The sequence below is a fragment of the Fundulus heteroclitus genome, chromosome 10 (genome assembly GCF_011125445.2).
Source record: "Fundulus heteroclitus isolate FHET01 chromosome 10, MU-UCD_Fhet_4.1, whole genome shotgun sequence".
Classification (NCBI taxonomy): Eukaryota; Metazoa; Chordata; class Actinopteri; order Cyprinodontiformes; family Fundulidae; genus Fundulus; species Fundulus heteroclitus.
The window spans coordinates 1,913,923-2,023,312 of NC_046370.1; the positions used below are offsets into that span (position 1 = coordinate 1,913,923).

Genomic DNA, 109,390 nt, shown 5'->3' on the forward strand with positions numbered 1-109,390 from the left:
TGCACCAGAGTAAAAGTCGTTGGATTTTATTTAATATGAAATTAAAGGGAATGTAACAAATATTTTGTGCTGTACTTAACATTTTTCAAATGTAAGACGATTTTAACTGCTGTTTTAATTAAGCGGACAATTTACTTCTAAGCAACAATAAGGACCTCTGATATTGTGATAAATAATTCATTTTATGCATACTCTTTTCCTTCTTCTCCTCTTCTGAGTGGGCAGAGTATGATTGTCGCCCTCTAGTGGCGGTCATGAAAACAAACTGGGTGGAACATGGTTGTTTAGCTGAGCTAAAAATATTCTGAACAGAGCGAGTGCTTTTCCACAAGGCACAAGCAGCTCCGGTTCACTGACAGGGAGTCTGTCCTCAAGTGAGAAAAATCACCGGAAAAACTGTTTAAACAAAAACATGAAAGCAACTGAAACTGAGTTTATCATAAATTGAGGAGGAAAGTAAAAAAACCATTAACAAAGTGTTCTCACTTTTAGACATTTGCAACCAAGAAGTCTCCCGTAACAACAATTAGATGTGATCTACATGGCAGGAGAGCCTAAACAAAAACCTAAACTTTCTCCAAATTTGCTAAATGCTAACTTAACCCATAGCCTTGGTCAGATAAGAGTTAAGAACCCTGGTAGGTGCGACATACAGAAAAAGCGTCCCGCCCGCTGGTGAGTACGGTGGAGGGTCTGTGATGCTGCGGGCTTGTTGCATCATGAACTGTTTGAAATACCAGAACATTTCCAGATGCACCAGGAGACTGAAATCGGCTCATCCCCGGATCTGTCAGCAGGAAACTGGTCTGAAACGAGAGGCCACATCAACATAGCAATGGTGCATCACATGATACTGTACTAGTCTTCAAAATCCCTAAATGATTAGCAAAGCTTAACAAAAAAAACAGCAGTTTTTCTTCTCAGATCAGATAATAAGGGGAATTCTGTTTTCTGCAAAATTAAATAACGATCCCGACGGGTTTTGCCCCAATAAACATGTTTGCTCAGCGTTAAATCACCTGCGTCTGCCTCACCATACCAACCGGCGCACACACCCGCGGGTCAGCAGGTTTATATTTCATAAATGCTATTCTGTTACCAAAGTGTCATAAACCAAATCCTTGTGCAGTTTTATAATAGCTGTCATAAATTACAAAGCGGCTCAGTGTGTCAGGCGGGCGAGGCGGTATGAATGGGTATGTACAGTATCTGGTATCGTCTGAAAGACGAACTGTGTAAAATAAACATATTTAATGTCTCGTCTATTTTGAGCGCACTGACCTTACCTAACCAGGGCTGCCGCTCCGGGAGGCACAGCTGTAACCCAAGGGAGCGGAGGAGCCACAAAAAAAACAGAATATCCTGTTTTGTTTTAGCTAATCTGAATCACGTTAAGGTCAAGGTTACAACTCAAAACTCACTGCGCAGCTAATGGTAGCGCCCCCAGCAGGGATGAACGCAGGGTGTCCCGCTACGAGGGTACACAGGACTGACTACATTGCAAAAAGGGAACTAAAAATAAGTAAAAATTTCTTGAAATAAGTGTATTTTACCTTGATTTGAGCAGGTAGATAAGACTATTTGCCAATAGAATGAGATTTTTGCACTTAAAACAGGAACAATTCATCTCTAAAATAACATAATTAGACATCCTGCACTTGAAATAAGACGATGGAGATGAATTGTTCCTATTTTAAGTGCAAAAATCTTATTCCATTGGCAAATACTCTTTTTTACCTGCTCTAATCAAGGAAAATTACAATGATTTCAAGAAAATTTCACTTACTTTTAGTTCTGTTTTTGCAGTGTAGAGAGTAAAAGCGGGGAAAAACTGGAGTATTTGTGATAAAACAAGTCGAGTTTTCTGCAAACAAAACCAACTTTTAGCTTCATATTTATACCACTGTTAAGTGTAGTGAAGCTAAAATGAGACCATGTGTAAACATGGTGGATATTTGATAGTTATCGACACCAAAAGAATATTTGGGTTAATAAAAGGTCAGGATTAATGTTAGTAGACTTGTAAAATACTCTTATGGCGGTCCTAGGAAAGATAAAGAGTTCATGGCCTTTTTTTTAAGCACCCTCCCTAGTCTACAGTGGTACACTTTGCCCCTCACCTCTCTGTTCCTGTATAAGGAAGGCAGAGTGATGGACAGGGCGTCTTGACCGGGGGCGTCGATGACAGGAAGACGAATGAACGCAAAAAGAGCCGGAGAAATGCCAAAGAAGGAAACAGCACCTTATTTAAATCCTATTAAATATAGAAAGGTTTTTCATAGAACTGCAGCACCAAACACAGAGTTTTGTCTTTAAAATAATAAAATAAATATAAGGCTTTGAGACTGTAGTTATTTTATAATAAATGCTGCTGCGTGCAAAGTAAATCTTTCCATTTTTGCAATGAATTAAAGTATGGAGGTCTTATTAATTTTTGACCTAGAGAGAAAAATTTTGTGTTTTTTTTTTTTTTTTTTAGCCACATGTGATAAACGTTTTAGTTTCTTAAAGAACTGGCTGGAGCAGAATAAAATTTATTCACAAACACTGCCACCTTGTGGACAAAAGCAAACCAACACACACTAAACACCTGATGGAGGGCTTTAAATACTTCACAGCATTTTCCAAAATATGCACAAAAGTTATATATATATATATATATATATATATATATATATATATATATATATATATATATATATATATATATATATATATATATATATATATACACACACAGACACACACACACAAAACGAGGATCCTGTTATGAATACATATCAAGAAACAAAACCATACCTTGAATTTGCTTGAAGTAAATAAAGAAGGTGGAGGAAAATAACAGATTTTCTTAATTTTTATCAATATTCACACCCAAACAATCTCTAATCCTGTAACGTTAAATTCTTGGCTTTGTGATGTAAAAAAAAAAAAAAAAAAGGGAAAAAAAAGAAATTAGATCATGATAAATTATGTTTGTTTAATGGAACATACTTGCAGAGGTGGTAGTCAGAAATTCACTACTTTAACATATTTTCAGTCAAGTCAAAGTAAAAAGTACCCAACCAATTAACCTCATACTTGAATTACTCAAGTATTAGTAAAAAAAAAGTACTGAGTAAATATTTATAACTGATTTAATATTTAAAAATGATGTAGACAGTCAGGGAAAAATATTAATTTATATACAAATGCTGGTATTTTAACTGTATTTTTTTTTTTAACAAATAATCACAAAGTAACAAATTCAGGCAGAAGAAACACTTTTCTAAATCATGTTTTTCAACATAAAACAAGCTGTTAATGTATATACAGTATGTTAGGACAGTGTAAAGTACTTCCAATGACAATATCTACGGTTTACTGTGGTTACCTGGCCTGTAAATGGCTCAATTAGCTCAGCAGGTAGAAAATACCATTAAAACAACTAAACTTGTCAACAAACAAGAAATCTCACCTTAATATAGACTGTAGATCTGTCTCTGGTGCATTTTAGGTTGATGAAAGTTTGTTCTTTATTCAGTAAAGTTACTCACAGTGGACACAGTAGCCAGACATTTGTAAGAGTACCAATACTTGTTCATAATATTTATTCAAGACGTACAATGCAGTAAAACTACTCCTAGAAGTACATTTTGTTCAAACAGTTGCTCAAGTAAATGGAACTGAGTAAATGTAACTAGTTACTACCACCTCTGGATACTTGTCTTGTACAGTTCAACCAAAAAATAGTTGAAATAAAATGTAAAATTTGGAAAAGGTGCAATAACCTGGCTGGAGTAATATAATACGTGTTTTAAAGATATATTTGTCAATATTAGCCCACTATGTCTTATACACTGCAAAAAGAGAACTAAAAACAAGTAAAATTTTCTTGAAATGAATGTATTTACCCTTGATTTGAGCAGGTAAATAAGATTATTTGCCAATGGAATAAGATTTTAGCACTTAAAATAGGAACAATTCATCTCCATCATCTTATTTCAAGTGCAGTTTATCTAATTATCTTGTTTTAGGGGTAGAAATACTCATTCCATTGGCAAATAATCTTATTTACCTGCTCGAATCAAGGGTAAATACATTCATTTCAAGAAAATTTTACTTATTTTTAGTTCTCTTTTTGCAGTGTAAAAGTTCTCAAAATCTATGAGGTCTTGACCTCTCTTGTCCACAGCGCTCTTGTGGGCGATCTCACATATTTATTTAAATTAAATTTAGTTCTGGACTCTGGTTTGGCTCATCCAGAACCCTGAAGTGACCATTTAGTTGATTTGGACGCATGCTTGAATAATTAAACCCTCTCTTTATCTCTTTGGATCAAACCTGATTAGTATTTAGAGAAAAGTAATCCCCTACCATGATTCTGTCACCGCCATGTTTCACTGTTTCACGCCAGTTTTAAAGGCGAGAATCCACATGTGCACACATGCTAACTCCACGCTGAAAGGCGGCAGGCCGGGACTCGAACCCTCAACCTTCTTGCTGCAAAGCAAAAGTCGAAATGCAGCAATTCTAACTTATTACATTAATTCCATCATTTCTGATTTTATCCTGACTGCTCCCACACCTCTCTGCAAAGTCGGGCTTTAGCTTAACGAAGCAAACGACAACAAACCCCAACAGCTGAGTTTTATTTTTAGATTAACCAGGCTGAACACGCTCAACAGCAGGTGTGAACTCATGAGTAAATGCTGAATTTAAAGTATTAGATTAAAGGCGTGCTCATTTAACGTGCCCATTCCGCCTGAATCACTCAGGACAAATTTCAACTTACAGGTTTTACATCGTAAAACCCGAGACTCTATCGTGGGTGTGTCCACTTGATGAAGTTGACTTATAAAGTGATTAACGAGTTTTGTGAATATTTTTCATACAGAATTCATTCATCCAAAAACGCTCAGCTTTTCAGTCATATTCTATTCATACCCTGCCTTGAACCGCATATGAACTTCAGTGACATCTCACCTTAATCCACAGCGTTCCACAAAGATTGGTCCGCCCTTTGCAGCCGTAACATCTTCAGCTCCTCTGTGAAGGAGGTCCACAAGGTTCTGGGGTGTTTATGGGACTTTTTTTAAATTTATTTATTGGTAGAACTGCATTAGTGAGGTCAGACACTGATGTGGGACAAGATGGCCGGGCTCTCAGCATCAGCGCTAATTCATCCACACCAAACTCTCTTTATGGACGTTGCTTTGTGCTCTGGAGTTCAGTCATGTTGGAATATGTTCAGAAATCCAAACTTTACCCAGACCTGTCCACAGTGGTGGTTCTAGACCAAATTTACCGGTGGAGTCAGTGTTTTTTCCCCCCATTAGCGCACAGAACAAAAGAATTAAGCCATAAAACTGGGCAATATTTAATTGTTTCATATATTAAAAGATGCCATTGCCACGTTATTTGACTTTTTAAGCTCACTCTGGTTGCATACAAACTTTTTATGAAAGATTATCATGTCCCGCTGGCATATTAGTTGTTATTTTGCTGTTTTATGATTTGTTTCTGCTCAGTTAGTAAATAAAGCCCTTCTTTTCCTGTTTTTAAATCTCTTTTAAAAAACGCACTTTTATTTCCTGGCTTTCAATTCACCATGATATTGTCGTGTATGACATTTTAAAATACTCTTGCTGTGACTTTTTTTTTTTTTTTTTTTTTTAACCTTTTCTTGTTTTAATGTACAGCACTTTGGTAACCCATGTGGTTTTTAAAATGTGCTTTAAAATAAAGCTGATTTATTTATTTTGTGTTTATTTACAATTTTAATGGAAGTACGTACTGCTCATGCGCAGCAGATGTTATAACAAGGAACCGGCTAACGGCTATTAGCATCTCAACTCAAAACAATGAAGAAAGGTACAAAATATAGAGAATTAAAGGGGGAAAAAAAGATTCCCAGAGACATTTAAGACTGGAATTTCTCTGGGAATCCAGTCTGAACGTTGGTGTTCACTGAAGCGGATGCTAAACCTGCCGAGGCTCAGATGTGATGCGGAGTTGACTGACGTGAGAAAATGTTCTGATATGAGGCTCTTAAAGTTGCTGTAGATCGGTTTATTTATTTAATAACGGCTGGTCTGCGATCACACCGAGCTGCATTCATACACCAACGCTGGAATTGAACCTACAACCTTCCAATCGGAAGACAAACACGCTACCCACTAAGTCAGAGTAACCCTCCCTCATCTGTATTCTAGTTTATTGAAGGCTGCTCGGTCAGCTGCTTATCAAGAGGCAGCAATGTAATCATTTAAAGTAATTAATTCAGGAGAAATTAGTTTTTATTTTGGATATTTTTAGTCTTTTTTTGTTTTGCCTCTCTCTTTACGTTGTTTGAACTCTGTTGCTTCTTTTAAAAAGCAACTTAAGACGCTGCTATTCAAGCAGGCTTTTGATTAGACATGTGGGTTTTATGGTTTCGTTTGTATGTTTTTCCATTTTGTTTTAAAATGCTGTTTAGTATTGCTGTATACTGTTTTTTGTATTTTTATTTTACTGTGAAGCACTTTGTGATTTTTATCTGAGAAAAGCGCTATATAAATAAATTTTACTTACTTTACTAAAACTTGGAGGCTGAGCTTTTTCTCTTTCAACACCGCTGACCCAGAGTGAGTTAACAGGATCTTTTTATCGTTTTTCTGAGTGTTTTATTATTATTTTACGTGTTGGTTTTACCCCATCGTTTATTTTTCTTATTTCTGTGCAGCACTTTGGCTCAACTTGCTGTTTTTTGTTTTTTTTTTAAATGCGCTTGACGTATAAATTGGATTTGAAGCACCTCGGCTCTCCCTGTGACTTGCAGATCTGCAGAATCTGGTTGGTCCTTTATGAAATGTGACAATGAGACATAATATATCAGATTATTACACAAATAATTAAAGAAGAAGAAGAAGAGGGACACATGGCAGCTCAGATTCTCGGTTTATTGGTCAACTTGATGAAAGACTACAAAACGAATTCACAAAAAATCTCTTTCAAGTAATCAAATCTGTACAAACCTAAACTGTATGGGGAGGGGGGGCGGGCGGGCGGGGGGGTTTACAGCTCTGGCTCATTCGAATCTGACGAGTCGCTTCGTGTTTGCGTGTGTAAGCGTGTGCTTGCTTTGGAAATGATGCAACTCCTCCTCGTTTCTCGAGATAATGAGACATTACAGCAAACTGGGCAAGACACGGCAGACCCACGCACACACCCGTGTTTTGAGATTTTTACAGTACAGAAACAGGGAAAACAAAAAAAAAAAAAAAAACACGCCTCCCCCCTCTTGCTCTCTACAAGTATGCGCAGCACCCGCAGGCAGAGTGTGGCTGCCAGAACCGCCCGTGACAGCAACCTGCCACCGTCTCCCGCAACCCTGCTGTTTCAGTCTGACTGCCGCAGAAACCGACCCTGTGGGCTCGCCGTGGTCAGAGCGAGGGGAAAAGTATAAACCTTTCAATAATTTCCGCAAAAATGTACATGCCACTTTAATGCTCACCTGCAGACGAGACAAGTTTATAGTCCGCGCACGCACGCACCCACTCAGACAATTCATTACATTAAATGTTTTTTAAGAAGTACAGATTAAAAAAGGAAGAAAGAAAGAAAAAAAAAAAAAAAAAGAAAAAGAAAGCCCTGGGTATAGGTTTGATTTCTGGCTGTTTGGTGAAAGAAAGGAGAAGAGAGGTAGAGAGGGCAGGAGGGATGGGCCGGAGGTTCGAAAAGCAAACTACTGCTGTCATTTCTTAGCTTTCCTGGGGGGAGTGACGGGGCGGCCGGAGCCCATGCCGCCTCCGCCGCCGTAGAACAGCTTCTTGTCTGCCGGTTTCAGGATCTGTTGCAGGAAAAACGAGAAAACATCAGCAAAAAAAAAAAAAAACAGAAAAACAAAAAAGGAGGTTTGGGTAAACCGCTCACCTGGAATGAACACATGAGGGTCTCGTCTACGCTCATCATGGCGCCTGCGTTGTCAAACTCGCCGCAGTAGTTTGGGGCAGAGAAGAGCGTCACCAGCTGCCTTTTAGCAAAGAACTCGTAGCCGTCCTCGACCACCTGGAAGCAGACGGGAGACGCGTCACAACCCTGTTTTCATTTTTCATGACCTGCAGAATCTGCCTTAAAAACATTAAACATCTCCAATCTATACGGCTTTAAGATTGATGATTTACAGAGAAATATATATATATTTTTGTGGCCTTTTGATATTAACATTTTGAAAATAAACCAGCGAGTGGTCATGATTTTACACGATATATATATATATATATATATATATATATATATATATATATATATATATATATATATATATATATATATATATATATATATATATATATATATATATATATATAGATAGATAGACAGACAGAGTAAATACATGCATAATATATCATATATGAACATATTTGCATCAAGTGCTAAAACCACATTATGTGTTGTGTGTTTTTAGCAGCAAATGTAGTTTACTCAACAAAAACACGACTGTTTGACTTTCTTTATCATACTTTTGTATGATAAAGAAAATATGGTTTTATGGATCATTTCAACAGGTGACTGAGCAATATTAGGAAAATGTCAGACACAATAAATTATATCTGCAATTTAAGCATTTTGTAACATTATCTACCTCCATAGTTCATAAAAAAATGGGCTTGAAGTGGAAGAATGATATATATATATACACAGAGAGAGAGAGAGAGAGAGAGAGAGAGAGAGAGAGAGAGAGAGAGAGAGAGAGAGAGAGAGAGAGAGAGAGAGAGAGAGAGAGAGAGAGAGAGAGAGAGAGATAAAAGTATGTATATATGTTTATATACATATAGATCACTATGTATGTAAATAACACATCATATATAAATAACATAATATGACCAATCCTTTTTGTATTTCTTTTTGATCCATTGTATATATGAAGATTCACTGTATATAACTGAATGCACCTTTCCTACTCTGCACCTTCTTGTATGAACCGATGTGGCATGTGAATTTCTCCATTGTGAGATCAATAACGCCTATCTTATCTTATCGTAACAATGATGGTACTGATAAAATACAGGATTGCTAAGGAGCATCGTTAAGACTAGTAATGGATAAGCGGAAGACGATGGATGGATGAATACAAATATTAGCGACATAACTTGTTCAAGGAGGACAGATTCATCATTTATACACAGTATAGTATGAAATCATACAATGCAATGGGGCTTAAAAATAAAATCTCCCATTTTATGATACCAAATCCGATTAATTTTATTTATTTATCTTTTCCTTTGTTTTGTTTCACAAAATGGAGATAGAAGTATTTTTTTTTTTTAAAAGCTGCTTTTATGTGAAGCATTGGGTCTGGGAGTTGACCTGAGTTCAACGTGCAGCTAAAATCCAAGCTGTGGAACATGCAGGTAAAACAAGATGGCCGCCCTGCCGTAGTAAACAATGAAAAGAACTAAATGTTGGCTGCTAGTGTTTTTTACACGAGCTGAGAACAGGCTAAACTTGTATAACTTGAAACAAACTGAAAATAAAATAAAGGGGTAAATGAGTAAGTTAAAGTGTCTCGTAGTTTGGTAATAAATAAAATAAAAGTTTCCTCAACATATATTCAGCATTGCTGCTGTTCTGTTTGTGAAAGCCCAATGAATGCATCGGTAAAAAAAAAAAAATCAAAAAAAAAATTTTCTTTAAAATTCGAATGAATCAATTACCGTATTTTCCGGACTATAAATCACATATAAGTCGCATCAGTCAAAAAATGCATCATAAAGAGGAAAAAAACATAAATCGCATCGGACTATAAGTCGCAGTTATTTAGAAATTTATTTCACACAATCCAAGACTAAAAACGGACATTTAATCTGGTAAAACAATCTAATTACTCTGAAATTAGATCTCGAGCATAGCGGTGCTACGTGCTAAGCTAACAGTATGGCACGGATGTTTCAGAGAAACATAAAGCTGACGTGCATCAGCGACGCTGTAAAACGCCCGGACCACAGAGCTGTAAGCTAGCGCTAGCTGTTATTAGCTTCACAGATGGCCCTATAACAGGGTTCTGTTGCAGTCTGGGTCCTTCGGGTTGCACCAATCATGCTGAAGGCAGACTGAAACAATGTTTCAATTAATTTTCAAGGGGTACAGGAGCAGCATAAAGTTTCCACTGGCCTAGACCACCTTCTTGCAGCCATAGACGGTAATGCTTACTACTTGGTTCATGTTGTTCGGTATGATTTAACTTTTAAATTTGATATACAAGTCGCAGGATCGGCCAAACTATGAAAAAAAAGTGACTTATAGTCCATAAAATACATTAAATCAATTTATTGCCCAGCCCTAATGTATAACGTTGAATAAATGAGAGAATGTAATATCTTAAGAGCTGCAATGGCTGCTAGTAAGCAATAGGCGAGAAAGTGGATTAATTTAACCACTAACCTTTCAATTTACAGATCATTCTAGACCTTGTTTGGGCGATAAACTGAAAATTACAACGATGACCGAAGTCATTTTGCCCATGTCGGTTTTATTTTGGTGTTAAAATAAATCGTTTTTGTCATTTTTTTTTTTTTCCTGGCTGCGTATAGGTGGGCTATGCTCCTGTCCCTTAAAGACGCTGCGCTACGTGCTGGAGGTTCTCCTCCCTGTTAAAGGGGAGTTTTCCTCTCCACTGTCGCTTTATGCATGCTCAGTATGAGGGATTGCTGCAAAGCCATCAACAATGCGTGAGGCTTTTTCTGCGTCCCACAATTAAACAAAGTTAAGCAAAGATTGTCCCATTGATGGATTTAAAAAGAACAAAGCGCCACATAAACTAAATCAGATTAAAGCCTTTATTATTAGTCTGAATAAGCAGACTGCTAAATACAATGAGAATGAACTGGAAATAAAATAAAAATAAGTCCCAGTTCAGCCTGTTTTTGCTACACCTTCCAGATCAAATGTAATAAGACTTTAATTTAAAATAACTACCATTTATTATTGGCACTTTGAGTCCCTTTCATTAAAATCAGGAAGGCAGCTCCACTCTAAAAACAACCAATATAAAAATGTATTCATCCTTCTGTCCATCAACATCATTAAGGATGAACTGGAGGACAGGCGGGGCCCCTGGGGCCCGTTTGCAGGGATGATCGTGAAGATTATTGGATGCCGATGTTGTGATCAGCGCTTTATGACTTTTTATGCGTCGACTTGTTTTTCTTCTACGCTATTTTATTGGTTTTCTTCTGTGGACCGTCTGTTGCGACAGCAGCTTTCCATCCTGTCTGGAAAAATCTCTCCCAAAAAGGAAACTAATTGAGAAATTGTGAATCTTGAATGTATTGATCAGGAATTTCTCTGGTTTTAATTTGAAACATTTATTTATTCACATCATCCATAGTTTGGCTAAAGAGCCAAACGTGTGGGAGAAATAAAAGGAAAACACAACAGAGACGACTCGTTAGGCAGCCCTTAGAAGCTTTAAAAGGAAAAACAAATTTATGGAGATGTTTTATTTTTTTCCCAGGCTCATCAGCAACCCCCCCCCCAGGGCGATCTCTCCAGCTTCTCACGCATCGGGCCGCCGAGGTTCATGAGGAAATCTACAACAACGGGTCGATCCGCATGAAAATGATGTCAAAACGTTTAATATAATAAAAGATGACATCCTAGGAATTATGTGCCGACTAAAAATATGGATGTGGATTATTACTGCCAAGTCACAACGTGGTTTTGTGCCACATCATTAGCAACCAGCAAGCTAATTGCTTTTAAAACTGAAACAAGTTTCAGATTTTTGCTGCTAATATAGTAACATTAAATTTTACACCAATGCTGATGATATCGTAACATTTAGTTATAGTTACTTTGACCGAAAAAGAGCACACACTGCAAAAACGGAACTTAAAATAAGTAAAATGTTCTTAAAATTACTGTATTTGTCCTTGATTAGAGCAGGTAAAAAAGACTATTTGCCAATGGAATAAGATTTTTGCACTTAAAATAGGAACAACTCATCTCCATCACCTTATTTCAAGCGCAGGATGTCTAATTATCTTATTTTAGGGGTAAAAATACTCATTCCATTGGCAAATCTTTTTTACCAGCTTAAATCAAGGACAAATACACTAACTTTAAGAACATTTTACTTATTTTTAGATCCATTTTTGCAGTGCAGGTGAGGGTGCTGGCAGCAACTCAGTTTTACATACTCATAAGTAAATGTTTAGCAAACAATATTCACACGAAAAAATTTATAAAGGATCAAAATCCACTTCAGATGCAAAAGGTGAGCTAAAATTAAAGTCTATTCCAGTTAAAAAAATATATTTAGCATTTATTTTTAAGTAAACCTGCTGACTGCACAGAATACTATTGCTCTTTACAGCAAAACAGAGTCTATAAAGCTGACATTAGCGGGCTAATTAGCCGTTAGCTTTGGTTAGCTGCTGCTTGAAAGGCTAATTTAAGTCCCAACTGTTCGTTTTTGAAAAAAAAAAAAAAAATGCATTACCTGATGGCCATTATTAATAACTTAAGGTGGTTCATTGGTTTCATGAGTTTCTGTCTGATAAACAATAAATAAATAATAAATTATCACATTTTGTAGAGCAGGTAAAAAAAAAAAAGTATAATTTTTGTTTTGGTTTGCGTTACTCAGACTAACGTGGCTGATGGCAGAGATTACAGACTGACGCTGACAATTAGAGCAGAAAAAGTCAGAACAAACGGCAACTTCCCTGCTGCTGCGGTTCATCGCTGAAGAAAATATTCAGCAGAATTAGCAGAGAGACAGAGATTATGCAGAGCTGCTGCTGCTGAAGGCATTTAGATGGACCAGATCCTTGTTTACGACTCAAAACGTGTTTTTTTTGTATTCGAGACAGAGCAGTTTGTTTTAAACAGGAAGAAATAAAGAATGATTTATTCGTAACATTTATTAACAGCAACAGGCAAATGGAAGCATTCAGAGGCACACTAAACCTAAGCAATTATAGTAGGATTAAATAATTACAGAACTGAAGCAACAACATTCCATAAAGGATATTAACACTTATTCATATTATATGGTCTACTGTTTTGCCAACAGTGACCCTTAAATAACGTATTTCTTTAATTCCACTGCAAAAATGGAACTATAAATAAGTAAAATGTTCTTAAAATGATTGTATTTGTCCTTGATTTGAGCAGGTAAATAAGACTATTTGCCAATGGAATAAGATTTTTGCACTTAAAATAGGAACAATTCATCTCCATCATCTTATTTTAAGTGCAGGATGTCTAATTATCTTATTTTAGGGGTCAAAATACTTATTCCATTGGCAGATAATCTTATTTACCTACTCAAATCAAGGATAAATACACTAACTTTAAGAATATTTTACTTATTTTTAGATCCGTTTTTGCAGTGTGAGGGCTGAATTGTCCTCTACTTGCTGGCTTTTGCCCCAATTAAGGAAGTTAAAGCAAGTTTCTCATCTTGCAAATGAATCACATTTTTCTCCTAACCAAAAATAACTCTGTCCTTAACAAAAATGTTCCAATGGTATTGAGTTTTTAGTCTAATTTTAGTATCATGTCAACTTATAACAAACATCGGTTCTGAATAATAACCTTTTTCTGGCCAACGTCTGCTGCTTTAGTTTTTTTTACTGATCTCTCCACCTTACCGCCTGTTTACCTTCTAAAAAACATTTTTATGCTGCATTAAATATAATCAGAAAACCCTTTCTGCAGTCCTGGCAGTTGTTTGCGACATGCATACTGCCTACACCGATATTAAATAATGACAAATCTGCGATCTGTGCATCCCTAGGCACCCGTGGACTGACACAGGTAAAGGAGCGGAGTCTCCGATTGACCACCACTATAATGTATTTAGGGCTAAATCCACTTGTTTCGCCCTAAATACATTTTGTTGGGTACCTGGCGTCCCTAGGAGAGCAGAAAAGTTGGAATAAGAGTTTTGCACTTAAAATAGGAACAATTCATCTCCATCGTCTTATTTCAAGTGCCGGATGTCTAATTATCTTATTTTAGGGGTAGAATTACTCATTCCATTGGCAATCAGTCTTATTTAGCTGCTCAAATCAAGGGAAAATACACTAATTTCAAGAAAATTTTCCCTTTTTGCAGTGCAGTTTTGCCTGTGGAGCTGCTAAACAAGGTCGTGGACTTCCAGCTTACCAGTCTTGCGAATCCGCCATTTTTAACCTCTCGGAGCGAATCTGCACTGCAAAAACAGACCTAAAAATAAGAATTTTTTTTCTTGAAATGAATGTATTTTTCCTTGATTTGAGCAGGTAAATATGACTATTTTCCAATGGAATAAGATTTTTGCACTTAAAATAGGAACAATTCATCTCCATCATCTTATTTCAAGTGCAATATATCTAATTATCTTATTTTAGGGGTAAAAATACTCATTCCATTGGCAAATAATCTTATTTGCCTGCTCAAATCAAGGGCAAATACATTCATTTCAAGAAAATTTTACTCATTTTTAGTTCTCTTTTTGCAGTGTGTAGTCCAAGCTGAAGGATGCTGAATATACCGTCCCCCAGCGTACTACAAAAATGGCCGACTGTAGTGGAGGGGAATGCTCTGCGATGCGCCTCCTTTAGATTTAAAGAGACGGCACCATAACGGGTCGCTCTTAGACGCGGCTCAGAACATGGGGTGAAAAAGGGGGAACGTGTGTAAATTAATGAGGAATTCACCCCAAAGCGTTGCAAACCTGTTCTGATGGATAAACTGAGGGGAAAAAGGGCCGTAAACCTGGAACCCACACTGCAAAAAGGGAACTAAATGCAAGTCAAATTTTCTTGAAATTAATGTATTTTTCCTTGATTTAAGCAGGTAAATAAAACAATCTGCCAATGGAATAAGATTTTTGCACTTAAAATAGGAGCATTTCCTCTCTATCATCTTATTTCAAGTGCAAGATATCTAATTATCTTATTTTAGGGGTAAAAATACTCACTCCATTGGCAAATAGTCTGATTTACCTGCTCAAATCAAGGAAAAATACATTAATTTCAAGAAAATTTTACTTGCATTTAGTTCCCTTTTTGCAGTGCAGGTGCATAAATGCCGCTGTGAGCCAACAGCAACAACTCGGAGAGGAGCAGGAACGAGCTGCAGCTTTCTGCCCTGCTGCTGTTATTGTTGAACGACTTCCACCTGCTGCACCGCCGGCAAACATTTTAAACTAAACAACGAGTCTGCAGCGAAGAGAAAGAGGAAGTTTCCTCATAAACCTTCCCAGCCGAAAGGAAAAAAAAAAAAAAAAAGCACACAACGATAACCAAACCTGTTAAGAAGACGTCACAGAAGTGCAGGCTTGAACAAGCAGGACACGCCTTAGAAGAAATACCTAAAATATGATTCTTTTTTTATTATTATCACCCTAAAACTACTCTTTTAAATAAAGCAATTATTCAGATTTCTGCAGAACAAACCGCCAATAGCGGCTCTGCTCAGCGGGCTTTAATGAAAGCATGCCACTGACCTGATGGGCTCGACAGATCAGGTCCATGTCGTGTCTGTGGAGGAACTTGGTGACCACGTCTGCGCCGAAGGTGAAGGAGACGCCGCGGTCGTTCTCGCCCCAGCCCAGCACGTCTTTGTCCGGGTCGGCCCACAGCAGGTCGCAGAGGAGGCCCTGGTCGGGCACGTCGGTGGGACGCATGACCCGTCTCACCTGCTCCATGGACTGGAGGTCCGGGGAAAGGCCTGGAGGAGACCCAACGCCCCACGGTTAAAAAAAAAGCAGCAGCCCAGTTTGACCATACACTGCAAAAACGGAACTAAAATTAAGTAAATTATTCTTGAAATTAGTGCATTTTTTCTTGATTTGAGCAGGTAAATAAGATTATTTGCCAATGGAATAAGATTTTTGCACTTAAAGTAGGAACAACTCATCTCCGTCATCTTATTTCAAGTGCAGAATATCTAAATATCTTATTTTAGGGGTAGAACTACTACCTGCTCAAATCAATGAAAAATAGTCTAATTTCTAGAAAATGTTACTTACTTTTAGTTCCCTTTTTGCAGTGTATGCTTTATTTTGATTTGTTTTCTTGCATAACAATTTCAGAAAATGTAAAAATAATTGTGATTTATAGCTTTTCAAATACATCAGTGCGGTTCTAAAGCCAAAAACAACGTTCTATCATAGGAGATCCGACACATTTAGGCATTTAGTCACAACACGCCTCAGAAGAAACGGCTTTTCTACAAAACAAATTATTTAATATGTGAATAAACTCTTGCAGGCGCCTGGGGCCAAACGGCCCTTTCAGGGCACACTACAAAAACAGAACTAAAAGTAAGTGAAATTTTCTTGAAATCATTGTAAATTTCCTTGATTTGAGCAGGTAAATAAGACTATTTGCCAATGGAATAAGATTTTTGCACTTAAAACAGGAAAAATTCATCTCCATCGTCTTATTTCAAGTGCAGGATGTCTAATTATGTTATTTTAGAGATGAATTGTTCCTGTTTTAAGTGCAACAATCTCATTCTATTGGCAAATAGTCTTATCTACCTGCTCAAATCAAGGAAAAATACACTAATTTCTGGGCCTTTTTACTTATTTTTAGTTCCCTTTTTGCAGTGTATTGCTTAAAACTCATTTTTCAAATTTCCTCTCAGAACTAAAAACGTGATCACTGCAAAAAGGGAACTAAAAGTTAAATTTTCTTAAATAAGCGTATTTTTCCTTGATCTGAGCAGGTAAATAAGATTATCTGCCAATGGAATACGATTTTTGCACTTAAAATAGGAACAATTCATCTCATCTTATTTCAAGTGCATTATATCTAATTATCTTATTTTAGGGGTAAAATTGCTCTTTCCATTGGCAAATAGTCTTATTTAGCTGCTCAAATCAAGGGCAAATACATGAATTTCAAGAAAATTTTACTTATTTTTAGTTCTCCTCTTTGCAGTGATTAAAAACAGACTTTTTGTTTAGTCTCCGCTGTGCGACCTCGGCAGGATAAAGCTCCTTCATGGGTTCCATCTTATGCAACGGCTCGCATGAAGCCGGAGGTAGAGCTGAGCCCGAGGATTAGCCGTCTGTGTTTACATATTTTGACTGGAGGTTATTCACCGCCGCTGCCGTTTTGTCTGGACCGTTTTCAGATCGCTGCTAATTTATCTAAAAAACGGCAAAATAAAGCCACTAATGCACGTAAATTCACTCAGAAATGCCGAGCGATCACAGACAACATTCTTGCACTGCAAAAACAGAACCAAAAATAAGTAAAAGTTTTTAGAAATTAGCGTATTTGTCCTTGATTTGAGCAGGTAAATAAGATTATCTGCAAATGGAAAGAGTAATTTTACCCCTATAATAAGATAATTAGATATAATGCACTTAAAATAATTTGATGGAGATGAGTTGTTCCTATTTTAAGTGCAAAAATCTTATTCCATTGGCAGATTATCTTATTTACATACTCAAATAAAGTACAAATACACTCATTTCACAAATACACAAGAAATTTTTAACTTATTTTTAGTTAAGTTTAGTCTGTTTTTGCAGTGTATTGTGGTGCAAAAAGGGAACTAAAAGTAAAATGTTCTTGAAATTAGTGCATTTGCCCTTGATTTGAGCAGATAAATAAGATTATCTGCAAATGGAAAGAGTAATTTTACCCCTAAAATAAGATAATTAGATATAATGCACTTGAAATAGGTTGAAGGAGATGAGTTATTCCTATTATAAGTGCAAAACTCTTATTCCATTGGCAGATTAAGAAAATTTTAACTTATTTTTAGTTAAGTTTAGTCTGTTTTTGCAGTGTATTGCGCTGCAAAAAGGGAACTAAAAGTAAAATGTTCTTGAAATTAGTGCATCTGTCCTTGATTTGAGCAGATAAATAAGATTATTTGCAAAATGAATAAGATTTTTGCACCTAAAATAGGAAAAACTCATCTCTAGTCTTCTTATTTCAAGTGCAATTTATCCAATTATCTTATTTTAGGGGTAAAAACACTCATTCCACTGGCAGATAATCTTATTTACCTCCTCAAATCAAGGACAAATACACTCATATCAAGAACATTTTGCTTATTTTCTGTTCCCTTTTTTGCAGCGCATCAACTGTTTCATGCGACACTTAAAAATCTAAGTTGTGTCTGTACGTCTGTCGGCTGGTACGGAGACAACGGCACATAAATAGAGTCGATTATGCGCTCCTGCCGCCGTGATGTTGACAGAAACAACAGAGCAGACATGGCTACCTCCATGGCAACAGAAGATCTTCTCGTCAACGATGGCCGCCACGGGCAAGCAGTTGAAGCAGTCGGTGAAGGTCTTCCACAGCTTTATGTTGTAGCGCCTTTTACCTGCAGGAAAAAAAAAAAAAAACACAGCGGGTCGGTCGTCTTGGGAGATTAGAGGTTTTCCCTTTTTGTCTTTCCACATAAACCTGAGAGCAGTCGTTAAACACAGCTTTTATTTAACTTTTATTTCTTTTTTCGCTGCTGGATTGGGATTCCATGCAGCAGCTTGACTGCATGGAATCTGAAAAGTGTGGCATGCATCTGTGCAGTTAACGCTGCAAAAGCCAAACTAAAAACAAGCAAGTTTTTCTTAAAATCAGTGAATTTGTCCTTGATTTGGGCTGGCAAATAAGATTATTTGCCAATGGAATAAGATTTTTGCACCTAAAATAGGAACAATTAATTTCCATCATCTTATTTCAAGTGCAGTGTATCTAATTATCTTATTTTAGGGGTCAAAATGCTTATTCCATTGGCAGATAATCTTATTTCCCTACTCAAGTCAAGGACAAATACACACATTTCAAGAAAATTACACATTTTTTTAGTTCCCCTTTTGCAGTGAATAGCGGCGCCACACTGCAAAAACAGATCTAAAAATAAGTAAAATGTTCTTAAAGTTAGTGTATTTATCCTGGATTTGAGCAGGTAAATAATATTATCTGCCAATGGAATGAGTATTTTGACCCCTAAAATAAGATAATTAGACATACTGCACTTGAAATAAGATGATGGAGATGAGTTGTTCCTATTTTAAGTGCAAAAATCTTATTCCATTGGCAAATCATCTTATTTACCTGCTCAAATCAAGGACAGATACACTCATTTAAAGAACATTTTACTTATTTTTAGTTCTGTTTTTGCAGTGCACAGATTCTCCATTGCCTTTATGTGCCTGGCCTTTGACTAGGCCGTCTCTACACGCTGAAGTCCTGCAGCTTCATATGGGTTTTCTTCCATTCCCACAGCATAATGCTGCCACCATCGTGTCCAAAAGCCGTTCTCCTGGTTCTGAACCGACCCAAATCTGCTTTAAACTCCCCCTGTGACCCGTCTAATGGCTCCCTCACGCTAATGTCTCAGATTTAGACTGAAATTAATTACAAACGCCGAGACAATTCACTAATCAGGACTAATCAGTGGATTTCAGACGACTTTGTGTTGGTCTCTCACACAGCAGGCGAATAAAATTGTGTGTTTTTTTGCCTTGTAAAGTGGTTTATGGGGCATGCACTGCTAAAATAGAACTAAAACAAGTTAAACTTTTCTTGAAATGAGTGTATTTTTACTTTATTTGAGCGGGTAAGAAAGATAATCTGCCCATGGGATAAGATTTTTGCACTTAAAATGGGAAGAACTCATCTCCATCAACTTATTTTAAGTGCATTATATCTAATTATCTTATTCTAGGGGTAAAATTACTCTATTGGCAGATAATCTTATTTACCTGCTCAAATCAAGGACAAATACAGTAATTTCAAGAAAAGTTTACTTATTTTTAGTTCTGTTTTTTGCAGTGTGAATAATAATGTTAAGAGCAAACGTCTTGTTATGGAAGGTTTAAGCGGTTTAACTTACACTCGTCATAGAAGCCATATATTCTGTTAATTGAGGCGCACTCGTGGTTTCCCCTCAGCAGAAAAAAGTTTTCTGGGTATTTGATCTTGTAGGCCAAGAGGAGGCAGATGGTCTCCAGCGACTGCTTGCCTCTGTCCACGTAGTCGCCCAGGAACAGGTAGTTGCTCTCTGGCGGGAAGCCGCCGTATTCAAACAGCCTCAGCAGATCGTAGTACTGACCGTGGACGTCGCCTGGAGGGAGGAGAAAGCAGCTCGACGTTAACTCGATTCAAACAGAGTCAACCCACAGCAGGATTAACAGAAACAGAGACGATTAATAAGAGCGACAGCCTAAAATTAAATTACACACACCGCTTATCAACCCTAGTTCTAACAGGAAGTCGGAGTTTTCTATTCGAGGAAGCCCAGACTTGGCAGTAGGGCTGAACAATTAATTGCATTTTCAATATAATCGTGATTTAAAAAAAGCAATTTCCAAATCGCAGAATTTTTAGCTATGTAGCAATTAGGGAATTAGACACGTCCATTAGGTGTTGGTAAAATGTTTAAAGTGGGTTTGCCTCCACATGGAAGGGAAGACAGTTGCAGCAGTGAGATAATCTAATTTTATTACTTGTTTTAGAGTTTATATAATCATACATAGCATTAAGTACAGGTGAATCAGTTTAATACATAGATTTGCTTGTTGGTTGCACTTTATGTTCAACAAGGATTGATGTCCAAATCAATTAAAAGCTGTTCTCTTGAACAATATTCTGATTAATAGAAACATTAAAAGTTCATATTTAAAATAGTTCTTGTTTACAAACATCTTTATTTAGACGCCATTTTTGTTGTTTGTGGTTAATGCAGAGAAAAGTCAAAATTGCAATTGCAGTGCAGTGGAAATATATTGTAGGCAGAACGCAATCATGTCTGCACTGAGTTTAGATGCTGTGGGTCTTTTAGCAACTAATCCACATGGCGAGGAAACAAATTTATTTGTTGTTTGTATATATTTTAAAACACGATAAATTAAACTAAAAAAAAAATAATAATAATAAAAAAATATTGCATTAAATCGCAATATTAAGAAAAAAAAAATCTCAATTAGATTATTTTCCATAATCGTTCAGCCCTACTTGGCAGCGATCCTCCAGGAGCAACTCGCTTTATGGTCGTAGCTTCCTCCACATGTTAGCTGCAACCTGCGGAGTTTACATGTAGGAACCGGGCCGCCACGCAGCTGCTTCCAACACAACAGACCGTTAGACTGTTCTATTTCATCCTCTTTAGTCGGGATTAACAACTTCCGGGTCGGAAAATTTAACTGGAACGACCCCTGAAGTCGGTGCAACAGGATGGACCCGACTTCAGCATTCATGATGGCGGCTGTTTGCAGCAACATTGACTAAAACGTCATACTTTGACGGTTTGCAGCAGCTTTCTACACTGCAAAAATTTAACTATAAATAAGATAAATGTTCTTAAAATCAGTGCATTTGTCCTTGATTTGAGCAGGTTAATAAGATGATTAGCCAATGGAATAAGATTTTTGCACTTAAAATAGGAACAATTCATCTCAATCATCTTATTTCAAGTGCAGGATGTCTAATTATCTTATTTTAGGGGTAAAAATACTCATTCCATTGGCAGATAATCTTATTTACCTGCTGAAATCAAGGACCAATAGACTAACTTTAAAAACATTTTACTTATTTTTAGATCTGTTTTTGCAGTGTATTATTTATTTAACATTTAGTCGGTCACACACTGCAATAAGGGAACTAAAAGTAAGTAAAACTTTCTTGAAATTAGTCTATTTTTCATTGATTTGAGCACGTAAATAAGACTATTTGCCAATGTGATTAGTAGTTAAGATAAGATAAGATAAGATAAGATAGTCTTTATTGATCTCACAATGGAGAAATTCACTCGTCACATCGGCTCATACAAGAAGGTGCAGAGTAGGGAAGGTGCATTCAATTATATACAGTGAATCTTCATATATACAATGGATCAGAAAGAATACCAAAAAAATACAAAAAAAAAGGAAATAGGAATGGGCATATAGTTCTAGCCCTAAAATAAGATAATTACATACTGTGCACTTGAAAAATGGTGATGGAGCTGAATTGTTCCTACTTTAAGTGCAAAAATCTTATTCCATTGGCAAATAATCTTATTTTCCTGCTCAAATCAAGAAAAGATGCACTTATTTCAAGAAAATTTTACTTACTTTCAGTTACCTTTTTGCAGTGCAGAGGTGCTGTCTTTCAGTGTTGATCTGTTTATTTGCACAAAATACAGCATAAAATGCTGTTATTGCCATTGTTATTGTTTTAACAACGTTTTTTTCCCTACTGGGAAGCTGGGACACAAAAAGGCGGAGACGACGTAATCTGCCGCCATGTTTTCAGTCCAACTTGGAGCTGCTGTAGAACTAAAAACGGCCCGCTGGTCCATGTTGGCCGTGAACACGTTAAGGATACCCAGAAACATTAAAACCCCACTTTTATCTATCATCTATTGGTCAATCAAGCTTTTAAAGCAAACTGTAGAACTTTAAAAAGGGCAGCAAACAGCAAAGGGGTGAAAGCAGGGTCCGAAATTAACACTGCGGGTAAATTTTCCGTTTGGCGAGTAAATCTCAGAGCGCTAGCTAGCCGCCACGTGGCGAGTGAATGTTTGCACCAAGTAAGTCGTGTTTTTTAGACATTTGGGCGGATCCTTCTTTACGTTATCTGCTTTCAGCTCGTACGACAACAAACGCTCACGTACACAAACACGAGAAGACAACTACGTCGTGTACGTTTGCTAACAGCTAGCGTTTAGCTCAGGCTAATTACGTAGCGGGATTATGTGGAGACGTTTAGCAGGAAAAAAGGGAACTGAAAGTAGGTAAAATCCTCTTTAAATTATATTTTTAAATTGTTTTTTTCATTGATTTAAGCAGGTAAATCAGACTATTTGGCAATTGAATAAGGTTTTTGAACTTTAAATAAGAACAATTCCTCTCCATCATCTTATTTCAAGTGCAGGATGTCTAATTATCTTATTTTAGGGGTAGAAATTCTCATTCCATTGGCAAATACTCTTATTTAGCTGCTCAAATTGAGTAAAGATATACAAATTTTAAAGGGAATTTTGCTTACTTTTAGTTCCCTATTTGCAGTACAGAATTAATATTTTGGCTGGTAAAAAAAATGCTTGCACTGCAAAAACGAAAGAAAAAAATAAGTAAAAATTTTCTTGAAATTAATGCATTTTTCCTTGATTTGAGTTGGTGAATAAGACGATTCGCCAATGGAATAAGATTTTTGCACTTAAAATAAGAACAACTCATCTCCATCGTATTTAGAGGGCAGAATATCTATTCATCTTATTTTAGGAGTCACAATACTCATTCCATTGGCAGATAATATTGCTTACCTGCTGAAATCATGGACAAACACACTCATTTCAAGAAAAATTTACTTATTTTAGTTCTGTTTTTGCAGTGTGGCCGTTCATTTCGGACACTGGGTGAAACAAAAGGCGAAGCACTCAGCTGGAGAGATATTTTGCACCAACGGTTATAAATTAAATCAACATCTGATCAGAGCTTTAACTGGGAAAACCATCTTGTGCTCTTATTTAGCACTGCACTGATTTTTCTCTGAGCTCGGTCACTTTCTGAACTCCGCGCCTTGGTTCCTATGAAGCACAAAGGCTCAGGAGAACAAGTCCAAGGAGAGCCTCGCTGCACAACAACACAGCGGCAGCGAGCCAGCAAAAAAAAAAAAAAAAAAAAAAAAACTCCCTGCATGCTTTTAATAAAGCAAGGTCAAAGCCATCGGCTTTATTACGCACTGCATCGGTTTTCCCTCTTTCCAGAGTTTCCCATACTGCTAAAATGAGATCAGAGTCCCTCCCTACGGTTCCAGGGAGCTGAAACAACCGTCGTCTGAAACATTTGTGTGACGATGACCTCCCCCCCCCCCCCCCCCCCTTCCCTCTGAAAACAACCGAGGCTCACCGCAGATCTTGAGGGGCGCCTCCAGCTCCAGCAGGATGGGCTGGCTGAGGAAGATCTCCCGGGACTTCAGGCAGAGGCCGCGGATCTCGTTCTCTGTCAGCTGGACGTTTTTACCGGGGCGAGATCCTTTCACTGTGGAGAACAGACAAAAACACGGTTCAGTCAGACAAGAGTGGACATAAAATACTTAACCAAGCTCTAACAGGGGGGTAAAGGATCTGAATAATTTGTATTTTATCAGCAATCAATCCACTGCCGGTTGGTCAAACACTGATAAAGCAGATCTGAGAACAGTTTCCTGGTCTGCAAACAGACCAATATTTTTTTTTTCAATGTTTAATAATAATAGGGCTGAACTATTTTGGAAAATAATCTAATTCCAATTTTTTTTTATCTTAATATTGCGATTTAATGTGATTTTTTTTTTCAGTTTAATTTATCATGTCTTTTAAAACATATACAAACAACAAGTCAATTGGTTTCATCGCTGTGCAGATCAGGTGCTAAAAGAGCCGCTTTGTCTCAACTCGGAGCAGAAATGATTGTGTTCCGCCTACAATATATTTAAACCTAAATTGCTATTTTGATTTTTACTTTTCTCTGCATTAACCACAAGCAACAAAAATGGCCTCTAGATAAAGATGTTTGTAAACAAGGACTATTTAAAACAACAACTTTTAATGTTTTTATTAATCAGAATATTATCATAGAGAGCAGCTTTTAATTGATTTGGACATCAATCCTTGTTGAACATAAAGTTCAACCAACAAGCAAGTCTATGTATTAAACTGATTGACCAGAACTTAATGCTATGGTAAGATTCCTGTAAGTTTCTGGTAAAACAGTTTGATTATATAAACTCTGAAACAAGTAATAAAATTAGTTTATCTCATTGCTGAAACTGTCTTTCTGGAGGCAAACCCACTTTAAACATTTTACCGACACCTAATGGACGCGTCTGATTCACTAATTGTTACACAGCCAAAAATTGCAGACCTCTGCGATTTGGAAACTGCATTTTTATTTAAAAATTGTGATTATATTGCAAATGCGATTAATTGTGCAGCCCTAATTAAAAACCAGACAGAGCTCAGGGCCGCGGCGTCCTGCAGGTCTTAGATGCGTCTTGGCTGCAGAACAGAACCTTACCGGGTCGCCCGGCTCTGCAGCGGCCCGGTATCGAACCGTTTGTGTGATCCAGGAGTGTTGAAGCGGGGCAACATATGAAAACATGCAGGACGTCGGCCCCTGAGAACCGACTTTGGACACCGCTGGCTTAGGGACACACGCTTTAGTGCATTTTGGATCCCAGAGACCAAAGTCAAAGAACCTGCAGAACATTTGCTCTTTTACGCACGCTGAAGAGTTTAGATTCAGAAATTCAGAGTTAAAGAAACCCGCACTGCAAAAAGGGAACTAAAAGTAAATAAAATGTTCTTGAAATTAGTGTATTTGTCCTTAATTTGAGCAGCTAAATAAGATTATTCACCAATGGAATAAGATTGCATTAGCAAATAGTCTTATTTACCTGCTCAAATTAAGGACAAATACACTGATTTCAAGAACATTTTACTTTTAGTTCCCTTTTTGCTGTGCAGAAATCTCTGAAAAAGTTTGATTGTTGCATCTTTAGTTTTTTTTTATGACGCTTATATAAATATCATTGTTACTGGACCTAAAGGTTTTTTTTTTATTATTTTTTTTACAACAATTTCTACACCATGGAGTTAAATGTCTCTCTCAGATTAAAATGTTCTGGTTTCTTGATGAATATTCATCATATTTTATATCCGCAAGTAGAAATGATCAGGAGCAAAATTGCTATAAATAGCAGAAAAAATAAAATTAGGTGTTGCTATGGTAAATAATCAAAATTAAAGTCCAACATCACCAAAACAAACTGCTTTATATTCCTAAAGATTATTTTAAAACAAAAACATTTTTCATCTGCAAAGATTATAACTTTTTAAAATGTCATGCAATCTCTCTGACTTCTTAACATGATTGTAAAGTTTAATTAATTTAGATCTTCTAAATTAGTTGGATTTGTTTAAACATAATCTTGCTAACATACCCAATGGCAGCGACAATGAAAAATTAGATTAAATAAAGAACAATAAACAATATTCTGCTGATCTAAATGTTAAACTCTGGGGCAGATCCATGCCCATATCTTAAAGTCTAATTGTATCTTTTACCATTTTAAAATACCGGACCAAACAGTTAATTTATATTTTCCAGGTACCTTTATACATATATTGTTTTTAAATCTGCACATTTGATTTATGAAATAAACTGCAGAAGACGCAGATCAATATCTCTGGATCCAATTATGATGGTGAATGTTTAACGGATAATTATGATGCTGAGGCTATAATTCCTAAAAAAAAACAAAACAACAATATGACAATTTAGTCCAACCACTGAAAAGTAAGGAACATTCATCATAACATTTGCAGAAAGATTCCTGCTGTTATATGACATTTGTTTCCAATGTGGAATTATTGGTGATTCTGTGATAAAAGGTTTTTATTTTTTAAAGTAGGGCTGAACAATTAATCCCATTTACAATATAGTCGCAATTTAAAAAACACAATGAGGTCAGCTATTTTTGTCTATGTCACAAATTAATCCATAAGACGAGTCCTTTAGGTGTCAGTAATTATGTTTAAAGTGAGTTTTCTCCACATGGAAGGGAAGAGAGCTGCAGCTGTGACATAATCTAATTTTATTAATTGTTTTAGAGTTTATATAATCAAACTTTTTACCAGAAACGTTCAGGAATCTCAGCATAGCAACTGTTTAATATATAGACTTGTTTGTTGGTTGCACTTTATGTTCAACAAAGATTGCTGTCTAACTCAATTAAAAGCTGTTCTCTTGAACAATAATATCTGATTAATAAAAACAGTTAAATTTTAAGATAAACATCTTTATCTACAGGCCATTTTCGTTGCTTCTGGGTTAAGTCAGAGAAAAGTCAAAAAATTAAATAGTAATATTGATTTTTGGTAAAGTTGTACAGCCCTACCTCAGAGTAAAGCGAGGGATAGAAATTATGACAGAATTTTATACTTTAAAGCGACATGGCTGTCTTGATTTGGGAAAAAAAAGAGTTGCAGCCATCGACTGGATGGAGATTTGATCTGCAATGATCTGCTGGTCAAAAACAAGATTTTATTTTATTTGTTCTTTTAAACAGATAAAAGTCTGCTTAAAATATAAAGATAATCTTCTAATTTCTTCATTTTCAGAGGGATTGCCCAGGAAACGTCTGCTCAGAATCCCTCTAAATAATTTTCTAACCTTACTAACAGCATCCTTTGCAAAGTCTTTTAATGGGATTCCAAGTGAAACACTTTGTTTTGACACACAATTCCTTTCAATGTTTTTGTTTAACACACACCTACATCTGTGCCCGCAGATTTTCATTTATTTTATGTATTTATTTATTTTAGGATTACTGTGAATGATCACTGCTGTTTTAACTAGTCACAATTCTCATATTTTATAAAATGGATTAATGCAGGTTCAGAAAGCAAATTTTCACATTGCAGTTCAGGGAATACATAAGTGGGAAACACTGGAGACATTTATAAAAAAACATAAATAAACTGTTAAAAGTGTATGTTTTGGTCAAATCTGAGACAATGCGTCCATTACTTCCTTAAACTGTCGATATAAGGTTAAGAAAATCCAACACCCGAGTATGTTTTGTCGATTATTTCATCGAAACTTTAAGCGATCATATGAAAAAGAAGGGGAAAAAACAGATTTTATATGCTGGATTTTCAGGCTCCTGCACAGTTTTGAGTCCTCAGCTTCGTTTGCGAGACGCCAAAGATGACTAACTTGCTAGCTTAGCTTAGCTTTGGCGGCTTCCCTGTTCGCTAAAATGGCACCTACGTCCGGATAAATGTATATTGTGGGTCTTACCTTCGAGCAGGCGCTGTATAATGGAGTCGATGTTCAACTTGTCGGCTTCCGCCATTTTATTCCCCTATTTTCTTGTGTGTGGCGGGTCTCCTTGGCGATCGAGAAAATAAAGACGCGGTGGCTTGAAGCGGCTGCCGAGTTGCGGTTAGCTTAACTACTTTAATCGGCTATCGTTAGCGCGCTAGCTCCCTAACCTTGGGGAATAATTGTCAACCTCAAAGTCTGAGGCCGGGAGTTGAATTATTGTGAATGTGGTGGCTGACATGTGCTGCTGAAAATATAAATCGTCAAGAATTTTTCAGCAAATGTCCTAATTAGCCTTGAAATGTTGCGATTTTTTCCGTAACAACCCCGTTCATACCGCGGCTACTAGCACCATGCCATCGACAAAAAAAGGGTAGAAGAGTGTTAGCTGAAAGCGACGGCGAACGGAAGTGGTAAGAATGTTTTTGCGCTGCGATTGGTTGGTTTTACCCGCGGAGGCGGGATCTAGCACGTCCGATCTTCTCTTTGATTGGCTGCATTTAAAGTATGTCAGCATTTCGTTATCTTAAACGTACGATTTAAAAAAAAAAGAGAAGCAGTTTTAGGTTAGTACGGCAGGCTATTGTATCACTTAATCATGACAGCGTTCACGACAAATTACTTTAAAAAGAAGTTTTAACAATAGGATTTATTCAAATCTAAAACGGGTATTTTAATAGTTGTGATTGAAATAAAACAGGCAAAACTATGATGATTTTCAAAACTAAAGTTACTTTATAGCCTGCAAAGTTACTTTATTTATCCTGCAAAGTTACTTCATGTATCCTGCAAAGTTACTTTATTATCTTGCAAAGTTACTTTATTTTCCTGCAAAGTTGCTTTATTATCATGCAAAGTTACTTATTCTGAAATCCACTGAAATTCACTGAAATTCTCAAGCTGTATGCAAACGAAATTTCGTTCTGTACGCACTCTGTGCATACAAAATGAAAATAAAGTTTGTCTAAGTCTAAGTTTAAGTCTGTCTTGTAACAATTTTTTATTTTTTTTAATCAAATCTTATGGTGGGTTCCCATTGTCCTCGATGGTCGGGAGTCTTGACCTCCGGGTTGGAAAATTTAACTGGAACGATCCAGAAATTCGGTGCAACAGGATGGTACTCGACATCGGCATCCATGATGGCTGCTACTCGCAGTAACATTGAGTAAAACCTCAAACTTTGACTGTTTGTAGCAATTCTCTATTATTTATGTGACATTGTACATCAGACGTGATGTTTCAGCTCTGTTTATTTGCACAAAATACTACCTAGAACAGCATCTTTGTCATTGTTATTGTCTTGATAACAGTGCAAGCATCCATGTTTTTCTATTCCTACTGTCCAACAAGGGAAACTGGAACGCAAAAAGGCAGAGATGACATAATTTGTGACTCGTGAGTTCCGACCTCTGGGACAAAAGGAAAGCACCATTACTGTTGTTGATGCGTGGAGCTGCCATTTTGGATCCGACAATCTACCTTAGAAATTTTCTCCGACTTTCCAAGGGGACAGTCCGACTATAGTGGCTGTTACAGTTGATTTTTCCAAGCGGAAGTTGGGATTTCCAAGTTCCGACTGCAATTGGAACCAGGGGTGGTTCTAGTTAGGGGTCAACAGGGGCCAGTGCCCCTGTAGAACAGGTCCTGGCCCCTGTACTAAAGACATGACATTAAATACACTTCTTTTGATAATATGCACTGTTGAAGAAACCATAACTGATTGGTCCCTTTGACCAATTTTATTTTTTACCTTTAAAGTTTCACTCTAACAAGGGTATAAAACTTAAGGAGTTTCATGTTTAGCTTCAGCTCAAGAGATTTGATCACAGTGTTTATCTGCTAGATCAGGGGCCTGTTTCAATAAGGAGGTTCAACCAACTCTGAGTTAAAACTTGAACACTGAGTTGACTTAGCCTGAGATGGGAAACTTTGAGTTTTGGGTTTCAGAACAGCTGAAATTAGTTAGTTCAATCAACTCTGAGTTGGCTGACTCTGAGTTAAGTGCATGCACCACAACTATAAAAAGCCATTATCAATGGAGCGCAGATATTACGAGTCACCATGGCAACAGCATGAGACAAAAAATAGTGTGCATATTTCTCACTAGCAGAACTGGATGTGCTTATGCAAGCATATGCAGAATTTGAACATGTATTTAAAAAAAAAGCAATACGGCTGCAGCGGCGAAGGAGAGAGAGTTAGCTTGGGTGAAAATAGCTGCTCGAGTCAGTGTGTAAGTTTACATTTTAATTACTTTTATACAGTGTTGGGTTTAATGAATTAAGTTACTAAGTCATCTAAATACTGTAATTAAATTAAAGACTATAAAACAATAGTGGATTTAATATCAAATTTTAAAAGGTATATTTTTAACTTAACTTTCTCCCTCTATAATACACTTTGGTCAATTTAAGATTAATTCATGCAATTGAATATTGTTTTAATTTGAAAGCATTAGAAGTGCAGTTTCTTGTCTCTCCTTGTATTGTTCAAGTGGTTGAGGTTGATTTGGGATTTAGAAAGTAATTAATAAGTAAATAAAACAAATTAGTAAGTAGACCGATACTTTCTCGAGACAGTAATTATTACATTAATCTAATTAGACTTGTTGAAGATAAAATTTGTAGTTAGTAATTAAGAACTATTTTAGAGTAACTTACCCAACTGTTATAATATCACAGGTGAAACTGGAAGAACAGTATTTTATTAAACCTAATTTAATTTTCATGGATAGGTGCAATCCTGCAGGCATCAAAAGAACATGGCAGCAGCTGAAAATGAAATATAAAAACATACTTCAAGCAGGTAAGCCTTGAGCACATCATAGGAGTAGCTACCTGGCTTTACAAACATTTGACATATTAAATGACTAAATGGCATTCAGTGTAGCATTTTTGACATATGTCTAAATGTTCATTCTCATTTGACTTCTACTCAGCCAACAGACAGAAGGCAGGGGCTCGTAAAACAGGGGGAGGACCTGCACCACCACCCCTGACAAATGCAGAAGAGATGGCCCTGAGCCTAAATGCTGGAAGGCCAATGGCTGAGGGAATTCCTGGAGGGACTTCATCAGAGCCAGTCACTCCAGAAGATTTAAGTGCCTTCATAAAATGTAAGAGGTCTACCTACAGTGTTGTTGTTTTTTATATAGACTAAATGTGATATTTCCATTTATATTACTTTGGGTTGGGTTTTTTGTTGGTCCCAACAGATTCGGATGGTAATATCTGCCTCTTGGAGCCTCCTGTCCCAACAGTACCCCATACAGTTGTCAGTAGCCTACTCCATACACCATCAATTATGACAAATAGTATTATACAGTGTACTCTATGAAATGCTCATCTTCACAGGATGATGGGGATGAAGAAACCGTTTCTGCTGCCACAGACAGGCCTACAGAGGTAATTTTAATATTATTTGTTTACACATCAAACAATCTACACATTCACATTTATATGTGGAGTAGCCTATAGAATCCAAGTTTATATCTATAAATGGTCATTCTTATCTCTACCCCCCAGAGTTATGGAAGAACGGCAGGAGGAAGGTCCATCAACTTCTGGTGCACAGATGGACACAGTTCAGTGATTTACAGTAAATGCCACAGTTTCATTCTGAATTTTAGACTACATTCATGATGTAACTCTAATCTAATGTATTTTCAGTTGCCAGTTAAGGAGTTATATAGACTTCTTCTTATTAAAAAGATAGAAAAAAACAGCAAAGAACTTGTATACTTGGACCGCCAGATCCAAAAGGCAGATCTGGAAATCGACATTCTCAAACTAAAGCTAGAGGTGAGTGTATGGTCACAGGTGAATTCTAGGAAGTATTGAAACTATTTTAAAATCTTTTTTTTTTGTTTTCTTTTTTTTTAGCAGATGAACAACTCCATATAAATTGCTGTGATAGGATAGGGATATGACAAAAAATCCACTCTGGGCCTCAAAATCCTTTCCCGACGTAAATGTAACTCCCTACGAAGTAATACAGCCTCTTCGTCAACAGGATCATCCATAAAAGGTCATGTCATTTCATTCCCTTTGATGCACTCTGCGTGACTGAAATGTGTGCAATTAATATGTCCCCAAAAAATCAATGAGGTGTTTAAACACCACTTCCTCTTTAAAAAAGGGGAGGAGACCAAAATAAACTCTGGGTTTTCTGAAGAAAATCTGCTCCCGACCAGGTTAGGTTCACAGAGTAAATTGCCATGGTAACTGACTCTGAGTATAAGTTACCTCTCTTTCAGAAACGGGCTTGACTTACTCTGCTTTCTCAGGTTTAACTTACCTCCCTTTCTGAAACACAAAACCCAGAGTTTTCCTCATTTCAGGGTTAACATACTCAGAGTTTTCACTTAACCTCCTTTCTGAAACAGGCCCCAGGTGTCTGAAGCCTGCAGTTCCGGAGGCACAAGTGGCTCACTTAATATTATTAAACCATTAAATATTGCCTTGTTTTATTGTTTCATTCTTTTGTTCTGTGCCCTTATGCAAAAAACACCGGCTCCATCTTGGCAACCCCTGGTAAATTTGGTGTAGAACTGCCGCTGATTGGAACACAACATAGGTCCCAACTCTGATAGATAAGCGTCCCAGACAAACCATGTTGCCAACAAGTAAAAAAACATAAAAACTTTATTTATACACAAAAATAAATAAATAATGATCTAATGAAAAATAAATAATAAAACAAACTCCAGGGAGCAATTTAGATCAGTTAATTGGCAGCAATTTTTTGGAATTTTAACCCCTTGTTTCGTTTCATGTAGAAAAGCGTGAAATTATTAATGCTTGAAAAAACAAAAACAAAAACAAAAAAACACAATAATTGTCATTATATACGCAAAATACTGGGGTCGGATTCCTGGTTACTGGCTGGAACGTAGTTGGTAATTAGTATATGATAACACGTCTTGCCATAGCCTACGCCCACGGAAGTGACCTAAATGGAACGACGTAGATTCTCGTGACGCAATGCCTCGGCGCCTGGCAACACGGTGAACTGAGTGATTCATTGTAAAGTTCAGACATGGCTTTCTCTTAGTTTGCGCTCCCGCTGGTGTAGAAAATGCCTCCAACTCGGTCAGACGCGAACCGCCGTAGTTCAGGCTGATACTCCCGCGTCTGTTTTACAACCTTCCAGCCATGAAGTTGCTCAACAAAGACATCGAGAAAGATAATGCCGGGTGAGTGCTAACGTTAGCTAGCTAACAAATTGTGTCACCTGCTGTAACAGCAGCATTAACAAGGCCAGGGCTTTGTAAAGTGTAAATGAAAACATTGCTAAGGTGTTTTAAGATTTCGCTGGTAGATTGAACTTTTTTTGTTTGTTTTAATGACTTAATCATAACAGCAACATTCGCGGTATTATTTATGGACGTTATTATTTTTGCATGAGCGCGATCTGCTCTCGTCTTGTAGGATTCTCATCCTGTCATAAGCATATTTTTAAATTTTATCACCTGTTAATAAAACTGTCTTACGCCCCGTGTGTCAGCCAGGTGACCCTGATGCCGGAGGAGGCGGAGGACATGTGGCACACCTATAACCTGCTCCAGGTGGGGGACAGCCTGAGGGCCTCAACCATCAGGTAACATCTGGATGAGAGGTCCAGCTTTGTGGCTTGTAGCGAGATTAAATATCCGATAAAAATCGGTGGGCTGGGATGTTTTAGTTTATTGTTTAGTTAGTGACCCCACCATCCCCTATAATGTGTTTTATCTTTTTTTTTTTGTTTGTTACATTGTAATGTTTCAGATAATCTAACATATTTTTATATAAGACAGATGTATCAAAGGAAAATGCAGGTTGCAAATAAACAATATAATTTCCTTTAGGGCTAGACCATGTAGGAAAAAAGGCATGTTGATAAAATAGAAATGATACTGATCGATATTGATAATTATCAACAAATTCAAAACATATATTTTTAAGTGCAGCCCTGGCCATTATATTGCTATTACTTAGCAACTTACTTTTAGATACAGACACAAACACTGAATTCAAACTCAACCAACTTTAACCCAAAACTGGAAGTATTTAAATGATTAAAAAGAATGAGTGCTCTTTGAAGTCTTTGAAGGGGCGGAGCTTGGTTACTGGGTCTGCGTTGTGATTGGTTGGATGTAATGACTGTGATATTAACCTACATGGTTAGAACACTGCAAAAAGGGAACTAAAAGTAAGTAAAATTTTCTTGAAATTAGTGTATTTGTCCTAGATCTGAGCAGGTAAATAAGACTATTTGCCAATGGAATAAGATTTTTCCACTTAAAATAGGAACAATTCATCTCCATCGTCTCATTTCAAGTGCAGGTTGTCTAATTATCTTATTTTAAGGGTAAAGATACTCATTCCATTGGCAGATAATCTTATTTACTGGCTCAAATCAAGGACAAATAGACTAACTTTAAGAACATTTTACTTGTTTTTAGATCCGTTTTTGCAGTGAATGCAAAAAGGAAGGAAAACTGTTATTCTATTGAACTTTTTATTGACCCTTTTATTTGATCATCGATATTGGATTATCAATCGATAAATATTGTTATTGAATTATCGTCCAGCCCCACTTTCCTTGTTATATCGGGGCCTTTTGCTCTTGTCCTTCTTCTGGGCTCTGGTTTGTCACACCTGGGAAACTCTGAAGGATTTTCTCCAAACACAGCACCCTGGTTGATTTCAGACCGAACCGAACTCCAACAGAGGTTAGGTTCGTCCTGAGGAAGACGTTCCCAAACACAAACTGAACGACGCGGCGTCACCTCAAGGAGAAGGGACGCTCTTTTGAGGACCAAATTGTTTATATTCTGGAGAGAGAGAGAGCGAGAGGAGAAAGAAGCATTAATCCTGACGCCCAGTCAGTTTCAGAACAATTCACACCTTCCTGCATGTGACCGGAGATCTCTCAGTGGTAAGGCCAACTGAAGATAAAACTTCAATTTTTGTTGGAAAAAATTGTGGATTAACGAGGCCAAGGTGTAGCTTTTTTTTAAAATATTGGGTATAAAAACTCGCTCGGTGTTTCAGAAATGGAGCATCATGCCAGCAGTGAAGCACGGTGGAGGGGGTGTGATGGTCTGGGCTGCTTCGCATACATTAGTTGTTGGAACCATGAAGGTCAGAGTTGGGTTGGAGAGCTTCGTCCGCCTCGTGAAATCATCATTTAAAAACTATTTTTAGTGTTTAAGTAATGATGACCTGAGGGAAAAAAAAGGGGGAACAGATCCCTAATTGGGCGGATACTTTTTAACGCCGCTTCATCTGATTTTGACGGTTCAGCTCTGCTGATTGATAACGCCACACACGATTGGACGGCTTCATGTCGGCGGTGATTACTTTACGAGGTAATTACTAGATTAGCATATCCCTTCCTGTCATTTCATTCGTTTGTATGCGTCACCGCCACAATGATTACATAATTGGCCTCATTTGTAGATTTCAATCTGTTGTAGGAAGAGAACGGCGGGGATGTATTTTCAGTTACACAGGGGGAAAAAAAGAATCTTTTATTAATATATAGACGGGAGATGGAGCATCCGAAAGTAAAAAATAAAAGTTAAAGTTTTGATTTGCACGTGTTTTCTTTAAATTTGCGCTCTGAAGGGGTTATGGCCGACTTTTCTTTACAGAAAGGGAACCTCAGTTGCTCCTGACGTTAATCGATAAGTTTGGGTTCTTGAGATGCTCTATGTAAAATAAACTTAAACAGAATGTAAGGAGATAATAAGCAGTAATTGCACAGAGATAAAAGCGATATATTGTCTGTTTATACCAGGGATCGGCTACCTTTACTACCTAAATGACATTTTTTTTTGCCCCTCACTTGTCTACTCCCTCCCTTATATCCATCCTTTCTTCCTCCCTTTCCTGTTTCCTAGCTTCCTTGTATCTCTCCTATCTTCCTTCCTTGTCTACTCCCTCCCTCATATCCATCCTTTCTTCTTCCCTTTCCTGTTTCCTAGCTTCCTTGTATTTCTCCTTTCTTCCTTCCTTGTCTACTCCCTCCTTCATATCCATCCTTTCTTCCTTCCTTGTCTACTCCCTCCCTTATATCTATCCTTTCTTCTTCCCTTTCCTGTTTCCTAGCTTCCTTGTATCGCTCCTTTCTTCCTTCCTTGTCTACTCCCTCCTTCATATCCATCCTTTCTTCCTTCCTTGTCTACTCCCTCCTTCATATCCATCCTTTCTTCCTTCCTTGTCTACTCCCTCCTTCATATCCATCCTTTCTTCCTCCCTTTCCTGTTTCCTAGCTTCCTTGTGTCTCTCCTTTCTTCCTTCCTTGTCTACTCCCTCCCTTATATCTATCCTTTCTTCTTCACTTTCCTGTTTCCTAGCTTCCTTGTATCGCTCCTTTCTTCCTTCCTTGTCTACTCCCTCCCTCATATCCATCCTTTCTTCTTCCCTTTCCTGTTTCCTAGCTTCCTTGTATCGCTCCTTTCTTCCTTCCTTGTCTACTCCCTCCTTCATATCCATCCTTTCTTCCTTCCTTGTCTACTCCCTCCTTCATATCCATCCTTTCTTCTTCCTTCCTTGTCTACTCCCTCCTTCATATCCATCCTTTCTTCCTCCCTTTCCTGTTTCCTAGCTTCCTTGTGTCTCTCCTTTCTTCCTTCCTTGTCTACTCCCTCCCTTATATCTATCCTTTCTTCTTCACTTTCCTGTTTCCTAGCTTCCTTGTATCGCTCCTTTCTTCCTTCCTTGTCTACTCCCTCCCTCATATCCATCCTTTCTTCTTCCCTTTCCTGTTTCCTAGCTTCCTTGTATCGCTCCTTTCTTCCTTCCTTGTCTACTCCCTCCTTCATATCCATCCTTTCTTCCTTCCTTGTCTACTCCCTCCTTCATATCCATCCTTTCTTCCTCCCTTTCCTGTTTCCTAGCTTCCTTGTGTCTCTCCTTTCTTCCTTCCTTGTCTACTCCCTCCTTCATATCCATCCTTTCTTCCTCCCTTTCCTGTTTCCTAGCTTCCTTGTGTCTCTCCTTTCTTCCTTCCTTGTCTACTCCCTCCCTTATATCCATCCTTTCTTCTTCCCTTTCCTGTTTCCTAGCTTCCTTGTATTTCTCCTTTCTTCCTTCCTTGTCTACTCCCTCCTTCATATCCATCCTTTCTTCCTCCCTTTCCTGTTTCCTAGCTTCCTTGTATCTCTCCTTTCTTCCTTCCTTGTCTACTCCCTCCCTTATATCCATCCTTTCTTCTTCCCTTTCCTGTTTCCTAGCTTCCTTGTATCTCTCCTTTCTTCCTTCCTTGTCTACTCCCTCCCTTATATCCATCCTTTCTTCTTCCCTTTCTTGTTTCCTAGCTTCCTTGTATCTCTCCTTTCTTCCTTCCTTGTCTACTTCCTCCCTTATATCCACCCTTTCTTCTTCCCTTTCTTGTTTCCTAGCTTCCTTGTATTTCTCCTTTCTTCCTTCCTTGTCTACTTCCTCCCTTATATCCATCCTTTCTTCTTCCCTTTCTTGTTTCCTAGCTTCCTTGTATCTCTCCTTTCTTCCTTCCTTGTCTACTCCCTCCCTTATATCCATCCTTTCTTCTTCCCTTTCTTGTTTCCTAGCTTCCTTGTATTTCTCCTTTCTTCCTTCCTTGTCTACTTCCTCCCTTATATCCACCCTTTCTTCTTCCCTTTCCTGTTTCCTAGCTTCCTTGTATCGCTCCTTTCTTCCTTCCTTGTCTACTCCCTCCTTCATATCCATCCTTTCTTCCTTCCTTGTCTACTCCCTCCTTCATATCCATCCTTTCTTCCTCCCTTTCCTGTTTCCTAGCTTCCTTGTGTCTCTCCTTTCTTCCTTCCTTGTCTACTCCCTCCTTCATATCCATCCTTTCTTCCTCCCTTTCCTGTTTCCTAGCTTCCTTGTGTCTCTCCTTTCTTCCTTCCTTGTCTACTCCCTCCCTTATATCCATCCTTTCTTCTTCCCTTTCCTGTTTCCTAGCTTCCTTGTATTTCTCCTTTCTTCCTTCCTTGTCTACTCCCTCCTTCATATCCATCCTTTCTTCCTCCCTTTCCTGTTTCCTAGCTTCCTTGTATCTCTCCTTTCTTCCTTCCTTGTCTACTCCCTCCCTTATATCCATCCTTTCTTCTTCCCTTTCCTGTTTCCTAGCTTCCTTGTATCTCTCCTATCTTCCTTCCTTGTCTACTCCCTCCTTCATATTCATCCTTTCTTCCTCCCTTTCTTGTTTCCTAGCTTCCTTGTATCTCTCCTTTCTTTCTTCCTTCCTTCCTTGTCTACTCCCTCCCTCATATCCATCCTTTCCTCCTCCCCTTCCTGTTTCCTAGCTCCCCTGTGTCTCTCCTTTCTTCCTTCCTTGTCTACTCCCTCCTTCATATCCATCCTTTCTTCCTCCCTTTCCTGTTTCCTAGCTTCCTTGTGTCTCTCCTTTCTTCCTTCCTTGTCTACTCCCTCCCTTATATCCATCCTTTCTTCTTCCCTTTCCTGTTTCCTAGCTTCCTTGTATTTCTCCTTTCTTCCTTCCTTGTCTACTCCCTCCTTCATATCCATCCTTTCTTCCTCCCTTTCCTGTTTCCTAGCTTCCTTGTATCTCTCCTTTCTTCCTTCCTTGTCTACTCCCTCCCTTATATCCATCCTTTCTTCTTCCCTTTCCTGTTTCCTAGCTTCCTTGTATCTCTCCTATCTTCCTTCCTTGTCTACTCCCTCCTTCATATTCATCCTTTCTTCCTCCCTTTCTTGTTTCCTAGCTTCCTTGTATCTCTCCTATCTTCCTTCCTTGTCTACTCCCTCCCTCATATCCATCCTTTCTTCCTCCCTTTCCTGTTTCCTAGCTTCCTTGTATCTCTCCTTTCTTCCTTCCTTGTCTACTTCCTCCCTCATATCCATCCTTTCTTCTTCCCTTTCCTGTTTCCTAGCTTCCTTGTATCTCTCCTTTCTTCCTTCCTTGTCTACTCCCTCCTTCATATCCATCCTTTCTTCCTCCCTTTCCTGTTTCCTAGCTTCCTTGTATCTCTCCTTTCTTCCTTCCTTGTCTACTCCCTCCCTCATATCCATCCTTTCTTCCCCCCTTTCCTGTTTCCTAGCTTCCTTGTATTTCTCCTTTCTTCCTCCCTTGTATCAGTCCTAGCTTCCTCCCACCTTCGGTTGTTTCCTGGTACCGTGTGATTTCACACATAAATTCATCGTGAATGTTTGGATTTTATATTTTAAATTGAACATGAAGGTCTGGTAAAGTTTTGGGGTTTTTACATGAACAAATACGTAGAAACTGCCTCATTTTTTCAGGCAGTAGGTTCCTGATGGACAGTCCATGTGCAGAGCTGGGAATCTTAATGCGTCGCTGCCTCGTTTCTCACAGGAAGGTGCAGACTGAGTCCACGACAGGAAGCGTGGGCAGCTCCAGGGTTCGGACCACCCTGACGTTATCGGTGGAGACGATCGACTTCGACTCGCAGGCCTGTAAGCTGAGAGTGAAGGGCACCAACATCGAGGAGAACCAGTATGTCAAGGTCAGACTTTTGCCTTTTTCCCCATCCAGTGTTTCTACGGCACATAAATATTTTCTTCTTAGAGGACCTGCCCTCAGTCAGTGGGTCATGTGCTGAAGAGCCGACGCCATTCTTGTCATTTTTAAGGACTTTTCCCTTTCAGTGTCAAATCCAACCCAGCTTTCCTCATAAATCCCTTTACAGTACCGCACATGAACAGCGTGCTGTACAGAATTCAGTCAGGGCCACATAGACCCGTTCCCATTATATTTAAATAACAGACACGGACATCTCTATTATTTAAACCGGGTTGGGCTGCAGCTCCTTAACATCTGCCGCCCTCTTTTTAAAGGCAACAAAAGTAATTGGACAATAGACTCAAAGGCTTTTTCTCAAAGGACTCAAAGTGCATGAAAGGTTACAGATAAATCAATGCAAGGTGTGACTCCTCAGGAATAGAAAGGCTAGATCGACCCTGCTGTGGTAAAAACGCTGACATTGTGTTTGTTTTTGTTCTCGTTGGGAACAAAACGTGATGTTCTGGTGTCTTTCAGATGGGGGCCTACCACACCATTGAGCTCGAGCTCAACAGGAAGTTCACGCTGGCTAAGAAGTGCTGGGACAGCGTCGTGCTGGATCGAATCGGTAAGCACGTCCTGCTCTTCCTCTTCCTCATCCTCCTCCTCCTCAGCAAATGGACACCAGTCAGACCTAAAATCATGGCCACGCAGCTCTATGAACTTCAGTGGAGTTTATGAGCTAAATTAGTGCTAAATTATGAAAGTGGAGGATAAACGAGTCATGGTTTTCAACATTTTATACAAATAAAACCATGAAAGTTCTTCTGTAGCATTCCTGCCCCTTTATTCTGACATCTCTAAATAAAATCACTGCCTCAAAGTCCGTCTGTGTAATTCAGTGCTTTCTGTAGGGCAGAGGTGTCACACTCATTTCTAAATGGGGCCACTTTGGCATCACAAAGTGATTAATAGGGCCGGTTGGACGTGTATAGATGCATAGATGATACTTCTCATTTCCTAATTTCATTTCAATTCACATAAATATATTTCAAAAATGCACAGTAACAAAAAAGTAGTATTATGGTGAGTTACACTCTAGACTCATCATTCTGCATCACTTTTTCTCTTTTTGGACATTTCTGGGTTGTTTTAATGTGTTGTGGGAACACGTCTATGTATTGGCGTGTTGCTGTTACTACACAATTAAAAAGAAATCAACGTTCGCTACAACAGGTACGGTTTTAGACACTTTGTACTGTACCAATTTTATTCATAAAGCACTTTAAAAACCCACGGGACCAAAGTGCTATACACAATCATAAAACACAAATGATCAGTCATAAAACAATAAGCAAAATGGTATATACAATTTTTATTTTATATACCATTTTTTATATTTTATTTTATTAGTAATAAAATTAAAGAAAGTAAAAACGGAGTGAGACAATGTCAACATCTCAGATTGTGTTGAAAGCCAAGGCTATCGTCCAATCGCGAATACAATTAACAATTTAGAATACAACACAGTTTAACAGGATATATGCCTCTACTTTATGACACTATATGCCTTTTTTGGCTCTTGAGGGCCGGATAAATTGCCTTAATGGGCCGGATTCGCCCACGGGCCTTAAGTTTGACACCTGCTTTAGGGGGACATGAAGATAATGCAGAAGAGACCAAAAACAGCCTTGTCTTTATTTGTCCAGAGAATTCAGGCCTTCTAAATAATTTTAAATGTGGCAACAGCGCCCCCTGCAGTCAGTATTTTTGTGAATACTATTAATAAACGCCTAAAAAGGTACAAAACTTAATGTAACCGAAGTTTCTCTTTTAATATTAATTAATGATCGTAGCTTGATAAATATTGGACTGCAGGTGCAAGTCGGGCTAAAAGACATTTATTTTATTAATATTTATATAGTTAAAAAAGTGTGATAATGTTTAAACAGTCTAGATGAGGTGTCACCAAGCATTTTGAAACTGAGAACTACTTCATCGTTGTTGTGTCACACGAAGGGCTACCAGTGCTGAGCTTTGAACAGAAGGGTCAGAGCTCACCTTAACTTCATGTAAAATAAACATATTTTTCATGCTTTGTAACAGATATTGTCATTTTTAAATCTATATAAATGCAAGTGTGAATAAACAGGAAGAGTAACGTTCTAGGGGTTAGAAAACACGTTATAAATGAACCCATATGTATGTTTTTATATATATATATATATATATATATATATATATATATATATATATATATATATATATATATATATATATATATATATATATATATATATATATATATATATATATATATATATATGAGGGATTCTGGGGAATCCTTAGAACGGCAGCTTTAATGCATTAAAACAGAAAACGTTAAAAGTTATAAAAAAATATATATTTGGGATGGGGTGCAACAGAAAACATTTCAGAACCACTGGCGTAATTTAATTTCCGTATATAAATGCAGCAGTTCTGCATTCGATAACAACCAGCAGCATGAAGAAGATGTAGAGAAGCGTAAATTAGGGTTTGTAGGTTTAGCAGCGTTAAAAAACGAGGGGAAAACAGAAAGATGCTGATTATGGGATCATTTTAACTGAGTAAGTTCTGCTCAGACATGTTCAGCTCCTCGCAGTTGACGTTTGAAATGTCCTGCAGAAATGCAGCTCATTAATTTATTATTTAAGAATTTTATTTCTATTAATTAATTAAGCATATCCATGTGTCCTCCTGTCAGAGCAGGCATGCGATCCGGTGCAGAGGGCGGACGTGGCGGCCGTGGTCATGCAGGAGGGTCTGGCCAACGTGGTGCTGGTGACGCCCGCCATGACGCTGCTGCGCGCCAAGGTGGAGCTCACCATCCCCCGAAAGAGAAAGGGAAGCTGCACCCAGCATGAGAAGGTCAGCACGTTCGGTGTCGGCATCACGGTGGAGCGACGCGTCTTCTCTGGCTCACAGGACGACGGTTTCCTCTGTTATTTCTTTTCCAGGCGCTGGAGCGGTTCTATGAGGCAGTGATGCAGGCGATCCTTCGTCACATCAACTTTGAAGGTAGGACGCCGGCATGGCGTACACGTTCAGACGCACGCTTCCCTAGTAGGGCTGAACAATTAACTGCAATTTTTGGCTATGTAACAATTAGGGAATCAGACACGTCCATTAGGTGTTGGTAAAATGTTTAAAGTGGGTTTGCCTCCACATGGAAGGGAAGACAGTTGCAGCAGTGAGATAATCTAATTATATTACTTGTTTTAGAGTTTATATAATCATACATAGCATTAAGTACAGGTCAATCAGTTTAATACATAGACTTGCTTGTTGGTTGGACTTTATGTTCAACAAGGATTGATGTCCAAATCAACTAAAAGCTGTTCTCTTGAACAATATTCTGATTAATAGAAACATTAAAAGTTCTTGTTTTGAATAGTCCTTGTTTACAAACATCTTTATTTAGACGCCATTTTTGTTGCTTTTGGTTAATGCAGAGAAAAGTCAAAATTGCAATTTTGGTTGAAATATATTGTAGGCAGAACGCGATAATTTCTGCTCTGAGTTTAGATGCTGCGGGTCTTTTAGCAACTAATCTGCACAGTGAGGAAACAAATTGATTTGTTGTTTGTATATGTTTAAAAAGACATGATAAATTAAACTGGAAAAAAATTGCATTAAATCGCAATATAAAAAAAAAAAAAAAATCGCAATTAGATTATTTTCCAAAATCGTTCAGCCCTATTCCCTAGTTTGAGCTGTAGCTGCCGGTCCACATGACGAGCTGCTCTCTGGTTGCTCTTAGTGGTGAAGTGCATCCTGGTGGCCAGCCCCGGCTTCGTGAAGGACCAGTTCTTCGCCTACGTCTTCAAAGAGGCGGTGCGGCAGGACAACAAGGTGCTCCTGGAAAACCGACCCAAGTTCATGCTGGTCCACTCCTCGTCGGGCCACAAGTACTCGCTCAAAGGTGCCGCACGCATTTTAAAAAGAAACTGTCGGGTTTTACCACAAGCTGAAGACGTGACGAGATTCTTGTTTTTGCAGAAATCCTCTGCGACCCGGCGGTGACCAGCAGGCTGTCCGACACCAAGGTGATTTATTTGAGGCAAATTTCTCATCATGTGGGAAAAATATGATTAATGTGGGATTAGTCAGATTGTTTGCTTTAATTTAAAGTCTGTGGAAAATATTAAGTGGACAGAATGCACGACACGTTAAGCGCAAACACTAAACAACATGTTTAGGAATGTGAATCCATTAAGCCTCCTTTAGTCATTTCTTCCTTTATTTGATCTAAAAGCAGTTTTTATGAGTTCACGTTGTAGCCTCTTCACCTGGAGCCTCGTGTTTCTGTCACTCTCAGGCAGCTGGAGAGGTGAAAGCTCTGGAGGATTTCTACAAGATGCTGCAGCACGAGCCCGACAGAGCCTTTTACGGGTGAGAAGAGAAGCCGCGACCCGGAACGGCCCGTCTGGGACCGGCGCCGGCTCCGCTCGCTCATTTCTCCCCGTCTGTCCCTCTTCACAGGATAGCTCACGTAGAAAAAGCTGCTGATGCTCTGGCCATCGACACCCTGCTGATAAGCGACAAGCTGTTCAGGTGAGCCGCTTCCCGTTCAGTGAAACGGGTTAAATTTCCATTTTTAACTGGTTTCAACCCACAAATCAACCAACCACACATCCATCCTAATGAGTATTTATCTACACCTCTTAAGTAGGGCTGGGCGATATGGATTAAAAAATAAATCTCAGATTTTATCATACCAAATCCAATCAATCAAGTTTTTTCCTCCGTTTTGTTTCATAAAAAGAAATTAAAGAAATTATTTTAAAACCTTGCTTTTTATGTCAAGCATTTCGTCAGGGAGTTGACCTGAATTCAAAGTGCAACTAAAAACAAGCTGTGAAACATGCTTGTAAAACAAGATGGCAGCCGTGCCATTATAAACAATGAAAATATAACAAAACATTTGCTGCTAGTGGTATTACACAATGAACTTAGAACAGGCTTCACTGCACTTGTGAACTTCAAACTAAGTTAAAAAAAAAAGTAAAAAAGTAAATGAAGTACCTCGTATTATGGTTAAAAAGTTTCCACTTAACAATATTTTGACAATAATTTTGCCTAAACATATATTCAGCATCACATGCTGTTCTCTTCATGGAAACCCAATAAGTGGATTAGCAAAATAAAATCCAGATTTTCCAAAAATTAAATCTTAAAGAATCGATTAAATTGATTTATGGCCCAGCCCTACTCTTAGGGCTGTCAAAATAATTGATATCTCGATATAATAAACAGTAAAAAAAACGAATTATTCAAAGATACTAATTTGCATAAAAGGAATGCAAACTGTTATCAGAGATGCTCAGCCTCTCTGCTCCTGAAAGTTTAAACTCTGCTAACATGTTGAGTTCAGCCAGAAAAACACATCAGGCCCTCTTTATCGACAAGAAAAACACAAATTTTATTAGGGTATAATTAACAGGTTAAGATCTTTGAACAACACTATGTAATGCAAGTAATCTTTTAATAACCACACTTTTTACATTCTATTTAATTTCATAGTAAATATGACCACATCTGTCTGAGGATTTTAACTCAAATGCAAACTTTTGTTCATTAAAAGCTGTTTTTTTTTCTTTTCTTTCAAATCATTTATTAAAATTACCTAAATAAAGCAAGTGTTTTCAGAGAAATACCGGCCCATATCCTGTTCTCATATTGCTAGACCAGAAATAATTGCATTTTTTTCCCCTCAGTCAAGTCTAACATAATTTGCAAACTGGGTGACAATATTTTTAATAAAGCAAATGTGCAAAATCCGTTTTTAACTTTCGATCTACAGCGATTTAACATCCTTTTTCATCAGAAAATGTGAATTTGTTTAACTAAAATGATCACATTTTGTAAAGCACGTCGTTTTTTTAGCGTTATTATCCAGTTTTTGGCCGTCAGGTACTTCTGAATTTCGGCCCACGTGCCAAAACGTTCGGACACCCCTGGTTTAAACGTTAGCTTCACGGCACAGAGGGCACTCTGTCAGCCTGAGCTTCTCTGTCAGCCTGAGCTCCTCTGTCGAGAAGCACTTCTGCGCCTTTCCGTGGTACGAATCGGTGTTGATCACCTTCTAAACAGAGGAGCAACTAAACAAACTACTGCTTCTGTAATTAGTAGTAAAACTATTGGAGGCTAATGTGGCTAATAATAGCAGGTCATGGTGATCCAGACTGAAGCTGACAACTAGAGCAGATAAAACTTTCCCTGATGCTGAAGTTGCTTGTGGCAGGTTGCCATAAAGGCAGAAATTGTGCAGAGCTACTGCTGAATGTATGCATTGACCAGCGTTGCCAGTTCTTGCAAGAGAAACAAGCAAATGGCTCTATTACGTCTGCCTTGTAAACAATATAAGTGAAATCGCTGATAATAACCGGATGTGGCAACACTGGCATGGACAAGTTCCTTGTTTACGCTGTAAAAATATTTTTTATACACCAGATCTATGTTGGTTATGAAACACAATTTACTTTAGTATAAAGTGACACTTTATTTGTCACCCAGTAGAAATATTTAATTGCATCAAATAGAAAGCTCCAGGCAAATAGACGCAACTATAGTAAGGTAATAGATAAAAAAAATAAAGTAATAGACGACTGAATCAAAGGTAAACTCTCCATAAAGAGTTTACGCTGATGTGACACTTAAAATATATATTTAAGTCCAGACAAAGGCTGAATTCCCCCTACTTGTTGGTTTTGCCCCAAATTAAGAAAGTTAAAATGCGATCTTATTGTAATTAATCATAATTTTTTTACCGTTCCTTTAAAAAATGGGTGTTGAGATATTTTAGGTTAGAAAACCGTAGTCCATCCGTCCAGACAGACGGACCTCGATCAGACTTTACATATCGAACATAAAATCTGCAAAGTTTTATTTTTATGTTTAAAAAAATGATCTGAAAAGGACAGAGAACTTTGGAAACTGCTGGTTCTCAGTGTAACTAATTGACTAATGATGATTTGTCCTGGTTCTGCTTTCAGACACCAGGACATTCAGACCCGGAGTCGCTACGTCCGGCTGGTTGACAACGTGAGAGACAACGGTGGAAATGTCAGGTAACCCGCAGTTAACGTGAATATTTAAATAGTTCATATAAAAGTAATGCATTCAACCCTTTATATGGATAGATGACATTTATTTGTTTTTCTTCCATGCAGAATATTCTCAAGTCTTCATGTCTCTGGTGAACGTAAGTTACTTTAAATTATAAATGCAGCAGGTAGATTTGTTTTATTTCTTTTACTCGTTTAACCAGCATTTCCTCACTGAATAAAGCGCTAGGAATTCTATTCTAAGTGAATTTTTTTTTGCTATTTAATGGATTAAACTTGTCATTGACCTCTGTGCAGAGAATCTGGTAGTTAGAGGTGAAATTAGACTTAAAGTAATTATTAAATAGAGGCTGTTTGTCAAAACGCTGATGTTTTTGCTCTTTGCATGGTTATTTAAACTTAGATATGTTTAGTTTTATCACTGTGAATTATACTTTTCCATAAAAAAAAAGACCATCGTTTCTTTTTAGAAACTTCTTTATTGAAGCCTTTGTCTGTATTTGACATAGAGCAGCACTCCTGGAAAATTTAAGATATTTTAAATATGGATTTAAATGTTTTTGTACATATTTTTTTTTTAATTAAACCCTCCGCACCTATTGATGCCGCTGGTAAAACCAACGAGTTTAAAGCCTTAAATGAATCCTGAATTACAACAGCTTGATCTTATAATGAAAAACGTAGAACAATTGAACCTTTAATGTAGGTAAATATAGTCAGAATCAGCTTTAATTGCCAAGTTTGTGACACGAACAAGGAATTTGACTTTACTCTCAATGAAGACATTTTAAGTATAAATGGATAAAAAAGGAAATCAAGATATTTTTTTTGTAAATATGTACATATACGGTGGTTTTATAAAACAGGAAGACGTGGTTAGACTAGTGCAAATATTTGTTATATCGGTCTGTTCCTCTGACGGAGCTCTGTAGCGCCACCTGGAGGTGAAGGTCTGTGTAAATGTTTGTGTCCAGGATGTCAGATCCTTTTCAGAGGATAATAATCCAAGACAAATACTGTTAGAAAACATTATTTTCCAATTCTGAATATGAATTCTTGTATTTATTCCTAAAGATAGATTTTAAAAATAAAAAAGCATTTTCCACTGAATCTCCAACTCACACTCCACTCTGGGGGGAGAATCTTTAATAACGCTCCAGGTTTCTCTGTTTTCTACCCTGGACCTGTTTGGGTTTTCTGATCCTCAAAAAACCCAAACAGGGTCCTAAAATTACCAAAATGAAATTTTGAGGCTGGAAAAGAAGAGAATTTTTTGTAGTTTTAGAATCTTTACTCATCTTTAATATAAAGACGGTTGTCATTCCAGTTATATTTTATGTTTTAGATGCAATTTAATGCAACTCACCATTCGGTTTTAAACGTAAATATGTCATAAATGTGCAGGTTGGCACATTCTGGTGCCCTGACTCCATTTTTATTGCCTTTTTATTAATTAAATAAAACAAATCTCTTGCTGTTATTGAGCCTCCTGCAGTGATTTATCCTGAACTGTCTCCTCAGAGCTGACGCAGCTGAGCGGAGTGGCCGCCCTCCTGCGGTTTCCCATCGCCGATGTGTCGGACGCCGAGGACGACAGCAGCTCCGCCGAAGACTGATCCGGTTCGTTGGGACCCGAGTCAGTCTCCTGCGCTGATTCTGTTAAAACTAATAATCCTCCGCGCCGCAGCAGACGTTCCCTCCTCTCTCAGATCCAACTGAGACGCGCCTTCCCTCATTTTTACTTAACTGAATGCAGGCCGGAGTGGGTTGATGCTTTATTATTTTTTTATTTAAGCCGTCATGAAGAGCTGCAGGATTAATTATAGCTAAAAAAAATAATCATCCACTTTGTTGCCAAATCCAGATTCGAAGTAATACATTTGAGAGGATTTTTCCCCTTTTTTTTTTGAAGGTGACTGATTTTTTTTTTTTTTTTAGATTAAACAGGAGAACCATGCTGTTGAGACTCATTTCACTTCTTGCATGAAATAAACACCTCAGCCCAAGATATAAAAATATATACTTTATTGTGCATTGCAAGTTTGCAGACTCGTCTTTTGTCATTCTGGGTCAAACTACTGCAAATCAGCAGAACTATGCATCAAGTATGCTCAGGATTTTAATCCGATTCTCCTTCTTCACCTCTGCTGAAGAGAGTTGGAAGCAGCTAGGACTAAAGTGCGTTTTGAAGCGGCCTGCGTCACTCAGCCGGACACTGGAAGCTGTTGATCCAGGCTAAATCCTCCATGGTGCCCCAGTGCAGGTAGATGATGGAGCAGACCACCATGACGTGCATGATCTGGTGGCTGTTGCCCCAGTTGTCGAACAGGCCGGGGCTGAAGCGCTCGGGGATCTGGACCACGTTGACCAGCCCCCCCAGCACGGCCAGGGTGTCCATGATGACGAAGAGGCGCAGGGAGTCGGGGCTGCCCGCTCCGTTGCCATAGACACGGAACAGGAAGAGGCTGAAGCGGAACAGGGCCTGCCAGACGAAGGCCCGCAGACGCAGGAAGTTGGTGTGTGCTGTGGTGGCGCAGTAGATCCCGTAGGCGGACAGGAGGATGTAGGCCAGCAGGGCGGTGCGTTGGAGGGCGGGGTAGCAGAGGAGGGTGATGTAAATGATGGGCAGAGCTCCTGGAGGAGGAGGAGAGGCGGGGAACAAGTTGCAGGTTAGCAGCCATTTAAAACTAGCCGTGTGGGATTTAAATGTGAGACTAAAACCTGCTTGAGATATTTAAATTTATAATGAAAAAGCTACACGCCTAGATTCCTCTAGGCCAGGGGTGTCAAACTAATTTTTATATGGGGCCACTATATTGTCATGCAGTCATTAAAAGGGCCGGTTGCACCTGTATAGAAGATACTTTTGATTTCAGAATTTCATTCCAGTTCACATAGAAGCATAAAAAATGCACAGTAACATAAAAGTAGAACCCTCAGGCCCAGTTTATACAGTTTATCTGCAAAATAAAGTTGATATTGGGGTGAGTTAAACCTCAAATTCATCATTCTGCATCACTTTTTCTCCTTTTGTGGGGAAACTGACACCTAGTGGCAGGATGCTGTTACTACACAGTTAAAAAAAAACATTCACTACAGGAGGCAAAGTTTTAGCCACTTTATACACTATAAAAGGATATATGCCTCTACTTTATGACATGATATGCCTTTTTATTTGGCTCTTGAGGGCCGGATAAATTACCTTGACGGGCCGGAGTCGGCCCGCGGGCCTTGAGTTTGACACCTGTGCTCTAGGCGTACCTTCCATAAGTGTTACAATCCCAAACTTCACTGTTTTTATAGGGTGGAGCATAGTGAAAGGAAATTAAACGGGGTTTACAACTCTTATTTTCTAAATAAATCTAAAATGAGTTGAGCACATAGCATAAAGAGCCTCAGATAAAAAAAATCCTAGAGGTCAGCTGAAGAGGAGCGTCCACATTTGGTCCACTTTAACCTTAAAGATAAATCCAGCTGTTCTGGAGGTTTGGTGGGAGAACATTATAGGAGAACCAGCATCATGAAGACCCAGGATCCCAGCAGACGGCTCAGGGAGGAAGTTCTGGTCCAGTTTACAGCTGGTTCTGGTTCTACAGCACCGTCCCAAGCTTCGAGCATCTCATCGGTCATCTGAACGTGGAGCGAGGGTGGTCTGTCTAAACTGTCAGGTTGGCGTAGGTGGGTTGTTGGAAAAAAAAAGCAGCTGAGGCCCATCGGGACTCTGGAGGAGCTGCAGAGATCCACAACTCGGGTGAAATAACAGGAGCTCCTGTTAAGGTCTGCAGGAACTACGTAGCTAACGTGTGGAGGACCTGAGACTGGGGTGGAGGTTCACCTTCCAGCAGGACAGTGAGCGAAAAACATATGGCCAGAGCTACAAGTTGAATGCTTGATAATAACACATATTGATGTGTTTGAATGGCCTAGTCAAAGTCCAGAACTACTGTGCCTTGCATGATTATTCACACATCCGCCCCCATTGGCATTTTTCATGTTTTGCTGCCTCATAGCCTGCAGTTAAAATGGTTTAAGTAAATATTGTGAAGCAAACATCAAATAGGACACGATAACAGAAAACATAAATCCAGCCCTCTGTCGTGTCTTTAGAAGTGACTGTCTCTGGATCAGTCTCTCTGAGCTCGATTTATCTGGCCTCTGGGATATCTGGCCCTTTCTCCAGGCTAAACTGCTCCGGTTCCTTCTTGTTGGCTGGTGTTCGCTTGTGAGCAGGTCTGACCATAGATTCTCAATTGCACTGATGTCTGGACTTTGACTAGGCCATTCCAACACATTTAAACCAGCCAAGTGTTGCTTTAGCAGCGTGCTTCTGGTCATTGTCCTGCTGGAAGGTGAACCTCGGCCCCCATTCTTTAGATTAGTAATCTCAACGGGACTTTCCTGGTTAAGCAGACTCAGACTGACACCGGTTCTACTCCAGAACATCCTTGTATTTAGGAATTTCTACCTTTCCCTCGACTTGCTGGTGAAAAAACGTCCCCACAGCATGATGCTGATGGGTTTGGGCCAGAGAGCGTTTTCCTCTGTGGCTGAGAAGTTCAGTTTTAGTCTCATCTGACCAGAGAGCCTTCCTACATACATTTGGGGAGTTGCCCTACGTGCCTTTTGCCAAATCTAACACGCGCCTTCTTATTTCTAACACTAGGTAATAACTTTTTTTTTCCTGTCCTGTGGACACATCCTCCAGCCTCTCTCCAGTGCATTTGGTCTCAGTGCTGCCTCTCTGATTGCTGCCCTCCTGGCAGGTTTGTCGTGATACTGAGGGTTTTTCCCATTTGAAGATGGAACATCAAATGTCTGGATGTTTTGTTCTAACCCCACCCTGACTTGCTCTTCTCAACAACCTTGTCCCTGACTTGTTGAGAGAGCTCCTTGGTGTGATGCCTCAGCGCTGCTGCACCTCTTGGGCCTTTCAGAAAAGGCGTTTATACTGGGCAGGTCATGTGACTCTTTTTTTTAGAGGCTTCATAGAAAAGGGGATGGATGCATATTGACGTGCTAGGTCAATTCTGGTTTATTTATCTTTTCTAACCTGAACAACTTAGCTAGATTAAAGAAAGATTCAAATTGCCCATTGAGAATTTGTGGCAATAGTTAAAAGTCCAAAGAAGAACAGGCAAAGATTTCCGCGTCTATGTGAGCAAAATGGAGGAAGACTTACATCAAAACACCTGGAGCTGTAATTTGCAGCCAAAGGTGGCGAAGCGGTGCACAAATGCCCCGTTGCATTCTCAGATTTTAATTTGTAAAGCCTTTTTTTTTTTTTTTTTTTTTTTTTTTTTTTAACTAAACATGCCATTTTTCCTTCTACTACCTTTGGTTATTTAGATTTAGTTTCAGGTTGAAACTCCAGCCTGCAGAGAGCCGCAGCGTTCTCCGTAAGCATCTGCTCTGGATATTTCTGGTCCACACATTGCATAAGAAGTGACATAAATCCTCAATGATTGTTATTATGCGTGACACCTGTTGACTGTGGATGGACATTTGTCAATAAAAAGCTATTTAAATCCACATTCACCTCAGAACAACAACTTTTAGTATCCAGAATTGCAGACATTTTGTTTTTTTAAATTAACACGAAATGACAGCCTTTGCTGAACGAGTTGATCGTCTCGTAATGAGCTACTTTTACAACAATGCATTAGATGCATCCGCTTTCTATCAGGAGGCTTACCGAGCGTGTTAACGAGGCAGACGCCCAGCATGTCCAGGGAGAGCAGAGTGTTGTACACATGCTGACCTCCGACGTGGTTCATGAACAGGTGGTAGAGCACCGAGCCGATGGTGGGGCACAGGCAGGCCAGGTAATGGGCAACACATATCCAGGTGCTGTCCACCTCCATCCAGGGGATACTGTAAGGCAGCAGTACCATGAAGAGGAGGAAGGGAATGCCTAGAGGGGAGAATGAAGGCAAAATGGTTAGTAAAGATGTTTTTACTCCTAAAAGTCCTGTGTTATATGAAAATAAATGATTTCCTGTTATTTTTTTAATCCCAAGAGCTGCATAGAAGTGTCCTCTGATGCAGCAAAACTAAGGAAATAAACAGAAATGTGTTCCTCTTGATCTACAGGACTGTCTCAGAAAATTAGAATATTGTGATAAAGTTCTTTATTTTCTGTAATGCAATTAAAAAACATGAAATGTCATACATTCTGGATTCATTACAAATCAACTGAAATATCGCAAGCCTTTTATTGTTTTAATATCGCTGATTATGGCGTACAGCTGAAGAAAACTCAAAAATCCTATCTCAAAATATTAGAATATTTCCTCAGACCAAGTAAAAAAAAATAATTATAACAGCAAAACAAAATCAAACATTTGAAAATGTCCGTTAATGCACTCAGTACTTGGTTGGGAATCCTTTTGCACAGATTACTGCATCAATGCGGCGTGGCATGGAGGCAATCAGCCTGTGGCATTGCTGAGGTGTTATGGATGCCCAGGATGCTTCAATAGCGGCCTTTAGCTCATTTGCATTGTTGGCTCTGGTGTCTTTCAGCTTCTTCTTCACAATACCCCACAAATTCTCTATGGGGTTCAGGTCAGGGGAATTGGCAGGCCAATCAAGGACAGTAATGCCATGGTCAGTACACCAGTTACTGTGAGAATCTGATGTCGTCTCTTAACCACTACCATACTTGTGATTTAGTTTACTGAACCAAGCTGAGTGTTTTTCAAGGCTCAGGAAACCCTGCAGTGTTACGAGTTAATTAGACAATTCAAGTGATTAGTTGAATAGCCTACTAGTATACTTTTTCACGATATTCTAATATTTTGAGATAGGATATTTGGGTTTCTTCAGCTGTACGCCATAATCAGCGATATTAAAACAATAAAAAGGTTTGCGATATTTCAGTTGATTTGTAATGAATCCAGAATGTATGACATTTCATGTTTTTTAATTGCATTACAGAAAATAAAGAACTTTATCACAATATTCTAATTTTCTGAGACAGTCCTGTATATATGAAGAAAAAAAACTATATGAATGGCAGCTGCTCCAACACACGGGCCACTTTAATGCCAACACTCCTCCCTTCCTCTCTGTAAGACTGTTAGTGTTAATGAACTTACGCCATGGCCATGTTGGAAACGGCACAAGGAGAAAGCACCTTTCTAAAGAAAGCTTTATTTTCTGTCGTCCTGTTCAAGAACGTGCCGTCATTTCTGCCTCCGCTGGATTTGCGGTTTGGGCCGGACCCAAACAGGCCGTGCACTGCAAAAACAGAACTAAAAATAAATAATATTTTCTCGAAATTAGTGCATTTTTCCTTGATTTGAGCAGGTAAATAAAATTATCTGCCAATGGAATGAGTATTTTGACCCCTAAAATAAGATAATTAGATATAATGCACTTGAAATGAGGTGATGGAAATAAGTTCTTCCTATTATAAGTGCAAAAATCTTATTACATTGGCAGAATATTTTATTTACCTGCTCTAATAAAGTATAAATACACTCATTTCACGAAAAATTGACTCATTTTTAGTTCAGTTTTTGCAGTGTGATCCTCAGCAGTGTCAGTCACCTTTAAAGACCCAGTTAACCGTCGGATATTTCCAACTATGGGATTCCCAGGGGAGGATTAGAGCTAATACCCCATATCCTCATTACACTTCCCTCAAGGATGCGTGCAAACCGGCGTGAGTGAAAGTGCTGACCTGGTACATCTAAAGCAGTTTGACCACTTTGACGGACGCTCTTCCGTCTTGTGCAGAGCGGCTTGTGATGCAGAGCTTTTTCACTACGAGGACCTACCGTGAGTGTAGATGTTGCCCAGCTCATTGTGCATGTAGAAGAGGCTCCTGAGGCACTCTGGAGCCGTGGACACGGGCCGGTATCCCGTCAGGACGTACTTGTTGAACTGCAGGTGCGGCGGGGTCTTCGTGAAGTCCAGGAGCCGGGGTCCCTGGTAAAGCACCATCGCCAATCTGTGCAGCCAGCGGCCTGCTCTGCAGATTCCTCTACATTTACATCCTAACGGAGGCCGAGCTCAGCGCGCTCAGGCCCGGTTCTGACGGGAGCGGCTGGACACCCTCAGCTCTCTGAGGCCCATCGTTGGACAGGTGTAATTCCCAACCTGTTGAGCTGTTCCAAGTGGCATGGTTTGAGCTGAGCCAATCAGCGGGCGGTTCTTATTCCTAATCTGGGGTAATCCCTGCCAAGGAACATGTGCACCGGTGCAGCTTCTCCTTGTCATTGTTAATAACAGTAGAGCATTTATTACACGGTGGCAACACGAAACTGCTGCGCTGCGGATAAGAGGGTTAAAGAAAAAAAAAAAAAAAAAAAAAAAAAAGGTGCGATGTTAAAGATGCAAACCAATAACAGAGGTTGGACTTTATTGTTTTAATCAAATACTGTACAATTAACAGAACACAATCTCCATCATAAATTAGAACAAATCAATTTTGCAGTATTTTAGAGGAAGGATTTTGCTACCCTGGCAAAAAATAACAGTTTTGTTAAAAAAAATAACGAGCATTCTTTTGCACACGGTGAACAGTAAGTACATGTGAAATAAAGCGAAAAACAGATGAACTGCTGGAAATATACACAGTAAAACAGAGCAGAAACTTATCACAGTCAAAGATTCATCTGCATACAAACTAAGAGGAAAATAAAATAGAATAAAATAATTGGTTCTGGGTCAGCCGGCTCTTCCTACTTCGGTTTTACATTTCAAACATAGTGTAGGGTTTTTATGTTTTACTTGAGCATTTCCATGAAAACTGATCCGTGTTAAAAACGTTAAACATATCCAAAGATTTAATTGCTTATCATCAGTTTTCTGCAGTTCATGCATAAGTGGAGCTCACAGTTTTGATTACTTTGACCTAAACTGTGGTGTTTTTATTTTTTTTTCACAGTTTGAGGTGAACACAAACGATTTAAACTCGTTTTTTTGGGGGGGGATCAGTCTGTGTGCACGCAGGCAGAAGGGACACAGTTCAGCTTCATGAGGTTCTGTGTCCCTCATTTTGGTCCCCAGCATTTAAACCCGACTGTTCACTTCACTTTATACGTAAAAATAATAAGTAAAGGAGGAAGCTCCAACCCTTCTTTGCCCTGAGGGGATTAGTTTGTTGTTTCTAGACAGGAGAAGGAGCAAAGACGCAAAGACTGCAGCTTTGAATCAGATTTATAGCTTATTAAATTGAAAATCTTACATAAAATCAAAAGTATTTTTGTTTAATTAGCCTTTTTTTTCCCTTTTCAGGTTAATATTATAGAAAGTATGACAACAACCATCCAGAGACTTGGGCCCACCCATTTATTAAACTTGGCTAAAAAAAAAACTAAAAGCATTTACTAGACCAACAAAATGGCAAATGTTCAGCCCAAAAGGGTAAAAAAAAGTGTACCTTTCCTTTAATAATGCAAACATCTGTGCCTCTTATTTGTACCTATAATAACACTGCAAAAAGAGAACTAAAAATAAGTAAAATTTTCTTGAAATGAATGTATTTGCCCTTGATTTGAGCAGAAATAATAAATAAGACTATTTGCCAATGGAATGAGTTATTTTTACCCCTAAAAAAAGGTAATTAGACAAACTGCACTTGAAATAAGACAATGGAGATGAATTGTTCCTATTTTAAGTGCATAAATCTTATTCCATTGGCAAATAGTCCTATTTACCTGCTCAAATCAAGGAAAAATACTTTAATTTCAAGAAAAAATTTCTTATTTTTAGGTCTATTTTTGCAGTGAACTTATTATTTTCTACTTTGTTTTATTAAGATATTGCATGTTTAATCTATGACTGAGCAGGTAAAAATAAAAGAATTGACAATAATATTATTTTGACACCACTGATTTGCAAGAATGGCGTTTTTGTCAGCTAATGTGCTCAAACAGAAGAGTGTATATAGATGACCTGAATTTTATGGACGAAGAGTTATAATAAAAACAAAACAACATCTGCGATGAGTGAAAGTTTAAATTTTAACTTTCAGTTTTTGGCAGTTTTTGTCCCTAATACTGGAGATTTATGACTGTACAATAACATCTTAAAAGGTGAAATCCCGTTTAATTGATGTTAATAAGAGGGTCAAAAGCAACCGGCATTACAAGCATAATTCTGTTTTATTTTCCTATATTTTAATCATGTAAAGCACTTTGCATTGTCTCTGTACTGAATTGTGCTATATAAATAAATTTGCCTTGCCTTGGCTTGCCTTACAAACATGTAAATATACCTGTTCACAGTAAAAAACATTTTTTTCTGTTGATGAAACTAATAAAATATGTGAATAAGAGGAACCATTATTGGGAATTCAGGCATATTAAAACACTGCTTTTGTGAGCAAAGGCAACAGAAGATAAAAAAAACCCCAGATGCTCTGAAACAAGATAATCAATAATGCTAATTTGTAAATGTACACTATCAGTCAAAAATGTATTTAAGACAAATATATGAGAAATGAACGAGAACTGGTTCAATTTGGATCTGTGAGGTCAGTTCAAAACATTTAGATGGTGACCCATGAACATGAATCGATTCATTTTAACGGCACTGAAATGAGTTTAGAACCAGTTCTTGGTAAAGATGAACTGTAACAACAACGTATATCATCACCAGAAAGCTCAGAGCTGCCCTGTATTATCATTTATTTTAATCAGACAACTCATAACCCCTGATAAAAACCATCTGTTGGTATATTTTACTGAACTCATTTGACCACTACAGCAAAATACTAGAAGAATATAGAAAAGTACATAACATCGGTTGTTAAAGTGGCAATAAATCATCCCATGGTGAACAGCGACTTGTTGGGTTTGTATCCGATTTCTTGGGGTACGCATTGGTGAAGGGATAAAATGGCCGACATCCATACAAATAATATACAAATAGTGAATAAAACACAACACAGAACTAGGGAACATGCTTGTTTTTTTCAGCCGAGTCAATCTGTGGGAAAAGAAATTTGTTAGTAAGCAAAGAAAGTAAAATGAACCCAAAATGCTTTTTTTTTTTTTAATTTTGTGTAGATGCTTACCTTGATCGTCACTGTTCCCAAAGAAGCCATTTAGATCGTATTTCTTTCCGCCTAAAAATGTAAAAATGTGCAGCGTCAGAAAAGGGTTGTGGGTGTAAAAGAAGACACGAAAATCTACAAACGGCTGTTAAAATTCCAGCTCTTTAATTGGATAATCATCCTTTTTAATTTGACTGAAAAACTAATCTGTGAGGTCATTATGCACACACCCTTCCACCATTTAGCATGTTAGCATCCCATTGAAAATGTTTTCTCGCTCTGGCTTGAAAACGTTTACAAGACTGTGCTTGGGTCAAATGGGTCCAACCTTAAAATATTTGTTAAGCTTTCGATGCGCATTGACCCCGTCATCCCTGCAGCGAAACATTGTTGGTGGCAGCATCATGCTTTGGGGATGCTTTTCTTTGACAAGGACAGAGAAGCTGGCCACAGTTGATGGAGGATCAGCTGCCAGAGGCTGTAAAAGACTTGAGACTGGGGTGGATACCCAGACAGAGAGCCAAAAGTGGAATGCTTTGGATCGAGGCATATTTGTGTGTTAGAGTGGCCTAGTCAAAGTCCAGACCTAAATCCAAATAAGAATCTGAGGCGACAATTAATAAAATGATGTTCACAGGTTCTATGGATCTAGTCTGACTGAGCTTGAGATATTTCCATAGAGGAGGCAAAAAGCTGGCAGAGAAACAAACCCAAAAGTCTTTCAGCAGAATGTCCAAGGTGCATGCCACACTTTTCAGATTTCTGTTAAAAGTATGAGACTCGTGCACCAATTTCCTTCCACTCATGGAGAATACTACTCCACTGCTTTATGTCGGTCTAGCAGCTGTTTTTGACTTTAGCTACACAACGGCGATATAGTAAAAGTTAGTCATGTTTTTAAACGTGTGACTGGGAATGCTAGTCTGAGCATTTCCCTTTTCTATTTTTATGCTACACTGCAAAAAGAGAACTAAAAATAAGTAAAATTTTCTTGAAATGAATGTATTTACCCTTGATTTGAGCAATGTAAATAAGATTATTTGCCAATGGAATGAGTATTTTTACCCTTAAAATAAGATAATTAGATATACTGCACTTGAAATAAGATGATGGAGATGAATTGTTCCTATTTTAAGTGCTAAAATTTTATTCCATTGGCAAATAGTCTTATTTACCTGCTCAAATCAATGGCAAATACATTCATTTCAACATTTTCCTTGTTTTTAGTTCTATTTTTGCAGTGTATCTGTGCACAAAACGTCCACATCAAAATTAAAGAAGCTCAATTTATACATTATTTCCAGTAGGTTAGGTGGTTAAAAACGCTTAATTTCTTTAGGTGAGCTGTCTAATTTACTTCTTTTTGTATTAACATGTCAAATTACATAACAGGTCTTGGTTTACTCAAGTTATTCTTTCCAATAAAAATCACACTAAAGTAAAGGGTTAACTTTTTTCTAAGTGGTCAAGAACAAAAATCTTGCTACAGCATGAGTGATAGTAAAGGTTGCTGACCCCTTGCCTATCAGACAAAATTTTTAAATTTAAAATTTTTAAATGGAAACTTGCCTTGTGGGTGGAAATGCAGTTTGAGATGCTGCTGGATCTGAATCTGACGCGGCGGCTGCAGGTCGTCTGGATGCTCGGACGCGTGAGCCTCGCCCCGCGTCTCTGCGGCCGCCGCAGAGTCGAGGAAGCCAGCCGCTCTGTCAGCGTCGGATAAATCCTGCACAGCCTCATCTGGACTGAAGGAACCTACGAGGTCAGCCGGGTACTCCAGGGTTGGGCTGACTGCTGCACAAGGCAACGTTAGGATGCAAATTTAAATGTCACTTATTTATTCATGCTTTAAATGTTCTTTGCTTCAAAGATGTTTGCTTTACCATCTGGCTTCACGTGTCCTTTTGTGTAGCCCACGTTTTCTAATAGTCACAAATAATAATAATGCAAAAGTCAGTTATATGAACCATTAATTAATGATTTCTATCAACAGACACGGCCTCACCTTGAACTGCAAACGCTGATGGCGGCGCCTCTCCCTTTACTAGGAGATTACAGGAAAAACATCATGTCAGTCAGAATTTGGGTTTATTTTACAGTACATTTCTTTGATTAAAAGAAAAAAAACATACCATAAGGATTCTGGGCGGATTCTGTCTCAGCGGTTCGGTGGTCATACATCCGAACATTCGTATCTGCAAAAGCCAATAATATGTGAGATTTTCTAATACATTAAACAGATTGGTTAAACCACGAAGCAACGCGCTGTTCATGTTTTCTACCTCCAGCTGCAGACTGAAGAGGCTGTGACTGGTGAGCTTCATGTTTATCTGCTAAAAGATTACGAATGAAGGCATTTAGGAGATGTAAAATATATATAAAAAAAATACCAACGTGCAGAAAAAAACAACCATTAATAAAAAAAAAAATTAACTACCATATTTTCCAGATTTTGCTTCTCCTCCAAAACCAAGAGTCTGTGGTGAATAGGGAAGCTCTCGGCCATCTGTATGGGGTTGCACAATAAAAACAGAAATCGTAGATCATAAACAAATGGCGGCTCAAAAGAAAATTCCCTCTCAATATTCACACATAATCTTAGAAAAAGTCAACCTTTGCTACACATCTGCACTTGTTTGGTAGTCTGGTAGTATCTTGAGGTCCGGGTTTGTATGCTGTTGGATTTTGTGACCTGCGTCAGCTGTTATTTGCATGGCCTGTTTTCTTGTGCTTTCAAAAATGCATTTTAGTCTGTGTTTATTGTTTTATTGCTCTAATCAATCTGGCATCTCCATAATGATCAAAGTGTTTATTTTGCAAAGAGAAATTTGATTGGCTGCTGCAGCTTGCTTTGCGTCAGCATAAAATTTTACTACCATCAAAGCAAAGCTGGAGAACAACTTCGTTTTATATTTCTTTACACGAGATTCAGTGGAACTTTGTCAAAATGTGTGAGGAGCTGAATTATCAACAAGTCACATCAAAACGGAGTAAACATGCTAATGTTAGCCTAGCCCAGGGATCTGTAGCTACAATCCAAGGAGCAATTTCTTTTCTTACTCCTGCTAGAAAACTTTTAAATGAAGCTTCACAAAATCTTCGAATTAAGATAGCTTTTGAGATTTTAAAAGTACTCAATATTGAGGCTACACAATGTTCTGAAAACATGCAATATGAGTTATTTCAGTGCCGATAATGACATAACTTGCAAAAGTAAACAAATACCAAAGTAAACAGTCTTAATTAATGTCTGTCTGCTTTGGGTACACGCAAACAAAAAACTCAGATAGATGATTAAATTATTGGGGGGCAAATCTATTTATTATTTTCATTATTTCCATTTTGTTGTCATTTCATTGTATTTATTAGCTAATATTCATTCAATCCATTATGGCCATACTTACCATATAAAATCAGAAAAATTATTAATTTCTAATTTATTTAGGTTTAGAAAGTATTTTAAATGACATTTTCTTGGAAATGGTGAAATACTTAAAAATAAAAAGCACACTGGTTTCAGCCAAGTGACAAACTAAAAAACTTCCATTGCATTGATGTCCTTCTGTTGATATTCTTTGAACATTTTACTTGAAAGCCTTTCTTATACCCTTTAATACAAAATTCACGCCGATGTTAAAGCATAACCTCTCTCCGGACAAATTTAGAAAAATGACACTAAAGTGGGCGGTGCCAAGATATCCTGAGGGGCGGAGCTAAGAGTGGGGATGACCGATGTGGGTTAAAACGCTGAGCTAACCAATTGTTATTAAAATGCTAACGCTAAATGAAAACGTTTTTGCTTTGCAAAAACATGACCAAAAATAAGTTATCTTAAAATGAGTGTATTTGTCCTTTATTTGAGCAGCAAGTCTAAATGATCTGCCAATAGAATAAGATTTTTGCACTTAAAATAGGGGCAACTCATCTCCATCATCTTATTTTAAGTGTAGTTTATCTAATTATCTTATTTTAGGTGTAAAAATAATCATTCCATTGTCACATCATCCTATTTACCTGCTCAAATTAAGGACAAATACACAAATTTCAAGAATTTTTTACTTATTTTTAATTCAGTTTTTGCAGTGTGAAAACATCATCAGCCATAGGAAGAGGAGAGTTTACTGAAATAACGAAGCTATCGCCCGTGTTGGGACAACATAATGAAGCTGTCCTATTGAAAACATCTTCGCTCAACAAGAACAAAGACTGCAGGATTCAGATAGTTATTATTTTTACTTTAAAGCTGATGAATTTTCGGTCATATTTATACCTTGCATTGATTTAAAAAAAAAAAATTTAACTGGGAAGCTGCCTCCATAAATATCCACTCTTATATTCTCTGACTCATGTCAGAGATTCAAATCGGGGGATTATATCCTGATCAGGGCATCCCCTGTTTATTTAGTAGAGGGGGAAAATGCAAACTAAGAAACAATTGTTTTTTAATTAAATTAGTCGCATCACAATGAGCTGCACCTCTAGCAATTCCTATAAAATAAATGCCACTGAAGATTTTCTGTAATTTATACTTTTTAACTTAATCAGAGCGACTTCCTGCTTTTCTTAGGTGGAAAAAGAAGAAGACAGAGAACCTCTTTTGTCTTAGCCACTCTTCAAAATGGGGAAAACAAGTGAACATGTATAGAATTTAAGGGATGGTTGAGGTCAAATGGCCACACTGAAATAGCTACTCACCTAAACCTGCAAATATTTACAGTCAGAGCAATAAATAAAAAGTTAAAAGAAAACGGAACAAAGCTGGATAATGACTCGGCTTTATCTTGACAGCAGTGAGAAGGATGGCAAGGAAGTAATGCTATTTTACTTCTTTGGAACTGTAAAAAGAGACAAACTTTAAGGCCCTTTATGCAGATTACCATATTTTGCTGTTGCTTTCCTGTTATATCCGAAGCCAGAAGGTGCAGGTTGATATGGTGACCCAATAAGACCTGGATGACAGCAAACAGTATAAATAATTAACTAGAATCAAACATTGTCCATGCGCCGAATGATTATCTTTTACTAGCTTGATACTGTGCATGTCATCGACACCGTTTTGCATGCACATGGTTAATAACTGCCTGCATTTTAAAACGATGCACAGAAGAGTAAAGGATGACGGTCAAAGTTCTCAGCTGTTAATATCTGAGAAAAAAATGTACTGGACAAGTTTATAGAAAACACAATGGTGTAAAGATGGTTTTTTTTGTCATGTATCTGTGTTCTAGGTTTCCTTTAGCCTTAATTGTTTATGAGCTTTCTCATTGTGTGATCCAAAATTACCCAAATATTTGTCCTAATTTTTCCAATTGGTTAGCTTTTATTGTGTGAATTTGTCTTTTTAACGGTTACCATATTGGCCTGTAGACTTTGCATCAGGAGTCAGGCCAGCTGGTTGATCTTCGTAATGAAGAGTCCCATAACCTGAGAAGGAAGACGAAAAATCACAAAGTTACTGGTTAACAGTTGAGTTTTAATTGTTTAAATAATAAAAAAAAAACTTAACTATGCACCATGTTGTCCTGGTATATTTCCATTACTACCAAGGCCTAAAAGTTGCCCACCGTTAAGGAACCCGTCATATCCTGCAAAGAAAAGGTGTGAAATTTTAGATTCTGTCAAAAGAAAGCTGCTTTCAGGTTATGTTTGTAATTCAAATAGAAAACAGCAGCACAGAGTTTCATTTTAACACTGACTGTATTTTGCAGACACAGGGTCACCTCCCATGCTGACACCAAGAGCAGCTGCAAGCAAGTTGAAAAGGTGCCAGAAACTGAAGATTTTATTCACATTTTGTCAGATATTTCAGCAATCAGGTGTTTAAGCTTTTCTATTAATAGAAAAAGCTTTTCAATTTTTGAGTTTTTGTCATCTAAATGTTTCAGATCATCAAACACACGTCAATATAAGACAAAGATAACTTGATTTATCCTGATAAATCCTTAATTATTGATTTTTTTTTAAAGGGAACAATTTATCCAAACCAACCTGGCCATTTGTGAAAAAGAACTTACCCCTAAACCTTACAACTAGTTGTCCATCAATTATCTGCAATAACAGGCAATAAGTCTTTTCTATCGCTGCAGAAGAGGTTTGGCTCAGCCACATTGGAGGGTTCCTGATGTCCAGACTTTGACTAGGCCACTCCAAAACTTTCATTTTGTTTGTTTGAGCTGTTCAGTGGTAGTTGTGACACAAAGGTCCCGAAGCAGTAAAGCAGTCCCCGACCATCATACCACCTCTACCGTGTTTAACCGCAGATCTGAGGTCGGTTTTTCTGAAATTCTTAAATGTCAGTTTAACACCTGATTTAACGCGACTAACACCTTCCAGAAAATGTTACTTTTGTCCCGTCCAGTCCAGAGTAAAGTCTTGGGGGAACTTCAAAGTGTTTATTTTTAGCAGCAGTGCTTTTCATCTTGGAAATCTCTCTTTAAGCCTACTTCATGTTGTCAGACAGGTTTCTATTGTAGGCCTGGTAGTAATCAGGCCTGGGCGTGTCCAGTGAAAATGGACTCAGTCTTACAAAAATGCTATTAATCACAGTTAAATCATGATTTATGACAGCTATGGTTGAGTTTGCACATTGAGCCAAGTTGTCTGGGTAGCGTTCTTCCCTCAATAAATAATATATTTAATTTGAAAACTACAGTTTATTATTTAGAGACAAACTCAGGCTATTTTTGGCTGACCATAAAAAATATTTTGACCTGAAATCTTTCATTTTGACAGAAATAGAAAAAAGAAAACACAGATATTTTCCCCAGAAGGGGGAAATACTTTTTCCGAACACGACATATTAAAAGTGTTATAGAAAAATTCACACATTATAGAAGAATGAACTGCAAATGCTGAAAATGCAAAGTTTGAACATATAAATTCCTGAGAAACAATCACAGTTTCTGTTGGTTCCACTGAGGGATTTTTTTTTATTACGTCTAAGATGCTCTCACCATGTTGTCCAGCTGCTTCAGCAGCACCTGCAGGTACGTATGGGTTACCTCCATAACCTGAGGAGAGATAAAACACACAACATAAACATGATCCGGCCCATATATAAAGCCCAGAGGCTTAAAACATGCGGCTGTGGCAGACATACCATAGTTTCCTGCTCCGTTAAAGTCCAGATGAACAGGCTGACCAAACTGCAGCCCACCGACACCTTGAGCAGCAGGAACAAATTGACGGGTCTGACTTGACATTCACAGATATCCGCTTAGATGGAGATCCTCTGGTTCTCCGTGAAACTCACCGTATTTGGAGTTTGATTTCTCCGCAGCCATTCCAAGTGTCTGGCCACCAGGAGGCGCTCCGTTTGGAAGAAGGCCTGCAGGCTGAGTCTCCAACTGGCTTATCCCTTCATGAGTAAAGGCAAAGCAAATGTGAGCTTTTTGCTTCACGGCACACAGCAAAAGCTTTAAAATTCTGCTCTTACCATCGATTCCCGCAGGGACCCCGGGGATCTGGGAGGTGCCACCTGGAAAATTACCATCAGTGGATTACTTTCATAAATTAAAGGCCGTCTCTACATAATCTTACTTATCACTTTGCTCATACCTGACTGTTTAGCAGCAGGCATAACTTGGCCAAGAGCTGAAGAAAGAAAAACACTGAGCGTTCTGATAATTAACACCAACCAAAACTTATTTTCAGCACAAAATCTCAGAATATTCTCTTACTTGCATAGTCGGGCTGTCCAAGCACACCGTAGTTATTTACTGGCTCTGACAAAAAGCGGAAAACAAGCTGATAAGCGGGTTTTAGACAATCTGATAAATTGTTTGCAACCGCAGCTCAGACAGGAGATCAATAGAGGACTCTTCATAGAGAGCTTACCAAAATTCGACTTGGCTGGTTTACCTGGGCCCAGATTTCCTACAATGAAACCAGACAATTTATCACTCGGCGTCATCTGATCAAACTGATAACTTAAAAAAAAAAAATCAGAAACATGTGAGAACTTGTATTTTGCCGCCAAACCTCCATATAAATTTCCATATCCAGCTGCAGGGTAGACTCCTTGTCCGTAACCTGCCCGCATACAGACCAGTTACCAAAATGCATGCCACATTTTCTTTAATCATAATTTCCCCCAAATCCTTTTAAAAAGGACAATCATTTATAGGTACACGCAATTTTTACACCGTAAAGATAATCAACATCTGCTGGCAGAAACCCACCTATAGCACACAAATATATTTAATAATGAGATGAAAAAAAAAATGCAACAAAGCAAAGTCACCTTCTACTTGTCCATTACTGAGTCCTGGAACGTTGAGTCCTCCTGCATTATAACCTACAGATATATATATATATATATATATATATGACATAATTTTAGTCAGATTCAGACCGAAGCTTGTTGTAAAGCTGGTAAACGGATAAAAACATGAAGAAAAGCAAAAAGTTCCATGTCAGGTTTTATTCTAGTGAAGCTCAAATCCCAATTACTGGTCAAAACTTGATGATTTTGTGTAACAAAATATAGTAAATAAATAAAATCCGATGCTATATTTGAAAGAACAACATTTAAAGTGCTTCAAACAAGATATTTGTAGAGAAAAAGGGGGAAAATAAAAATAAATAAAAAGAAAGGGTTAAAATAAAGAAAAAAAGAGGAGGAAAAACAACAATTTGCAGGGATCCATACCAGGTTTGTTCGCTTTAACACCACCACCGTTCAAATACAGCCCTGCGCCGCCTCCATTTCCTGAAGAGAGACAGAAAAAAACTACAAACCGGTCTTTGAAATCATATTTAGCTCAATCCAACAGTATGAGAACCTTTTTTCAGCAGCAAAGTCTCACAAAGTTTAGTGAAATACAAGCTTTTAATTTTATTTTTTTAAATCCAACTTTAAGAAATAAAATTTTTGACATAACCATCAGTGGCCCAACAATTTATATAAAATACGTAACAGTAGGTCTTTAAGTTAATCAAGGTGCACGAACGTTCTCTTAGCCATTCTTCAAAACAGGAAAGACAAGTAAACATGTCATTTAAGAAACTCAGACATGTGTTTCTCTTCACAAGTCAGCAAATGACTACATGAAAAAAAATCTTGTAGCCATTTCTCAAATCCACAGTCAGAGCAATATTCAAAAGAAGAAATAAATTAAAACGACTGGAGGTTTATTTTGGCGCTGCACACAGCGGTAAGGATAATAGGGGGTAAAAATCCACAAAACTCACATTTATATAACTGATGGATTCTGTTACTACAGTGAAAAAGTGCTTTTATACACATTTACCAGGTGCGCCAATTATTATAAAAGGATACATGTGGACAGGACTTTTAGTTTTCAGCATGTTTGACAATTAATTTGCAAAAATTGAAGAAGAAATCTCACAAAACAAGAGACTGCTTCACAATCATACAACCGCCTGTTGTGTTTGTGCCTCCAGTTCCTGCATTGTAAGGTTCCCTGTAAATAAAAAATATTTCTGGGCTGTTTTGTTATGATGTCCCTTTTGGGCACATCAACAGGGGGACTGTTACGAATTATGAGATAATCTGGAAATCTACCCATCTCGCATTGTTTTTGTATGAGAGGCCAGTACTGAACCTGTAAACATTCCTCTGCCTTTTAGATTAAATATGTTAGAAATCTAGTTTCAAGAGTCTTTTTATCACTAGTCTACAATAGAAACACCACATCTTTCTTGGGTTGAACCGCAACGGGTGAGGTAAATTCTTAACAATTTACCAGATTTGAATCTCTTCATCCATTGTCCGGTTGGTCCGCAATCTGCATCAGACAAACATTATGATGTCACTTTTTAAGAATTAGGACTAAAACACAAGCAAATGAAACAAAAAATAACCAAAAACACTGCAAAAAGGGAACTAAAAATAAGTAAAAACGTCTTGAAATTAGTGTATTTTTCCTTGATTTGAGCAGGTAGATAAGACTATTTGCCAATAGAATGAGATTTTTGCACTTAAAACAGGAACAATTCATCTCTAAAATAACATAATTAGACATCCTGCACTTGAAATAAGACGGTGGAGATGAATTGTTTGTATTTTAAGTGCAAAAATCTTATTCCATTGGCATATAGTCTTATTTACCTGCTCTAATCAAGGAAAATTACAATGATTTCAAGAAAATTTCACTTACTTTTAGTTCTGTTTTTGCAGTGAACAGTTTATTTTTAAATAGAAGAGAGCAATTCTGGGTATTAACCGTCCTAAATAAACAAAAATCTTTAAATATGCTACTCATATTAACTAATCTACTCACACAGCATAACTGGATTTTATTAGAGTGAGATTAAGGAGTAAAAATGGACGGATGTTCACCTGGTTTGTTTGGTTTAGCTCCCTGACCGCTGGAGACAGAAACTCTCCCGTTCGCTGAAAAACAAACAAACAGAAACGTCAGCGTCTTCTCCCTGTTCACAGCCTCTCTGTCACAGCGGGGATTCTTCACAGGGATTATATTCATTCGGTGAGTTAAACTTGCAATCCAGCTCATGCACCAAATGCAAAAAGAATGAAAACATGTTAGGATTATCAGCGACACTGTCATAAAAGAAGAGAAAACTCTTTGGTCTGATGCAACATATTAGAGTCAGCTCCCTTAAAAAGGTTGCATGAGCAGCATCCATGGTGGGGGAAGACGATACACTGCAAAAATGAAACTTAAAATAAGTAAAACGTTCTTAAAATGAGTGTGTTTGTCCTTGATTTGAGCAGGTAAATAACATGATTTGCCAATGGAATAAGATTTTTGCACTTAAAATAGGAACAACTCATCTCCATCGTCTTATTTCAAGTGCAGGATGTCTAATTATCTTATTTTAGGGGTCAAAATACTCACTCCATTGGCAAAATAACTTATTTACCTGCTCAAATCAAGGACAAATACACGAACTTTAAAAACATTTTACTTATTTTTAGATCCGTTTTTGCAGTGTAAACATTACAGAGCAGAGCAGGATCCTCTAAACTATACCTGGGAAGTTAGACTGACGTCATGCAACTCAGCTAATTATTAATTTTTTCTGTCCAATCCAAGTCCTAGAGAAGCTTCAGACTCCTACACATGCAGTGCAGCTCAGTCAACACATCCACGTCTAGGCTTCATTTACCAGGGAGACTCCCCTGTGCTGTTTCAGGCTCACTCTTGATGCCCGCTTCCTTTGCTGCAGGCCCACTCAGTGTTTCCTCAGGAGGGATGTTTTCTGAGCTCTCAGCTGCCTCTGACCCAGCAGCAGCTTTGGGTTTTATGGATCTGGTACCTGCAGGGTCAGCTGTCCCGTCTACACCGAAAACAACATCTGATTCTGCAGAGTTCTGCTCAGGACCCGCGTTTTCAGCCATATAACCTAGAGGCCACACATGTCGTTACCATTTGGACTTTTAAAAAACTTTTCTAGAGTGACTCGAATTCTACAGAAACCTTAAAACCTTGATGGTAAAAGTCTCACAGTTGGCGATTCAACTGTGCTTTGGTAGATTTTGGTTTATAGTGGCGGTAATTCAGGGGCTATCGAACTAGATTTTCAAAATTCATCTTATTTAAAGAGATTTTCTTTATTCTTAGTGCTCCCCACCCAAAAAACACAGAAGTAACAAAATCTGAGATTGTATTTTTTGATGCAGGCACCCACTGGCAGCACACCATGTTGTCATCAGCGCATCCTTTAATCATGTTGAAAAGTAGAAGTCAGTTTAGTGGTTAATACAAAATATATAGAAAATAAAACTTGTAATGGGACAGTTTTCAAATGTTGCAGAGTTTTAAAAATCTTGTCACATTTGAGCAAAATGTTTAACAGTAATAGTGAAATAATTGATCAGTGAGATGGATTTCAGTTTATATATTACATTTTTTTTTTACATTTTTAATTTGAGCGTTTTACATTTGGATTAGGTTATCATATATTTTAATGTTTTAATAATAATTTGCATGTACTCCCTGTGCATGTGTGGGTTCTTTCCGAGTACTCCGGCTTCCTCTCTCCTTAGGTGTGAGTGGGTGCCTGGATGGTTGTTTATCCTGTTTGTCTCTATAATGCCCTGCGATAGACTGGTGACCTGTCCAGGTTGTCCAGGTTGTACCCCGCCTCTCGCCCATTAACAGCTGGAGATAGGCACCAGCACCCTTCTCGATCCAATGAGGGATATGCGTGCATAGATAGATAATATACAGTATAATATATAATATATATACAGGACTGTCTCAGAAAATTAGAATATCGTGAAAAAGTATACTAGTAGGCTATTCAACTAATCACTTGAATCGTCTACTACCATCTAATGTAGAACAGATTACTGGATCAATGTGTGCTTCTGTGCTTTTTTGTCTCTCTTGTTGTGTCTCTGTTCTGTCTTCTGTAACCCCAGTCGGTCGAGGCAGATGACCGTTCATACTGAGCCCGGTTCTGCCGGAGGTTTTTCCTTCCCGTTAATGGGTGGTTTTTCTTCCCACTGTCGCTTCATGCTTGCTCAGTATGAGGGATTGCAGCAAAGCCATGTACAATGCAGACGACTCTCCCTGTGGCTCTACGCTTCCCCAGGAGTGAATGCTGCTTGTCGGGACTTTGAAGCAATCAACTGGTTTCCTTATATAGGACATTTTTGACCAATCTGTATAATCTGACCCAATCTGTATAATATGATTGAACTTGATTTTGTAAAGTGCCTTGAGATGACATGTTTCATGATTTGGTGCTATATAAATAAAATTGAATTGAAAATTGAATTGAATTGAATTGAATTGAAGTCTAATTAACTGGAAACACTGCAGGGTTTCCTGAGCCTTGAAAAACACTCAGCTTGGTTCAGTAAACTAAATCACAAGTATGGGGAAGACTGCTGATCTGACTGCTGTGCAGAAGACCATCATTGACACCCTCCATCAGGAGGTTAAGACACAAAAAGAAATTTCTCAAAGAGCAGGCTGTTCACAGAGTGCAGTTTCAAAGCACATTCACAAAAAGTGTGTTGGAAGGGGGGAATGTGGCAGGAAACGCTGCACAACCAAGAGAGGTGACCGCAGCCTTAACAGCATCGTGAAGAAGAGCCGCTTCCAGAATTTGGGGGAGCTTCAAAGACAGTGGACTGAAGCTGGAGTCCAGGTATCAAAAGCCACTGTTCACAGACGTGTCCGGGAAATGGGCTACAATAGCCGTATTCCCATGGTCAAGCCACTTCTGAACTCAAGACAACGGAAGAAGCGTCTGACTTGGGCTATGGAAAAAAAGCACTGGACAGTTGCAGAGTGGTCCAAAGTCCTCTTTTCTGACGAAAGCAAGTTTTGTATGTCATTTGGTAGTCAAGGCGCCAGAGTCTGGAGAGGCGCAAAATCCAAGTTGCTTGAAATCCAGTGTGAAGTTCCCACAGTCAGCGATGGTTTGGGGAGCCATGTCAGCTGCTGGTGTTGGTCCACTGTGTTTCATCAAGTCCAGAGTAAATGCAGCTGTGTACCAAGAGACTTTAGAGCACTACATGCTTCCATCTGCTGAAAAGCTCAATGGAGATGATGATTTCATTTTCCAGCATGATCTGGCACCTGCCCACATAAGATTCTCACAGTAACTGGTGTACTGACCATGGCATTACTGTCCTTGATTGGCCTGCCAATTCCCGTGACCTGAACCGCATAGTAAACTTGTGGGATATTGTGAAGAAGAAGAAGCTGAAAGACTGAAATGAAAATGCAAATGAGCTAAAGGCCACTATTGAAGCATCCTGGGCATCCATAACACCTCAGCAATGCCACAGGCTGATTGCCTCCATGCCACGCCGCATTGATGCAGTAATCTGTGCAAAAGGATTCCCAACCAAGTACTGACTGCATTAATGGACATTTTCAAATGTTTGATTTTGTTTTGCTGTTATCATTTTTATTTTTTACTTGGTCTGAGGAAATATTCTAATATTTTGAGATAGGATTTTTGAGTTTTCTTCAGCTGTACGCCATAATCAGCGATATTAAAACAATAAAGGGCTTGCAATATCTTAGTTGATTTGTAATGAATCCAGAATGTATGACATTTCATGTTTTTTAATTGCATTACAGAAAATAAAGAACTTTATCACAATATTCAAATTTTCTGAGACAGTCCTGTATATATGTTAAAAAAAATCGAGATAGAGTGGTCTCTAGCATGGACTCAAACGACTTGCCTGGATGAAGGGCCGCTCCTGGTTCTGCTCCATATTTGGTTCCTTTCTGACCCTTATCCAGCAGACCCATGTGTGCCGGTTCAGGTCCAGTTTGCAGGCCCGGGTACGGAGCTGATTCTGGATTGGACTCCAGGTTCAGCTGTGTCTGTGCGAACCGTCTGTCTTGTGACCCAGGCAGCGGCAGCTGTTGGTACTTCTCATCCGTCACCTGGTAGTGAATACCGCCGGCGGGATTAAGAGCAGCAGCAACTTCCCCCGGAGTCCTGACTCGTTGGTGTAAACCACCGTCTACTGCTGTTGGACTCTGCTGCCGAGAAGAACCAGCTCCACCTTTCAGGGTCTTTCCGTGAGATAAATCTGCTCCTCTTACAGCTTGACCTTTTCCATTCCCCAATCCGTAGCCTGGAAACCAGAATTAAGGGTTACATTCAAAGTTATTTTTTTTATCGCATCAGTAACTGATCAATGGGTGTATCAGATTCAACGTGCACTGTAACAAGGCTAATGACTCTTTTAATATTACTTTTATGTAGTAACGTGCAGCCCAACAAGAAGCAAGGCGGTGCAGCGATTTTTATAGATTTGTCAAAACCATTGAAAACTGTTGATCATTACACTTTGATAGTCAGACTTTTTTTAAATGTTATTTTAGAAATAGGACACAATGTATTGAATATGATGGTTCTGAAGCTGTAGCTATCCACAAAGGGGTGCCGCAGGGATCTATATTACGTCCTCTTTGCAGGATACTTTGCTATCCTGCAAAGTTACTTCATTTATCCTGCAAAGTTACTTTATTTTCCTGCTAAGTTACGTTATTATCCTGCAAAGTTACGTTATTATCCTGCAAAGTTACTTTATTATCCTGCAAAGTTACTTTATTATCCTGCAAAGTTACTTTATTATCCTGCAAAGTTACTTTATTTATCCTGCAAAGTTACTTTATTATCCTGCAAAGTTACTTTATTATCCTGCATAGTCACTTTATTATCCTGAAAAGTTATTTTATTATCCTGCAAAGTTACTTTATTATCCTGCAAAGTTACTTCATTTATCCTGCAAAGTTACTTCATTTATCCTGCAAAGTTACTTCATTTATCCTGCAAAGTTTCTTCATTTATCCTGCAAAGTTACTTTATTATCCTGCAAAGTTACTTAATTATCCTGCAAAGTTACTTAATTATCCTGCAAAGTTACTTTATTATCCTGCAAAGTTACTTTATTATCCTGCAAAGTTACTTTATTATCCTGCAAAGTTACTTTATTATCCTGCAAAGTTACTTTATTCTGGAATCCACTGCAATTCACTGAAATTCCTAAGCTGTATGCAAATTAAATTTCGTTCTGTACGCACTCTGTGCATACAACATGACAATAAAGTTGTCTAAGTCTAAGTCTTCCATGCATAATTTATATAAATGAGTTGGGACGGAATCTGTCTGATGCAGAGTTGCCTTTTTATGCAGATGACAGTCATTTATTGCACTGGATCTGCACTGAGCAACCTGCAGTTGGAGCGCTGCTGTTTTTAAAGGACATGGATGCCCATCAGGACAATTTCAGTTTCTGCAGACCTCTTTGGGACGACATTTTCTCAGTGGGATTTACCTCAAACACCTCAACTGCTATTTGACAGAGAAGACGTACCCTCAGGTTTATGTCCGTAGGCCCCCAGCGCAGCAGCACTTCCAACTCCACGGCCTTGTAAAAGAAATCAACAAGTACTAAGCAACATTTAAAATATTTAAATTTTAGAAAAAAATCTAACTTTATTTTACCCTATAAAAGATTAGAAAATATGTCACAACATAACTCAGTCAGTTAAATAGCTATATTCGTTGATTCTATTAGTGTTTCGACACTAATGCCATAAAAAGAGAAAAAAAGTGAAATTTTAGCAACAGGTGCTGAATACAAGATTTTAAAAACAGGGGAAAAAAAATAATTAATATTATTCCAAGCAATTATTATTAAAGGCAGGGTGGCCGAGATATGGAATATATTTGTTTTTACATGAAAATTTGTCTAACTCTAATTTTTAATTGGAATTTATGCACTTTTTAAAAGTCAAGTTGTGGACCATTACAGTTAACATTTATATTTAAACACACACATATCTATCTATCTATCTATCTCTATATCTATCTATCTATCTATCTATATATCTATCTATCTATCTATCTATCTATCTATCTATATATCTATCTATATATCTCTATATATATATATATATATATATATATATATATATATATATATGTGTGTGTGTGTGTTTGGGAGGGTGTTACCATTCATTTGGGGACCAAATCCCTTGACAGCTCCTGCAGCAGCTCCATAACCTCAGGTTAAAAAACATACAATTAATAAATGTACTATAACTGTAAATTAGGGCCTCTGTTTTAAAGCTCATACAGATTAAAATGTGATCTGGTACCTTTAGGGTTGGATCCAAACCCGTTAGAAATGGCTCCATTCGAATACCCTTAAGAGCAAACACATAAATGAAGCAAAGTCCCAAAGAGTTTTAAAACTTATTGAATGTTTGAAACTTGAGCGTTAACCTAGTTGGGGTCTTTCAGCAGCTCCTCTGGAACTTCCATACCCTTCATTCATCCAACGGGAGCAAATGATAGTAAGATTGGTCATAAAATACACAATCAACTTTCCTCAAAATGTTAGCACACATAACATGGGTTTCTCTATATTCTGAGTGTTGGGAAGGTATTTTTAAATGATTAGTAAGTATACAAGTCGTTGACTAAATTCAGTTCCTAATGCCTATGGCTGATGTTAGATTCTAGTTATTTGTTTAGAGGAAAAAGGCTGAAGCTTGATCCCAACCGTAAAGCACGGCAGTGGCAGCATTCATGCTGTTTTTTGTTTGGTTTTGTTTTTTTTTAACTAGAGGAGGGACTAGTGCTCTTCATAAACAGCAAAAAAATACATCCTGAGGAAATAACTTAAATTGAAGAAACCTCTCAAGATGTCAGCCAAGGCGTAGGAGTATGAAAGCAAATTGGTTTTCAACTGACCGATGACCCACAGTCTCAGACTTACAGCAGTTCTGCCAGAATCCATGGTTCAAAATTACAGAAAACTGTTCTGAGACACTTGTGGAAAAAGGCCCAGAACACTGGACCAAAGCCATGCAGTTTCAGAGGCAATTCTAGAAAATAGTATGAAATGTGTGTAAGCTTCCGAATTTAAAGAAACTGAAGGAAATCTCTAATTACTCTGGCATTAAGCAAATATCACTAATTTTGTCAATCTTAACCGAACTTAAACAACAAATGTTTACTCTGATTTAGAGTCAGGCAATGAGAAAAAAGTCATATATGTATTTATATCTATATATAGATATAGATATAGATAGATATAAAAAGTCCTTACCATTTGGCATGGGACCATGACCATTCAGGATACTCGAAAATCCTTTAAAAAAACATGAAATGCAAAAACATCAGGAATGAAAATGAGGAGTAAAATAATAAAGAAATTATGAAATAAATCCTCAATTTAAGGAGCAAACATGTTATACTGTTTCCTTATTATAGAAATAAAAACTGCATATATTTCTCTGTGGTTGAACAATCACCTGTTTTAGCTGCCTTAACAGCTCCAGTCCTTGGATTTCCATAACCTGAATATAGTTACACAGCCAACCAGATTTAGAATGCATATTTCCCTGTTTATCTAATGATGATAGTAAATATTTAAAATAACTGACCATTTGGTGATCTGACTCCAGCACGGCCTGTTACAGGATAATGATTTAAGAAAATGTGTCACTGTATTTAAGTTTTGTCATATACTTAATCATAAGTGATATTTACCATTGGATGCACCAGCTGAAGCGCCGTAACCTAAAATATTAACATTATCAGACTGTGCTGCTCATAAAAACATGGAAACATGGTTGAGTAAGTAGTTTTTGCTCAAAAGGATGATTATACCTTTCATTGGTCCCTTCGCTCCATTTCCATACCGAGGTCCAGAACCCAAAGCAGCGCCTCCATAACCGCCATTGAAGCCTTTAATCGTGTTTTAGACATAAAAATGCTTTGAAAAGCTATTTATACACCTTCAATTTTTGTCACTGTTTGATCTGTTCCAATACAAACATTTGATGGATTTCACCGGACACCTATTTAGATCAGTGGTGGTGCATGATTGTGAAGTGGAAGAAAAAATTATTTCTGATTATTAATGTTTTTTTATGATTAAAACTATAAGAAAAATAAGCCTCGCAATTGTTTTTCGCCCACCTTTACTTTGACAATCCTTATTAAAATCCAGTGCGATTATAAGTCACATAATTAGTGAATAGAGTCCACCTGTGTGTAATTTGTATAAATTCAGCTGTTCTTTGAAGGTCTAGGTCGTTTCTAAGAAATCGTTAGTTGAACAAAGAGCATCAGAAGACCAAGAAACCCACTATACACTGCAAAAATGGAACTAAAAATAAGTAATATTTTCTTAAAATTAGTGTATCTGTCCTTGATTTGAGCAGGTAAATAAGACAATCTGCCAATGGAATAAGACTTTTGCACTTAAAATAGGAACAACTCATCTCCATCATCTTATTTCAAGTGCAGGATGTCTAATTATCTTATTTTAGGGGTCAAAATACTCATTCCATTGGCAGATCATCTTATTTACCTGCTCAAATCAAGGACCAAAACACACATTTTAAGAACATTTTACTTATTTTTAGATCCGTTTTTTGCAGTGTATGGTTCAGGGAGAACATTGTGGAGAAGTTTAAAGCTCTGTCCAATCAAGTATCTGAAAACAGAAAGACAATGGCGCAAGTGCAAACCTGCCAAGACCCATTTAAAGTGACAGGCGGGGTAAGGAGAACGTTAGAGAAGCAGCCAAGAGGCTCATTGTAACTCTGGAGGAGTTGAATAGATCCCCACACTGCAAAAAGCGAACTAAAAGTAAGTAAAATTTTCTTGAAATTGTGTTTCTTTTTCCTTTATTTGAGCAGCTAAATAAGACTATTCGCCAATGGGATGAGTATATCTAAAATAAGATAATTAGATATCCTGCACTTGAAATAAGATGATGGAGATGAATTGTTCTTATTTTAAGTGCAAATAGTCTTATTTACCTGCTCAAATCAAGGAAAAATACCACAATTTCAAGAACATTTTACTTACTTTTAGTTCCCTTTTTGCAGTGCAGCTCTGGTGGGAGTGTCTGCCAATAGGACAAGTCAACAAATCTGGCATTTATAGAAGACTTAAGAAGAAAAAAGATAAAATTTTAAAAGGAAGCAAATAACATTATGCATTTTACCACAAGCCATGCAAGGATCACACCTAATATGTGGAAAAAGATGCTCTGGTCTGATGCAAGTAAATCCAAACGTCTTGGTCTACGTGCAAAATGAAGGGGCAGAACCTAACACTGCCCATAACCCTAAAAATGAAAAGGTGCAGAGGCATAATATGGGATGCTTTCCCTGAGCAGGGACGGGGAATCTGGTCAGAGCTGAAAACCTGGACAGGGTAAAGCAATCCTGGAAGAAAAACCTTCCAGATGTTGTAAACGACTGGAGCAGATGCTCACCCTCTGGGATGGAGTGACCGCAGACACACAACCAGAGACACAACGGAGCGGTTTAGATAAAAACACATCCACGGGTCAGAATGGCCTAGTCAAAGTTCAGCCTGAAATCCAACCGAGAATCTGTGACAATAACTAAAAAGTGATGTTGACACACACTCCCGTTAAATCTGAATGCTCTTCAGCTGCTTTGTGAGGAAAAACTAGGGAACAATCTACTCGAAGAAAGCTGTGGGGAGGAACGCCGTGAGATATTCTACCACTGTATCTGCAGGGAGAGACGTTTCTACAAAGTTTTGACTCTGGGGTGCTGGAAACAACAAGGATCTTTATTTACAATAAAGAAAAAGCTAAATCAATTTCCTTCCACTTCACCGTTTGCACTCCTTTTTGTTCGTCTGTAAAGTAACATCCCAATAAAACACATTCAGGTTTGTTGTTGCAAGGTGACAAAACATGGAACGGTTCAGGGGTTATATAAAGTGATATTAGTGATATATGATTATGTCAAATTCTCCTCACCTTTAGTCGCTGGGGTTCTGTAGCCATTATAACCATTACCGCCATACGCTGTAAGAACAAAAAAAAAACATTTTTATAAGGGGATTAATGGGTTGGCTCAGCCCTGCGCAATTAACAACACTGACCCTTCGCTTGGTTCATGCCAGGTTGGGGACCTCTGAAATGTCCTGTTCCTCTGGCTGGGCATCCGGTGACAGAAGAGCACGTGTAAAAGTTTTGTCATAGTCATGATTTTGAGTTCCTGGTCAAAAGTTAAGCAACAATACCTGGCATATAATGGGGTCGGCCATATCCCTTCACCAGATTCTCTCCATGTCCACGCTGACCTGTTAAATAAGCGTCCATGCTTAAAGGTACACATCGAGCAGGCAAAAAAAAAAACATGATTTATGAAGAAATCGTATCCAATTTATTTATAAAGCAGGTTTAAAAAGCAGCACGTTTACCCAAAGTACCTTAAAAGGCATAACACTGATTTTAAAGCATATTAAAGCATTTATAACATAGAAGAGAAACCAACTGATTTCTGATTTCAAACTTATTTCTGCACATTTATCTCTCGTGTTATTGTTCAAAATAAACTTTCAACCATTCATTCACAATAAAAAGATAATTTCAACTGAAAACATATGACTTTTTAAAAGAGACTCAAAATATCCTAAACTTTCCTCCTAGTTTTTGTAATACGTAAAGCGGCTGTTCTGCTGAGCTAGAGCAGAGAGGAGCAGGACCATTAAGGTATTTTTAAGGGTTAGGTTAGGGCACATGTGTCAAACTCAAAGCCCGGAGGCAAAATCAGGTCCGTCAAGGCAATATATGTGGCCCTCATGAGCCAAAAAAGGCATATCATGTCATAAAGTACAGGCATATATCCTTTTAAAGTGTATAAAGTGGCTGAAACTGTGCCTCCTGTAGTGAATGTTTTAACTGTGTAGTAACAGCATTCTGCCACTAGATGTCAGCTTTTCCCACAACACATTAAAACGACCCAGAAATATCCAAAATGAGTAAAAGCGATGCAGAATGATGAGTTTAAAGTGTAACTCACCCTAATAACAACTTTGTTTTTTGCAGATAAACTGTTTAAATTGGGCATCTGGTTGCTAATTTTATGTTACTGTGATTATGTTACGTGTCATCTATACAGATGACACGTAACGACACACTTTTAATGACGTCATGATGCCAAAGCGGCCCAATATAAAAATGAGTTTGACACCCGTGGTTTAGGATTTTAAAATTAGATATGTGATGCACAAGGAGGAAAGGATAGGTGAGATGTGCTTTTCACATTTCTTACCATCTGGCCGTGCTCCGTTGCCTCTGGATGCTCCGGCTACAAGTCCTTGACCTGGGGAATGATGAATGCATTTATAATTTAGCAGTATTTAGATCTGAATACTAAACTATCTATTAAAGTGATTTTTGCAAGAGAGTTTAATACTAATGCACTCAGCACTGGCACCAAACAGAAATAATAACTCAAATACCGTTGCCTTTAGTGCCTTGTCCTCCATATCTGCCGACTTGAGCCCTGTAGCCTGAAACAGCAGCATTTTTCGTTGTACGTGAATTTATTTAAGGACTTTTTTATGCTTTTATCATAAGAAAAACATTTAATAATCTGAGTTGATATAAAATACATTTCTTATACCATTGCCTTTATCTCTTTGACCACCATGCGCCCCAGCATGAGCACCGTAACCTGCAATGAAGACAAAGCAATTAGACAAGTTGTGTCTGTCACTGACTGGCAAATATTTTACTCCTCGCTTTGAGCTTCCGTTTAACCGTGTTTCTCAACTTGATGAAGCCTTTTAAAGAAGGTACTATATATACACTCTTTGCTTTTATTTAACAGTGAAAGCACTCTTGGATCAGTTCTGTGGTTTTGCGTGTAAATGAAAATCTGAAACCACGGTGCAGATATACAGATGCCCTTTTTTTTACTTGGCCTACATATCTGCCAGCTCAAGCTGCAACAGATGGTCTTTATTTCCAATAGGGATAATCTTTTCACATATCATTACAGGCCTGAAATCTGGGTGTAGAGATAGACTCAGACCTGAACCTTCAAGGACACATAAAGACTGTCACAAAGTCAGCCTTCTAGCACCTGAAGAACATTTGAAGGATTAAAGGACCGATGTCCCAACGAGATCTAGAGAAACTCATCCACATGTTTATCTTTAGTCACACTGATTACTACAACGGTGTTTTCACAGGTCAGCCCAAAAAAAAATTAACCGGACAGCTGCAGCTGATTCAGAACGCTGCTGCCTGCATCCTCACTAAGACTAAGAAAGTAGAGAACATCACCCCAGTTCTAAAGTCCTTACACAGGATCCCTGTAGCTCAGGAAATAGACTTTAAAATACTTCTGTTAGTCTATAAATCCCTGAACGGCTTGCTATTGCTGTATCAACCCTCCAGACCACTTAGACGTTCTGGTTCTGGTCTACTCTGCAGAACCAGAACCAGACATGGAGAAGTAGCATTCTGCTTCTATGCTCCTCAAACTCGGAACAAACTTCCAGAAAACTGGAAATCAGCTGAAACACCGAGTTCCTTTAAATAAAACCACCTGTTTAGAGTTGCTTTCAGCCATAATAACAGGAACACTGACCAACGTATTTGATGTTTTCAACGATACGATTTAATGTTTGTTACTGGAACTGTTTCAATGTGTTTATGATGTTTTTTTTTATCTTTTCATGATGTAAAGCACTTTGCTGCTGAAACGTGCTACAAATAAACCTGACTTGACTTATAACATGTTCTTTAAAGGAACCGTGTGTGTGGCTTTAATAACTGGTACTACCTTTGATTCCGGTGGTTGGTCCAGAAATAACCCCAAATCCTGCAAAAAACAACAATTTTAATGTCTTAAAGGGGACATATCAGGCTTTCCTTTTCACATTTAAATCATTCAGCTGTTGCCTTTATAAAATGTAACTTTGGTCTGAATTCCTCGTTATTGTTGCCCCCCAGCTCTTATTTTACCAGTTTTCCATATCTTTAAGTAAGATTATATATATATATATATATATATATATATATATATATATATATATATATATATATATATATATATACATACACTTATATATATATAAGTCCTGAATACAAAACTAGAGACTTTTCAGAACAGTAAAAGGAAAACAGGACAACAAATTCTGTAATATTTGTCACTAGACATAAAACAAAACAAATGAAACAATGAAAAATTGTTGTTTTTGTCATCTGCACAACCACAGAAGAAAAACTACAATGGGTCTTAACCCAAGTCTTGATCTTTTTCCACTGAAATAACAGTTTTGCTTGAAATACCCCCCCCGTCCTTCCAGTGGTACTTTTAGCCTCTTTTCCTAAAACTTGTAAAACCCACATATACCATAGATTACAAACAGCCAAATAAGTGTTAGGAAAGTGTAAAAGTGTTTGTGATACCATTGCCTTGGGTTCCAAATCCATTTTGTGAAGCAGCTGCAGCACCGTTACCTGGAAGCAGACGCAACTATAAACTCTTATAAACTGTAATATTTAAGCCCAAGGGCCACTCTTAACCACATCTACAGGTCGTACAACCTTTCGCATTTTGTAGATTTGCTGGTCCGGCTTTGACCCCATATCCTGCAAGAAAAGGAGAAAATAATGAATAAATAAATTCTTTGCAGGTGTTGATAAAGGACCTTAAATATTTCCACCACAGAGACAGAAAATCTATGTCCACCATTAGCGGCACCATTTCTTCCAGGTAAAACAGACAGATTTTGTCCTGGAGAGGAAACAAATCCAAGACTAGTAAAAAGCAGCACTTGTCGTATGAATTAGACAATATTAACATCTTTTAACCTCGTCCAGTGGTTCCCATAAAATATTTTAACATCTTTAAGTGATTAATGAATGCCGGTACTGATAATTGCAGGAAATGTTTCTTTTAAAGAACAAAGCAGTTTGTATTGAATGAGTTGGAGCGTAGAGTTGCTTGGAAAATATCCTGTGACACATGTCAAACCTTTAAAAGAAATACCTTTAGTTCCTTGTCCTCCATAAGAAGCAGCCTGATTTGCGTAACCTAAAACAACAACAAACAACAAAAAAACTAGGATTAGTTGACACAGTTGTGAGTTTGGACAGTTATTCACATGTAAGGTGCCACAATCACCCCACCTTTCAGCTGTTGTCCAATTGCTGGGCCGGCTTGGGGTCCATATCCTGCAGTGAATAAAGTTAATTATTCCATTGTCTATGTTGATTTTTAAGTGAATGTTTTGCTTTATTCGGGTCGATCTGAAGGATCTAAAACTGAAGGAAAGTATCCCATTCACCATATGGACCGTTAGTCATGGCTCCAGGTCTAGTAGATAAAGCAGCTTGATTTCCACCTAAAATAGAAGCCCAATGCAAACATAATTATATTAAAACAACTGGTAAACAGTAAGTCTTATTTGGAAAGTATAGGAGTTAAGGCTGGTTTAGTCAGATAACTGATAGTTCACCAGTACGGAGGCAATGGATGGTTTTATTTGGATGAAAGCTGATAGTCCCATCACAGTATTGTACATCTGCCTTGTGTTCCTTTGTTGCAGCTGTTTTCCAGACACACAGCACAATACCTCAGCATGTGATGCGATCTCCAGCGAAATTAGACCGCCACAGATTTCTTTGGAAAATGCCAGAAAATTCTTTGGCAAGAGCGTCACAACTTAGCTTTACCATACATAGTGTATCTATCAAATTAAACTTAATTTTATACAAATGTGATCGGACTAATTGAATCATAATCCTTCCTAATGACATGGTATGCTATGCAGACGCTTTGTCTGCGCTGATGAAGATTCACTCACTTCAGCCTGGTGAATGCTTGGAGCAGCTGGCTTTCTTCTTTGCTTTATTGAGCTAATATTTATTTTATTAGTTGGGGAGAATCACTGGCCGTGTATAGAGCATTGAACTTTGTGGGTCAGGTGACCCGGGGTTCATTGGGTGAGGAGAAAAACGAGACAATGACATCAAGTTCATGAAGATTTATTTGAGTTATAACACCCTGGGACCTGATTTCCTCCAAACCTTTATAGCATTACACCTTCTATTTGCTTTATACATTCCAAAGCAGTACTATTTATGTGAATTTAAATTTAAAAGTGGAACAAATTTAAGTCAACAGAAAATGTGAGCTCAAAAGCAGCTTAATTTGGATGATGACTAAAATATTTCACTAATTGGTGAAAGAATAGCCCCAGGAAACTAGCGGTGTCCTGGGAAAAGGTCCTTGACCCAAAATCTGCTCCTATTGCTGACAATACACGAAATTCAGGCTTGTTTTTATCAATTCGATAAAGTTTGCAAACTGGATGTGTTTCTTTTAATGAGGCAAATGTGCAAAACCCTTTTCTATGGGTTCTACTATGATTTAAATGTTGCTTTCCTAAAATAAATCTGACAGCGTTCTTTGTTTAGCTAAATGTTGCATGCTTAAGTTATTTTTGAGTAGATAATAATAACAATAATCACAATGTACAATTTTTGTGATTTTAGTTTAAAAAGAATTTGTGACAATAAGTTTGGAGATCTCCTGCTGAAAAGGTTTAAAGATTCTTTCCTCATTTAGATTTCATCTCAAAGCTCACTTCTGCAAACCTGCTGATTCTGTCTGATCTCATTATTTATCAAACCAACATTTCTACAATTTTTTGGCATTTACCACTAGCAAGACTTAGTTTTCATTTTAAATTGGTTTTATTGTTTCTTTTAAGCGTTCCCATGCATTATCTTATTTTATTTATCTATTTTTTTAATTGATGTGTTTTAACTTGGAGCAATGTACAGCACTTTGTTTCAGCTGTTGGCTTTTTTTAAGTGCTTTATAAATAAAGATGACTTTGTATATTAATTGGTCTTATATTGTCTTTTTGTTTCTTGGTGACCTTGAGTGACTTGAAATGTGCCTTAAAATAAAATATAGTATTGTTATTATTATTATTAAAGAATGAGACACACAACAAATGATCACTTTCAGGCTTTTTCATGAGGGATGATACATTTCAGACGTATGTAGCCTTTGAATCGTTTTAATCTTCCTCCATCCTGGATAATCATCTCATCAAAGCAGATTGTGTTTTATTCTGACTTTACAGACTGAACACAGTAAATTTACCATTCATTCCAGCTCCTTTGTTCATCCCAGCAACTGCTCCAGAACCTTAAACAACAAAAAAGTTAATCTTTAAGGCATTTAACGATAAAACAAAGCAATAAAATGTTCACATAGCATGATCACTGACCCGTTCCTTTAGTAGGATACCCGACATATCCGTTTTGCTGTCCCGACGTCCGGCCAACACCTTATATATATATATATATAAAAAAAGAACAGGTCTTAAAGTAGTGAAATGTTTGAGCTTAAAGCTGAATCTAGCAGCTCTTCTTTACCTTTAGATGGGATCAGGAACGATCCCGCTCTTCCCCCGCGCTGAGGTACGTTTCCTGAAAGCGTCAGAAATCATGACTGGTTGAATAAAATCTATGTTCTGTTGAGTAGATCAATAAAAGATGAGACCATCTACTTTAAAAAGCAAAAAAACTGAGGAGGTCACCGTTAGGTTGAGGTCCTTGTCCGGTGGAGGCTCCATATGAGGCGCCATAACCTTAAACATCACAACATGATTAAATCAAAATGTGGCTTTTGCATCCTTTTAATATCTGCGATCTACTTTCTGCTTGCTTGTGGTTAGATTTAGTTCTGCACTTCGACAATTGCCTTACAAATGGGCCAACAAAGATGCTTTAGCTGCTTGGTCAGAGCCAATAATGCTCCAGGCGGCAGCATGAGCTCTCAGAAAAACAGATAAAATAGGAACTCTTTGCATTTTCACAACCTTTGCACCGTTTTAGGTTCTTTTTCATCATTTGTGGAACAAATAGGGTGCAAGCACGAAACTACGTAAGTGTTTTATGCTCCAAAGTTCAACACTGACTGAAAAGACGGAAAAGGCTTTAAAGTGTAGACTATTGAAATGGAAGACCTGTGCAGATCCAGGTTAAGGGCGTTAATGATGGTGAAATCACAGCATTTGCTCTGGCTGATGCCTTTAAATCGTTCCGTCTTTGTAATTTTTTTAAATGCAAGGATCTACAGCAGCGGTGTCCCAACCTTTTGGCTATTGGGCCAAAATTGTTACATCGAAAGCGCTCAAGGGCCAAAAGGTGAATAAAAATAAATAACATGACCAAAAATACTAACCCAGCCCAACAAAATGTGATCATTATAAGAAACTGTTTATTTTATTAAATAAATTCCAATCAGATTTTAATGTCTGCATTTGAGTAAAAGTCATCCTATTTACTATGAAATTTAAGCAAACACAAAAAGAGTGCTTATCAAAAGATACATGTTTTAAGTTGTACTGAACATTCAGTTAGACCAGGGGTCTGCAACGTTTACAGTCAAAAGAGCCATTTTGCCTACAGTCCACTTGAATTAAACTCGTTCAGAGCCGCAAATGTTGTGTGGGTTTTGAAAAAAAGACAAGTTATAATTTGTGATAAAGATCTACTGTAGGAAATATGTTGTCATCGTTAAAGAAATACCATTTTATGTCTATTTTGAGGTTTGAAAAAATAGGATGGATGGGATGTTGATATTTGTGGATGATGTAAAAAAAAAAAAATCAGTTTCCAACACAATGAAAAAAATATTGATTTAAAATTAAATATTACTGGCACTTTTAGCATCATTCTGTTGTGAAAATTAAAAGCAATTATTCCAAGAAAAAGTTACTAAAACCTGTATTTATTATCATTACTACATTTAAATACCATAATAAAATATTATTTGTAGCCAAAGTTATTAAGAGCCACTGTGGAAGGTCCAAAGAGCCACTTGCGGCTCCAGAGCCACAGGTTGCAGACCCCTGAGTTAGACATTCAATAGTAAGGTTTTAACTTGCCTATAATAAATGTACCCTTATTACAAATAAAAAGCTTCCATCTGCAAAAAGCTAGCAGCGCCGATCGACCAAATCTCTCTTGAAATTCAGTTGGAGGGCCACACTTTGGACACCCCTGATCTACACGTTACAGATACAATCCTGCTGTGCAAACATCTGCGTCATCATTAACAACATCAGCGCAGTCCGTCATTTAAAAAAGGGAGCTTGCAGTTGCACCTCTGGGGAATTAGATGTTTAGTTAAAAACGATAGATGAGGTATAATTACAGTATTAATTAAAGTCTTTGCAGAGGAGTTGTTTCTTGGACAAACATTTTAGCGAACCCTTGAGAGTAGTTATTGGAGCGGCTGCCAAAGATCAGTGGAACCGTCCTCCTCTCACACATGGATGTTAGATTTAGACTTCCGTTGCCACTGAAGCCAAACTGCCAGTGATTGCACAAACTGCAGCAAGTGAACCAAGTTAGTTTCACAAGTGAAACTAAAACCTTGTAGAGGCGCTGGTCACACTGAGCTTCACGGATCGTCTCGCTCAGATTTCGGTTTTCTGACATGACTGTTTGAAATTTGGCAGACAAACCCGACCCCCTGGAAGACATTTGTCGCATTCCTCGCTGCTGTCTCACCGCTGGCTTCACTGCAAAAACGGAACTAAAAATAAGATAAATGTTCTTAAAGTTAGTGTATTTGTCCTTGATTTGAGCAGGTAAATACGATGATTTGCCAATGGAATAAGATTTTTTAACAATTCATCTCCATCATCTTATTTCCAGTGCAGGATGTCTAATTATCTTATTTTAGGGGTCAAAATACTCATTCCATTGGCAGATAATTTTATTTACCTGCTCAAATCAAGGATAAATACACTAACTTTAAAAACATTTGACTTATTTTTAGATCTGTTTTTGCAGTGTTCTCAGTTTATTGATAAAGAAAAAATGAAAAAAATGCACCAGCAGTGCTTGTTTCCTGTTTTTTTTTATTTTTGGTTGAAATCATTAAACTGCATCATTAACTCAGACCCCGGGGTCGTTAGGGAAACGCTCTATCTGAGCACTACAAAAAGGGAACTAAAATTAAGTAAATTTTTCTTGAAATGAGTGCATTTTTTCTTGATTTAAGCAGGTAAATAAGATTATTTGCCAATGGAATAAGATTTTTGCACTTAAAGTAGGAACAATACATCTCCATCATCATTTTCCAAGTGCAGAATACTTAATTATCTTATTTTAGGGGTAGAACTACTAATCCCACTGGCAAATAGTCTAATTTACCTGCTCAAATCAATGAAAATTAGACACATTTCTAGAAAATTTGACTTACTTTTAGTTCCCTTTTTGCAGTGAGGTCACTGTAATGGGTTAAAAGTAGTTTTCAGCAGCAAGATATAAACATTTATGATGTTATGAGCGCTCACATGTTTTACAATTTTTTTTTGGTTTGTGTATTTTATTAGGATTTTTATGGGATGGACCGGTGCAAAATATCACATACTTTATTTCTGTAGCGGAAAGATAAATGATGCAGTGTTTTCAGATTATTTTTTCCAACAAATAAACTTGTTTATTTGTTGTGTGGGGTGCATATATGCGTCGTCGAACCACATTGCCCTGCAGTTGTAGCTGCCAGTTTTCTTTAATGATCGGATTTCTTTTTGGTAAGCTTCCATAAAATATGATAAGAAGTTTATCTGTCATTGCACACTGTTGCGTTGGTTTCTGGACAAAAAAAATAATAATATAGTAAGTCAAATAGGTCTAAGGTTAAAAGCCATCAAAGAGTCTGCAAGGCCAGATCTGTGTGTTGCTCTTGATTTCAGCCATATAAACGGGGCCAACTCTCCAAGACAAGCATTAAAAAATTTGTAATATTTCCCCTTAGTTAAGAATTACGCCCTACTTTGTGTTGGTTTATGAAACAGAATCCTAGTAAATTAAATATAGAGGCTGGCAAAGGCTAACAGAGCAGCTAACTGCATCATTTCCATCCTGAAAGTCAGCTCATAACTCACACCGAGGATTTCACCTTCTCGCTACAACAAGTGCAAACACATTTCACCCCGACACTATAATCCGTTCAGCCGGGAAGTTCACAGTTACTTTGACAAGGTGGTAGAAATAAATCTGACCAAAGCAAAAGGCTTCATGTTTCATGGTTTTCATTTCTCACTTTCACAGAAAAACGAAGACGATTGTAAATGAACTGATGAAACCAACATGTGCAAATAAAAAAAGTGTCGTAGACATGAATACAAGGGGAGCATAAAGGCGTAAAGTTACACATTAAATGCCACTTTTTCTGCAGTTTGAGCCACTTGGACTGTGTTTTTGTTTAGTTTGGTGAACAATTTCTTAATTACAGGAAGAGTGAATGTGAGGGTTAAAAACATCTGAAAACATTAAATCTGTGTTTCTGATTCTACGTGTTAAATTTGTCCATCTTCCCACATCAGAGTTAAGAAAGAAAAAAGAAAATGGATCAAAAAGTAGCTTTAAGTCGACCTGTAAAAATAGAAGAGAACGTGAGGTTTGGAGACTGAATGAGCAAAAAGAGATTATCGGAAAACCGCTTGTAAAATATCATGACAGCATCAAATGTCTTCTCATGGCCTTTTGACCCTTTTTCAAAAATCAGAAAATAATTTGCATGAACACGTTTGGAGATAAACGTCTTCAGAAGACTAATCATTGTAATTTATACGCAGCGTAGGCAAATGTGTGGAGAAAGCGGAACATCTCCACATCTGTGATAAAATTAATGCATGCATAATTATTACACCGTGTAAAGATCCTCGAGTCTGAAATGGACCGTCTCAAGGGTTTTGTGCTGAACGTGGTCCAAAAATCTGACTGATCTGGAAACTTGTTGCAAGGAAAACGAAGAAAAAGCTGCAAACTGCCGAAGAAAATTCATCTGGGTGCTGCTTTAATTTTGCACTCCCCGTGTAAAGTCTATGAAATGGTGGTAATTAAAACCAAAAGAAGCGTTGCATTCTGAAAATATCCTCCATTACGTTCCTGGGCACCCTGGGTAATCCTCCATCACCCAGGGAGCCCAAACCTTTTGCATAATCTTCACATTGTCACAGTTTTAACATATATTTACTGTCATAAAAAAAAAAAAAAAGTTACTTTCCTGTCTGCGTGTCAGAAACTCACCCCCTGTGTGTGCTGCCTGCACCAACCAAAGCACCAGTACTCCTTGAAGGACAAGCCGACCCGCCATGGTGGACCTGGACAGAACGAGACGAGTTTAGGCCCCAGCAGGAGATTAAGGAGGTGGAAAAGTGGGAGCTGTACCCAGTCTGCGAGGGTCTCATATAATATGTCTGGTCCAGGGGGGGAGTCCGTCCTCTCCAGATCCTCCCCTGCTTGGTGTGAGATGCATTCAAGGACAACAAACACACACATGGGACAACCGGCCACTTAAAATCCATCACCAGTTCACAGACGGCAGTCAGACCGATGAAATGAGGTCATTGTTGGACGAATGCTGGACGAGGCTTTGTCATTGGTATACATTTATATATAAGGCTATTCTTGGTGCGCTTCCATCTTATTTATGTTCACTTCTTATGAAAAAAAGTACTGGTCATTACTCTCTCCGTTCTCAGGCTGTTGTCTTGTTTTTTTGTCCCATGTGTCAGTACTGAGCTGGGTAAAAAGGCCTTTGCATACTCTGCTCCCTCTATGTGGAATTTGCTGCAAAACAACTTGAAACTTAGTAAATTGGTTCCTTTGAGTATTTTTAAGCTGAAAATGAGATGCTTTGAGTTGGACTCCCTCACATGTCAATGTTTTAAATGAGATTTTTATTGTAAGTGCATATTTGGCTTTTCTTGTGTGTGTCTTTGTACGTATGTAATGATGTGATGTAATTTTGATGCCTATCTTGGCCAGGTCTCCCTTGCAAAAGAGATTTTTATTCTCAATGGGTATAACCTGGTTAAATAAAGGATAAATAAAAATAAAAAAATAAAAAATAGAATGAGGGACGACTTGGCTTATCTTTAACACTTCAGACCTCCATTTATTTATGCTACCCTTTTAAATTAAACATCCTGATTGAAGTTATCCATGCAAAGGTGATTTTCTCCATAAACCTACTCCCTCACTCACATTTAACGGCAAGTTTTTATTGTCAAGACCGATAATTGAAGACGTTTCTTCATTGTTAGAGTTTATTTCAGCCGACTGGTTGTTTAGGCACATTGCACAAATGTTCAATCAGGTTAAGTTCAAGGCTTCGGAAACGTAATTCTAGAAGCTCAGTATTAGTGTCCTTCATCGTTTCCAGAACCAGTCTAGATGTGTTGGGGATGATTTTCCTGCTGGACCAACCCAAGCTTATTTCAATCTGTGCGTTTTCTAGGGTACCGACATGGAGTTTTGAGTTGTCCTTTTGTGCGTTTAAAGCTAAAAGTAGGTTAAAAACGGGAAAGATGTCTCACCTTTCACACAGATTCCTCACATGAAGCCCAAATCCTGTTCTTATGAGGTCAAGCAGGGGTTAATGTCTCACTCCCCCGTCCAACAAGACCTCTCACATACTTGGCATCTAAACAGACTCAACAATCGTCTGTCCAGCTCTGGACCACCTGGCAACAAATACGCGTCTCAAATCCTCGCCGATTGAGCCGCTTTTGATCTCTCTGCATGTTCAGTTTATGAAAAACTTCAGACAAGTTCATTTCCAGCTAACAGTGGGCAGGATGAGACACGACCAGGAAGGAAAAAACCTCATTGCATTTTTTTCTCACCTTCGCAGAATAAGAAAAGCATGGAAGGGACACATTTTATTTGTCAATCATAATCATTGTTAGAAGTTAAGAACCATTTTATGTCATTGTGTCCAAGATTCTCGTTAAAGATTCGTCCTTGGCATTGCGCTCTGGTTGACGGGGATAAATGCCGGAAGACGAGAGCTTTTCTGCCTGCTTTGGGCCGCAGACGAACCTTCACAGCAACCAGGAAGATACCAAAGACAATGAGATGCTTTCTCAATCATAGAAAATCCTCACGAATATCCAACGTTGACATCAAACCCATTGTGTGGGGAACTGACTCGTGAAACCGTCGGCTTTGCTTTGAGGCGATGACCGGACCGCTGGAACATGGAAATTTTTCCCAAAAAGGATTCCCTGAACACCCGTGTCCATGTTTGTACATCTGTGTCAGCGTTCGGCTGATATTTGGTTAAATCTGCCAACTCAACCCTGGATGAGCCCTTCCTTCTGTCACCACCTACCATCTTCTACCCTTCATGGCAGTGAAGAGTTTGTGAAGACAAAATTTCTCAGTTGAGAAATCAGGGGTCTTCAGCTTTAGCTCTTAACAAAAATGCCGGGGGGGAGAGAAATTGGTCAATGTTTTTAAATGTAAAGATAATTTAAAATTGCTAGCTTTAGGATGCATTTAGTTCTGCAATATATGCATAACATTTCCAGAAAGAAAGAAACTAATGGTGTATAGAATATTTTACTATAGATAAATTAAGTATCTTTTTGTCAGTAGGTTGCAAACAACTTGCTTTTTTATCATTTTGATGCCATTTGCTATAAAAATCAAATGTCCAGTTGAAGGAAATGCATTCGACCCAAACATAAAATACTGTTGGTTTAAATAAAACTTGATCTTTAATTAAAAAAAATTTAAACAAATTTCCTATAATATACTATAAAAACAAACTCTGGTTTTCAAAGAGGTAACTTTTGTGGTTCAAAAATGGCTCTGCAGGTTGTAAAGGTTGCTGAGCCCTGGCATAGATGAAGGTAGCGCAGAGCACGCCTGACTGATAAGTGGTATTTTTTATATAGTCCTGGTGTTTTCTCTCCCGTTCTAATGCTGCCATGCACAACTGGCCTGAAAACAGAACCACAAACTCACAGGATCTCCATTTGTGCTTCAGGAAGAATTTTTGGGACGACTCAAAACAGATACAAGGTTCCATGAACAATAAACTCATGATAGCGACTCCCTTCAGGACTGGTTTCAGCACGTGTCACAACTCCTGCGTCCTGTGATAACATTGTGAAATGAGTATTTTGGAGCGCTGAGAGTCAACTTAAGATGGATGTAAATAACTTGCCTTAGCTAGGGATGCTGCTGCACTATTGTGCATATTGTTATTGTGTGTTATATAAAACAGGCTGGAGTTAATTTCCCCCCACTGTGCAATATTTACTCCATTTACTTCCATCTTCAGCGCCAACTTTAGATTTGACAGGTTTGTTCTTTTTTTTCATTGCTAATAATTTTAACTGTTTGCCTCTGTCACACCCAAATTTCCCCATTAAAGGCTTTTTCTTAAATGTCCATGTTTAGCACATACTCGTCAAGGTTTGGGGGGCAGTACCAGACGCATATTTTCTGCTCTATCCACTCCAGAACCCACTCTGACCTGTAATTTAAATCAGTATGTCCAAGTTCCAACCCTGGACCCAAACTGGCTCACTTAGTTGAAATAAAATTGGTTATGAAGTTCCAAAACCTCACCGATACATTCTCCTACTACTCTCCAATTTTGCATGTTTAGCCTTTTTTTTTTATTTTTCATTTCATTGTAGCTGCATCTGGGGTCCGTTCTTCGTACGTCACTTACTCAGTTAGCTGGATTTCAATGTTGACGATTTGGCATGATCTTGGATCGTTTGGTTCTTCGAAACTCATCCCGGACTTGTTGTCATAGCAACATGTGCGCAAAGTTGAGCCTGCTCCCGAGCAGGCTTATTTCATGTAAACAGGATTAGATCGTAGGGGAGGAGATAGTGAAGTCTGTGTCCAGCCAGCGCACTTGGACCACCTAGTGGCAGAGGAAGGGACAGAATTGTGGAACACCATTTTTTTTAATGTTCAATAAGAGACGAAACAAATAATGCTTTGTTCCTGTCGTTTTATTTAAACAATTATTTATAAAGAAAAGTCAGCAAGTCATCTTTTGCCTGCAGTAAGAGATAGTTATGTAAAGTCAGTAATACTGCTATGTGTAAAATGGTGTATTAGAATTTACTCTGAACGTCCTTTTGAAGCAACTCGATCTCTAGTGCAGTTTCTCTTTTTTACGTTGTGGAGTTCAATTTCTCCTCTTAATTTGTATTTTTTTTTCCAGGTCAAAATACTTTTTTTGTTGAAGATGCCGTTAATATAGGGAACAGATGGCACCTTGAGTCATTTTGTGAAAAAAAAAGAAAAAAAAAAAGAAAAAGGGTTAAACATGTAAAAGTAAAAAGAACCCGATTTTTTCCCAGCCTTCTTATTGGTGGCTGTTAAAAACAGACAAACACATAATTAAACAGTGGCTTTTAAAAAAGAGGAAGAAGTTGCTTTTTAAAATACGGTATAATAATTAAAGGCTATCCTTTTGTAGAATATTCTTGTACTTCACTTTCTCCCCCCCCCCCCCCCCCCCCCCCCATGTTCTGGTGGCTCCCATGGAGGCTCTGACATAAAAGAACAAAGTACTTATGAAATTATTAAAATACAAAAGATATATACTGTAGAAAGTGATAGAAACATCTACCATGAACAGTATTTACAATTTAATTTGTCTGCTGCTGTTTGCCAGCCCTCTCTCTGGCTTTAGCAGACTTTGAGGTGTTCCCTGTCGTTTTAATTAATGACTCAAATTCGGCATAACCTTCTTTTAAAAGCTCTTGTTCTGGGAAAAAAACTGTGGGCGTTCTTTGGCCATGCTGAACAGCCAATAGCAGCACTGCTGATCAATGTTTCTACTATCGATACATTTCCCCTTTTAAACAAACGCATGAACGCGCAGTTGTCTCAGATAACTCAATCCAGCCATACTAATCATAAACAACAGGTGTGTTGGAAGAACCCAATTAGCCGGATCATGATTAGCCGGATGAAATCATCTTGGATGTGTCATTTGATCTCGGATGTTTTAAGCAACGTACCAAGAACGGACCCCTGTTCTGTTATAGTGTTCAGCTGTGTCATCCTACAAAGATTGAAATAAACAAAGCCAGTACTGCCAATTTTTTTTTTTACTTTTCACTTTATCCTTCCGTTCACACCACATTATCTATTCCACACCAGGATGATATACATCAGGATCTAATGTGTTTTTAAAAGTATTCCTTCAGTTTTTGTAGCAGTGTTTAATCCTTGCATTGAAATGAAAACCCCAATTCTTTCAGAGACAAGCATGAAGTGTTTTAACTTCTCTCTCGATATATAGACCGATTTGAGTCTGGCATCTTGAGGACCTCCGGTTGAGTAGATGCCTGTTAAGTAAATTCCAACTCCATACTGCTTTAAAATGATTTCTAAGGTTTTATAAAAAGGAACTAGAGCTTCAAAGTTGATGAAATCAACATCGGTGCATGGAGTACTGCGATCACAAAGGATGGCTTGGGTTGAATTTAAGTCATATCTGCAAAAAAAATAAAAAATAAAACTGACTAGGATGAACTTTCAGGCTCCTTCATGCCCGTCTGCTAAGGGAGGCTCCAGGACTGCAGTGTGGAAAATTACTACAATTTATCATATTCTACAGTTTTTAAAAGGCTTTTTTAAAATATGCTCAGTTCAAACTTTATATGGAACCTTTTGCAAAGACCACAAACACATTCATTTCATGTTCTCTGATCAAATATGAGAATTTTTTTATTTATATTGCAAGTGCTCTACAGGAGTGCAATTTAAATGTTTTTCCACCCCATTTCCAAACTAATACAAAATAAATAAATAAAATTATTTACAACTGAGACTTAAGAGTGAAAATTGCATCACACAGACCCCATTTAGCATCATTACACACAGATACACAATACCTTTTGTTTTTTACAAAATAACCCAAAACTGCATTTCCTAATGTTGGGTTGACAACTTCCTTCAATGGTTAATTAACATAGTTCCAGCTTTACAATATTAAATAATCCTCCAGCGGGTCACCATATCTACTGAAACTCATCCTGAACTGATTGAACTGGAATTTCAAGAGCCATTAAATTAATTCAAACGTTGAAGATATATAAGCTGATATTGTTAGAAACGTTAAAAGAAATGGGTTCCAAGTAACGAGCTGTTTTGAGGAGGCTAAAGGGAGGTAAAGTAAAAATTAAACAGTTTAAGGTGCAAAAATGTGAGGGGACACGTGAGGGTGAGGATTTTTAACCAAAAAATAAATAAATAAAGTATATTACACAACTTCTATTTCACTTGGCACCACAGACTCTGCTTCTTCTACACTACGGCTCGTCATAATCTGGACGTCACCTTGGCAACCGTTGTCCTTAAGATGGTAGAGCCAGGCACCCGGCTGAAGACCTGAATAAAAGAAGTTTGGTAATGAAACAAAAATGCATGCATTCTGAATGAGAATCTGTCAGGATATATAATAATAAAAGACTTACTCCAAGTTGCTTTTTAGCTGATGCACAGTACGCTTGTCAAGATACCGGCAAAACAGCGTTAGCAGGTTTGAAGGAAGGAGGAGCGGCTCCACCAGCGAACACTGAGACAACTGTCCCGCTACCTGGAAAATTATGTCAGTCCTAAAAAGCAAATGACAGGGATGTGAAAATGTCACAATATTAAAAAAAACAACAACCTTGATTTAGAGAAAGTTGATTTTTTCCCCCTCCCTCCCACCATGTCTCAAAGTCACCAATGCTGGGCTCAAGAGGAACGCCTGAAGAAAGCAGTTTCTCTCCGTGGGAAAGCAGAGCATACAGCAAGGTCAGTCCAAACTGAAAAGGAGAAGCAGAATTAGACAAAATGCATTAAAAAACAAAAAACAAATGCATTCCTGCTGGAGAGGAACACCAACCTTGTTCTGACATGCCAGCGAGAGGCACTCGTACGTTGACAGAGACTCTGAGGACGTCAGGTCTTTGAGGACGTCGATGAGCTGGCTGAACGTCAGACCGCCGATCACATTTCGCAGAGACGGGTAGAGCACCGGGAGAGCCTGAAGTCACGAGAACAAAGATCAGAAGCGTTTCAGATCGTCGATGTCTATGATTAGAGGTGGAGTCGACCACGGCTGACCCACCTCCTCAGTATCTCTGCTCATCAGGGTAGGAAGGTTGGAGGCCACGATGTGCAAAATGTTCCGCGCCGAATCGCTCTTCAGGAAGGGCAACAGACGGGCAAGGAGCTTTTTTCCTTTCACGACGCTCAAGAAAGGAAGAAACTCTGCCCCCGAATCTCTAAACCGGGAATTTATTCCGTTTATTCTACGTCACATTTTCACGCCTTTTCTGAAACGGCGCAGCTTCTTGCAGGTAGAGACTCACGGAGAGTTGTGGTGTTGCAGCTGTGAGTAGATGTGCTCCACGTTCCTCTGAGTTTTCTCCAGCAACCTTCTCTCCTCCGCCTCAGACAAAATGGAGGTTTTCGTCCTCTCACTTTCCTCCACCTCCAGCAGAACCATGAACAGCTGCATAAAAAACAGCCCAAAATGTAACAAGTGCTGTTAATTCAGAAACCTTCCTGCCACAGAAGTTACATATTTATGGAAGGCTGCAGACACTTTGCACCCAACTCTGAGTAAATCATAAAAACTTAAAATTGCTTTTCAAAGGTTTTACAAATCCATAAAATACAGTCACACCTTAAAATTTCCTTAACCTCATTTAAGGTTTTATAATTACACAATATTGCATGGATTTCATCCAAATTAAAACCACTTTGGATGACTGGAGTTTCAAAAGGTATACAAACCCAGTTACATTTCTTAATCGGAGCAGTTGCTTGCAAATCAGGGCCCTGTTTCAGAAAGCCGAGTTAGTGGATATCCAGAGTAAGTTTAGGACTTAATTCCTGCACACCCTGGTTTTTCCATTTCAGAAAGCTCAGAAGCCGTTTCCCTGAGCCAAATTATAACAAATTACTCAGAAACAACCCTGCTATTGACCTTTTTAGCTGAGATCTGGAGAGCAAATACTCCAGAGAAATCTGTCAGGAGAGGCTGATCAGACCTGATTAAATGTCTTATTTCTTGAGTAATATTTTAGAGTGTTGCTGTTTTTTGCTGCTTTCATTAATTTATCTTAATATTCTCAGCCATACATCACTTTTCTAACAACAATTTCTTTATGCTGCTCTTTGTTTTATGCCAACGGCAGCTTTTTAATAATGTAGGAGACGCAGAAAATCTTTCAGAGGCAGCTGTACGTCACGCTGTCAGGAATGTTACTGTTGCACTCAGTTATACAGTCAGAGACCCACAAGATTATTAAAAGAACTTCATACAATGAAAGCAATAATTTATTCTGTATCAAATTGTTAGTCTTCCAGCTCTAATTTTCCATTCAGATATTTTAGTTTGCATTCCTATATCACCTATATTCAGCACAAGATCGCAAGAAAGTTTGGAGCAGTTCGTTGCAGCGAAGGGTTAACCTACCAAGCACTGCACTGCAAAAAGGGAACTAAAAGTATGTCAAATATTCTTGAAATTTGTGTATTTTTCCTTGATTTGAGCAGATAAATAACACCATTTGCCAATGGAATGAGATTTTTTGCAATTAAAATAACAGTTCATCATCTTATTTTAAGTGCAGGATATCTAATCATCTTATTTTATGGGTAAAAATCCTCATTTCATTGGCAAATAGTCCCATTTAGTTGCTCAAGTTAAGGAAAATATACTCATTTCAAGAAAGTTTTACTTACTTATAGTTCCCTTTTTGCAGTGTGAAGATGCTGGTCATGAAGGGGATTAATAACTCGAGAGTGTAATAGTCACCGGCATTCTTTTTCCAACTTGAAGAAACCATGTTTAGCATTTAAGATTTAAATCTACTGCAAACTGCCAGTAGTTTGTAAAATTTGCCAATAAACCTAACTTGAAGTTTGATTTGAATAATTTTACGTGCATCTTTATTTCCCATCAGGTTTAAATTATTTTGGTTTCAGATGTACTTTTACCATTTAATAAAAAAAGGTTTGAAAACTGTGCTCATGTTCCCCGTGTGGGGGATCAGGAGCACAAAATCTTTACAAGAAATTAAGTAAACCAAGAAAAACGATACAGTACGGCAGGGGTGTCAAACATTTAACGCTGGCTAAATGGATTATCATTATTCCCAAAAAAACAAAAAAAACAAAACTCAAATTTAATCCAGTGTCCTGTCTGGCAATGTGGCAATAAGAATTGTTGTCTTAATGGCAAAGTCAAATCTGATGAGCTCTTTTTAACAAGTGGAGCAGTACTGCTTTTGCCATAGTGCTCCTCTTGATTTATGAATGTGAATAGTTTTATTATGATTCTTGCGGGGAATATCTCAAATGATATGGACACTACAATGGGAAAGTAGGAGGAAAGGAAGAACAAGAAGGAAAAAAGAAAAGGTCAAAGAGGAGATAAAAGGAAAAGAATGATAAAACAATTATTGAAAAAACATGTACTTTGTTTCATTGAAAATCTGCAGTTCCTATACTGTCCACGAGGGGCGCTGTGTTTTAATCAGTAGATGGTAGCGCTGAGCTTCAGATGTGGAAAATTGATTTTAAATAATTTCTTAATTTTTATCTGTTTGATGTATTTTGTCATGTAGGACAGTGTTTTTAAGTTCTAAAAAATGTGAATAAATGTTTTTCAACATTGTATAATCACTGTGATCAGTTCTTATGCATAATGCACAAGTAAATGTTTAACTGAGTAAAAGTATTGTTGAAATTGCACATACTTTTCTTTAAAACGCTGAGGTTATTTATAGTATATTGTGTAAATGTGAAATTCATTTAATATAAAAATCAACAAGAAGTCCACTTTTATTAGTCCTATTTAATCTTTCTATGAGTTTACTCGTGTGGCCCTCTTGAGATCAGATTAAGCTGAATGCGACCCCTAAACCAAAATGAGTTTGACACCCCTGCATCACGGTTTTGCTACAGGCCTGAAACTCTAGCAGATGGGAATAAAATGGCAAAAGAGCCAAACTCACGTGGTTACCTTTTCTATTTTGCTGAGGATCTCCAGTCGCTGTTGTCTGGTGTCTTTTAGTTCCTTAAAAAATAAATAAAAGAAACACGTCAAGGTAAAATGTTAAGGAAGGAGCCACCATCTTTAGTCGAGTGTTGAGCGACAGACCTCGAGAGGACAGAGGGTGTGGACCGCATGAACTGCACCGATGGCGCGGCGAGGCGAGTAACACGTCGACACAGCCACCTGACCCAGAGAGCCTTCGATGTGGAAAACTGAGAGAGCAGAAGAGTTTTACAGAGACAGGACATTCTGCAGCAGAGCCTGAGCGAACACGCGGATCAGGACCGAAGGAAACCTGGTGCGTAGGCGTCCGTTTTGGTGATGTACGGCGTGGTGAGCTTGGGCGGCTCCTTCTTGCTCCTGATGCCCAGCTCTTCCTCCGCCATCTTGGCTTCCAAGCGCCGATAATACTCCTGTCAAAGAGCACGAGAGCTGAAACTGAACTCTTACCAAGTGAGCCATGAGACGACGTAGAAAACCTTACTACATGCACTCTCAAACTCCCACAGGCACTGGGTCCCAGGAATTAAATGTTCACTTATATACAGTAATCTTATAATTTATTTATTTTCTTTCACTTTCTTTTTTCCCCCAGTATCACATTACACATGTCAGCTTACATAATAATACATATGATTTAGCAATGGCATCTAGGTGTTATTCGATTGTATCTGTTGCTTTATGTCTGTTGGTTGTGCTGTTCTTTTTGTGTCTCTTTCCAGGTGATGGAGCAGCACTGCAAAAACAGAACTAAAATTAAGTCAAATCTTCTTGAAATCAGTGTATTTGTCCTTGATTTGAGCAGCTAAATAAGATGATTTGCCAATGGAATAAGATTTTTCCACTTAAAATAGGAACAATTCATCTCTATCATCTTATTTCAAGTGCAGGATGTCTAATTATCTTATTTTAGGGGCAAAGATACTCATTCCATTGGCAGATAATCTTATTTACATGCTCAAATCAAGGACAAATAAACTAACTTTTACTTGTTTTTAGTTCTATTTTTGCAGTGAGACGGAGAAGGTTTTATCATTCTCTCCCTTTTATCTCTTCTTTCTTTCACCTCTACTTTTTTTTTCTCTCTCACTTCTTGTTCATCCTTTACTCTCCCATTGTAATGTCCATATAATTTGAAATTCTCCCAGCAGGAATCACAATAAAGCTATTTACAAGCATAAATCAAGTAGAGCACTATGGAGAAAGCTGTTTGCTCCACTTGTAAAAGCAAAATCTGTCGGGCTCTATCTGGCATTGAGACATCAATTCCTATTGCCACATTGCTAGACAGGACACTGGGAAGAAAAAAAAAAAGAAAAAAAAGAAAAAAAGAAAACCTTACTACCTGGTAGTAATAGTCCTCCAGGTACGGATTCTCGCTCTGCAGCTGAATCATCTGCAGGCGAATGATCCACTCCTTTTCTTTGGCCGTCATGAGGTTACAGTAAGGGTCCCAGCCTTGAGATTTTCTTTGAGAAAGACACTCGGCTCATTAAATCAGTTGGTTTTTGGGGGAGGAAGAGACTTTTTTTTTTTTTTTTTTTTTTTTTTTTTTTTTTTAAATAACCACTTCAGTCAACGTGGGACCAACCTTTGAAAGAGACGCTGTTTTTGACTGAGGAGTCGTTTGTGTTGAGGATGGAGCTGTGTGACTGGACCAGCGTAACTGTTGAGTCAGGAACATAAAATGAAGATTTATCTCCTGACACATTGACATTCAGCAGATCTGGACATTATGGTGCCATCCGGTGGTTTGTGGACTCCAGCTGCTGTACCATGTCAGACCAGCAGGTGGCATTTAATAGACAACCGTTGAATTACCGTATTTTCCAGACTATCAGTTGCAGTTTTTTTTTTTTTTTTTTCATAGTTTGGCCGGGGGTGCGACTTCTGGAGTGACTTATGTGTGAAATTATTACACATTTTTACCGGTATATCATTACACCTGTTATTTTCACACCAAACCACAAGAGGGCGCTCTAGGCCTGTGTTGAATCAGACGTAAGCGACGTAGAAGCGGAAGTGCCGCATCTTCTACCTCCGGAGTTAACGGAGTTATTTGAAAGTGACACCGAGGATGAAGATTTCACTGGATTTTAGTTATTTGGAGTGACACGGGCGCTTTGGTTAACTTCTTCGCATGTTATTTATGCTATAGTTATCTGAATAGCTTTTAATATGTTATGTTAACATACCAGGCATGTTCTCAGTTGTGTCATGTAGCGTAAGCTAACCGTACAATTATTCAGCCTGTTGTTGCCTCCGTTCTATTTTTATTTAAAATTGCCTTTCAAGATGACATGTCTGTTCTTGATGTTGTATATTACAGTGCAACTTATATATGTTTTTCCTTCTGTATTATGCATTTTATGGCTGGTGCGACTTGTACTCCGGAGCAACTTATAGTCCGGAAAATACGGTACTTCAATGCGTCCTGTGGTTTCGTGCAATTTTACACCAAATCCAAGCTAAAAATAGGGCTTAAATTATAATTTTATCCATTAAATGAGAAACTGGAGAGTTAGGAAAAACTAACACGCTTACCAGTATGTATAATCACTTTCTAAGACAAATTGTGACTTTTACATTTCCAGGATACATCAAACCACGGGTGTCAAACTCCAGTCCTCTAGACCCGGTGTCCTGCAACTTTTATGTGTCCCAGGTCCAACATGTTAAGTCAGATAATCAGGTCATTAGCAGAACTACAAAAAGGGAGAGAATAATAAAAATTATTCTCTCCCTTTTATCTCCTCTTTCACTTTTTTTCTTGTTTTTCCCCTTTCCTCTTACTTTCCCATTGCAGTGTCCATATAATTTGAAATACTCCCTTGCATGTTTGTTCATGTTATAGCGATTGTACTGAAACAACAATTTCCCCCTGGGATTATTAAAGTATGTCTGATTCAGATGAATTATAATAAAACTATTTACATGCATAAATCAAGAGGAGCACTATGGCAAAAGCTGTACCGCTCCACTTGTGAAAGTAAAATCCTGTTGGGCTCTTTTTGGCATTAAGGCAACAATTATTAATGCCACATTGCCAGACAGGACACTGTTAAAAATAAATAAATAAATAAATATATAAATAATAGACTGAGGAGCCAATTCAACCATTTAATTCAGGCGTGTTGGACCAGGGACACACCTAAAGTTACTGGTCACCGGCCCTTGAGGACTGGAGTTTGACACCCTTGTGTCACACTAGACCTGCATGGTTTTCAGTATGCTTTTAAAAAAAATAATTAAATCACACATTTCATAAACAAAACTGCCAAATACTTAAAAAAAACAAACCTAATAGCCATTTGGGACGTGCAGGATGGTTAAATTACCTTAAAGGTTGCACCGGGTTAACGGTGGGGCTGTAAACGGGGGACGGTCTGGGAGAGTTGGCACCGAAGCGAAGCTGAATTATCTTGGGAGTCAAAGGCCGAGGAGTGGAGGGGCAAGGGCGGCTTGGAGCGAACGGGAAGCTCCCCGTCTGAATCGGCATTCCATTAAAAGGTGTGCAAGGTTAAATACGTGCGCTTAAGCCTGAAATTATTCATACCCCTGGAAGATTTGGGCTTAAAGTATGTTTTTCATGTTAGCAACATGTCTCTTATAACTGGAAGCAATGTTTTCAAGCGGCCTGGTCAGACTTTAAAAGTTACAGTAGTAGCAAAATCTCAAAGACATGGAGCTAATTACCAAAATATCAGGGGAAGCGCTGGTTAGGAGGGTTTGATTGCTCCAACGCAATATTTACATGACTCCCACACAAGGTAAGCAGTATCGCAAAACCAATACTTTGTTTTATCATCTTATCTGAGATGCCCGATTTGCTTTCTATCAGAAACAGAAATTAAAAAACATAAAATTTAAATCTGTCAGGGGTACAAATAATTTTGGGTCCAGCCATATATAATAAGAAAATGCAGACGACTAAAGAAGGGTTTAATTAAACCTGATTGAAATGGTGCCGTGGCGTCAGTGGCTGCCGCGAGAAGATGGGTGATTGTGGCAGCATCGGTCCATGCATCTGCAGGATAAAGTTATGAAGTTACTAGAGAGAAAATAACAACATGTCTGGAAAACTAAATCCAAGTGAAATTAGATCCAATTCATTTGACCCAATTAGATCAAATGGACCTGTTCTTTACTGCCCTGCAGATTCTCCCCCCCTTTATGTTCTGCATCACATGATCTACAGCTACACATCAGCCCTAAAACAGCTTCTTTCCATCAAGCTTAATAGCTTGTATAATTTTTCCTTGCTTGCAACTAATTTCCCCTTTTGCCAGTTTATTTTCAGTCATCCAGTGATTTGGTTAACCTATAGGATGAGAAACCAGCTTGATGCTCTGAGGAGAAGATCAATCTGTATTCAGGAAGCAGCTCAACACCAGCTGCACCTCTTTGACAGTCACTGATTTGGGATTTACAACACATTGCAGACATACCAGGCAAACATTTTTCTGTGTTTTGGAATCAGATAGCAGATCAGTTTGCAAGTAACTCCATTACTTCAATCTGTTTGTCCAAAGACACCCTTTAGATTAAATCCTGCATCAGGACCAAAAATATATGTTTGAGGAGGTTTTTGAAGGACCCGGAGCGTTGATACGTACAAAGTGCTGTATATTAATCTTTTAATATCTCAAATTAACGAAAAAGGATGACGGAGATTAATTAACTAACTTTAATTTTTATAAAAGTTAGGTATCTCGTGATTACTTGAACATTTTGCCAGAGAAACTTGGACCTTAATTTTAATTCCAGCTGAATATTGCCGTCCACTAACAACCACTTTTTTTAATAACCCGACCCCTGCTTCATCTCTACATAGGTAACCATGTTCAATACAGCAAAACCACATCTGATAAGTGCGTTCTGACTTTTGCTTTCACAGAATCGCGCTCGTTTACCCCGTTAACTTGTATTTTCATCTGAGCGGGCTTCGTTTGAATGAATCAGAAGGGAACCGATGCCTCAATCACAACTTGTGGTTTTAAAGAGCTCGGTCTGAACGGGGAGATTGTGTAACCTGCCATGTCGAAGGCCAACAACTGGATTCCTATTTCACAAAATGTTTAATCCACCTGTCAGGTAAGAAAATATTCCAGTTAAAAACCACAAATCTACCTGTGAGGGCCCTCTTTGGCCAAACAGCCTCCTGGAGTAGGATCCTCTGGGTTCTCCTCTCCTAACTCCATAGGAGGAGATGGGATATGGCATTTCCAGGAAGTCGGAGGCCACGTGCTCACCCAGTCCTCTCTGACTGATCACACACACTATGGCGCTGTCCTGCAGATTTGAACCCAACAAAAAAAAGATTTAAAAACAGCTGGCATTGACACCCGTTTATGGCCCGTTGTCCTCCTCACCTGGAGGATCGATCCAGAGTCTCTCCTGTTTTTCCAGTAGGGCGGCGCCACTCTCTAGACAGAGAAACAGACGTTTAGGCAGCGCCAACTGCACCAGGGGTCCGTTCTTCGTACGTCGCTAACTCAGTTAGCAGGATTTCATTGTTGATGATTTGGCATGATCTTGGATCGTTTGGTTCTTCGAAAGACATCCTGCACTTGTTGTCATAGCAACATGTGCGCCAGCTTAAGCCTGCTCGAGAGCAGGCTTATTTCATGTAAACAAGATTAGATCACGGCTTTATAAGCGGAGGAGATGGGAAGTCTGCCGTAGCCATGTCCATTTTTACGACTGCAACCTGTTGCGGAAGGTGCAAGAATAATTTGCAGAGTTTTTCCGAATTAATCGCGTATTGCGCAATAGACAGGATCCTTTAGCGCAGCGCGACAGTGTAATTGTAGAGAGATTTTTCTTGGTGGCTGTTATAAACAGACAAAGACATCATTTAACAGTGGCTATTAAAGAGGAAAAAGTGGTGTTAGAGCCATAAATTGAAAATATTTAAGTTATTTGTATGATGGTTTGCTTTTTATTTTTATCATATTCGGTAAGATTTGTTCAGGCCATTTTATTGTGAAGTTTAGTTTTACTTTGAAAGGCTTGCTTCCTGTCGAGCCGTATATTGTATTAGAAAAAAGCTATGGATGGATTATCTAGACACGGAGCAATAAAGTTTTACCGTGTAAACTGTGGATGACTTGGAAAAGGAAAAATTTCATTTTTTATGGATAAAGTTTTTTTTTGTTAACATTCCCAGTTTGCACTTGTCCTTTACTTCCCGTGTCTAAGGAATGACACTGAAATTTGGATCTCTTGACATAACAAGTGCCTTTTTAAAATAAAGTGTAATAATTAAAGGCTACCATTTTGTAGAATATTCTTGTATTTCACTTTTACTTGTCCACATGTTCTAGCGGGTCCCGTGGAGGCTCTGATATAAAAGAACAAAGTAAATATGAGATTATTAAAATGCAAAAATACATACTGTATAAAGTGATAGAAACATCTACCATGGACATATTTATGCATTCATTTGTCTGCTGCTTTTTGCCAGCCCTCTCTCCTGGCTTTAACAGATTTTGAGGTGTTTTAATTAATGACTCAAATTCGGCATAACCTTCCATTAAAAGCTCGTGTTCTGCTGGGAGAAAAACTGTGGGCGTTCTTTGGCCGTGCTAAACAGCCAATAGCAGCGCTGCTGATCATTGTTTCTACTATCGATACATTTCCCCTTTTAAACAAACGCATGAACGCGCAGTTATCTCAGATAACTCAATCCAGCCATACTAATCGTAAACAACAGGTGTGTTCGAAGAACCCAGTTAGCCGGATCATGATTAGCCGGATGAAATCATCTTGGATGTCTCATTTGATCTCGGATGTTTTAAGCAATGTACAAAAAGAACGGACCCCTGACGTTAATGCACATCCAAGCTGTCGCTTACGTTATTCAGGGAGGAGTTCCTGTACGTGGCGGGCCCGCAGTCCACTATGGCGCTGTCGAGGCTCTGAAAGGTGAAAAAAAAAAAAAAAAAGGCCAATAATCAGTCCAAGTTGTCACAAAAAGACAAACTTCTAAAGTGAATTCAGAACGGCCATCTTGGTCACCATGAGGCTCGGCCGTCCCTCCACTATCCTCATCACGGCCGGGTCTTCAAACATCTGGCCCCTGCCCTGTCCTCTCCTCCACCTCGGTCCCCGGCCCCGCTGCCATGTGGGGACCCGGGTGGGACGCTGTAGCCTCTGCCTGGGAGGAGAAAAACGGGGGCTGCTGGGGGACAACGGTTTGGGGCCCGGGGCCGGCGGCGGTGATGGTGTCGAAGGCAGCGGCTCTCCGAATGAAACACCAGCGTCGTCCAAGGAGTTCGCCGTCTCATGTGGGTCAAGATCTAGATTATAAACACACGACTTACATTTCAGATCTTAAATTTCCTTTTATCAACAAACAAAAATGTTGTTAAACCATATTTAAAATCGTTTTTCTTGGCACTCATTTTTTTAACTGCGGCATGATCTAGAACAGGGGTCTGCAACCTACAGCTCTTTTTACCTTCAGCTTAAAAACTTAGACCAAAAATATGGTGAGCAAGAAATTGGTCAATGTTTCTACATGTAAAAGGTAATTTAAAATTGCTAGCTTTAGGATGCATTTACTTCTGCAAAAGAAGCATAACATTTCCAAAAAGAAACAAACTAATGGTGTATAGAATATTTTACTATAGATAAATGAAATATCTTTATGTGAATAGGTTGCAAACGACTTGCTTTTTCATCATTCTGATGCCATTTGCTATAAAAAAATCAAATGTCCAATTGAAGAAAATGTATTAAACCTAAACATAGAAATACTGTTGGTTAAATAATAACTGTTCATCTTTAATTTTTTTAAACACATTTTCTATATACTATAAAAACAAGTGCTTGTTTGAAAGAGCAGTGTAACTTTTGTGGCTCTAAACAAAATCTGTTTAGCTGGACCGAGAGCAGAAATAGCTCTGCAGGTTGTAAAGGCTGCCGAGTCCTGATCTAGAACCTGTGATTTAAAGCCTATTTAGAATAGCATACTACGTTTAATTTTTATGGCGTTTTTTAATTCTTTTGCCATTGTAGCATTTTGAGATTTCATATAAAATGTATTAAAAATTAAAGTTTACTACTATTATCCATGCATTACCACAGGCAAAGTCACAGCATTTCTACCCCACAAGGTAGAAACCAACCAACAGATGAGAACTGTGGTGATTTTGATTGGGAAAAAAAATGGGTAAAATAAGTAAGTTTTCTTGTGTTCCTCAGCAAATAAATAATTTCTCCATTTTCTGTGCCAGCTGCTCTTGCTCAGTTAAAGTGGTGACTTTAGCAAAGGATAGTAAATGTATGTAATTAAGGTGATCAAGGCAACATATTAGAGCTGCACCCCTTCTTCAGAGGTCCTGCTAAGACTAAACACTTAAAAAAAAAAAAAAAGGAAGTTTTATCACATTCGCAGTTTTAATATTTTGTGGTTTTTAATCCTTCTTGCACTACTTTAATAGTGTTTTAGCAGCTTTCGTTTAATCTTTCCACATTGTGTTAGACTTGAATGCAAACAAATAATAAAGAATGTTTGTTTTAAACAAAAAAAAGGGAGCAATTTCTGCAATGAAAGTTTATTGCTGTTCTTTTTTCCCCCCACTCGTGCTAAAATCCCTTCTAAAATTTAAAGTTTCATTGCTTTACTCCTGTAAATCTACCAATTCCCATATAAGAAAATGTGCTTTTATTTCATTCTCCCCCCTTTTAGACTTGTAGCCAAAATGCGCATTTCAGGAAATTGAGAAGATCTGATTTGTTCAATTTTAGAGATTTTATTGTGACCATAAAAATATGTTAAATGAATCCTCTGCAGCAAAAAGCCTGTAACCAGTTAATTTACGGCTGGAAATGTGAAAACTTTTACTGGTGCCGACATGAAAAAGTGGTTTATGGACACAATTACAATATGGTCGTCTAGTGTGTCACTTGAGTAAAAACAAAAAGATTAAGATTTTACGGGGCTCTCCAAATTGTCATCTACTGTAACATGTCCACAATAAGTAAAATAAAAACAGCAAGTAAAGCTGAAATACTGAGAAAATGTTAAGTAAAAAAGTGTTTTGAGGTGAAATCAAACCAACACTGAAGAATGGAAGTAAATGAGCCACATTTTTCTAGATAGATAGATAGAAAAAATTAATTACCGATAATCCTTTTAAAAGCCGGACAAAAAAAATAAAAATCAAAAAAAAATAAAATAAAAAAAAATAAAAATAAAAAAAAAAAAAAAAAAATCAAACCTATCAGAAGACCAAAGCAGAGCAACTGCTGCCCAAGCCTCACCCATCCCAAAAGTCTCCTCATTGTAGACGTTTATCTCCTCGTCCTCCTCAGCCATGGCCTGCAGCAGCTCACAGTCCATCCCGGCCTCATTATCCACGTCACTCCACGCATCTCCATTCTCAGGCCACGGAGCTTCACTCACTTTGTCTGGCTCCTGAAGGGATACAAAAAAAAAAAAATTCCAATATGCAAAAAAGAAAAAAAAATGTCAAAGTAAACAGCGCAGCCTTGATTTTTTACTAATAAAGGCCATTGTTGTACATATACTACGGTAGGTTTGAGCCACGCAGCTTTACCGCATCCTAAAACACAGACAAACCATGTCGACTTACTTGTTGTTGTTCTGAATCACTCATCGTGTTTGTGGGGAAAAAAAATTTTCACACGTTAATCCGACGGCTCACGACGCTTGTCCATCCAACATCACCTGCTTTTTCCCCCTGCTGAGACGGCAGGAGACGCTCTTTAACTAAGTGAGCACACCTGTGCGTCGCAGAGGCGTGGAAACGTCATCACGCAGCTGTCGCCTCACCTGTACAGTCGGCAGTGTGCGTTTCGTGTGGCTCGGGATTTTTTTAGAAGTGTTTTGGAGATTTTACGCTTTTCTTTATAAACCTTTATAAATCCAAAATAATTGTTACAAGCTATTCCCACCCGGGGCTGCAAAAAGTGAACAAACAGCGACCTCTGCTGGCCAAGACCGATAATATCTGTACATGCAAGACGTTAGTTCATTATTTTCAAAACGTAGCAGCCTCAGATATATAGATTATTACATATATAGAATATTACAAAAAGTAAATTTGTTGCTGTAATCCAGTTAACTAAGGTAAACCTGTGATATAGATGAATTACTCATAGACTGATGTTTAAAGCCCTTATTTCTGACATTTAAGATTAGAATATTACATCAAACCAAACAAAAATAAATTAAAACAGAAAGGTTGGCTTAAAAAAAGTATATTTAATAATTGCTTAAAAGGTGGTTATTTTAAAAAGATACTTTTAGTCTGACAAATGAGCCTCATTGGGACCCGTATTCCTATTTATTGAATATGACTGTATATTTAAAATTTGCATTTACTTACTCTCCTGAATTAAACTTCTTTACTATAAATATCAAATTGACACACTTTAAAAAGATTGGTTTGAAAAAATTGAAGTGAAAAAAAAATGACGATTGTGCCACAAAACATTGTTATTTGACATTTGAACATTTGGACTTTTGTTAAACAATTTTGGCAGTGATGCAATTAAGGGCACATCTTTTATTCATTTCAAGTAGGGGACATTTTGGAACCATAAATAAATAAATTAAGTCTAACAATTAATTTTTAGCACTTATACAGAACAGGTGAAGGTTCATCATGGCGAGACAGTTCTCCTGTAGCTTGTGTTGTTGTTTAAGATCCTCCAGACTATGTCAGGGTTCTCGGCTTAGAAGCTGCATTTTAACTTCTCGCTGAAAAGTTAAAATGCCGATTTATACAGGTCCTAGTGCCCACGGCTCCTAAAATGTGAACAAAACTATGACTTATTGTTGTATTTACGAAAGGTCTTGATCTGCACACAAGTATCTCTCTCCAATACCTAATGTATGAAGTCAGAGTAAGTAAGTGCGTACAAGTCGGCGGAT

At 38.1% G+C, this 109,390-nt stretch overlaps 7 protein-coding genes across 8 annotated transcripts; 1 reads left to right on the top strand and 6 right to left on the bottom strand.

The window, feature by feature from the left end:
* Positions 1-7,121: 7,121 nt before the first annotated feature.
* Positions 7,122-28,185, bottom strand: LOC110368128 (serine/threonine-protein phosphatase alpha-2 isoform). The gene is made up of 7 exons (XM_036141774.1): positions 27,755-28,185; positions 23,819-23,950; positions 19,822-20,052; positions 18,202-18,306; positions 15,461-15,684; positions 7,894-8,028; positions 7,122-7,810 (listed from the first exon to the last, which is right to left on the bottom strand). The coding sequence occupies exons 1-7, from the start codon at positions 27,807-27,809 to the stop codon at positions 7,715-7,717; spliced, it is 978 nt and encodes a 325-aa protein (XP_035997667.1). The 5' UTR covers positions 27,810-28,185; the 3' UTR covers positions 7,122-7,714.
* Positions 28,186-32,741: 4,556 nt separating this feature from the next.
* On the top strand, positions 32,742-48,373 carry pelo (pelota mRNA surveillance and ribosome rescue factor). Its single transcript, XM_012850412.3, has 13 exons — positions 32,742-32,972; positions 33,284-33,376; positions 39,086-39,236; positions 39,770-39,860; positions 41,979-42,142; positions 42,232-42,292; positions 43,035-43,196; positions 43,274-43,320; positions 43,593-43,666; positions 43,757-43,828; positions 46,270-46,344; positions 46,447-46,478; positions 47,863-48,373. Exons 1-13 carry the CDS (start codon positions 32,932-32,934, stop codon positions 47,955-47,957), a joined length of 1,158 nt encoding a protein of 385 aa, XP_012705866.2. The 5' UTR covers positions 32,742-32,931; the 3' UTR covers positions 47,958-48,373.
* On the bottom strand, positions 48,262-54,567 carry LOC105916099 (progestin and adipoQ receptor family member 4). The gene is made up of 3 exons (XM_012850414.3): positions 54,123-54,567; positions 52,034-52,252; positions 48,262-48,975 (listed from the first exon to the last, which is right to left on the bottom strand). Exons 1-3 carry the CDS (start codon positions 54,286-54,288, stop codon positions 48,542-48,544), a joined length of 819 nt encoding a protein of 272 aa, XP_012705868.1. The 5' UTR covers positions 54,289-54,567; the 3' UTR covers positions 48,262-48,541.
* Positions 54,568-56,036: 1,469 nt separating this feature from the next.
* On the bottom strand, positions 56,037-65,065 carry cmn (calymmin). Its single transcript, XM_036141775.1, has 18 exons — positions 65,026-65,065; positions 64,904-64,939; positions 64,782-64,823; positions 64,599-64,703; positions 64,446-64,508; positions 64,300-64,356; positions 63,043-63,090; positions 62,860-62,931; positions 62,699-62,770; positions 62,224-62,295; positions 59,784-59,852; positions 59,629-59,679; positions 59,479-59,541; positions 59,352-59,390; positions 59,230-59,268; positions 58,916-59,140; positions 57,368-57,418; positions 56,037-57,279 (listed from the first exon to the last, which is right to left on the bottom strand). Exons 2-18 carry the CDS (start codon positions 64,923-64,925, stop codon positions 57,275-57,277), a joined length of 1,095 nt encoding a protein of 364 aa, XP_035997668.1. The 5' UTR covers positions 64,926-64,939; positions 65,026-65,065; the 3' UTR covers positions 56,037-57,274.
* A 461-nt stretch (positions 65,066-65,526) lies between these two features.
* On the bottom strand, positions 65,527-74,081 carry LOC118564413. The gene is made up of 10 exons (XM_036142569.1): positions 74,045-74,081; positions 73,918-73,965; positions 73,772-73,822; positions 73,131-73,184; positions 71,484-71,885; positions 68,441-68,677; positions 67,650-67,703; positions 67,054-67,095; positions 65,997-66,056; positions 65,527-65,642 (listed from the first exon to the last, which is right to left on the bottom strand). Exons 3-10 carry the CDS (start codon positions 73,776-73,778, stop codon positions 65,527-65,529), a joined length of 972 nt encoding a protein of 323 aa, XP_035998462.1. The 5' UTR covers positions 73,779-73,822; positions 73,918-73,965; positions 74,045-74,081.
* A 455-nt stretch (positions 74,082-74,536) lies between these two features.
* Positions 74,537-84,060, bottom strand: LOC118564414 (spidroin-1-like). Its single transcript, XM_036142570.1, has 20 exons — positions 84,012-84,060; positions 83,864-83,923; positions 83,737-83,781; positions 81,908-81,964; positions 81,750-81,794; positions 81,610-81,654; positions 81,165-81,209; positions 81,027-81,077; positions 80,398-80,436; positions 79,231-79,281; positions 79,067-79,117; positions 78,877-78,927; positions 77,843-77,902; positions 77,702-77,755; positions 77,577-77,624; positions 75,437-75,514; positions 75,317-75,346; positions 75,211-75,237; positions 75,079-75,123; positions 74,537-74,547 (listed from the first exon to the last, which is right to left on the bottom strand). Exons 3-20 carry the CDS (start codon positions 83,759-83,761, stop codon positions 74,537-74,539), a joined length of 813 nt encoding a protein of 270 aa, XP_035998463.1. The 5' UTR covers positions 83,762-83,781; positions 83,864-83,923; positions 84,012-84,060.
* Positions 84,061-94,165: 10,105 nt separating this feature from the next.
* On the bottom strand, positions 94,166-108,220 carry patl2 (PAT1 homolog 2). Of its 2 annotated transcripts, none has more exons than XM_036141777.1 (19): positions 108,090-108,220; positions 107,755-107,908; positions 105,505-105,785; positions 105,342-105,404; positions 103,857-103,910; positions 103,615-103,776; positions 102,437-102,511; positions 101,823-101,971; positions 100,076-100,150; positions 99,830-99,953; positions 98,780-98,897; positions 98,590-98,696; positions 98,452-98,505; positions 95,789-95,931; positions 95,545-95,701; positions 95,320-95,460; positions 95,142-95,239; positions 94,904-95,044; positions 94,166-94,817 (listed from the first exon to the last, which is right to left on the bottom strand). In XM_036141777.1, exons 1-19 carry the CDS (start codon positions 108,108-108,110, stop codon positions 94,784-94,786), a joined length of 2,151 nt encoding a protein of 716 aa, XP_035997670.1. In that variant the 5' UTR covers positions 108,111-108,220; the 3' UTR covers positions 94,166-94,783. The 2 variants fall into 2 exon arrangements, with proteins under 2 accessions (XP_035997670.1, XP_035997669.1); XM_036141776.1 differs by having other exon boundaries at positions 108,087-108,145.
* Between the last annotated feature and the right edge of the window lie 1,170 nt (positions 108,221-109,390).

Bases quoted from the DNA above. Each gene is read 5' to 3' on its own strand.
- pelo (XM_012850412.3), top strand. From the start codon at position 32,932: ATGAAGTTGCTCAACAAAGACATCGAGAAAGATAATGCCGG. The intron at 43,197-43,273 runs GTGCCGCACGCA...TTGTTTTTGCAG, and splicing joins CCACAAGTACTCGCTCAAAG to AAATCCTCTGCGACCCGGCG. The intron at 46,479-47,862 runs GTAAGTTACTTT...CTGTCTCCTCAG, and splicing joins TCTTCATGTCTCTGGTGAAC to AGCTGACGCAGCTGAGCGGA.
- cmn (XM_036141775.1), bottom strand. From the start codon at position 64,925: ATGCCTGCTGCTAAACAGTCAG. The intron at 64,824-64,903 runs GTATGAGCAAAG...GTAATTTTCCAG, and splicing joins GCCTGCTGCTAAACAGTCAG to GTGGCACCTCCCAGATCCCC. The intron at 59,391-59,478 runs GTATGTTTTTTT...GTAATCTCCTAG, and splicing joins ATCCGCCCAGAATCCTTATG to TAAAGGGAGAGGCGCCGCCA.
- patl2 (XM_036141776.1), bottom strand. From the start codon at position 108,110: ATGAGTGATTCAGAACAACAACAA. The intron at 101,972-102,436 runs GTTTAATTAAAC...ATGCCGATTCAG, and splicing joins CACGGCACCATTTCAATCAG to ACGGGGAGCTTCCCGTTCGC. The intron at 100,151-101,822 runs GTAATTTAACCA...CTGACTCAACAG, and splicing joins AACCCGGTGCAACCTTTAAG to TTACGCTGGTCCAGTCACAC.
- LOC105916099 (XM_012850414.3), bottom strand. From the start codon at position 54,288: ATGGTGCTTTACCAGGGACCCCGGCTCCTGGACTTCACGAAGACCCCG. The intron at 52,253-54,122 runs GTAGGTCCTCGT...TCTCCCCTCTAG, and splicing joins GGGCAACATCTACACTCACG to GCATTCCCTTCCTCCTCTTC. The intron at 48,976-52,033 runs GTAAGCCTCCTG...CTCCTCCTCCAG, and splicing joins CTGCCTCGTTAACACGCTCG to GAGCTCTGCCCATCATTTAC.
- LOC118564413 (XM_036142569.1), bottom strand. The intron at 67,704-68,440 runs GTAAATGAAGCC...TTTGTTTTTCAG, and splicing joins AGCACAGGGGAGTCTCCCTG to CGAACGGGAGAGTTTCTGTC. The intron at 66,057-67,053 runs GTAAATTGTTAA...GTCTCTCTTCAG, and splicing joins GATGAAGAGATTCAAATCTG to GAAATGGAGGCGGCGCAGGG.
- LOC118564414 (XM_036142570.1), bottom strand. From the start codon at position 83,761: ATGAACAAAGGAGCTGGAATGAATG. The intron at 78,928-79,066 runs GTATTTGAGTTA...ATCATTCCCCAG, and splicing joins ACAAGGCACTAAAGGCAACG to GTCAAGGACTTGTAGCCGGA. The intron at 75,515-77,576 runs GTGAGGAGAATT...ACACGATTAAAG, and splicing joins CAGAACCCCAGCGACTAAAG to GCTTCAATGGCGGTTATGGA.
- LOC110368128 (XM_036141774.1), bottom strand. From the start codon at position 27,809: ATGGCGGAAGCCGACAAGTTGAACATCGACTCCATTATACAGCGCCTG. The intron at 20,053-23,818 runs GTGAGCCTCGGT...TCCTCCCTCCAG, and splicing joins GGCGCCCCTCAAGATCTGCG to GCGACGTCCACGGTCAGTAC. The intron at 8,029-15,460 runs GTCAGTGGCATG...GTCTGCTTCCAG, and splicing joins TGATCTGTCGAGCCCATCAG to GTGGTCGAGGACGGCTACGA.